We start from the raw sequence: 144,179 nt of genomic DNA, 5'->3' as shown, positions 1-144,179 counted from the left end.
AGACCACTTGGATTCGCAGTGACTGAGAAAGTGATTGATGCAGTTTTTCACTAACCTGATAGTTGACCTTACCTGGGCTGAGTTCTGAGGCGGATCATGTGCTATTTGTATCACCAGCTTCTTCGTCACACTTTCCCTAGCCCTTATAAACCTTTTAAGGGCTACAGATCAGGTACAGTCTGACCTAAATGGCTCAGGTTTAGAAAGGCAAATGCGAAACCAAGTGGTCTGTTAGGAGGAATGCTTGGCCAGACGAGTCGCAGCCCCGCAGATAAATCGGAAGGGCAAGTGACTAATGAATGTATGGCTTCAATATCAAAACCAACGCCCGTTTCGAAAAACGCGCATTGGGACAGAGCCTTCTATCTCGGATCACGCGTTGACTCAAGCCAATTCCACACACGTCTGTTGAATTCTTTGATCATCTGAACATGGCCATTACGAATGCTCCGTTTTGATTTTAAGTTCGCTGATTTCTATAAAAACATTCGGATGTAGAACAAAGTCTGCAGGAAGAAGGAAAGAAACCTGAGCCACACGATCCAGTAGAATATTGTAAGCATGATAACAAAATATTTCGTTCAAACACTTGCAAATTACACGAACGGCTCTTTTGTAATTGTTCTCAGCAAAGGAATGCTTTTTGAATGTTGCAGCCTTAATCTGAGGGTTTCATAAGTAAGGCTGAAGGAGGTCACCCTGATGACATTAGCTGTCAGTAGACTATCGAGGCTGACATCGTCTACCATTACATTACACCTATGGCCTCACGGGCCAGTGGATGATTGGGCCAATCCTGTTCCATATGAGTAAAGTTTGTTTCTTATACTGTCACCCCTCATAAAAGGGCCAGCCAGCTTTTGGCTTTATGTATATACTATCCACTTTATCCGCCAGATGATTTTATGAAGGCTTCGTCCTATCGTCCTATCCGCAGTGCGAGGTTGGGCTTATTCAGTCTGCGAGTGCATATTTCTTAATTCAACTTCTAGCCGCTGTAATCAAAAGAAAAGCACCAATCATAGCACCAAGAAAAGTATTCATTTGGCTATCAAAGGGTGGCGCCACGTAAAATCCTATGATCGAAATTTGCATGAATATTAAAATCGGTCAAAAAATTTCAAATACAACTACTCTATTCGTTCGTCTCCCTTTGCTTTTAGGGTAAACGCAGTGAAACCAACAAGAAATGTTACCCTATCCACAGAACGGAACCGTACGGCCAAGAACGCAAGACTCAAGTCACAAGTGAAACGGGACTGGTGAAGAGTGATAGGGAAACTCGATGAGACAGGGTAACACTTTTCATGTTTGTAGATTTGGCACGAGAGCAACCCCTACATAAAGCTGGCACTTTTTCTAGATCGCTCATGTTTATTTGGGCCAGTGAATATAGTAGGTCATTGAAAAAACTCCCGACCCAGATATGCCAGATGACAAGAATAATTCTGGTGACTCCCGCCGGGATTCACCTATGGGATTCACATATTTTGAGTGACGCAAATGATACGAAGCCGAGGTTCCTGATGGCACGCTTCCAGAGATATTTTCTATGGTGGACTGGAGTCCATAACCCGTTTTGACTGGTATAAACTAGTTTCGCTACACGAACAACGGACGAGCAGAAGACCGGATCCGGATGAATTCCTCCCGGTTGAGCGTCATTGTGACTATTATACGGATCCGTGTTTTTTTCTCTCCAGGTAACCGGTGATGCTATCGGATCTTGTCTTTGTTAATTGGCCACCGATAGAAATGAGTATGCGAAGAAATAAAGAATGTCACCGTGACGGGGAAAGATGACAGACAAAACGCCGGTACCTAATGAGTGAAACGAAAAACTCTCGAACTATAAACTTGTACATATATTCTTGAACTGGCATCCTTAGGAACTAAGGTTAGGGTTAGGAGAAGTACTTACGGTTTTTCTTGTATAATAATATTTCCAACTGTTCTTGCTCTTGATTCTCGAAAGCAGCCTCGATCTTGGTGACCGTCTCCTGGTCTGAGAGCTCACCGTACATGAAGCTACACGTGCTACTCTTCTGCATGACCTCGGCGCGGTTGTAGCCCGACAACTTACTGAAGCCATCATTGCAGTAGACGATTGGGTAGTCCACGATGCGGGCATTGGAGAGGACGAAGCAGCTATCTGTAAAGATAAAAGGAAAGTGACAATCAAATCATGAAATGATTGTAGCACTGACCAAAACGAAGCCAGATATTTCAAACCTACTGACCTCCGAAAAATACCCCGGAATACCTCGGATATGGAAACCACCGATGGGAAATGTAGCGTAACGTTTCAACTGAGTTAAAAGTTCATGACTCGTTGAGTATATTGAGTACGCCGCGGTTTATTATTGCCATATCAATGACCGCTTTCACCTTAAATTAAATGCGTCACGGGGCCTTGAATGTCTCTCGAACCATCTATCATGCTAAAGGCGCCCCTAAAAGGTGAGTCTTATAAACATTGAAGGGGTCTATATCTACAAGGTGAATATTTGTGTTGGATGAGAATAGGTTTTTAGCCCAAGAACTATTAACTTAACGAGTGTACATGTACATGTATGTATACGGTATCAAGAAAAGTCAAGAAAACGAAAAAGAACATTGTGACTTGCTCATCTTCAAATTTTCCGACTTGCGTTCCTTTTATTTATTTATTGTGCTTGTTACGGAAATAACTTACAGTGATGTGAAGGACAACACACAAGGCGATAGGTACGTAGTGATGCCACTCATTACAAGCCATGACCCCGTAATTGTACTCCTGAGAACTATTATTGGCCTTCGTTTTCCTTTAGAATTAGTTGAGCTAATCACCAGCTCGAGTTCTGCAGGTTCTGTTCTTGGTTTTCCTGAAGTCATCCAACTTTCATTTCTTTGACCGGACCGCAGCCAGGTTGTGACGATCCTCAAGAGAGGTGTCACTTTTACTTAATTTTAAACTCAACTCATTAAGAGCGTGTTCAGACACCTTAGCCAATGTAACGCTGTCGTACTCTTTCTTGCAAAGGCATTCTGCAGCGGTCCTTAAAATATTGCAGAGTATCGTCCCTTGATTGTTTTTAACGATTTACTTAAATTTCTGTTAAACTGGGCTTCTCCGTATCTATTAGATCGATCTGAAGGCTCCATTCAACGTCAAATGAAATTGCGAGGTGATAAGTCGACAGGCTAACCCTTTTATCAGTTTTAAGGGAGTCAAATATAGCAGGGCCGACAAGTGCCCTGGTGTTCTTGTGAGTTTGAAAGCAATAGAAGTCCCACCGTTTTAGAGTTCTATACTATTGCTGGCACTCCAATAGCATTCCGCGAAGTTACTATTTATAGCTCACAAGGTCATTTGCATAAGATCTTGATGACGTTTTAGTCACGTGACAGTCGGATATCGACACTTATTTCTACGCATTTGAGCTTATTTCAAAGTCAATTATCTTTGACCCTGCATTGTTTTTAGCATGAATGATACCATAGAGTTAGAGAGAGAAATATTCAGAACAATTAATTATGTAGTATTTCCAACACTCGGACATGTGCCAGATTGAATCTAACTGCCCTAGTTAGAAAGCCTGAATCCATTACGAAACCGCATGTTTGTCCGACATTGCCTGTAATTCAGCGATGGGGAAATAGAGGGCAGCAGCTGCAGTGACGTCATCTTCGCGGGATGCTATTCTGTCAATGTTGGCGGGACCATGCAACAGTAACGTTATCATATACTTTTTGGCGCAGCTGGTTGGTAGTATTATCATGTTAGGAGGAGGAGACTATAGGCAGGAGCAATGTAGGTCAGATCAAAGTCACACGAAGTCGCCGAAGTCCAATTCGACCCCCTGGTGCTGAACTGGTGACATTCATCAATTCTCATGATGCACCATGTACGTCACTAAATAAAGAATCACGCTATACGTCTGGGTTTTATAAATTTCATATTTGCGATACAAATTTATGTTTGCAATGACGGCAATATCAAGGTGGTTGATTAACGATGGTAAACACACTGGGAATTACACTCGTTGTGTTATACTTGATATGTACTGCGAACTCGCCAATATGGCTGTTGTATTATGGTCACCTAGACAACCACTGGTCAGGGTAGCAATCGGGTGACGTCAAGGGCTGCCTTGGCAACGCATCAATGTACAGGTGTGGATACCTGAAAGCAGGATTGAGCGATTCTGATTGGACTACACCAAAGTCCGCCGAAGAGACCACGAACGTGAATGGGGCATTTGAAATTCTACACATATTCCAGGCATCCATTTGGGTCACATCGCGGTGCAGTGCCAACGAAATTGAGCCTCCATGTTTGTCCAAGGAGGATACCGCGGTGACGTCACGGCTTTTCCAATATGGCGCTGTATATTGTAAACAAACTCGATCCACGGCCAAGGGAAAATCAAGTCATCAAAAAAGTTAGATTTTTCGCATCAAATCAGAGTTATTAGTACTTTTCTGCTATGAAATAAGTCTTCAGACAATAAGCTATCATTTGAATAATGAAAAGTGCTGTTTTGATGGGGAAAAATAGGGTTTTTAAACCAAATGGCCGGGCACCGATCTTCCAAAATTAGCGATGGTTTCAAAACAGTCTCCCAGATATGGGGCAATCTCTTCATTATCATAATGGGATTTGGAGTCATGTTTACAGATTTTACAAGTTCGAGACCTGTAATACCTAAAACTCGCATAGATCCCCATAGATCCCCTCTATTTGTCGAGTTAGCGCCCCTGTAAGATCATGCATTTTCGGACACTAGAACGAAATTTTCCTGCGGATATCGCGGTTTCGGTGATGATTTGAGGAGAAATTGACTGTTCTTCGAGTTTTATGGGACAGAAATGAGTTCATACTTCATGAATACATGAATATATTATGATATGGGCGGGCTTCTAAGTCAAAACAATAACAAACTCAACTGCATCTCTACTGTATATTGCGTAGTGCATTGCCTAGTGTATTTCGTAGTGTATTTTAGCGGAGACATTATTTCCGGACTTTGGCCACGCCAAACGTCTTTTTTATTCGTGGAAGTTAATCTGCTCTGTAAATTTTATTTTACACAGGAAGAATCCATACCAGGTATTGCAATATTTCATGTCTATTGGTGTTTTTGTGTACAGGAGCGCACCAGACAGTGAGACGTGGAGATGTGTTCAGTGCTGGTGCTGTCAGTAGACTGAATCTGATTGGCCATAGCGATCACTAATATGGGTCGGGATCACGTGATGTGACGTCACCGCGGTATCCTCCTTGATGTTTGTCTAGCCTCGTGGGAGCGGGACCACCTGCTCGATTGCAGATAGATGGATATCGTACCTTATTCCTGACTGACAGCCCAAAATCACCCTTCAGAACTTACAAGAGATCATCTGGGATTCGAAAGTATAGGGTGTTAAAAAGTCCATTACCCAACCTCACAGTATCGTCTTAGCGAAAAGAAGTATGCTTGCACGTAATCATCCCCTCTAACCTTTACATGCACGTCCCCTTTAACCTCAAATGTAGATGAAGCTAATATTCGATAACTGCAGTACCATCCAGGTTTCAAGTGTTTCCTCTTATTCCGTTCAAATATCCTTCCCTCTAATGGTCTCGTTCCACTCCTGCAGCCCCTGAACGGAGGAGTAGGACTCGGTTAGAAAGGCGGGTATGTACAATATAAGTATAATATCAGTGCGCTTAAATGTTTGATGTAAAACTTGGACTGTGATCATACGTTTAAGTAGAACATTAAGCCATTTTGTGCAAGAGGTATGTAGTGAGAGCATGGACCACTTGCCTTTGATGATGACATTGACTATGAACTTGATAAATGATACAGCTATAAAGCGTACATTATACGATAAGTGACAGTTCCTTAATAAGAATTGATACAAAATATCTAGACTACATGTAAATCCGGATCCACCAATATACATGAAATACCCTGATTACGTGACAACATGATAAAATGATGCACTGCCGCTGACCCCAGTTACCGAGTAATTTGACCAAAAATGGATAGCGAGAGCACGAAACAAGTTTAGGGTTACTAAGTCTAAACGTCTTCAGAGCACTTCAGCTCAAAGTGTCTCCATCTCTGTATTGCTTCATCAATATGTCGTGTTAAAGGTCAGGCTCGTTTGTTTTAAGATCTGAAATCTGAAACTGAATTTAAGATAGGCCTACATCATTAGGGAAAATTGAAGTGGTTAATATCAATTTCAAGAAAGCCGTTGTGGGGACTGATATCCAAATGGTTTTAATGCTAAGTTACGCGGTCGGATTTACTTTTAACGCTGCCTATCCCTGATGAACGTATTAAAAGGAAACTGATACTAGACTGTATATCAGGGTAGACGGTAAGAGCACTGCCAACCTCTTGTTATTGGTTGGTTTACATTAGTCGAGCTTTTTCGAGTTATCCATTGAACTCACGCAAGGTTTACGTCCTTGGATATGTCGTACTCGGTGGTTACTCCGACGTTAGTTTCAGAAGGAACGAGCCGGAAAGAGTCTCTTACAATTTGGTTTCTGAGACGAGAGTATGTAGCTGTCTGGTGATTAAGGTCGGAGGGGAGAGCGGGGTGGATAATGGACAAACAAGTACATGTTCTTGGTTATATTTCTCTGTTTCAATAGCAAAGCGTGAACAGGGCAACTCAGGGGTGATGCGTATGCTGCTCAAGAGCGTACATACAGTGGAACCCCGGTAACACGACCACTCATGGGACCGTTGTCAGAGTGGTCGTGTTACCGGGGTGGTCGTGTTAGCGAGGTTGGGAATCCCCAGACGAAATACATGATTATTTTTCCCGCCAAAATTGCCGACTGCATGGCGTGTGTACGCTGTACTACCATAGCAACGCTGCCTGATTGAGATGATGCACGCTCCAAAGTTTTGTTATCATGCCTCGCAAGAACAATTCGTCGATAAAATTACATGTTACATTCTCAGAATGAGTTAGAAAAGGTAATTTTGTAACTCATTTTATCCACAAAGTTTCATTATCTGCCCGACGTGACGCATTTGCGGGCAATTTGCTGAATCATCCTCCATGTACCCGACTGTTTGTGACGATTGAAGTAAACTTGTCGTATGATTCCACCTGAGAAGATGAGTTGAGTAATGCTACAGTTTTAATCAAGTCTATTTTCAGTCAAAATATTTAAAGAAATATAAAATGATACTGTAGTAAATCAACCAAGTTCTCCATATCATAAAACATTCAAACGTCTCGCAAGCTTGTTATTGTCATAAGTGTGGTCTTCAAACTACCCGCCGTTTATTATAAGTTCATATGCAAATCACGCAAATCACATGATTTTGCTACTGCTGAGTGCGCATGTCTGGTACTGAACTGGCTCAGTAATGAAAACAAACCATGAAAACGTTCGAAAAGGAAAGTTTATTTATTCATTTACACTTATACAATTGATCATACCTGCAAAATCACATTGTATTTTTTTTGTTTTCATATGTATTCCCATGGCCACTGTCCCCGTCTCAACAAAGCTTGGCAGCGAGGTGCTAATTACTATGCCGCGGTCGCGACCGATTACGGCAATTCGGCCTGGTGGTCGGGTTAGCGGGGTTGATTTTCAGTTTGGGACCGGCCAAGCCAGTGGTCGCGGTCGGGGTACCGGGGTGGTCGTCTTAGCGGGGGTCTCTTAATGGTAATTAGAGAGGAAACCATTCGGGACCGGAGAATCGTGGTCGCGTTGGCGGGGTGGTCGCGTTACTGAGGTGGTCGCCAACCGGGGTTCCACTGTACATAAAATAATGTATAAGACCATCAATTGTATGAAAGGGCACACTGAGGAAAGTAAAAGAATTTTTTTATTTCAATCTTTCAATTCACTTAATAAATAAATAACATACGTTTATTACACGTAACTGATTTTTTTACCAGAAAGGAAAGGGATACCCTTTTGGCCTGTTTGAAGTTCCAAATGTTTAGTCAAGGTAAAACTATTATGTCGGTTGCCCGATTCAAAGTTCGCCATATCGTAAGAAAACTGATCATACCTCAGAAATTCTATGCTAATTGCATTGGGCACTTATTGATTATCCAATGAACTAATTAGCAAGGGATACTTCAGACATTATCCTTATTATGAACTGCTGATCTTATTCAGGGAACTATATATATCTCCTCCTTATTAAGAATACATCGCGTAACTCGGTCAAAAGGAGTGTAGGCTACGGCAGCTGGCGGTTAATTGGCAGTGCGGGTTTTCAAATCCTTGAGGGTTGTACCATCCACAGTCTGGTTACTGCTAACATGGTTAATGAAATATACCCCGCCAGACCAGCAACTAAAACAATTACGACTGCAACCTCAACGTACCATTATGCAAGCCAAAGCTGCAATGATAGCTCCCCAATTCAGATTTGGTTTCCACTGAATTCGATTGGAGGAGATTTTGCGTGACCGCATGCGATTTTTCCATGGTCTGAGTGCTGTATGGCGTGAAATAACATCGCACTGCCGCATGCGTTGTCGTGATTGCAATTCACTTGATTCGCACAGCGCATAATACGTCGCAAAGCAAAAGCTTTTGTTGGTTCGGTTTGGGTGCAGTGAAGCATGAAATAAAATAGTCGTGACGAGTACGTTATCGCAAGCGCACTCAGTGGAAACCTGCCCTTCTAGATGGAATGTGTCATTACATTTCTTCAGCCACGCCCACTGATGCAACCTAGTCTTATTCAGAGATGATGAGAACTGTACTAAGACATAAATCTTGGTCATAGAGAGATGATTAAGACAAATCAATAAGACTGATAAATCAATTAGGCAAGTTAATCAAAGCTAAAGTCGTGCGTAGACGACCATCTATATCAATATACTTCCATCTCGCGATATCGAGCTGATATTAATTCTGACTGAAATAGAAAGCTTTAAAATTATCACTGTTCGATTTTTGCAACTACATGTACATGTAATGAAGCCATCTTAGACCGGTGAAACTAGAGATATATGCATGTAGTAAGTGTACAATACTGTATAAAATATTGAAAAATCTTGTAAACAAAATTACAAAGCACATAACAATTCTGGTGACAAATGTTACTTCTTGCATAAAATAGCATGAATGATGACACGACAATATTCCAACTCAGATTGATTGCTCCTTCATTTCCTCATCTTCAAATATGATCCATAACATGCCACATCAGGAAGTATACAGTGGTGAGCCTTCTCAGTCTGCCAGAGAGAGAAATTGATGACTTTCTGCTCTTTACCTCGGCATAATAACTTGCCTACCTGATGAGTACCCGTAGGAAATGATTGATGAACTACGTGTACATGTATTCTGCACTCGACCAAAAAATGGTCGTGGTTTTACTGTCATTGATGATATGGTGCCTCCCGTCCACAAAAACACAACTCAGCGGTTTTGTTTTGAAGGAATTCTATAGGCAGGAGTCAGTCAGGTACGTGAGATTAAGTTGCCAACAGGGGCATCCTGAAATTCAAGTTTTCGATACTCCTACCTCGCATGCAAAAAATATCGAGAGACGGAGTATGTTGAAAACCACTGGTGCCAGGATGCAATTTAGGAGTGTCTCCGATCCGATAGTATTACGAACCTAGCAAAACTACCAAGTCCCTTACTTCATATTAGTTACATGAAAATGACTATAAATTTAGGAAATGGATATGTCGTAAATATATGTGGGCAATCTCCGTTTGGGTTACAGGGAAGAATGGTGCGTTTCCTCGTACAGTTCCTTTAGACGATAGTATATTGGCGGAGAAATCTTGCTTTTCCTCATACATTTCTAACAAGTTCCTACTCCGGGCTCTGGTAGCATGACTGTCCATTTCCCCTCCACAAAATCTGACAGGAAATTGCAACAACAACGAAACACTAAAAAAACAGTTGAGAACAAGGAAATTATTTGAAGTCACGACTGGCCAATCATATTGATTGACTTCGGGATGAGGAAATGGGATTATGTCGTCTGCTATGCTTTATGAATTTCTCTGATTATGACCAATGTTTGCCAAACTTCTGAGAAATTAAGAAGCGGAAATCAAGCGATTTGCAGATAATGCAATGTACATACACCCTGATTTTTATAAGCCAGTACCATGATGAACGACCGCACTGGAATGAGCTATTTTTTATTGAGCGATTTTAGAAGGGTGAGTTCAATGAGGTCTGTCGGTGCGAAAAACAGTCTGAGCAATGTTCAGGTGTATTCATCTACCCATTACTCCGGCGTTGATTCAGATAATTATGCAGGGTACGAGACACAATATATTTGCCAGAATCTATTGTCAAAATATGTACTTTTAAAGGGGTCAAAGGCACTCCACTCAGTTCCCTTTGCCCCTCAATTTCACAAACCACAAAGGATCCCGGCCAGTCCATTGTCGCCCGAAACCAGTAAAAGAAATTTGAATCACCACCTGACCGTGACTGCGGAGCTGACCCGTACATCAAAGGTCGACTGCATAGACATGTTACTCTAGCCCTTGTTTACATCTGAATATGAATAGTGCTAATCAAGCGGCGTGAAATTGTCTTTGAACTGAATAGGTAATCAGCACGTTATTCAGCTATACAGATAATACATGCAGCCTATCGATGGTGAATGAATCTCCTTTAATCACAGGGAGCACACAATCAATTACTCTTTGGACATGACAGGCAAATTACATGATGAATATAACTGCAGTGTTTCTCATTAGAAGTCCACTAATGGCCTATTAAGTCACAGAAATGTTACAGGTCTGCTAAGTACGAACTACATGTATTTAACCTTCAACGTAAAAACGCATGTAAGGCACCATCTTAAAGGCTGTCGATTTCCCCGGCACAACAACCGCTGCAGAGCAATAAGTGAAATCAAAAATGTCCTCAAATGGTGAAATGCACATGCATTTCTGTATTTTGAAAATGCAAAGGGTGCAGTGTCCGGGATTGATGTGGAATTACTCAGTTAAAAAAACCTTAATTGTAAAGGTAAAGTATAGACCTGACTTAGAATACGTCATTCTGACTATTACATGTAATGAACATTACTCAATAGAAATTCGTGCTACAATGTAATTTCTTTCGGCAATGACGAAATATCAGGTTGTTATCATATAGATACATGAACAATGACGAACTTGGTATACTTAAAGGGTTCAGGACCGGTTTTTTGAAAACCAGACAAAAAACAACAACATGATCATTAAGACAAAATCTGTACGTTCTAGCCTGGGGCTGTACATTTTCGGTGGCTACTAGTACAAGCAGGTTATGATCGTATCGGGAATCCAAAGCAAATCCGGCCAACTTAACTGGATGGTGCAGGAAAAAAAATGAGATCGTATCATGATGAGGATGAAAAAGGCGGAGACTAACCCAAGGGGCTCGTACTGGTGACCGACGTGGCAATGTCTCAGTCTATGGCGCACATAGGTCATAATATTTTACCCATTGGTGAAAAAGATCTATTTGGCTTTCGGCTGCAGAACAACATTTTTGTATGCTGCTTCATATTTTTCAGAAAGCGTACAACAAAGGCGATGTATCAAAATAGCTTGTTTGTGTTTTTCATGTACTGGTACCCATTGGTTGATGATTTTGATAGAGCAAAACTTTATGAGTATAAAATTCTAGTAATTATCCGCCCCATTTCTTCATTTACCAACGATGAATCTTTTGAAAGGGAGGGGAAACTGGATTCGATATTCGACAAGATCAATCCATTCTCGCGATATGACTTGCACTTTCCGTGCTTTGGCTGTAAATAAGATGTCGAAAAATCTGACCATATCATTGCATCCGTTGAAATGAATTCAAACAAAATTGGCGCATGCGCAGATGCTTAGCCTGTCTACAGGAAACCGCAGATGCCACTTCACATGGGGAACCTCATAACTGTGATGGCCCTTGGTCATGTACCGAGACCAATTCTACTCAATCTATCAGCGCACCGTGATAGTTTATGATTAAATCAAATAGCATCTACAAACCAGTATTTACACAAAATAGGAAAGCTAGTCAACTGCAGGAACTTTCTCTAAGATCATCAAAAGATGATTAATACATCAATCAACACAGAATATTCAAAATTAAAGCAATTTTCTTATCGGAAATTGTGTTGTGTTCGGCACGGTGCCGTATAATGTGATCATTTGGCCTTTGGACCCGTAAACGCGGCACCCGCTTTTGTTATAAATGACGAATTGCGCATGTCGATGGTTTACGGAGCAGCTCATCAGCAGAGCCTCGGTGACTTACACTAACCGCTTGATCAAATAAAGATTTTTAAGGTGATCGCAGTCGGAAGGTTGGTCATTTTGTTTGCCCATGCAATTTTATTGCTGCTGAGATTTCTTTCGACCAGCTGACTATATATGCAGTTAAAATTAATTTCAAATCTATTCATAAAAGCACCACAGATTTTTATTCAGTTTTTATTTATCATACTGTACCGGATTATTACCCCTTGGCCTACTGGGAACCTTGACAATGGCGAAATTGTTGATTCCGGTGTCAACAACATCACAAGGATCCGACCGGATATTAAAGGATCAATGACACCCTTTGATGAAAAATGTAATTAATCCAGGAGAATTGAAATCGAATCGATCTATAGGTTTACCTCAGATGAAGATAGCAATTAGAGTCGCAACTGTTGTATGCGACCCGCAAAGTTCGATTCCATCATGGCAGCTGTAAAGTGAACTACAAAAATGAATTGCGGATGACATCAGCGATTTCTGAGCACTGTTGTGGCTAACTCGAACCTCGCCGTCAAATCGTATCTCATCGTTCGTTCGAAAATGCGAAATGATGATTTTCTAGAGCTTTAAGTAGGTGGTCGATAGGCCTTAGCCGGCAAACGCAATGTAATCCTTTTAATGTGCACACTTAAATAAACAGTATAGAACGAGAAGTTGATGATGCTCTAGTGACGCTCTATTCTTTCCGCGCTTTCCCTCCTCTCAGGTCCGCGTACCTCTCTTCTCACCCCTCAAAGGCCCGCGTTTCTCCCTCTACCCGCCAAAGGCCCGCTGGCTCCCTTTCCACTCCGCAAAGACCTGCGTGTCTTTCTTTTCGCCACGCAAGGACTTCAGACTAATTATTACCACCTTCTAGAGTTTCACAACCCCATTCTTCTTGCATGCGAAAAGAAAAGAAGCTAACTTTGCAATTAACCTGCGTATAAAGAACCTAAACCGATCATTAACATCAATCATTCTCTCGATAATAACCCGAGATTCTCATCATCTGTTTTAGTTTCCTGGGCAACCTGTCTTGATGAAATTACAGGATGCCCAGAGTAAATAAGATACAGTAGTCATTTATAGGTTGTTGTGAGACATGATACAATTAATACAAGTCTCCGAGACACGAATAGCCTTATAAACAAGTTTGAATCGCTTTCAAGATATTGCCTAGAGGTATGTAGTCAGTGGTAGACTCATACGAGACCAAAGACAATTATTCAGCAAGCTGACGAAAGAAATATAGATTCAGCTATTTTTATCTCCAATACATACATGTCATATTATCTAAATCAATCCTTGTTTACAGTATATCTCCCCTCAAGGCGAATTCATGCAATCTTTTCTGCTATTTAGGATAAAATTCGTGAGCTAAAACTATTCACTGAAGCTCAGTGGACAGGATTTTCTGGTTACTGATGTCAATATATTTGGTTTAGAAACAACTAATTTGCGGGAGGTTTTGTCGTATGTGAAGTAAGCAGCTTACATATCACAATAATAGCTTTTTTATTCTGCCCCCTGTTGTCGTTAATTCAGAAATTATGGTCCCTTTTCGGATTTTGCACACGTCCTACTTGGAGTGCACAAACTGCAACTCAAACTTGGTGTCAACTCTACCTAAAGTTAAACATAACGACGCGATTGACCAACACGTACTGAATAACCGGGCTGGATGTTCTATGCTATACATTACCTGGCCATGGGCCCTTCGGCGAAACATACGTACATCTTATAGTAAAATGCTCCTTTAATCTCTTAATGACATCAAAGGGGTCATTAATGTCGGATGTAGCAGCCTCTCTCACCTTCGATTATATGGTCAATAAAGTAATTCATATTACAGGTTAGAGGCACTATACATTGCAGCAGAAGAGTCAGCGCGCTTGGGCATCCTTGAGCTACACCGCGATTTGCGCGTTGTTGCGCAATTTCAGAAAGGAAATTAGACTTTGACCAATGATGATGTTTAAACTGTTGCATGTGTGATATGAATCCTTGACACCTGATTTCACTTGACCCATCTCCTCTGGAGAAAAACACGGTTATTTGGAAATTTTAAATTATCCACTGATGCGGTTGACGTATTAAATATTGAGTTGGGAGAGCGTCAAAAACGACACTCGAGTTCAAGTGTCGTTATTGACGTCAACTGGGACATCAGCTCTATACACAATACACTAAGTACAAGTAGGGTGATTTGCAATGTATTAAGTTAGAGTTGAACGATATGCTGTCGAAGAGAGTCGCCCTCTCTTGACTATCACTTAAGCTTAAGTATAACGGTACCGATCAGCTATCAAAGCCGGTGTAATATATATATATATGTATTGCTATTAGACGGTAAATTAATAAGGGCAACCACGACTTCGTAACCTATCTACCAATCAAGGCTTACAATGGCACCATTGTGTGCGCGGCCCAGAACCATGTACAGGTTTGTAGATCTTCTTGCGTTGACATGGCATGAAATAAAAAACCTTTGTCCTTCGCCTGTTCATTCAGGGTAGTTGATAAAGCTTGGAATCAGTGAAACCTTGGAACCAGTGATAAACCTTGGAATCAGTCCTAAAAATGCATAAAAACATGAAATAATGCCATTCGAACCTAACGTGGTTACGAATCAACATTTGGAGCTTATTCTTACATGATCAGATCGGAATTTTATGGTAATTTAGAAATCTGTCGCATATCCGATTCAATAGTCTATATTTTAGAACAACTCAGTTGTACCTCGCCTCCAGTGTACAGTACTGATCTCCCAAATATGGGAAGACACGCCCACCACACACCCATAATATGAACCAATAGCGCTCCCTTATAAATACGCCACCACCACGCGGGGCCTATTTGAACTACGGATCGGTCTGTTCATACAGGGTGATACAGAGAAAATTGGGGGCCTGTCATGCATTATGCATGGATAAGGTTGACGACTATGTCTAGGCCTAATTGTCTATGATTGACTGATATTTTATAACAAACGATGAATAAAAGAAGCCTAGTCATGTATGTTTATTACCGAAGTTTGCGGATGAAAATTTCCTTCGCCGTGAGCGATTTCTTACATCTTCCAGTACGCATCGAGGGATGCAGAGATCTTTGTGACGTCACCAGTTCTAAGCGGTTTTTTTATTCACGTGTGTGTTTGTCCTATGATCTCGTGCATCTAGTACCGAGCATAATACTTTATCGTCTATGGAATACAAAACAATCATAAAAACTAACTTTTTGCTTCCATTGAAGAGAAATAAAATATTTTAACGACCACAGCGCATTGCCAATTGATGACGTCATCCTCCACATTAAAAATGTTGGCTTCTGAACTAACTGGCAAATTGCTATCAATAAAGTCAGCTGGGACGAGACTGTCAGTTGGGAGGGTATAAATCGTGGAAGGAACGCACCCGATTTCCCGCGCTATTTGCACAGTGATTCCATGGTTTACATTGAATATTCCAAGGTTTATCAGTGTTTCCAAGGTTTCACTGATTCCAAGCTTTATCAACTACCTTCATTCAGGACTAAAACTTAGCTGATGACGTAACGTAATCCATGTATTCGATCACAGTTCCTGGCTGTCGGGCAAGGTGAACACAGGCTGTGTGGTCACCCCTCTGTATACGCTGTAGGCCTACAGTTGACAGGTTTGCATGCACATGAATTTTCGAATTTTGATTCCGAATATTTGATTTTCCTTGTAAATCTTAGTGATATATTGAACATGTTGGATTGTTCTGGTAAGTATTCGTGATATATTGAATATTTTGGATTGTTTTGTTGACTCTTAGTGATATATTGAACACGTTGGATTCTTCTGGTAAGTATTCGTGATATATTGAACATTTTGGAGTGGTCGAGTGAATCTTAATGATATATTGGGCATGTTGGAGTGACCTTTGGTATGGTTTATTATGTTAAAGGACATTTGAAATTGAATAGAAAACGCTATGTGTGACAGTGTTCTTAGACTGATATTCAGGATAGAGTTCCTCTGAGGTGATCGTGTGCCAATCTTGGTAGCTGCTGGCTAGTATATACATGTACATCACATGTCGAAATATATTTCATGTTATGTACCGGTATACGAATATACATGTAATATGGAACATAAGAAATTGCTCGGTTGGTACTAAAAGTAATGTCATTTTTTGTGTGTATTGATGCTGTTAAAATTTAATCTGATCTATGAGCTCTAAATTATCACACTTACTACATCCATCTCATAAAGTAATTTGAAAATGAAATAATGAAATAAGTTTCTGATTATGTTGTGCATTTTGTCAAATGGTTCCATCGGGATTAATTTAGCGTGTTCAGTAGGAAAAAAAACCTTTTAGTTTAAAGAGATCACATAGAATGGGCCAAAGAAGTCATCTTTAACCTTTTCGATAAAACCCCCACTCAGACATTAAACAGAAATTGTGTTCAGTGACTTTGCAATTGAAACATTTCAATGTTGATTTGATATTTAGTTGCCCACTTGGGATGTGATGGAAAAACTTAATGTACATTAAAGTTGTCCCATCCACAACCAAGCACACTACACGTGTCCACAATAGCTAAATAGTTACTCGTTGTGCCGAGGGAGAAAACTCGTGGAACATGTCTTCGGAACAAGGCCCAAGAGGATTAGAGGCTTTTAATCAAAATGTATGACTTCGGTTAAATTTATGAAAGTACTCTGTCTTCATTTCCATTACGTTCTTTTAATAAAATCATTGTTTAAATGCAACTTTGGAACATTATTTCAAACACCTTGGGATGTCAGTCTCGAATTCAATCGAACGCTGCTTTGTAATTGGTGAATTCCCCGAAGATAATTTCAGTTTGAGATTAAATTAAGAGTTTGAAAAGGCACGTAGGATAACCTTGTGGAGCAGAGGCATGGAGCTTTGCGCATGTTTGCGATCATGACATGACTTCATTCACACCCATTAAAGTTGTTAATGAATCAAATTTATCAAAAAAAATTGAAATTTTTTTTTTTCTGTACAATTTCAGTAAGAGTTCGAATTGTAATCACCTGGTGCTCGATTCGTAATTGCGCAATTTGAAAATGTTAAGTGACTGTGTCCCTAAAGCTACTCAGACTGAACTTCAGGGCCATTCATTCGGCCAGCAGCCAGAACGTGCACTAAAAAGTGATTTTCATGTCCAGTGTCAGAAGCAATATAGCCCACTGCAGAATCCACTGATTACGATTCATCATTTCAATCCAAAAATAATCTTCAATATTTTCTACTTCATATCAGGTTAGCGTTGAATGCCGCTATTATCAAATGTCTGCAAACAGAAATGTATTAGAATGAAAATCAATAACCATTAGGTGCATTGGTATTGATCTTTAGAACATTTCAATACAATCGATAATGGATACGCCTCCCCACTCAGCGTTTGTGTCATCAGGGATTGCGTTTGCAAGGCCTGGAAAAAATGGCATCGACATTTCTCACTTTTCGACTTTAGCAAGTCAATGTCGAATGTTTCATCATGGACGTTTTTCTCAAAACGTGTAAAAGGAATCTAAGTATGTATCGTATATACAAGTATTGGCAGATAGTTGCTGATAGTTTTAATCGGACGTCATCAATCGTTCGAAATCTGTTAATCACTGATCCAGATGTGTACTCTGAACATTAGAGCTATCTATTCTATTCTCAAGTACCACGGATTTCAAATTCAACACCCAGTACACTAGCGTACTTAACAGATCTCGAAGGGCAACATGAGTAGCTGTACTTTAAACCTGAGGTAACTAGAGACCAGCTAAAATACTTCGGAGTTCAGTTTGACGATAATCAGTTAGTTTCTGCTGTTTCCTTGACAATGACAACCAATCCAACACACACGTCATCTCTATCCCAGCCCACATTTGCCCGGCCGCCAAAACCAACACTGCCATGAAATATTTAGAGTCCTCAAACTATCCTTTGAAGGATGTCATCGGCCTTGGTTTCTGACGTCAGAAAGAGGTCAATGTTATTTTGCCATCAATTGCTTTGTTTTCATTACTCGTCATCTGCCCTTGATCCTCAAAATAATTGGCAGCTATCAATAAAGGGAAATAGAGCCATGTATTAACCATTCAGAGATGCATAAATATTTTTCTGGTTGGTTGCTTGCTTGCTGCTGCTGCTGGTAATTTGACGTTATTATTGTAATGTAGGGATTGAGTGCATCAAATCGTAGACCTAGTATTTATAACTTATAAATACTAGGACAGACTCTTATCACGCATTCTTCTCGAGATAACAAATGAAATAAAAAGTAATAAAAAATGATTCAGGATATTATACGCCAGATGATGGCATCACATCGTCTTAAAACAGGTTCTGGGAGAGCATTACCTAAATAGATACATAAAGTTAGAACAGCAACTTCATCTTGATGAAACTTTTCCATATGAGCTATTGTACGTTTTATTTCTCCACCACGGAACCAACACTGCCAATTACTAACTGATATTGCATCATTCCTCCATATCGATGGATTTTATGTCTCACATGTGACTTGGTGCAATCCTTAAATTGCAATACATGGAATTATTACCACCATTAGCCAACAATTAGACAATTACTGCACCAAATCTGTCATCGTTTACTCTTATTCCACTGCAATCTAATAGATGATACAGAGGAAGATGTCGTTGATTAGGTTACAAGTATCATCGACATTAATCGGCCTACTGATTAGATTTCAGTATCATCAGCATTAATGGAAGCACTTTAACTATCGTTACAAGGAGTCGGAGGATTTTTCCTTTAGTATGTTTGTTCTTGCCCTGTTTCATTATAATAAAGTATTTGTCTGAAAATATTTTTGAATTTTTTTCTTCATGTATCTTATACATGATGGGCGACAAAAACGAGTACAATGTCCAATATTGAAGTTCACAAATAGGACAATGTCCGTACCTGTCATATTGTAGATACATTATGTATCACTGTCACATTCACTGAAAAGCTGGGGTCAATAGATCAAATACTGTAGAAATAACAGCTATTTCAAACTGTGTATGTAAATGCTATGCCAGACAGAAGGTCTACTCGGAATATAACATGCAACAGTTACTGATTGAGGATGGATTACGACCCATTTACAGCGAATGCATTACTTATTTGTCATCAGGGTGGGGTTGCCTTCTTTATGAGCAATGTGACCGACATTAATTCGAGGAGGAGGTACATTGTACCTCCATATTTCATCTTAAGAGAGATGAATTGACACCATAAACACCATAATGTCTAATTAGCTTTGCTCAAACATTCAGTACAACATTGTCAACAGACAAGTTCATCGTTTGATGAAATGACTGCTGCTTCTTCATTTTATCTTTAGAAACAATACTTATAACATACATTATAATACGAAAAACATTACCCATTACAAAAACATAAAGTGAGTCTGACATCAATTCACTTCTGAGTAGTTTATGTGATTTTATGAGACGTATAATCACTATTACATGTAATATCAAAAGGTAATTAGCAAACACGATATTCTTTATTTAGAACATCACAGGTGGTGCTCTAGCAATTTATGCATAATTCATACCATATTTCTGGCTCTTACTATTCTTAAATGACATTTATGAGAGTCGTGAAAATACAAACCAAATAGAGGGCCACCTGAGGACGATCCGTTAGTTTAGATCTCTAGTAGCTAATGTGGTAACTTTCGATTGACGGATTGTGCTAGTGCTAGATTTGAAGCATCTCGTGTAGATTCAAATAGCGCTCGAAGGATACGAGTCCGCTCGAATAATTATCATTTCATTTCGCACAGTCCCAAATGGTCCATCACGATGATACATACATGCACTATTATCATTTTTGTGTGAAGTCAAGCTAAATAACCTTTACCCACATTTATAGGGATTTTACGCCATGTTTAACGCAAAAGACTCCCCAAATCAAAACTTAACTTAAGGGTGATAGCGGCGTGGAAGACTTGTGTGGTAAAATGCCTTCTTCCTTTTCGCTGGTCAAGAATTATTGAAAGATATGATGGCCAAAACAATACCACATGACCCGTTATTCGTACACTGCTCAGTACTAGTTACACCAGATCAATGTCCTCAACGTTATGACAAATTCATTAATTTTGCATTATTCAGTTTAAGTTCCGCGGACAGATCTCATTCGTCAATTCATCATATATTATTCTGTTAATGACCTTAAATCTGTACGATTACCGGTTCGTGCTAAGCAATTATTTCATGACCCTGCTCACGGGTCGCTTATGTCGCTCGTCGCCACTTATCTAGCTTTAGCAAAGTCAACCATTGCTTACATTCGAAGCACGTGCCAATGTACCTTTCTTTGACTACGTAGTTCTCATATACCGCGCGTTTCATGAAGATAATGGGCCAGAAATAATACAGGAAGTGCGTTGACACGACGCAAAGACCAGATTTACATGAAATGCGATTTTTCCATCTCAATAGCCAACCACAGGAAACTGGCGATGGAAAGTGTATTGAGAAAATATTAGTTTGATTATTAGAGTTTGATGATGCATGTCAAATGATAGTATCAACGATCATGGTCAAGGTACATATTCTTTATTATTGAGGTTTCACGATTTTATCAGGCAATCCATGTTATCATTCTAAAAATGGCCAATAACATTTGCTGCTGATTAGAGTGTGACAATGTATACATGTACTTTAATACTGGCAAGGTTACCACATGCATTCGTCATCATTCTTTTGTAATAATATTCACTGCCGACCTTTTTCCTGTTCTTCACTTCCAAATTTGATTTGTTCTATAATATTCACCGTGACTTTATATAGCCGTGAAAAATATTTACCCAAAGCCCACTGGCATTTCGAAAGCCACGGCGGTCCCACCCACGTCAATTGGGAGGTAACGGGCGTGGGTTCCGTAATTATCATCATATAATTACTTCTACATCAGGCGGTCATGACCCATGCTTTAGTGAAGACAACTTTTGACACAAACATTGCCACGGCCATAGAAAAAAGCCCCACCGTTATCGTTAACTAATCAAATCGACGCCTGAAATTATTGACGACAGAATGTCAACAACCATTCTTCCGTCGTCATGGAACCGTGGTTATTGCGTTTCAGAGCACGAATCAGTCAGCTGCTGCGCAGTGTTAGTTTTCGAGTTCAGGCTGGTCATGTTTACCGTTCTTTGGGCAAAGCTTGGAGCACACAGGAGAGATATTTTCGCAGAGGTCTGTACAACCCTTCTTAATCACTGTCTCCGATCAAGGACAAAATCGTCTCTCAAACAAGCAAATATGCTGAATCGAGGTTTCAGTTCACATGATGCTATTATCATAACCAGAATGGTAGACGTCGATCTAAACTGCCGCATCAGTTCATATGTAAAAAAACGACTTACTGCGACAAATGCGTGATTGTGCGTTTTAAATCATATTTTGTTTATTGAAAAGTTAACCAAATATAGCGGACAAATTCACAAACAAATTCAGAGTGGTTTGATTGCATGCGCTGATACAAATATGCATCGTTGGTATGATTTACATTCAGCCACATGACATGTTGTATTCATAGTCAATATAGAATCTAGTGGTTTTGCAGTAGTTACTCTACCCGCGCCCTTCTAAGGTCAGCATTGCATTCATGAATTCTGGCTTTTTTCTAGAATCTCATGAGAGGTATGAATTCGAGGGTGGCTGTCTGTCATTCAATATCAATGACTGGTAAACTTCCCACATCGAATTCAAATTAAGACTTGAATTCATGATTTCAAAACTGACCTTATTCGGCCGTTGGTAGAGTATCTACTGCTGCCATGAATCTGAATAGCTACAGCCCCGTGTAGTTGAAAGACCAGGATGCGACATCGTAATACAATCATTGATAATAGACACTGCCAAAGGTTAGCATTTGGGATACAGCCAAATTGTAAAGAATTTTTTTTGTAATCGATGATATTCGCTTTGGTAGAAAAAATGTCAACAGAATCGCTTTAATCCCCTTTGAGCTAACTGGTATTTTTATCGTTGGTTCACATCATGGGAACCTATCACGGGAATGAAAAAACTCGTTCTGCCAAACATTGTTTTTCTTCAGTGTTTGTGTCAATGCCGATAGAAAACAGTGGACTCGCTGTTCAAAACTCTGAACGCGGTATAAAAATATTAGCATAGATGTACATGTACATAATACCTAAAATAAATTCCTATTCATAGAAATGATAGTTATTTACATCGCATTTAAAACAATGTCACCATTCCATTTGCAGAAATATTATATTTTGTAGAATAATAGATACTCGACTGACAGCCCGCCCCTTAACGCTTTTCGCCGCTAACGTGTGCTAGTTTACCCTCACATTGATGCGAATACGCAAGGCTGTCAGCCGAACGAAAACCGATAACTTGCTAAATAGCAAGCTGGAGTGGAGTTTTGTGTGCTTTCTGCTGATAAGTAGGTTTGGCGCTGAAATGTTCAGTGCAGTCTTATTTGGAAAGTGCTTCAAAAGTCTACTTCACGAGACAACTGAAATATAAGCCACCGAGTGAGTATATTTTATTCTGCTTGATTTTCGAAAAGGCACGTTTGTGCATTTTTGTCCAGTGCAAAGCTATTCCAATCGCTAATTGATGACATTTCAATCTGTTCACTAGACATGCCAGACGATCGGATTTGCCACAGCCGGAAGGCTACTTCCATCATTCCTCTCATATTATGACAGGAATGATGAAAGTAGTATCACTCAAACTAAATATGCTCGATTCCATGCCGCTCTGCCTGTATTCCGCGCCCTAATGGACATAAATCCATTGCAGAACAATCCTGAACATATCATGAGCTCTGATGATTAATAATGAAAGACCCAAGCAGAATCGCGAGCAAGGCCGTTCTGCTTCTTTAAATACAGACGAAACCAGTTCCCATAAGGCATCATTTTTGCATGGCCACCAATAATTTTCTATGATTTTTTGATATGGTGTCTTAGCCGATAAATGTTGCTGCGGTAGACCTCTACAAGCTAACCTAATAACAAATAAATAAGTTAAATTGACCCACTATCCTCGCGAGAGGTTCACACTCCAAGGCCGACCAAACCAGAGCTCAAAAGTAGGACAAATGATACTTTGCTGCGAAAACACAGATTTTTCGATCCAACCCAAGGTTCGTACCACCTTAAATCCGTGGTGACATTTTTCGATGAGTCTAGCCAAGGGAGACCGTTACATTGTTGGTAGATGTATGTACATGTGAGATATGTGGAAATAGAATACGAGGCTGGTAATCCGACCGACCTTATTTTATGGGTGCAAAATAATTACTTTATTCAGAATATATACCAGTAGATTAGTGACTCCATGACATCGACGTGGAAACTCATTCATCGATATAAGCTGTTACAAAAAATGAAAAACATGAAGAGGGTCTATTAGTTTGCCATCTTTGGCATTCACGGGGAAAAATCGAGTTCGCTAATCAAGTTTAAGTGTTCATTAATGTGCTCGACTGGTCTATCAATTGATTCGTTAGCATCGCGTTTGTCCATTGAATGGGTTCAGCAATTTCTACGTGCCGTCGAGACAGAAATGAAACTGCACCCATAAAGTCATACCTTGAATGAATGCTGAAATAACTTGTGTGTTTACATATAACCGTCGTCATTGGCAACGGCGCGACACGGAGCAAAATTATGGCGTAAAACGTGATTGCTTGATCAATTGCACCTGATTGGTAAAATGATAGATTTGTGGTAAAAATAGAAGCTGGCAATATTGAAGAAGACCCAAGGTGTCTATTTCTGTTACATTTACTGATCGAATGTAAGATGGTTCAGAGTACAGCTTTGAAATTATGTCATCGAGAAGTTGAGATTGAATAGGGCTTTGTAATCAAAATACAAAGCATTGTTTACAAAAAAAGGTAAAATCGAAGTACAAAGTGTAATAACGCAATTTGTCTGCATTGATTAATGCGGTCTTACAGCATCAAGGGTTGCTACAGAATGCACTGAAAAACGGTGATAAAGCGTGATGAGCGCTTGATAATTTCTCGTATAGAAGCCTGGTTACAGATCATTCCCCAAACAACAATTCGTCGTAACTTATGCAATTCGTTTATGGCCGTTTTATCTCAGTATCAATAATAACGATAATACACTCACAATGAAAGATATTGTAATTCTTGCTATTATCATGACTTTCCATTCATGAATTCTAAATGAATCATATAAAGACTTTTATTTTCATATGTGTATGAACAAACACTCACGCTACATGACGTCGAAAGTACAACTTTCCTGCACTACTCTGAAATGACAATTTGTATGTGCTGCTAATTTTAGACAGACACCGAGCCTATTGTTAGAGATGAAAAGTCAATAATTTTTCGCAATCATGCAGGGTTTGCATTGATTATCACAGTTTACTCAGGCTGCCGAAGGGAAATAGCACCAATAGATACGTTTGATTCTGAACATTGGTTTGGTAATGTGATATTAGGAAACACCAATATGGTTGTGTCATCATAGTCTATGGGTTTGCCTACTTCAAATCCGAGTCCACAGAAGTTAGATTTTTTTTCTCGGTTTGTTGTTAGTCAGAGATAAGATTGGCCGCTCTCCAAAAATCTGAAAAAAAATGGATAAAAGGTCGAAGATACACTCTTACAGGCATAACTATCGATTTTTAATCTCTTCACATAGACTTAACAATGCCTTTTTTGGCATTCTTGCACTTTTTGATGTGCAAAACACGATTAAGGGGTAGTTTTCAACATTAAACCTTTTTTGGAGTCTGAAAAAAAAAGAAAACAATCTATGCTAGATGTGGTGTTACCACTAGCTTGACGATGGATAAATATTAACTTTTCTCTCTTGAGGCTGCCATACGTATTTAAGAACAGATAGGTTAAAATCGTTTTATATGTTCTATTCCAATTATCCTCATAATGATACTGCTACTATTTATCAGTCTATTCGATCTCGTGACGAACGGCGACTGCCACGATCACCAGGTAAGGTTCCTACTGTGGTTATCAGAACTTATCGATCAACGCTTGTGAGACAACGTTTCTAAGAAATGACTTGTTTACCGTATTTTACGGGCTAAACTCAATGCGCACATGCGTAAAAAACAAAACAATAATCGTCTGGAGTATAGTCTCTCCTTAATCTTCTCAAGAATTCAGATGATAGCCACAATCGCAAAGAAAACCTTTTTTCCTTTTACCACTCAGAACCTAAGGTCCCCCCCCCGTGGCATGTATGAGGTTTACGTACTTGTACCAAATTTGCATGACTGCGTACGTGTATATACTTGTAAGTAAATTAATTTCAACAGGCAGCATTGACAGTGTCGGAGGTTGTGATTTTGTCGTCAGTGACAGTACAGGGCTTGTGTTCCCTAGTTTTAAACATCACAATGACACTTGTTCCAGCCGATAGCTCAGCTGAAGAGCTGAGAGGAATTATTTTGAATACTTCGAACAATTTTTCGATTTCGACGTCAGTTTTAGTGCCTGGAAATAATCCACTCGCTGGCAACATAATTGACCTTTCGAGCTGACTGTCATCGCGATAAATAGTCATTTCGACCTTTTCAAGGTTGCATTCAAAAAGCAAGGTAAACTTACTCTATCTTTCTTTTTTTTGAGTGTTGGAGGGTAAAAAAACACACATTGTAGTAACTCTTTTTTCAAACTCAGTGCAGAAAACACTGTTTTTAGAAATTCCAATGACGAAGTCTGTGAGTTTGATGTTCGTGAAGCCATTTAAGAAACTTCGATTTTGGGCGGTCAGAATAAACGCAATAGTTCCATACCTGCTGCTCCGAAAAGATCATAACATTTTGTAACAGGAACCTTGTCCTTAGAAATCCAAGATTCCTTGTCATAAAATCTATAAGAAAACGAAAGTGCAAATATTGTTACATATTTAAAAAACTTCGGACACCTTTCAACTTGTTATTTATTGCGAATTTTCAAAATTTTCAGAATTTTCAAAATTTTCAATCAATCCAATCAGTTTCAGACAATTTAAAAAATAAATGGGAGTAAAATTGATGACGCATCTAAGAAAAGACTGCTCCTCCCCTACTCAGTGTGATCCCCATAGGTATTCATCAGTCAATAAGTAATACTCACTCATATTCAGGTAGTTACTTTTCGTTCATTAATCAATAAACCTCCTCTGAATCTATTGTTATGCTGATCTATAAAACCCATATCGATCACCATGCATACGATGTACAGGTAAATGTACGTACACCCATGTATATGCAATGATGATTATGTGCGGCAGCTTCATATTCTCGCCTTGCTTCTGTCAACAGGGCGGATTCTACAATATGTACATGTATGACAATGAACACAATGTGATTATATTGACAGTGATGATATTACTTTGTTTGTCTTATGTCTGTTGACTGGGCCTTTTTATACATGTAAGACATCGATGAGTCGAAATTGAACTGGTTGGTCAACTGACAAGTTTCTAGATGACACTAAATTCTATGTCAGCAGACTAAACATTTGAAGTTCCAAAATACACGTCCTCCCTCAGTTCATATTACGAAGGCAGAGCAACAAAACAGATAAAAAAGTGTCCTTTCGGGGAAGTTTATGGCAGTACTGCCCAGTTGTCGTTGAAACGTTGTTGGCACAATCACGTAGTTGTATACAAGCTTTCCCCATACAGGGAGAGTTTCAACGTGGATCTGACTCGGAAAGTTTGATGGCAAACTGGTTGATAGAGATGGAGAGGAGTTTCGATGCAGGATTAGGAAGTAGTGTTATTGTAGACCGCCAGGTGACAGGTTTTGACCAATCAAAATCCCGTATGTGATCATGGCAGTGCTGTCTGTGCCGAACAAGCATGATATAGCTCTCTTCTGATAGGTCAAGACCTGTCAAGAAGTCAAAGATTGCTGCTTGAGGAAAGTGGCGGGAGGATCGTATGTTTCATTGACGAATAACTAGATAACACTTGGAACATTTCATAGTTGTTTTAACAAAACATGGCGTAAAAATGCCCAACATTAAACAAGTATGGTCATGATGACCCAGTGGTGTTGTAAATAGCGGTAAATTTATTATCAGCTGTTCATATTTGAGTAAGGATCACCACTGGCGTATGAGTGTTGATTCAACCGTTATGAAATTGCTTCAATGCCGAAGTTTGCGTGTGTGCAACCCTTTCAATCAACAGCAAACCATCACTGGCAAATAAATACAACAACTACCAACTACTCTATGGTATAATGTTATGTGTCTCAATTGAACTAGAATAAATATCTGTATGGAAATGGCATCATACTATGTTCAATGTAATGGTTCTCGCTTGTGTGAAAGTTAAAATAAATCACATAGTGTTCCCTTAATGCATTAGCGAGACCCATAGGTCACACCCATCAGTTTTGTGTCCTTACTCGATTATTAATGGTGTCATCACAATTATCTTAATGAAAAGATAACAGCTTATATCATTAATGAACACCGCTACCGACTACCATTAGTGAGCGACCTTTACAGATCCACCTATCGCACCTTGGTGTTGGTGCTCATTCCAACATCATTGTGACTGAAGAATACTATAGTCAATTCTGAAAATGTCTTTCATCTGCAAATCAGCCTAATGGCCCATTTAGGGTGAGTATAAGGGGGGGGGGTAATTCTTGCTGTAAAACCTGTACCTGTAAAACCCTCCTTTATCACTTTCCCTCGAAGGTTTAGGGCTGTAGTCACTTCGATAACTGCATGAAAACACCGCACCACGCTAGAAACCGCAGTTAAGGGTAATTCCGCCTTTGTGAAATCAAGTGAAATCTTTCTCACACGTTTATCTTTTTGGCTGGACGCAACATATCGCGTGATGAAATTCGCCCACAGCAGTTATGAAAACGGTCGATTTTTGATTAGAATAACATATTCGAAATCGATATGTTGATGACATACCTGGTCCACTGACTTGTTATCAGTCCAGCAAAATAAAACTGATAAAAGTTGATATATTGTCGTTGATAAATTTGTCCTTTGTTCTTCGGGAAGAGGCGCATGATTTTCGCTTTGTATCGTTTACAAGCCCTTGCTTATATTATCGACTCAAGCGACACTTGATACTCCATAGACATAGACTTGTGATAGTCTTTGGCCGAAGAGCCGGGGAGGACCCGGGGAGGGGGGGGGGGGGGGGGGATAGAGTGAACGAATTCCCTTCCAGAAAAAAAAGAAATAGCACGGTAAAAGCCCTTAAGGTGCAATTCATTTTCAAACTTGTCATGAATTGCCTGTTTTTTTTGGAAAACGGCCGATTCTATGCTGTCACTAACCATGGCATAGGATCCAATTACGATCAAGCCATAACTGAGGTGTGTGAAGGACCTTCAATATGACATCTCAGGTATTACAGCTTGTCCTTCAGATGTTCAAATTATGCCGAGTAATAGCACACAGAGTGAAACGCATTCGAGCCCTTGCCACAGGAGGTTAAAATGTCATATTGGCCTAATTGGTAATCATCCAATTCTTAAGCCAGAACATGTTCGTCATGTCAGAACGAATCCAGGCAAAACATCATCCACTCTTTCGACCACGACCCCTTGTCCCTCTTGGGAACATGTATCAGACAATCAGAGGCTATGTCTCTGAAGAAATAATACAATTAACAGCAACTGACATCGCTAATATTCACGATTGGAATGGCTTCAAGAAGTCAGTAAATATGACAACACTTTCGGTATGGAATGAATACAGTTACATACTGTAGGCCAACTAGCAAAAAAGGTGAAATGAGTATCATAGAAGACGCTTTAGAGCAAGACGTAAGCTGCAGCGTTGATGGCTTGAAAACAGAACATCTTGGATAGGATGCAGTGGCAGTGCAGGGATATTGGGTCGGGTGACCGTGGAAGCATTACTTCTCGTGTCATAACTCATTTTTTAGAAATCACACAAGAAGTCTTTGCAATCAAATCAGCCAGGGCCACGGGGCTACATCGCCTGAAATACTTGAATTCCCGCCCTTCTTCTTTGAAGGACACAAAAAACCCTTTTAAGAGTTGGTGCATGGGACGTCAGTTCAAAACTGCTAGTATTACGTCTGGGCCGACACGAAGATTCCTGCAGACCTCACTCGGCGAATTTCTGCCATCAGCAATCGCTGGGAAGCATCTGATCAAGATTTTCTGATGGTACAGTAAGTTGACTATTCGCTTAATTACAGGATCTTGCATACTTCTTCTGAAATTCATTCACATCGATTCTCAAAATGGTTAAGGCGCATAGACAAGGCTCAAAGACACCATATAAGCAAGTGTGTTTGTATTGGTCTCAGAAGAACCACACTTCAATTATGCATAGAAACTTATACATTGCATCATTGATAACTCGCCCACGAGAAATACTGCGCTGACGTAAATATACCGACGTAACAATCATTCTTGGGCGATAATCATCAATTTTAATTAAGGAGAAAGCAACCTCGGAAGTACCAATAGTAACGGTCTTCTTATACTTATATCGAACTGGCGCATTAGTCGCTAGGGCAAGTAACCAGTAAGCTACGACACAGATGAGTCTAAAGGGTTAAAAAACGAAGGGGATCGTACATGTAAATTTATCTAGTTATTTGTATATTTGCAACAACAATTTGGGGAACTGAGAGATACTTTCTTATCTCCCAGTTCCCTATTCACAGCAAGATGAATTAACCGGCGCCAAATGAGGAACTGTTACTTGGAGCTAGCTTCATGATCCGCATACGTCTCCTATTGCCCTCTGCTGTGAAAGCACTTGAGACGGAATAGTTTCAAAGATGCACCTCTTTTTTGCGTGATTTACCTTTCACGAGGTCCCCGTTTTGCTGCTTTGTCTATACTGGTCAGGGACCCAAGATCTCTTCGGAGGCTCCGCCGCAAATCTTTGGTCGTCCGCGTAAATCGCGTTTGTGGATAACTAGCCGTCTCCCGACTCTATGCCACCTCGCTTGTCTCTGGTTAAGTAAACACGACAGACTCTTGGGAGCAGCGTCTAATCGGGTTCCCCGGGTCGGGTTCACGACTGGTACATTTACAAAGGTAATTTTATCCCCCTCTGACATCGGGAGGAGAACATGGCCATCATTGGATTGGTATGCTTATCAGGGGAAAGGGAGGGTCATCTAATTCGACCTCACGTCAACCTCCTCAAGCTTTTAATAATCGGTGACCATCAATGCTGTTTTTGATGAAATATTACATTTGGTTTAATCGCGTCAGTATTTTAGTGTGAGTCAGAAATGATCTTGGGCATTCATTTACATGTATATCTTCCATTTGTCGTGCGAAGACGACTGAAGACTTTTAGGACAGAGAGAAAAAGTTGGTTGAATCGCGTGCCTCCGCAGATCTATATTGGTCAAGTATGACAGGAGTTTGGGTACTAGCTCTTGAGCACACACATCCGTTTTTGGCGATGAACGAATGCCATGGCAATGCTAAGGGGATACAGCACGGAGGCAGATAGAAATAAAAGGTCGTACTATTTGGCGTGTTTCAGAGCACAGAGCAAAGAGGAAGGAAAAACTGCATCTCTGTGTACACTGTTGTAGCAGCTTCACTCAATCAACAGTATCATCTTTGCTTCGACCTTACTGTATGGAAATGTTCTAATGATCCGAAGACGGAGTGACTTTCCCATGTGACTACTTTGATCTAATCAGCGACCACTGATTGGATCATTGGCGAATATTTTGTGCCGTCTGCTGCTAAATTCACTCCGCGTTCACGGTCTTCCCTATCAGAACAGTCTTAAGGTGATTACTCTTAATTTGTTTTTTACAGGTCTTGGCTGAACTGTTGTACAGATGTTCTTGTACAGCGATTGTACTATACCCGTCACGACACTGTTTGTTGAGAAGTATGTTGACCTCGTCTAGTTGAAGGAAGTGAGGACAACGGACGGAGCATGGACATGCAACTCTCAGACTGTAGCTGTCATTGAATCTACATGTACGGCAACTGGGTTTCGGTACGCTGATGCAGTCAGCTGCGAACTTCTTCGTGACAAGTGCGACCAAAAGGCAGGTACTCTGCATGTTGTCATTCGGTACTGGCATTCACTGAGACAGAATGAGCAATACTTGTCATTACCTCCTGGTACTCTGTCTACTGGGATGTCGTACTCGTTGACAATACACAAAATGAACAATACATCGAGAAGAACAAATGCTATTGTAATTAATATTCCTTCATTATAATATATAAGAAATAAAATAATTCATTAATAAACAAATAATTCATTAATAAACATCGCATTTATACGGTTGGAAAGGTCAGGCTCAGTGACGTACATGTACATGTAGACATGACGTATGTAAGCCTAGTTTGCGTTTAAATCATAGCATTCGCCATTTTTTCGCAGCTCGATCACTGTGGAGGTTTGGACTGGTCAACACAAACCCCAAATTGCCATCCAAGAAGTGAAAAGTATCACAGGGCGTACATGATGACTAGTATATACTGTCGGGTTGCTTCCCGTCATTGTGCATTTGTCGCACACTGACAATAAGTGTCCTCCCGTTGTAAATGAGTATTGATGAAAAAAATCAATCTAAATACCGGTGAAGTGGCGATTATTTCAGTATCAAGACCACATCGATCCTGAGGGAATGGTGGTGGGGTTGATACAGATTCTAATGTTCACCAAGATGGGAACCGCGATATGAAGGGAGACCGCATCGCCTTTCACCAATGACAAGTCATGGGTTGGTGAATCACTCAAATTGCGAAAAAAGCTTTGAAAAATGCCGTGCTAACGTGGAATAACGTACTGAATACGATGTATTCTGGTTTATCAAAAGGGAAGTTGCAGGTTAAAGCAAAAATGACATAATTGTGTAGCCAACAATATAGGTCTATATCTATTATCGGTTTCGTTAAAGCATTCGACAAAAGCTTTGTGTGCATGGATTCCTTACTCCATGGACCTAATTACCGAAATTTGATTCTGTGCTTAACGAGCTGAACGTAGAGTCCGTGCATGTATACATAGCAGCGCGTACATGTAACAAAGCTTTCACCACGTGCGTTGACAAAACAAAACAGACAGGATACCAATGTATGTTTTAGCACTCATGTGTGCTGCATCTTTGAACTCATATTTTCTGTCAATTCCCAAGACGCACGATGAAATTGAGAGGAAAGGCACGTGCGAGAGTATACGGATGGACAAGAACTCGTTTCATAGTTATTGATTTCTAGATCGCACTCGCTCTTGGACCAAGGATTTTTACTTTAAGTCACCTACTGTCTTTTCCTGATAACAAGAAAAAATTTAAGTTAGGTTGGGTTGATGCATGTACCCAATGTTTTTGCCTGATACACTGACACCCGTAATAGTCTAATGGCGCCTGTACCGCACTGAAGGTTTTTTACAGGTTCGCCGTTACCGTTTATTAGTAAAAGCATAGATGTGTTGCTCTGCATCCGTGGTAAAAGCAATCAAATGTAGTCTGACATGGGTATAGTCTCCTCCAATTAGTAAACAGTTCAAATGAGACTTATAAGGCTTTCTCGAGAATCAATTAATCAAAACATTGTACGACTTGACCGCACGCAAAATGAATGAGAATTATGGCTAAAATGACAAACGTGAAGCACTCCCCAAACACGGTTATCAAAGGTTTGCCATTAAAATCGCTATAATAGCAATCATTTTAATGTCAGTGTTGAAATGAACGGAGATACTAATGGCCTTTTGCATATTTGATAGGCTGAAATTGACGAATTTGGTCGATAGTTATACAAGGGGCTACTGCAATTAAGGTAAGTCTCTTTTGAATGTCCAGTGCGCAGCGTGGATACATGTAGACAATGGGTTGGCGACCTCAAGTTGCCGATGGTCATGCCGTCACGTTCCGGCTTGGCGTTTGTCTCGATTTCGTAATAATTAATTAACCTTTCATAGATCCGTGAAACTAGGAGTTAGGTGTCGATTGTATTGTGATTCCCCAAGTTATTTTTACCTAGTAACTGGGGTTGGTGAAAAGATTACTAACGGCTGCACGTATCTGTTTTGACAGTATGATGTCTTCTTTTCTTTTTGAAGTGATCGACTTTGAAGCATAGATTTTGAAAATTAGTACTTATATACCAACCGTCCTCTCACAAAGAAGTATCAAACCATACAAGGACCTTATTAGCAACAAAGCCGATGGACTTCATTAGACCATTGATTAACATTGATTTGACCTGATTGAGCATAATGTGATACAGCAGAATAGACCATTGCATGATTACTTCCGTAATATCTGACCCCGGTTTCTAAACTTTCTCACTATCGGTAAGTTGTCCGTGGCGTTTATATACCTCAGTTCTCTTTTGACTTGTCATTTTTCAACAGTCTATAGTATCAGTTTTCTAGTTTAAACGCCTAGTGGGTCGCCTGCTTTGATGTCATCGCTGAAACGAGGTTTGACTAAATATCCAGTATACGGTCCACGAACAGGTCCAAGTCTATCACTACATTCGACATAAGGACCTTTTGGAAAATTCGGCGGAAGAAATTCGCGAATTGTCGGACAAAAAACTGGAAAATGTCGAAGAAACCATTGACAGGTTGGGAAACTAGAGTCGTCGGGGAGTGGCCAGATCATCATATACAGCGGGATGGATCCATTATGCAGTGAACTGACTTGGATTGATGAACTGACTTTTCTCACTCTCCCAAGATTAATTTATATTCTAATTCATCGGATTCTCTACGTCAACAACAATAACGTTTTGACAATGCAAACATTACATTGTACATGTTTATGCAGTTTGATAAAATCTATGTATCTATCATAAGAAGTCGAGAGTCCCGATCTTGACATTTTCGCGACCGTAGCCCGCTACTGACGCAGATATTACCGTAGCAGTAGTTCAAACCTTATATCTTATTCATTAAATCGTTTTGTCAGTATACACACACTATCTAATGTTGACACTAGACACTGGCAGCAGAATGTCTCCCTTTAAAGCGTCACGTCAGCTTAAGCAGTAAATGTACAAAATATAAGCATCAAAACATTGGTTGACATAGAGTAAAGCAAGACATTTTCAGGGCAAAAACTACTGCAGTCAACTGGCTGAAAAATCAAGCTAGTCCATGTGATACATGTATATACGTGTATACTCATGTCACATGTGCACATGTACATGTATGTTGGCCGAGATTAGATTCCAACGCTGTGCATGTTGATGAACATTTAATTTAAGTTGTCAGTTTGAATTATTGTACACGTACTCCTAAAATATTGCCGGCACCCTAATATTGAGAGCACACTAATAAGCTCTATGGGAGAGGGCCCATACCAAAAAATTACATATCTAATCGTTGCATGAAATAAAATGCAATTTGATCAAATAACAATCTACCAGACGACGACCATAATGCTCGTCAGAACAACTATAAAAAAAATTCTATGCCGGGGATGCATTATTAAAATTGTCTGCAATATTTCAATGAATGAAGCCATTTCAATTAAAATTCCATACAATTAATTTAACACGTGTTTTGTTGTGCTACGAATAAAGCACATCACGGACTTAATATCATTCAGGTTCGTAGTGCATCTAGTGAGAATTTCAGTTCATTCTACCACATGTTGATAGGTGCATGTACGATGTATATACATGTATTGGTTATGCAGTATTGTCAAGTGATGCGTGGGAAGGTGGTATTCGATGAAGAACATTTGACAGTTTCTCACCACGCAATTTTACTGATAGAGCACTGATTGAGTGATGATGCACATGGATGGGATATTGCCAGTTATTTCCTCACTAGTATTACACTAGCTGCTCTAATTCCGAACGCAGAAGAAGAAGAAGAAGAAGAAGAAGAAGAAGAAGAAGAAGTATCCCACTATTAGAAGTAAAGGGAACGGGAACTTGTAGTCATTGGCTGGAGAATATTTGGTAATTTTGTCACCGTGTCCTACGTACAGCTGTCTTGAAAGAGTGATGCATCGGGACGTTTGTAATCTGGTAGGGGATATTTGGTATCAAATTACCTCATCGCAATTTTGCTACCGTGCATGCGCGGGAAATGCGTAATTCGGTGGTACGTATACTATAAGAAAGTATTTTGGTAATTTCCTCCCTGATATCGCGACAGTCTGAGCGACGTTAATATTCGGTGGCGGATACCTCGTCAATTCCCTTATGCATGTGCTACAACTATGTATTGCAACTAGTCATGCCACTGTGGGTATTTAGTATTATTGCAGCGCTGCAATGACTGAGTGATGCACGGCAGCTGTTCAAAGTTGATCACAGAGAATCCGGACAGTGGGGCATAAGGCCTGATCTGCTTTAAACACCGGTCCGGTTGTTTAATCATCTGTACATTGAAATACACTTAAAGACAACTGTCCATAATCAACTAACCGACTGAAGAGACTGCGCGGAGTATCATTTCGCGTTCGTCAAAACCAGCCAACCTTCGTTCGCCGTTTGGAAATGAAAAAAGCGAGGTCGATGAATGCCGCGAAAACGAAATAAAGTTTACCACCAAACAGGGCGGCGTGATCTGGAACAGAAGGTAAAACTAACCGGCATTGCAAAGCGGCGAAAAACAATGATCGCAGCATATATCACTACTTGAACTAGTGCGACACAGGATTTGTTACTGCTGACAAACTAAAACTAAAACTAAAACATACAATATCACTTCTGGATGTAACTTACGTTGCCCATTTGAACGCCGGATGATGTTCTCCAAGAACGTGTTCTGGGGCGCGACAAGTCCCCGTCGCGATCCCGGCATTTTGGACGAATTTAATAAGTTCCACTTTTATAATGATCCCAATCAGTTTTCCCAAAAGATAGTTGATGAACAATATATCTGTTCATATCCGTTTAATTCATCAAAAGTATACATCCTGAATAAATGGTGAGTTGGTGGTTATATCCTATAACAGTCACATGGCTCTAGAATGTCAATTTTTATGTGGGTAGGACGAATGGTCCTGATGCAACGTGCGGCAGTGGAGGACAACTCAACCTTCTCGTTTAACGCCGTAGAATCGTCATGTCATAGTTCCACTAAACCTCCACAGATCGTTTGTGAATAACGCGTAAACTTGTTCATGTCACTAAATAGTTAATGCGGCAGTTGTTCAATACCGCGCATGCGCATATTCATTTTCTAATTATCACGCACCTGTGTGTTCGGTTATTGTCTTTACCGCAACACGGCAGCAATGAACTCCTTAGCAACGGACGCGTGGCGTCCTCTGGTCCCAAGCAGTTTACTCCTGATAATAAAAGCCGCATCATGATTAACGTCTATTATCACTAGAATCATCACAGCTACGGGGCATAGTCTGCTTTCTATGCAGCAGCGACCCGGTTAATGAGGACGGTAACCATGGTAAACCACAAAGTGCAATAATACAAACTATGGATATAAACAATCTTTTCTGACGTATCCATGGAAACGAAATTGAAACAAAATACACCCATTTGATCAACGCGGGCTTCTATTCATGTATTATGATAGCAACATACAGACGACGCTAAGTTCGATCAATTGATTCGATTCAGCAGTGTCAACACGATGACAGGAACTTATCGATCTGTCGTGGCTACATGTAGTTGCTAAAAAATGACGGGCGCAAAGTAGAAAATGTCCCCCTGGAAAAAGTGTCCGGCTCTATTATTCTCTTACAGATCACCGTAAATAGTTCTATAGAGGCCATGGCCGTCGATGGCTTAAGGATGAAAGCGCTTTTTAGAATACTCTGCGTTCTCGGGACATTTCAAATGTCTAAACCGGCCACCAACAGCACCTCTGGTTTTCTAAGGCCCGTGGCATCATGTATCGCATGCCGTTAACTCCATTGATAAGTAACAGCGATGTAAGAGCCAAACAGTTTAATATGAATAACCCAGCCCCGTTTTGTACACTTATGACGACTGCACGAATCATCATACTAAACTTCCAGCGATGTTGCCTGCGTAGCCTCCGCCCATCCTGACGCGCGTTGTCTGGAAGCTGAGCAATGTCAAGAGTCAAGACGGGAATATTTAAAGGGCGTGAGCCGAGATGTTTTTTTTCAAACGAAAATGCTTTAAAACTGGAGCTGCATTTGTCCAAGCAGGATTCGGTGTGCGACATATCTAACTTTTATCACCGTTGGATATTATTATGTGCGCTCATACAACACAAAATGTTGTGGATACACGGGGAGTCGAACTCGTGACCACCAGATCGAAAGTCCAAGTTTCTGGCACCAATGATGTCAGTCATGGCGGATTTGCACTATAGGTCGCGTGGATTCTCTTGGAGTCAAGTCATCATTGATTATCGATTAGACATTGGCGCCACTATCGGGAAAACCGGGTGAGTGGATGCTCAAAAGTCATAACCAGACATGGCTGTTCCTAGCCTGGTACCACTGGCCACCGTCAGACGACGCTCCGTCCGTCCCGTCAATACAGCGTCGTCTGACGGTGGCCAGTGGTACCAGGCTAGGCTGTTCCTTAAGAAATAGCGCAAATATATTTACAGCAAAAAAATATTTTAAAATAGGAAGCATTATATATGCATTTATTACAAGAGGTTGGTATCTAATCCGTCGTTTTGGAATAATTTCAAAGAAATAAATGGTACCGGACCGTTGGAACATGGTAAATATGTTATCACATTGTCGCTGTGTCGCTAGGTGGCAGGGCTAATCGTCGCAAAATGGAGGATGGAGGTTTCATTTCTTCGATTTTTCGATAAAAATGACCAGAATGTCAACTTCTTGTGCTACCCTTCACCCATCGATCATGATTGAGTCTAAGTAATGCCAAGGTAGAAGTGAATGGAGGGTGTATAATTAGCACAGGCACGCTCAGAATTGTGCCTAATAATATCAAAAAATAGTCAAAATATAAGTAAATACATTGAATCGATTGATTGTTTCATGCATGTACATAAATAATGGACAGTTCAACATGTTGAATATATTGTTGCACTGTTTGAGGTGTTGAGAGTGTTCATTTGATTGACTAATTGATTGATCGACTTAGCATTGGTGATGGATAAAGCATGAAAGGAAATTAACCCAACCTTGGATTGGTGATTGATTTCTTCGGAGTGTGAGATCCTAAGTGAAGTGTTGTTGTTTGATTTCAGCCTAAAGATGATGATCCCACGACGGAAGAAGACCCTCTGCTACGGATGTTTTGTCATAATAGGCATTTATGCCATCTGCCAGTTGGCCTATATTTACGATGATGGGAGTTATACCCCACTACGCCCTCTATATGATGCCAAGAATGAAGCGAGTCGTCTCCTCAAGTTTATCATGTCGTATCATTACCAATGTAACATGTCAATGCAGATTGGTAACCGGTCTTATTGGCCGATTTGTATCGAGCCGGAGGTAGGACTGAATCTTGATTCGAAGGACAGGAAACTTGCTTATTCTATTGGGTAGGTATTGAAGCCATGCACATTTTTCTGCTATCAAAAATGTACCGTTACCCAAGATCAGAACATGAGACAAGTGCTACATGTCTTCCCTGTTCATATTCCACTGAAAGTGTCCTCAAGCTGCAACTCCTGTTTTGAAAATCTGAAATCCTCATCTTTCTTTTCTGTATTCTATGTGGTCTTGTCTTTATTTCCAGGCCAAACTTGGATTTCCTATTTGAAAAAAATTTAGTGCAGAACTTCAGTTTTAATCTTGTTATTATTAATCACGAGCCCATACCTTACCACATCAGAAACTGGAACAACACGAAGTTCATGAAAATAAATGTTGTCTCGAATGATTATGCAGACTTTGCTCGGAACTCTTACGGTCAGACAACGATAAATAAGGTGATGGAGCAGTTTCATCACAAGAAAATTGACATCTTGAAACTGGAGATGGTGGGTGGCGATGCAACTCTCTGGGAAGTGCTACATTTTATGATCATGGATCATATATTGCAGAACGTGAAGCAGTTATTTGTGGTGGTCAGTATTGGTAAGTCTTACGAAAGGTTATCATCTTCTTCAGTGCTCATAAATTTAGCTTTGGCCTGATTTGAGGCCCTGCAAGAAAGCCTAACATTTTAGGCTTGTCACAGTTGAGCACTGTGGCTGACGGTAATAAAGAATAGTTTGGAAAAATGCCAGTTGAGCACTGTTTCTGACGGTAAGAAAGAATAGTTTGGAAAAATGCCAGTCTTGGTCATGAAAATGATTTGAGTCAACAATTAAACAAAGCACAGTCTTCTGCTGTGTTAGTCTAAACTACATCATTGATGGTCTCAAATGATTGATTTCAGACAAACTAGATGATGATTATCTATACAGCTGGTACAAGGCTCTCCATGAGCTGTTCTACCGTGAAGGATTCCGCCTCTACCATACGGCAGCATCACATAATCTCTGCCTACAAGTGACAATGATGCAGTCTTGCATGTATTACCTATCATGGGTGCGGGATCCTGGACCACAGTATTTCGTCCTGCATCCACCGGCTGATTTCGGTAGGAATAATTCCAAAACGTAACGCCATTCTTGGTCATGAAAATGATAGAGCCGATACGCCAGAGTGTCAACTCTATTACACAGCTTCATCACAGACAAAGGTTGCTAAAAACAGGTTTTGTTTGAGTTGAAATTCTACAACTTATCATAGATTGGACTCTTCCGTTTTTATATTGACAGTGAACAAATTTTGCATTTCCTCTGAGCTTTGACAGTGTCTACTCTGATCAAAACCAACTCTGCATAATTTCCGTTTTCCAGGTACTTCAGAGCTTGAAGAGAGTCGTCTGCTTGGGTACATGCACACTCATCAATCCACACACCATTGCTCAGATTTAATGTATGTACAGGATACAGTCAAAGCAGACAAGAAGTACACATACTGTCCTGCTGCTTTCAAGACTAAAGTATCCTCTTGTACTGTTGTTCTTGTTAGGTGAGGACTTCTTTTACTTTCGATTTATTTCCCCATTCACCCATTTTTGAAAGCAAATCAATCTCACAATTGAGCCTTCTGATTGGCTCATTTTAAACGCTGGCAGTTTTGATTGGACAATCCACCAAAATTAACCCAACTTTTTGCTTTCATAAATTCCTTAATTGAGAAATGCTCTAAAAGTTGATCTGAGCAGATTTTTGTCGTATTGGATTTCGATTTGAAAGCTGGTGTGGTGTCGAAAGGTTTTTGTCTCGATTTGTACAATTTCCAACACAAAGCAGACGTCAAAATACAAGGGGGCTATTAAAAACCTCAATAATGATCTTTTTAAAATGCGTATCGTGTTTTTTCTTCCTTTTCAGTGAATTCAACAGTGATGCCATAGACCGCAGTTTACATGCACAACAATGTCAAGTTATCAATTTTGTATACCAAAAAACTGCCAGGAAGGATGCGTCTGATGTTCTTCACTTTCCCGCATTTAGGTGGTATCGGTATTCCACTAAGTCTAATAGGTACGTCCTGCTATGTCGAGAGAGGTACTTGCAGATACCTATCATGAGTACTTGAAAGTGGAACAGCGTCCTGACTTGTGTTCAGACAGTTGTGGGTTTAAGGCGCAGCCAGTGCCACCTTGTATACACGCAACAAGTGTCAAATGATTGGATGGTTGTGGATTTGAGGCACAGCCAGTGCCACACGTACTGTAGGCCTGTAGTATAGAGGACTGTATCAAAACTTAATGTATTAATGAACTTTTGTGCAATAAGGCCCAGTACTGATGGTTGCCAGCTCGACCCACTGTTGCAATAATGAGTGGTCTGTTAGCTAATTGGCCTTCCTGACCAAGTACCCTTATTATCTTTCAGAAAATCCCGGCAGCTGTTGACACTGCACGAGGTGTTGAAAAACATTGGATCTCAGACACACATGAGTATGTTAGTTCTGGATGTCCCAGACATTGTCTGGCCAGCTATCTCGCTACTTCTAGATAATGGTGCTCTCAAGGTTAGTAGAGGTTATTCCTCACAGTATGTGCTTTGTTGGTTTCACGCTGACTGGCTGAGGCCTTGCATCTTCGGTCATAATTTTAAGTTCAGTGTATCCTCCATCTAGATACCTTGCCATCCAAGCCTGCTTGAGTGGCATCTGCCTGGGTTTGTGTTTCAGAGTTTTCCGGCTCTAGGATGCCTTGTTGGCCAAGGCTTATTGTCAATTATAGGCTTGGGTAAAAGTACTCGGCATATAGTCTATGTAAGTTAAAAATCGGTTATCTGTCTTGTCCTTTCAGAACATTACCCAAGTCGTCATAAACATAAACCTTCCTGACAAAGTTTATGGAAAGCACCACTCGGTCTTGCGGAAAGAGTACAGTGAACTCCAGAGATTAGAGGCATATGGCTTTAGGTTGTTCTACAGCGAAGAACTGCAATCATATACTCCAGCCCCCAGTGGAGAACATTGTTGTTATCAACTAGGTTATGTGCGATTTGACGCTGGAGCACTTATTTTTTCATAGCTACATACATGTAGAACAGATTGCAATCTCTGTATTTTTTGGTATGAATTATACTTCAACAAACAATAAAGGCAATGGAAATAACACCACTACGTGTATGGATAGGCAGCCTTGTGGGGAAAAAATGTCTCTCTTCAGGCTCAGTGTTGGTTGTGATGGCATGTTATACTGAGCAACATCATTTGGCTACTTTTTGAAAAAAAACCCAGAGATTCACCATAAGAGGAAAAGATTTAATCTGGAAGAAGTGACATTGTCAGGTCAATGAAATTTTTTCTAGTTCTTTTAGGACTGATAGATATACCCTTTTATTTTTACAAGTTTACAATTGTAAATGATAAGTATTGCTGTAACTTTATTGTGTTGTAAATGGTTGTTTTTGTCGTTTTATTGTCAAGTGTTCCCTCTTGTTCAAAGAACATGAAATACATGTACACTGGCACTTATGTGCAAGTGCAACTGTTTGAAGACCATATTTTAGATCATTTTCATTCTGCCTGATAGTTAATTTTCTGAAATGATACTTAATTATGAAGTTTTTGTGGTGCTTTTTATTTTGATAGATTTCATGTGCGATACTTGCATGTACATGTACATGCAGTTATTCAAAAGTATTGGGCTTGGTTCTTGAGTTGAGGAATCATGCTCTCATTTTTCCCCTGCAGATTGAAGGTGACCATCTACTTTTGAGAAGGCGACATCAGATAAATAATCAGTCATTGTACATGCACTTAACACTGGTTGAATGCACGTCATAGGCCTATATTTACCATGGTAACCATGTACTGCATTCAATTTTATTGTCTAACTGTTGTCTTTTTATTGAAGAATTTAGAAGAGAAATAAATTATTGAAATAAATACAGCTTTATTTCTGTTTTTTAACCTGCCGTGGTCAGCATCGAAAAGCCTGTATTATCACTTTGTGGACAATGACCCAACTGCCTTGCTCGCCGATCCTCTTAGTAGTATCAGACGACAGCATAATCAAAGACCCGAAATAATTTTGTGTTTTTTACAGTTACTCATGTAATAGATCAAAGACAAGGGTATGCTGTGACTGTCTTTTGTCTTGTATACACACATCCTTGAATACGCCAGGGTGATTCACACAAAGTCCTCTCTGGTTGTATGTTACAGAAGATTGCCTTAAATTATTCACACCATGGGGTTCAAACCAGACCTCTTGATAGCTAGCCAGGAGTTGCCACACACTTGTCAAATGATCTATAATGCCCCAGCTCAGTCCGGACTCGACTGTAATAGGGCTGTTACAGTCAATTTTTTTTGTACAAGGTAGACTTATGAACTATCAAGGACTCGAGCATTGTAGCATCCAGCCCTGGATTCAGAGTAAAGATTGTCCAGCATCTTGAGAACAGGTCTGCAGAATCTAGAACTTCAGTGCCGTGCCAATATCGAGGACCAACATCAAGGTATACTTGCATACACACCTCAGCTAGTTGGTTTGGGACTGTTTTCCTTCGCTTTCCTGAGGTCTCAATCTAGCTACAAGTATGGTTACAACAGGATTGAAGCCAGAAAATCAAAGATAAAAGGCCGCGTTACCGGTTGACTCTCCAGAAGCGACCCGAATTCCTGCATACAAGATGTAGACCAGACTCCAAGACAATCCTGTCATGCATCAGATGTTTGGGGAGGTTTCCACCTCGACTCCGGGCAGCCATATTATGGAGGGACTCCAGATTCACAAGGTTTTTGACCAGCGCCCTCAATCGTATAAATTAGAGGAAGCATTATGTAGTTGCGATTGTCCAGCATCATCGCAATATGATAAAGGACTGTGCCAGCCTTCCGACATCCAATCTTGTCTACTGGGAAGTATAAGATTTGGGCTTGGACTCAACTAGGTGTGCTTTTTGACATCCTAAGGAACAGTACGAAACTGCACAATACTAGCAGACTAGTATCACTGCATACTCTTATAATGAGATCGCAATGTACAGAGCAAAAGAACTTTGATAAATGCAGTATTAATATCAAAACCAGATAATATCGATAGATATCATGGTGGCTCAAGAAGACAAGTACCAAAACAAGACAAATTAAGATTTTAAAATTTTTTTTCTTCATTTTATTTACAAGTACAGCTACAGACTATCAACATTCTTTCCAATTTCCCACCACCTCATCAGTTAGTCTCCAGGGAGTCTTCCTTCAAAGAAAACAGTTGAATCTCGGATGCATTTCTAGGCTGTGGCTGTACCTTCCTCACCACGACGCTTCAGTCAAGCTGGAAAGGAATGAAGTAAGATTACAAATTATGAAACTACCGTCAACCATTTGTAGGACTTTCATTTAGACATTCTAACCACCAGGTCCAGTGCATGATCTCTTCAGCTTTTTCAGGAACTTTCAACATTTTCTTTTCTGTTTCCATGTCAATTTTGCCACACGTCTCTTACTACCGACATGACAATATTTGGATATATGTATCCCTAACCCTAGACCTCCTAAACGTTATTACAAAAGAGACCAGGGCACCCTGAAGCCCCATGCCCAGTTTCTGACATCCCCAGCCCAATGGCGATGCTCACCTTCTTGAATCCGATGTCATTAGCATACTGTCTGAAGCACTGCCTGCACATGTTGAGTCCATACTTCCTTATCAGACCATGTCTGTTGGAGCATACTCGGCTGAAAAATCAACAGACTCTAGAATAAGTAAAGTATAATTACTGATCTCATTCGGCCTTGTCAAGTCTAATAAAAGTTGTACGGAGTGTGTCAAATGAAATTTTTGGAAAGCCAACGAGGTCGAGGATCAGTAGGTGGTGGTACCAATTACTACCATATTTGGACTGGCGTTTCCAATAGCTCATCATATTGTCTTCTTCTTCTTCTTCTACTCGGGTAGGACAGTGTATAAATACCGAGGGTCATGACAAATACTGAACGGCAATAGAAATAGTAGTTCTAGCAATTCACATAATAACACGTGTGTCAATGTACACGATGTGTACACAAAACGTGCATTGGAATGTACGCCAACGGAGCACCTTTTTCAAAGAGTTATTTTGGGGGAATAAATAACATTTCTGAATGTTTAAACGAATGTTTTAGATGCTTTATATATCCAATAACAATTTCGCAAAATTTCAAGCACATACCAGCATCGTGAGCCCTGTCCGAACTTTTTTGGGTGAGAATTCCAGATATTTGCGAAACCCATGATGGCGGATTTTTAGCGAGAGGCCGCTTTACCTTATTCCCAGGTGTTCGGCGACGTTTGTACGTAATGGCTAAATTACATCGCGTAGAAACAGTATGACGGCACCTGGACGAGTTTACTGTACAAAAGGATTTAAATTTTGAATGCGCGACGAGACGGGTGATATGAATAAAGACTAGCTTGGAATATGTGACTAGATTTTTGGAATATACGACGTTAGGCCTTGCCGAACTGGCCAGATGCACATAGAAATAAGAGCGCAATGAAGCCCCCCCCCCCACTAGACTAACCCCCCACCCATCCCGCCACTGACAACACGTGTGTTGTCAGTGGGGGCCGGGGGTGTTTGTCAGTCGAGAGGGGGTGGGGGGGGGACTATTGAGTGCTTATTTCCATGTGCCTGAGTACTAATTTCCATTCATCCGAAATATCTGTCTTATGAGGACTAAGTCACAACCAGACCCCGATCGAGACTGATAGAATAAGTTATAAGGAAGATCGCTCTAGGCAGGAGGCAGTGTCGGTCTCATTGAGTTACATAAAGTTGCCAATAGGTGTCTCCTCTACATTGCAATATTCACGTATGTACATGTGTATTTTCATAAATTTAATCATCCGTATTATTCGCGAACTGGTCTTTCGCAGGAATTCTGTCGGAGTATTATGCTTATCATAATTTGCTCAACCAGGACTGGAGGCTATTCGCAACATGTTTACACAGGTTATACTTTCTTGTCATGTACAGCACTAGGCTTAGGCCTGCCCGGGGAAACATGCATGCCTATGCCTATATATCACATCTATAGATTGATTCATTTATTAATTTTATTGCATCTGTAAGATGAGTACAGATGAGTAAAAATACGGTTTGATTTGCTGTCACAACTATGTGAAGACGGGTAAGTAAAAAGCTGAATTCACCTCCTAATTTAAAATAAGGGCAAGTCCAAACACCCACGTTTATTGCGTTCAAATATCCCGTCCTAAACTTTTTTGTCATTGGTACATTCGTGAGCAATCAAGAACTTGTATGCAAGGCAACTTAATGATGTATACGGATGTCTCTTATATTTTACAGTAAGTGACTGATTGCTTGCCCAATTTGCTGAGGATGATTTTCTACATGTATTCCCTCTTTGCACTGTTGTGTATTTTCCTGACCTGGCAGCTCATGCTTTAGTTACTACTCTTAGGTAACGATAGCAAACAAGACATCATCGTTGGCGAGACAACTGAAAGATAAAAATGACGCATTCCCATTTGGGCCAAGGTGAGCAAGCAGCACTATCAATCCTAGTTATTACTGCTTTTGATTCTGCACGGGAAGGCATTGGATCTAGGGGGCGATTTTTCCACCCATATTAGAGACCTTTCGCTACGCCGTTCCGAGAACCGCTACACCGAGAACGTTTCTCGTTCCCGATCCCGTTCCCGGAAACACTGAAACGCGTTCCGCATGGCCGTCACCGAGAAAGAGTTTGGTTTCTATGGAGATCGTCGAAATGGCGGCAAACTTGAGACGCCTTGCAAATTTCGCAATTGAAGATGATGAATTTATGGCATTTTATATCAAAAATGAAGTCTTAGGAGGCAAAGAAAGTACATGCTTAATAGGGCGATTCGGGGCAGTATGAACTTGTTTTCCCCTTCTAAAACACAGTCTCTCCACTTTACATACTACTTCAGGTGCCTTACCGCAATAGAATCCCACAAATTCGTCATTTTTCTTCTTTAACCACTGTAAACAGACGCCGAGAAAAACAGGCCTCATTCACGGAATCCAGAACGGGAACGGGCAAAGCTGCTCATCAATCGATGACGTCATACGCAAAACGCGATCGTTCTCGATCGATTTCTCGGCGGAACGGCGTAGCGAAAGGTCCCTATGCGAATGACAGAACGACATAGGCCTACTAGTATCCGATTGTATAATTTCCCAACACACATAATCGTTGTCGACTCTCGCGAACTGGCGAATAATGACATTTTGATTATTCGTCTTTTTTCGGCCAGGTTTAGGGTAGTGGTTCCGACCGCTCTTCCCATTGTGCTTTCATGAACCGTCATGCAAAGCAATAATAAGTCAGTATATAATCGTAGTGGAGGTAACATCAACATATTGCACAGTATATTCCCGCAAGCCTTTTTTTTGAAGCAGGTCAGTCAGCGAATGCTGAAATGACGTGGTCCCGAACCAACAGGTCTGACACATCGATGCTGAAGCCATTCACAGATGAAAACTGACCCTCACTATAAAGTACAAACATTCTTTTTACAGGGCATTCGGAGAGAATCCTGCTATTTCTTGTCACTGGCGGTTGCTTTGTCTACTTGCTGCTGATCACTGCTTCAGAAAGCGCCTACAAGACATTCGTCACGACATATAGGTACAGGAATTCAACGAAAACGGTTCCGTCAGGAGGAGGGATTCATAAGATGAATGGAAAGTTGACATCGTTGAAAGGAGGAATAAATTGGCCAAAAACAGTAACACAGGGGACAACGAGCCCAATAGGTATTAACAAATCGACACACGTCGATTATGAAAAGAATATAACGAACACATTTCCGTTAGATGGTGCTCTACAACTTAAAGGTAAAATAGGGAAGATACATCGGGCCAGGGAATTGTCACAAAAGCATCGCGTGGTCTTTATGGATTTGCTAAGCAAGTTTCTACAGCTCGCCGAAGAGCTGAAGTTGATTTACTTCATATACGGCGGAAGCTTACTGGGAAGCTGGCGTCATCACGGTTTCATCCCCTACGATGATGACCTTGATATTATTGTCAACAATTCCCAAAAGGCGGAGCTGTTGAAAGCAATAACTAAGTTGAACCCAGATTATGTTGGCGGAGACGGGCGACCAGTTATAAAATTTTGGTCAAAGAACTCCACGGTTGCAATAAAAGGTATGCTGCACCATTGGCCATTTATAGACATTTCGTTTTTCAAAGAAACCAAGACATACGTATGGGACACAATGATACCAAATGTAAATCACAACAAAGTTGATGTTTTCCCTTTACACAAGCGACCATTCGAAGGCGTCATGGTTAACGCGCCGCAAAATTCGGCGAAAATGTTGAAGCGGTTGTACGGTTCGCGATCGGCTGCGATCTGCAAGACCTTGCACTTCAGCCACAGAGAAGAGAAAGACATAGGGAAATCGCACGTCCACGATAAGTTGTGTAGGACCTTTAGGGGCGTCTACCCTTTTGTTGAGCGGAGGTTCCTTAAGGGTGAAATGGAGGAGAAACTGATGCTGGGGGACAGGGTAGTTCACACGAAGATGGTTGATGAACCGAAGTACGGCTGGACGCCGATATATTCTTACTAGGTATAGGAAAACCATGACGTTGCCATCCACAATCGGTGCAGTGATGGTAGTGTGATTAGGCGGAGCGGTCTGTTCGAGTTCATCCTTGCAGCGCACATGGAGGGAGAGGCTCATTTTCCAAGTATTGGCTGCGCCAGTGAGTTTGTTCAAGAGCTGGAGTTCTCGAAACTCCCGAAGGTAATAGTTGGTCCCTGCTGCATCAGCAAGCTAAAGAAAGCCATAGCAGAGCTAGAGGTTGCCGGCCACACAGTCGGCGAGGAGATTTCGCTGGACGCCGACAGGAGTTTTGAGATTCGAGCCGGATGCCCAGGTTGGCAACGGAAGAGGCTGGATGCTTGGCTGTTTATGGAGTTCCCTGTGTCATCAAGGTTAGCCAAGGTTATGGGCTTTGAAATACATATTCTGTCTGTCGAATTCACCGCCAAGATGGTCATCTGCCCGGACAAGAAGAAGTTGCTGAAGTCTACCTCAACGATCATTGATGCAATCGTATTCTTTTCGTATATCTCGGAGCTTGCAACTGCTGCCATGACAAGCGCAGCACTGGGAAACCGCTCGCAGTGGTTGTGGATGGTATGCGTGCTCCTATACAGATACTTCGCCCTGTCCGGATCATTCGCCTCAAAAACACGTTCGTCGATCTTCGGGTCCTCCTGGTGGTCTTGAGGCGAAGAAGCTATGAGCTGTGCACCGCCATCTTGTACCTTGAAGTTGGGATGGTGGTGTTCGCCTTCTTGATTTTCGCCGTTGAGATAGGCTCTGGAGTTCAAGACGGTGTGGGCCGTTGTGACCATGATCACGGTTGGCTACGGAGACATGGTCCCACATAGTGCTGGTGGGCATGTTGTTGGTTTTCTGTGCGTAATTTCTTGAGTGGTTATCATTGCGTTGTCCATTCTATTGTTACGGGCACTTTCAAAATCTACAACGACGACGTGAACATTGAGATGGCAAAGTTGCAGAAGAAACTGCTGGAAGCTCTTGCTGTCTCCAAGCCTGGCAGCGCCACGCCATTAGACGCCTCCACGACACAGATAGGGCACCGAAATAAAAGAATAATGGAAGATGGCAGTTTATGAGAGTTTGTGACTATTGGCAACATATTCATTCCTGGAAAGTGAAAACAGTGTAAATATATTTTGTTTGTCAGAGTCGGCGCAACTTTTTGATGTAGTCATTGTGCGTTTTTATTGACCACCCCATGTATGCAGGCTAGCTGGCTGATGTAGGCACTTTTTTAGTTTGCCGATCGATCGATAGCCTCCCAATAGGCCTATTGATTTTTAAAAAGAAGAGAATCGAAAATACATCCGCATATTGATTTTACATTTTATCATGATATTGGCCTGCAGCGGTTTCACTTGCTTTTGTATCAATTTCTCATCGTGACACACTATTGTTCGATAAAGAAAGCGAATGTAGCTCTCAAAATTAAGCTTGAATCTAGTATCTCTCATTCAATACGCGATTCAACGCACGATTGTTTCATTCAAAATGATGACAAATAGAGAATCGACAATAGAGAGGTGGATTTCTTCATGGAGGGGATAAAATACATGTAGGGCCTACATGTCCGCAATTTCTGCAAGAAACATTTCGTTTGAGCGACCTGGCGCGTCCCGCTACAAGATGTACACACAGCCGATCGGAGCTAATTTAAATAGGCTAACGTTTTGTGAGATAGTGTGGTCTGTTGTCCAATCAGAAGTGAAAACGCACAGTTATTCTAGAACGCAGCCAATCAGGAAGCACTTTTGTGGAAGAACTGTGCTTGAACTTTCTGGCCCATTTAGTTTTTTGGAAATTGAAATAATATGGGATACAGTCACATCGTTCCTACCAACAATGTCGGAAGCAGACCAAAGCCCTTTTGAAGGGGTGGCCCCGTGATCTAGTGTCCGTTTTCCTCGTTATGGCTGTATTCGACTCCCCGTTCCCCACTTTTCGTGAACATGTCAATTTGTTTGAAGTATGTAATGTCTGAGACAGGACGGATCCCTTTAATATATTTCACCTAGGGTTAGTAATCGAAATTGCCTGGCATAGGGGATACCCGCATTAAATAGACATCTTTAGAAAGCCGCTTGAGTGGAAGCACACAATGAATTCAGGCGCGAAGGCGGGCAACTCAGGGGGATGGTTCGAATCGGCGCCTGGAATTTGCGAGGCATTGGATTTGGACAAGAGAATCTCGGATTGGTTTCGTGGGATTCGACCCAGCGCCTCAACTGCAACCTTTGTCTTAGAGTCGGAGGTGCATGCATGACCATTAAGTCATGTTGGTAAAGGCTGATCTCTAAGGGCCTTTAATTTGGCAATTCTTCAAAAAAAATCAATTAGGCGTTTTTGACTCATTTGAGGTTCAGGAAGGTGAAATGTCGCCAGAAACAAAGTTGTTCTTTGAAAACATGTCTTTCCACTTAAACGCAGTGTTGTCATGCATCTGACATGTTATCTTGAGTTAACTTGTTTCTATCACAGACTGTAAAGTCTGTGTTTCTATGAATGTGCTTCGAAAACGTATTTATTAGATTATTGTACCATTTCAAATATCACTAAATTATCATTAGTATCATTTTTAGTATATCTCGCGTGTAGGAGCAATAAAACGAATGGCACAGGGAATTTTAAAATCTTTGGTTCAAAACACGTTCTAATGAGACGCCCTGGTCTGTTCGAGTCCATCCTTGCAGCACACGCTCAGCTCATGTGATAAATGTTTCATGCATCTTTGGCATATTTCTTTCAAAATAAACTCCGTCGCGCAAATAAAATATATTATGGATGTACATGATGGTTTGAAATACTTTACAAATCTGAAGCAGTACTGCAATTGTACAATCGCACGTTTGACAAATTTGAAACAACTTTTTTGAAGTGTGTATATTACCACCTCAAAAGTGTTACATTCTACCTGTCTGACAGTAATAAACATACCACACAAATGTGATGATAAACGTGAATATGTATAGATGAAAAACAAGGAGAACTCAGTCATTCCGTAAGGCTTTCATCTTGAGGTGAAGTGCTTTTTCATTGAAAGCACTTACAGACTGAATGATTATGCATTTTAAGATTTTGGACATGTTTGCAAGGTTCTCGGTTCTATATGACTTCATCGTTCCCAACTAGGCCATGGTCGCAAACCACCAAACCAACCAAGTCATTACCGTTTTGGTCCGACGCTGGTCGTCAACTCATCAGAACTGCCTGTATTTGACCAGGATGTTCGACATGGTTTATCTCGAAACTTTCTATTTCAGGTGTTTTCAAAACGTGCCCGTTCCATGATAAATTTAATTCAATTTATTAGATTTATCGTCAGACATTTGGTCTCACGGACAAGTGTTTCTCCGAAAAGCACTTTTTCGCCAATTCCGCAAAAACCCTAACCCAATATTTTAAAGAGATGACGCGTTGGCCAGTTTCTATTCTGCATTGCCCCCAACGACATATATCTACGTGAAGAGGAGACTAAGCCAAGATCGATATACAACGTGACATGTAAATGCTGTCACCTTTCCAGAGAATTACTAAACATGACCATACTGAAGACGAGGAAATGGCTAGATCTGGTAGTTTTGGCAAGTTTGAAAGCGTTATCACCAATATGGCCATTCTTTCACCAGATATCGATTCTCCAGACATAGTATCCCTCTTGGCTTGTGCTGTCATGTGTTTACAATCAAGCAAAAAATGTTTGACGATAAACATTCTTATTGACGATGCACGTATGGTTTGTCAGATGAGTAAAAAGAAGGGCACGTGTATGGAGAAAGAGGAGGCTTTTATGATTCAAGGCTCCCGGATGTTTCAAAAGAAGGTAAATGACATTTCTTGACATTCCATTATTAAATCAACACTGTATGGGGGTGAGGTGGATGGTATTGCGTCTATCTCAAGTTTTGAATTCCGTGGCTTGTGCAATCGCGCTCAAATAATACCGTACCCAAACAATGACACGCGACTGATATACGATGTAGGTCGCGTCTGCCTAAAGGGAAATTATATCACAGAACTAAGATTTTGATAATAAATTGGAACGGATCCTATTTTTTGAGAAGGGGCGTCTGTTGAAACAATTCACGTCGAAGGGTGCCTTTTAAGGTTTTGGGAGCAGGTATTGACAAATGAGTTAACATTGCATTCCAATGTCTTTCAATGCCTCTCGATATAAATTACAGAGTATGACGAACATAATATATAAACATCGTTCTACTGTACCGTTCATACCACCACTTACGTGTATACGGGCCAATAGAGAGCGGTGGTATTTCGATGTGAATTCCGGTCGAATTGTTGTGATAAAAGGTCAAACAACGACGCCTTATGCCCATCTTCTGATATACAGACTAAATAAGAAATCGTACAAAATGATTTACAAAAATGATAAGGTGTTTACAGAAATAGAACGAGTACATCCAACTGCAAACTATAAGCACTTTATCGCATTTGGAAGAAGAAATGAAAGGCAAAATGAGAAGTTTTCGTACTTTGATATTACGCAAGGTACTTTCTCAGATTTAATTGATATTCCAAAAACAGATATTTGTTACAAGGATGGAATAAACCAAGTGCTATGGATTGGATTTCTATGTAAGATAACTATTTATTGTCAAGTGCGAGGTCGTCTTACAGCAACAATTTATGACATTGAAGAACATAACCAAACTGGGGCCTTTCATCTAACCCTAAAGAATGGCATGGACGTCTCTTTATTGAAAGAGCCTCTTATACAGTCGGGAGATATATATGATCTGAGAATGGTACTCAAGGGTCAATCAAAGATTGCTCCACCTATTCCAAGTATTTTGGCTTATCGGAAAAAATACATGTACAAAATTGACGTTTACTCGCTCAAACTTGTAAAAAACCTGCACGGCGGCTTTTTCATATTTAACCCCTGGTGCAGAGTGTTTTTTATCATTCGCGTGACTGGGCCGATTGATGAAATTGCAGTGAAAGAGGTCTGTGATCCAAATGACGGCCTACTGATGTCTGGTTCTAGTGCATTGGCATTTAAGGAACTGAGAGCTGCGTTTCATCCCCCTATTAACGACCCTGGTTCCCATCATTTAGGCTTTAACCCAAGGGATGGTTCATTTCTTCTTATTAATGGAAGAAAGACAGTTGACAAGGAAAGGCTGACGTCTGTTGACATATATACATGATACATGCCGCAGAATAATGTGGCTTCACACAGTGTATACAGCTTTGATCTAAGTCTTTTCCACTGAAACACTGGGCATTGACCTCCACCAGGCGATGGATCCGGATGAGAAGTTATGGATGGATGACATTGTTTTTAAAAACCAGGGAAACTAGCCTAGTTATAATAAAATATTGTACCAATTTCCGTCAAAAGGTATAGAGTTGTTGACATTGAAATGAGCCGATTATTCAGGAACATTGTATCATATTTTTTCGTATCTTATAGGTTTTATCCATTCTCAAATACCGATCAGTTCAGTTTCTTCCTTTCATACCGCCGATTAGACCAGTTGGAAAGAACGTGACCGTTTCCTTCACTCCCGGCCTTAATTTGATTCATGTCAGTTCTATAGACAGACCTGTGCCTTGGTTTAGGGAAGTTTTCTACAAGTTGGACACCAGTAAACAAACCTGCCGCGTACTATATAACTGTTCTACCTTTTTTAAAACCGACGGCGTCTTTTATCATTTCGTAGCTTCTCATTATATTCTGTACTCTCCTCATAAAATCTCGGGTAGATCAAGAGTTTTCGGTGATAACGTGAGAGTTTACGATATCTTATCCAGAAAGTCTGGCCGTTTATATATTCCCTCAACAGAAAAATGCACTAAACGTCATAGGGATGTCAACTGGGTGCACTCTGTTGACATGATCATCTTAACAATCTATTGCCGAATAAAGGGTTCTAATCACAAGTTAACGTTGACCACTTACAATGTACTAAAGAACTTAGAAAATGATGAACTGGCTTTCAGACTGATACAGAATGACACAGTTGTGATTGATGTCAGACCGACCGAAAAAGTACCATATCCATTTTATTTCGAATCGGATGTAATGTTTACCTTCCTAACTGACTTAAACCATGGCGTAATAAAATATGTCATCTTCCGCAACATACAACAAGGACTGGCAACAAAAATACAATGTCCTCTCTCAGTTCCTCTGTCAATTCATGTTACATTTCCTCTTAATTATTATCTGGGAATCTTGCTAGAAATCTATTATTTACCACAGTTGCAATTAAAATTTCTAAAAATTAATTGTCATACAAGGAAACCTTTGGTATTTAGTACAAAATGCGAAGCCCTGGGAAAATTTCAGACAGAATTTGTCAGATTAAATCGATTAAATAAGGAACTATTACATTTAGATCAAGTGTTGGTTGACCAGCAATGGAATATGTTGCTGATACATCGTTACAGAGACAAAATGTGGAGGTATGCGTACAACGGAGTTGAAATGTACACTAAGTGAACGTACTCAGTGTACACGCTCGATTATTATCGCACACACAGCAATGAATTCAAAAGGATATAAATCAAACCTGTATTTTTCTCATCACAAGTTCAAATGCGTGTGCCCAGCTCGTTATCCTAAGACAACCTGCCTGTATGAGAGTATATGTAACGGCTCGCATGAAATCAAGCACTTCCACTTAAGTCTTACAGGGAATTTAAAGGCCCAGGTTTTCTCCAGGAAAATCCGTCGTTCCAGTATTAATTTCAATCACGGTGGATACGGTTGCGATTGCATGAAGTTCTGGAATTGTTAGGGCTGCGGCTGTCTTATGCCTCAGCTGACAAAAAATGGGGAAAATTCACTTCACAAACCGGAATTTTGAGAATTAATGTCGTAGTCCGCCTTTTCTGTCAAAAAGGGTAGGCATTTATACGTTGATAGTCTCCCGCATACGCCGTTCGTGGTAACACGTCTCCTCGTCGAATATTTCTGTCTTGTCGAGGCTGAAAGTGTGCTGGCGGTTCACTTTTGAATAAAAATTAGAGTAAAGCTTAAATCAGCTGCACAGAGTAAGGCGCACTTGAGGATCTGCACGCTAGTGTATATTTAGGGCCCGAAATAAAATCTGCCAGATTGTTCTTTGGTCATGATCTCAACAAACGTAATATTTTTCACTTGAAAATGACGGAAATAGATACAAAATGCAGTAATCAGTGTAAGTTATTCAGGTGCCTATTCCTACGCTTTTTATTCTCCATTTCGTGTTAAGATTACACTTTCTTTGCTCACTTTTGATTTAAAGAGAACCACCCCCTTTGATCAGATGATGACTTTCCTTCGCTCACCATGTGATGGGATCAAAAGCAATATTTTAACACACAAGCAAGCCATCAGTTCAGCTATGTACATTATCCTCTTAAAGGGGTGCATTTTTAACTGAACTGGTGCCGATACGAATCGAATATTACCGCGTTAATGGAATCAGTTTGTCTTGAATAATGCATTCAATTTAATTCAATTCATAGCCCATGTATTATAACGTCAGACAACTTCAACTTGCCAGCAAGACGAATATTTGCTATGATTCTAAAGGAAGGAACTAGGCACATAAAAGTGTTTTTATTGTAACCGCGCTCCAAATCTACTCCTCACTGATTGAAGAGGAATTGGAAAAATGTCAACTGTCTTTCTTCCTACGTCCTACGAATGGTATCTTGTAATTGGCGTTTGTAGACCCAGTGGCCCCGTTCTATTAAATGGGAAGGATCATTACACTGTGTCAAGTTATCCTACCTGTGCGGCCAAGTATAGCATGTCTTATCCTTGCTTGGCGCATATCTTGAATGAAAAAGCTACCACTGAAGAAGGCCATTGTCCCTTTAAGCTAAATACATCACATACTTTGCTCTTGATCATTCTATATGAATTCAAAGCAATCATTTTGTGCGTGGTCGATATCTCTTTGCCGCTCGTTAAACAATCTGTGATATATCACTTGCAGCTGGATAGCAATGCGAAATGGCCCATGCGAAATCAGGCGTAGAAAAGAAAAGAGTAAATCATTGAGGTTCTTTACGTTTTTAGCTTGTTTCGTGTCAATTTCCGGAACGACCTTTCAGCGATATTTTGGTTACCAACTGTTTACCAGCATGTCTCCATTAGGATAGAAGTTTCCGTTTGGAAGCGTGGTTATTTGAACTTTCTTGAAAATGGAGAAGTCTGTCGCAACAAGGACTAAGAGTGCCCCGCAACAGATTGCAAGGACGAATAGTGATCCAGTACCAAATGAAACAGCTCGTAGTCGGTGAGTCAGTCTCTTAATTTGTCATTACACGACCGCTTAATCTCACTCTTAACAAGGCGGGATATCATGCTTCTGTGAATGAAAATCTCTTCCCAACAGAACCAAACATGGCTCAGTGTACCCAGGCGAAACGAATCAACTTATTTATACAAATGTCAAATGACATGATTTATGATTTCATGAAAAAAAGCATACAGGATGTAAACAAATACATTTTGATGAGTTAAATAAACGGAGGAAGAGTTCCGTTTATAGGATGGCGGAAATTCGTTCTAATGAAAAGTTTTAAGTGAATATGTGGTTATAATGTACCGTTCAAGTCCCATCTCGATATCTCACCCTACAACGCAGAGTGAACTTTGGGTGAACCAAGTTGGTGCATTGTAAAGAGATTCCACCGTACATGTACATGCTTGGCGTTGGGCTGACGGACGAACGTAATGTTGGACTTTTTAAGACTCTCTTATGTCAATTTATCTTCTTTGAGATGTCCTATGTATTTGCTTCGTAATATCATCAAACTAAACCGTGTAAAGCGTGTCACCTTTGGTGTGTTGTCATTTGATTAGCCAGGACCTTTCCAAACGGTGATGTATATGGCAACTTAATTTTGTTCTGAAGAAATTGGGCATTTCGTCGAAAAGCAAAGATGTGCTCAGATCACCCCTTTAGGCAAATATGAAATAAGCAATATCTAAACTGATGAAAAAAGACTGGACGTGATTTGGTTTTTGACTGAAAGGGGGGACGCATCATGGATATTTGGGTTGTTCTGACCATCATGGCTCTAACTGCATGTGCTCGGTTTTAAAGAGAGGGGGATACACCTTGGATTCGCATACTGTCGCCGTATTTAACCTCACATGTTCTTAATCGCGTGGACACGAACACTCAGTTACTTTCAGTAACGATACACCAATCACGACAAATAAAAATTATACATGAGTTTTCACCATTATTCCTACGTTACTATGAAACTCATTCACTTCTGTGGTTTATTAATTGATATAAATATAAGTATACTAGTATATCGCGTGAGTTGGTATTTATGGTCTATTGAAAGTGTTGTTTAAAAGTTGCCATGAACAACACCAGCTATATATTTTGCTATTATCAAAGACAACATTTCTTTCTTGTGATAGCATATTCCTATATTTAAAACCTTGATAACATATTGCCAATATGCACAGGCGACCAAAGGCCTACCTACAGTTAATGGTTGTGATCAAAGACATTCACTGAAGCGAAGATGATTGCGACGATATTATATCAAAGGTTGAGAAAGATGTATGCAATTCCTTAGCGGAACACTCATGACAGTGATATTTGACAAACTGAACAGAGGACACCCACGTAAAATCAAGGGGTAGGACCATCAAATGGATATTAAACACTTAGCTAATTCACGAGTTTGGAAAAGTACAGTAGACTTTTGTGGTAGACGCAAATAACCTCATTCTGCGCTGAAGACGATAGTGTTGATCGTATGACACGTATTTTCTGATAATTCTGAAAAGCCAACTAAGGCTATCGGAAGTTTCGCATGAGCAGACGACTCGATAAAGTCACGTGACGGACCGACTTTGCCCTTTCAGTTTAGCATTTCAATTCGAAACTCAACCTTTCGACTACTGACCCGAAAACTACTTTTGTTGGGCAGAAAAACCTGTGGATACGTTTGACACAAATATCAACAACGTTTTTGTGATTGTGTCTCGTTGCATACGGTGTAAGCCTTTGACTTACTTTTGACTTACTTCGCATACGGTTATAAGGGAACATTGTACGGCATTTAGACACTATTCGAAGATGGCATACGCACGTGATGACAGTTATTTGCTTGGGAAAACATCTTCGACTCTCTTCCCTCCGATGTGAGTATCGACCAGGTACATTGTAGCTGAGGCTGTAGTCCTGGGCTTCTTGTTAACGAGAGGCTCCGCGTCTTAGCACAGCTGAGGCTAGTCCTGGCCCATAGTGTTTATGAGGCTCCATGTATATTTGTGTAGCTTGTCAGTTCTCGTCTACGGCAACACGTTTTACTTGCTTATCAGTAGACATGGATCATGTACTGGCCGATTTTGCCAACACCGAGTCTGCGCAAACTGCAGGGGTGGATCTTCAAGCGCCGTGGGGTCCGGTCTGCAGGGCCCTCTAGGGAGTCGATACTGGGACAGACATGACTGTTCTGACCAGTTTGTGAAATAATGTCCTTCCAAAGCGGATACCGGGCCCCTCAGTCTCATCTCATCTTGTTGTTGATAGTTGATGACGGGTCATTACTTGCATGTTTTATCTTGCTTGGCGTACGCTTCAATCAGACATTCTTTCGATCCATCGGCTACTCTGACCTCTCTTTACATTTTGCGCGTTTTTGTCGTTTCAGTGCTTACCAGTTGAAGAGCCAATCGGCGACTTCCTTGAAGCACGCGCGGTCGACTGAGGATTTCAGTAAGTCTCCACAGAGTACGCCCCGGCCGACAAGGAGGTGCTCTCTTCAATACCAGTCTGTTCTATTCCCCGACAAGAGATTCCCTAACGGCAGCAGTTCTTCAAATCTCGACAGGAAACATCACGGAAGTACAACCACGTTGGGCAGCAAGGACAAGGGTTTCCACGGCAGTTTTCACAGCATTTCATTAAAGAAAGACAAAAGTCTCCATGGGAGCCACACGAGCGTTAAGCACGTTGATCGGTCCTATTCCGAGCCCCGTAGTTCTAGTCATGCGGACAAGAAACCTCACTTGTGGCACCCGCGGAAGGTATCATCGGTTGCAAAGCCAAAGTTTGGGCACAAACGGCACGGAAGCCACGCCGAGAAGATTGCCAAGCTAAAGAGAGCCAAGGAGGACGAAGCACTGGAGAAGCTGAGGAAAAAGAGTTCGATTAACGCAACGTGGCTCACCTCGTCACGGGTAAGTATAGGCCTACTTCTGATTTCCGCTTTGAGCAAATTCACGTTAGCCATCATTTGAAGCTCTCTGACTGTAAGGACTGCCAGGCCAATGTAAGGGGAGATCATTTAGAGAACGAAAGATGCAATTGGAATAATAATATCAAGTTCAATCGAATATATCACTACCGTTGATAACTGTAATCCAAGCTCGGAGATGAAGTCAGAATGGGAATCGGAAGGGTGTCATCCTCTCTTATACCTAGGGCGTTACAACCATGGTGAGTTTGCCTATCATCCTCCAATCCATTTTGTTTCGAAGCACTATCAATTACTCCTTTCTGTTTCTTTTTCAGTACCCACTCCTTAACATGTTTGGAAGTGTGGTGGCCAAGAAATGCAAAAACTGTTGTTGCACGATTTCTTAGTCTGACTTCATGGTAACTTACCCGAATATTGTGTTGACGAGAGAGTTGATCACTCGGGAAATCACCCCATGGCGATTTTCGAATGTGGAGATACCTTTCTTGAGAATGGTGCCTTACTTCATTGGACATGAGTAATTTGCAAACAGTGTCTTAGGTAGTATCAAAACGTGAGTGTGTTTAGAATATTTCTTACGTAAAAAGGAAGGAGGAGAACCTAGTGGCGTTGCTGGTCGTGTCAGTGCTTCTGGCAAGATAAAAAATTAATCGGGTTTAATACTAGTTTCTCCGAAGTACAAGAAGAAACGAAAAAGATGGTTTGAGGAACGGATGTGTTGGTATAATGGACAATATATTTCGTGTTCTACTCTCAGGCTTTCCAGGTGAAGTGAGACAAAATACCTTTCACCATTTTGATCGGGACAATACCAATGTCCTAGGTTGCATGTTGTTCCAGAAAGGCGGCGTGATATTCTTTAGTGTGATCAATGGTGACAAAGCTACATTAAACTGGTGGCGCGCTGTGGTGACGTCGATCGTGTCCAAAACAAGGGACTCCATGCACGCGATTCCCGTTGCCACGGACGTCTATACAGACGCCCGTGTTGTTGACAATTTGGACTAAAACTCCGTACCTTGATGTCATCACGTATTCCAATTTTACTCTCTAGCTGTGAACGGCTTTGTGCAATATTGCCTTTTCAGTGCGCAAGTAAGGACCTATCTCCATATACATGCTTCTCAACGCCTATCAAACATACGTCAGTTGTTCGTGGACAGCGTGGCATCGCTTGTTAGTGATACTATACGAGACGTAAACGCTTATGTGGAGGAGAACCTTAAGTGTATCATAAACATGTAGTGTAGGACTTCAAAATCATTAGGTGCGACAAACTGTAAAAGACTGTAATATCACGATGACGTTCCGACTCGGTCTACTTCGTAGGACTACGAGATCTGACAGGTTAAGTTCTTACAATGGGGGACTTCTTCGGTTTGAGGAAAACAGATGTAAACAAGAGGTTATAGATACATATCGACGTCTTTGTCCACTTGACAGCTGGGTTTGCCACCCTAAAGCCATCAATACCACGATAAATTATCGCGAATGAATTTAAGTCTTTCTTATGTTTTTTTCTGACTATAAAAGTACATTGACCCGCAAGTACATTACTATGAAGGCCGCGTTGAATCTTATTGCCTTCTTGGAGATGTTAAATACGTAGTACTTTTTGAATTTGACATGATGGTAGGCGTTTTTGCTAGGTGCTTGATATATAATGTAGCTGGCCGGTCAAAAACACAATTTATTCATTACCCTAATGAGCACTACCTAATTAAACTGGATGTGCCATTTACTTTATGATAAACAATACAACCAGTCAATATCAATGATGAGCGATAGGCATTCAGTGGCCAGTGTATCTAAAGTATATAATACCGGTTTAGTATTCATAAATTCGTTTAACAAGTGCCAACACGTCATTACTTTTTATATAATCTGATCATGAGCAATGGCGCTTAATAGTGCTTTTGATTGAAAATTAATGATACTGACCCGTTATGAAATATCCCGTCATTTTATAATGGCTAACTCGTGGCTTCAATTGTTTAAGTGGATAATGGAAAAAGTAGTTGAAAAAGGACACAGACTTACAGAATTTTGAATTGACTCGAGCTACTACGGAATAGTACAAATTAGGCCTAATAACGGTGTGTCTAATCAGAATATGCGCGGGTTACTCCTCCAAAAACTACCATGCACTATATATCAAAACTTCCCTTCGTCATTGCTTTTATGCCAGACGCGTTCTAAACATTTAGAGGAAATAACCCCGTTTAGCACAATTACCAACTAAATACTAATTTCTGCACATGTGCCAGAATATATTGTTTTTGACGTCCTAGTGTTTTGTAAGAGTTATTCGAAGTCGGCAGTGGAGACCTCACATCATCAGACACGGTTAGGATTACTGTCTACATGGAGGTAGGTATCATTTTTGTTGTGGTCATAATCAGGTCACATCCAAAAGATCATGTAATTGGCCGGCATCCCATCAAGAAAGAGTAATACTCCTGTCTCCTATTGCTACAGAAACCGGCGTGGTAGTCTATCAGTAGAGTAGAACCTCTCTATTAAGGACACCCTCGGGACTGACAAGTGCTGTCCCTGATAGAGAGGTTTCCTGATTAGAGAGGTCAAATTGAATGGAAACAACCAATTTGGGACCAAAACTGGTGTCCCTAATAGAGAGGTTGTCCTTGATAGAGAGGTGTCCGCTAATGGAGGTTCCACTGTATTTACTTTAATTTATCCAAAGGTTCATCAATAGCCAGGTACAAAAAATACACGACGAAAAGCTGATAACCAGTGATAACCATTGTCCCCAGCACATGGATTTGCTGGTAGGATGTTCCGTCACACAGGCTGTTGGTTCTCCAGGGTGTTCAAAGAAACAACCATTTCATATATAATTTGTTTTCAGATTAATGTTCTTCCTGAGAATCCCATTATGGAGCAAACGCCGCTCAAGGTAAGATATCGTCAGAGTATTTCTAGCAACCGTTAAGAGCGTTAGAGTGTTGGTTTTTCATAAAAAATAGCTTGAAAAAATCATTAAACTGCAATTGACGATTCACTAGAACGGAATGGCACCGTAGGCCTGTGGTTGGATTTCACAAGCCATGTCTACGCCTCGCAACAGTATAGCGGAAATCATTATTAGATATCAGCGTCAGTGTGACACTGCGGTGCATGGTGAAATCATTAGATATCAGCGTCAGTGTGACACTGCGGCGCATGGTGGCGAGAAGGCACATGGTATCACTAAATTTCGCCGCTTGTCCGACCCTTTAACAATGTTTCAAGTCATGCCACTAAACAATATGTATGATCATCATAATCGCGGACAATCTACATGTATGTAAAAAGGATGGGTATCAATTTATAGCCGCAATTGATATTGAGAAAAGCTATTACATGTACATGTATTTATGATTAACTAATTCTCCGGCACCAAGTGGCAATTGTATACTCACAGTTTTTATTGTATCACGCCACTATTGGTAATATTGTGGTTGGTCTCTCGATCAGAACATTCATGTGTTCTTTATATCTAGCGCCAAAAGGGGAGCTGAAGTTACTGAGGAACTCTTTCAGTACCGGCTGAGGAACAAGGTCTGGTTACTGATGAAAATACACCATGGTAAAGTCTTAGTTCATTTCCGAAACTTACACGCAGTAACACCACTCGTGCTTGAATTCATGAACTGATGCTCTGTCATTCTTCGACGTTCTAAGTAATTGCACGTCGCATTACCATATCCGACCCGACTAACGCATCAGGCAACCTGGCTGGTTTTGGCTGCTGCACTTCCGCCAACGTCTCTTCAAGAATGAACTGCAATATCCTTCTGTCAACCCGCAGCTTCCTGGTGAACGTTGTTCACTCTCAGCAACCCCACCAGACGTAAATACTGACGACAAGTACAAGACAGTCTACCAAGTCTAAAGTTGGGAGCACACCGAGGTGGATATCTATGAGATCATGTGGCAGAGGTCTTGAAAATAATGTTTTGGTACAAAAACAAAGTTTTATTTTTGGTATCAGTAGCAGTGTTTCGCCTTGATCGAGGACGATAGATTGCCACAAAACAAATCGTTCGTTTTTATCGATATGTGAGTCATCATTTTTTGAGATGAGGAACAGTCTATTGAGTACATTAGTTTACTAACTTAACACAATGCTATTAGATGTAGGATATCATTCACAATCGGTCGAATGTGCGTATTTTTTCACGGTACATACATAAAATCGGCCGCAATAATTATACGAACCGATCGATCATTATGATGTTGTGCCGCTCCCGTTTGCAGGAAGAAGAGTGCCATAGACTGGCAATGATGACCCATTAGACCCATCATTATAATCATGGGATATAACGCTTTTTGTGTATATGCATCGTCCTATTTCATAATCTGAAAAATTCGGGACCGGCGAGTCTGGAGGTGGTGCAGGGTTGTCTGTTGGTGTTTTCTGTATGGTTCAAGGTTAATTGTCGTGTTTGGATCACACTTCGAATTTCTTTTTGTCTCGGCACGTGATGATGTGTAAACATTTCGATTTCTGATTCTTCTCTTCATTAGAATGAGACAGAGGCAGCATACAGTGGAGTCATTTCTTCAAAATTAAAATGAAGCTTTGTGAAATTATTGCTTAAGCGTATTGGGTTGCATCTGCGGTTATTATATGTAAAGACGTTTCAATAGAGTCGTTTAGATTTAATATCTACCTTTTTGAAAAAATTATCCTTTACCACTGACCCTGTCCGTGAACTGTTCCATCCAACATAACTTTTAAACGCACTGTTATTTTTTATTTTAATTGAAATATTTCGTAGTCGGGGCCACTATCGTCATCCTAGTCCACTTTTATCATATTCGACCATGCGGGCAATGGAGGTCAAAATCATTAACACTACTTGATATATCATTGAAATAATCACTGCACTATTTATTTACTGCATCGTGTCATGTAAGAGCACATATCCATAGGGGACGGAAATAGAATTTAGCTGTCGATTTGGAAGCCTGTTGCTACTCAGGGCTGTAAATCATCCCTTCTTTCGGCCCGGTCACTCGATCGGGTGTAGCTCTCTTTGGGAAAAAAGGTCGGAGACGTCCGTAGCTTTGAGGGTAGTGCCGGTTTCAAGTAGTTTCTCGAGGTTCAAACCAGGATATCGTAAGCAGGCAACTTGGTTTACTTGCAACCAGTTCTTCAGAACTAAGGATATAACTCTGATCGCTGGATAGCTTCTTCCGTCAACTGGAATCCGCGACAGAGCAAGCCGGCATCATCATCGGGAAATGTTGCAGGCAGCGATGTTCGATTGAGCATTACGTTCTTTCCTTTCCGTTTCCGTTCTTCCAAAATAATTTTCGATGCACGAAGGCAGCCAGACGCCATTGAAAATCTTAGTGACACCGATATACCAGTAAGGTCAAATGCCCATGTGTTGAAAGGACATCTATCTGAGAAAAATGACCAATTATTCACCTTTCTACTCTACAAGAACACTCGACATTTCACGTACCGGTCATCAGAACTATTAGCTCCGAAAGTACGCATGAACATGTTGGATGATTAAACTTTAAGATGGCTGATCGAGGAGAGCGGCTCTCGGGGACCTCCCAGGGGAAGTACTCCTGGACTGGGGCCTCAGATTCGGAGGACTCGGAGATGTTCCTGCACGACGATTCGGACGACCAGCGTCCCATGTTTGAACACTTCTATGAGACCATTGAAAGGGTAGGTATATACAATTTGTTTCCTACTAATTCCCTCCTCCTCCTCGTCATTTTTATTGTCATCATCCCCGAGCTCTTCGTCACTGTCTTAGTCATCCTCATCGTCACCATCACATCGTCGGAGTCGTACCGAGCAACCTTCGTACATCTTTCTCGTACCTAGTAATTTGCTTGACCAGGGCTCATGGTTCACCATACGTTGTTTCGGAAACTATATGAATTTGCTGTAGCTACTGTTCTGACTGCTTTCTGATGATCACTGGACCATTTTTCATGTCGATATGATAAAGAAACATTGGTCAATCCTTGTTCCATTGCGTATACATGTACTTTCATGATCGATGTCCTCCGCAATTATGTGAACAAGGCCACTATCTATAGTTATTTGGGTGAAACAACACATAATTACGTGTTCATGCATTAGGCTGTATTTGCGTGTATTGGCCATTTTCCTCTCTTCCCATTATTGGTAACTATCATGAACTTCACATACTATGTATGCGATGCGAAGTTCAGACCGAACAGCATATAAACTTGATTCTCTATAGCATATATAAGATGCTTTGCCATTTGATCATCTATCCTTGTAGTCCTTTCACTGTTTGCAAATCATTCTAACAGTCTTATAAAAATGGTTTGCTCAGTACACGATTCTAATTTGTATAGTAAAAACTCAGTTGAAAACAAAACACGAGATAAATGCGGTATTTTCTATTCAACTAATCCATTGATAACTCGATTGGCCCCCAGGGCTGTAGCATGGGGTTACAGATGGACCGGTTGAGTGATGAGTATAGTACGCTACTGTGTTAAATATCACAATTAGCTTCATAACGATGTTTAAATGTGATACATTTGTACACAGCATACCATTAATTAGTATAATTCTTTAGACGGAATTAGCTTTCGTGCCAAATACCATTTTGATTTCTTAGACCCTTGGGCCGGGTTGATATTACATGTAGTATGATATTATATACGCAGTGTGCTGGTGATCCATTTCATGATGGATTCCAACCTACCTCCTGCGAAAGGGATGGATTTTTCTCAGGCCGTGGCTTCCACCCTGAACAACCACACCAATGGCCCTCTCTGTTCTCTAATGATGTATTCCCTCTTGGGATCGAAGGTAAGATCTTTACTTGATGAGTAACACAGTAGGCTGTTTTGTACTCTTATTGCGATATTCATTATCTAATATTTCTCAAAGCCTACAGTGCTTGTGAGTACTTGACGGTTTTCATGCACAACATGACATTGAGTGAATATCTGGGCTATTATTCCCATTCCTTTGTTTTTGTCACTGTGACCATTGTTTAACATGTCAGACGGATACAGTGTAAAATTTAATAAGCACTGGAACTATACATGTACTTGGCAGCAAAACGGTCCTCCCAATGTGTAATAACAATGCACAGATCCCTTGTAGAAAGATCTTCAAAGAGAGCGAGTATCCAATATCTCTGACATGTAGAATGCTTGATGTTTGGCCGTTCGTCAGCCATGACGACTTTCAGAACATATGGTAGGGTTTGTTTCCGCATCGCGTTGGGCTCCAGGGCGTTTTGAATCAATGCACTGTCTCCTCTTAAGATTTTCGCTGGCCTCCCTCAGTCTGTTATGACGTTGCATCACTTCATCACATCACAAACTTCTGATAGGATCCTCATTACAGTTATGGTGTATAACATTGTAATTTTGCTCGCCCTTATGTCACAAAAAAACATAGGGGGGACGTCATGTAAAAGTCTATCAAATGTACTAATAGTTTGTACTTATGCCATTTAATATGCATTACTTTTGGTACTGTAACCTTTTATTATAAAATGTGCTTCACCTGTCTAAAATAGTGATTACATGAGTGTTTTTGTATTACTCATTAGTCAGCTCGTCATATGAGAAGAATACTAGAAAACCGCTGTACAATCTGCAACACCCGCATTGCATTCTACTGAACTATTGTACCTATTATGACAAAACAGATGGACAAAGCATTAGATGGTTAAATAACGTCTAATTAGCCCTATAGTTTATTGCAAAATGTGCAAAAAATCATTAGTATGTTTTAGACCAGGCATAATGCTACGAATCTTCATGGCTCATAATTTTCCTCGAAATAGATTTGAGATCGAATTGGGCCTATTTAGTCAGATTCTGTGTCTTCAGTTTTTCTTTTGCAATGGACCTACATGTCGCTGGTGACACGGCTTGTTTCTCTTTTCGGAACTCATGACTTCTATGGATTAGAAATCCGGCTTTTGTTCGATCTGCTGATGAAATCTGCTCTGCGGAGTCAAACGCCGCCTCCAAGCAGAGCACTGTGTGCTTTGCCATATCATAGTCCGGAACTGGAAATGGACAAAATGTTGGGGATATCGGTAAGAATTCCAAGCTCAGACCAGCTGCGTTCTATTTTGTTGCCCGCAGCCAAACTGCTTGAATAGGTTTCCCAAGTTTATCAAGTATATATTGATTGCGGTTGGTTGTTCCCTACGCTTGCAGTTGCCAGTGTGAAGCGTACGTGGACTCCATTGAAATTGCGTTCCGACCAGCTCAGCATTGAGGTAAAATCTGGGATGTGACAGTAGGCTGGTGGTAGTACTCCTCCCATCTGCTTCACCCCTTCCCAAAATACAGGTTTTTGACTCCTATACCCTCAACGGCTTTCATTCCATATCTTTGCTATCAAGAAGCATTTTTTCTGCTCATTTCAGAATTGCCCGGTGGTCTATGAGATTCCAGGAGGGATGTTGTATGGGACGAGGATTGACCTTCGTGTCCGACCATCAGAGGACATGAAGAGGTAATTTGTAATAACATTGACGAGTCTAAGCGCATAAACTAGTCTGCTCTAGTGAAAGATCTCGACTTGATGAATCCACCAAGAATATCAAGAACTTCACAATTTCAAAATCGCCGATCTTTTATTCTTTTATAATGCCTTGCCCTGGCGGGTTACACCATAAATGAATAAACCATACGTGGTAAGCTTGCGCTGTTCCTCGTCTTTAGTGTCATCAACAGCCACCAGAGGGTTATCGTCGGTAATCCCAAAGCCGGTAAAGCCGTGCAAGCCCACTTCGATATCGAGATGGAAGACGAAATATCATGTCTCGATGGGTCATACCATAAAATCAACAACTGTAAATCTTTTTCAACCCCAAAGCTGTCCTCGCTGTGAAAGTCCAAGATGACATCGAAAAAGGAACGCTCGATATCATACCATGTCGTACCTAGAGTGGGATGATATCATACGATATAACATAATGAAACCTTACCCAATCTGTTTCTCTTTCTAGTTTTAGCATCAGCCTCCAGAGGGATATCGTTGGTAACCCCAAAGCCGGTGTAGCCATGAAAGTCCACTACGACATTGAGAAGGAGGACGAAATATCCTGTATTGCCTTGGTGGGAGATGACTTCATTGAGACGCCCGTTGCACCAGTCAAACGAGAGATGTTTGAGGATCGTTTCTTTGTTCTTAGCATATCTACAATGCCGTTACATTACAAGGTGAATACTTCAGATAGAGGGTCACATAGAATTATCCAGATCTAAACCAATAAGCAACTAAATATGAGTTTCCAGACTGACAATCATTGAGGACATGAAGAGAGGGGGCAAATATAAAGGCCTCTTTTTATCCTACGTTCATCACCCGGGTTGAAGCCACAGGGTGCCGTGAAGTCGACTAAGTCGCTCAGTTGTAACAAGAGCGATATGAAATCTCAACTGGAAAAACGGATGTGGTGATATCTCTTCTAAACGAATTCATTTGCTAGTATAATATCCTAATTTCGCTTCAGGTGTACGTTGACAGCATCTTCCTAGCCGAGCAGCAGCACTACATGGACGTACAAAGCGTGCTCTACATTCGAATTGACGGCGACCTCCTTGTCTACTGTGCCGAAGTAACGGACAATTTCTCCAGTCAACACCTGCTGCCGGTGGGAAGAAGAGACGTTGAAGCAGCACCGCCGACGAAGCCCCCCCGGAGCATTCCGGTGGGAAGCCCTCACGCTAAACCTAAGAAGAAAGACGCCACAATGGATAGTTTACCCAAAGAGTACCAAACAATGATGTATGAGCTGGAAGAACAAAGCAGCAGAATTGATGAAGAGATTAAACGGATTTCTCAAAAGACTGTTCAGAAAACACAAACAAAGAAGGCAAAGCGTAAAGTTCCTGCGCCAAAGATTGAGGAGTTGTCTGACGAGGAACCTGTGCGTAAGGAAAAGAAAAAGAAGGGACAAGAGCGGGGGCAGGGACAGGAGAAGGATAAAACTCGGTTCGGGAAATTTTTCCAGAAGCTTAAGAAACCACGAAAGTCTTTCCGGAAGGATAAAGGCCAAGTTGGCCAGGGTCAGGCGTCAGCGAGTGGACAAGACTCTGATAATGCTTCCGAACTTTCCACCGACTTCGAAGCGTATTTGATGATGACTGACTCTGATGTCGACAGTCGCGAGAGTCCGACGGAGTTGTTGTATGAGGTTGAGGAGCAGGAAAGGCGGCGGAAGGAGAGGCTACGAGAGGTCGAGGTCGAGGACGTGGGCGTGACGGCGACGTCGGTTTCCATGGCCGGGAGCGCACCGAAAGACGACCACAGTTATGACTCCGGTGGGGTTGACTCCTCTGGCGCATGCTCCAATGGGGACATGGACTACGAAGCCGACATCAATGATTCAATGGATATCCCGTTCTCCTCATTGGAAGAGCCGCGGGACCAGATTATAAGGATCAGGGCCCCAGCAGCCATGCCCGAGAAGACACGCCTCCGAATAAGCACGCAGGTTGTGAATGAGGCGGGGGAGATCCTGAGCGAGAGCACGGAGGACATGGAACCAAAGGGAACATACGCTGGAGTTCATCTCGAAAGGTGCAAGGCTGGTCACCCTGAGAGCCAGAAATGCGCATGCCCGTGTCATGACAAGAAATATCACCTTATTCATCACCACGTGCACCATCATCTTGGCCAAGATGACAAGAAAATGAAACTGGATGGCGGCGTAGAGGTTCCTCCGTACAGCTCCGAGGCACCACCTAGTTATACGCCTTTAGCAGTTGATAATAGAGTGCAGGAAAACATGGGCTTGTTGCGAAGGAGAGACCCCACAGCAAGCAGATGGCGATGGTGGTGCTGCCAGTGCTACAGTTACTGATATTATACAGAAAGTCACGTTAAATGTATTTTTCGGTATAATTTCAGAAATCGTTGTGCAATGTCGACGGACAGGATTACCAGGCAGTACGAAATTGTGGTGCTTTTCCGTGAGTTCGGCCAGAGTTATATAGGGTTCACGTTGTCACTGGTCATGATTCACTTGTCACGAGTTAACTGAATTAGGCTTGAAAACATGACGTGGAGGTGAAAAGTGACCTCGTGAATCGAATGTAGCCCGCTCTTTGGAAATGACTTATTAGTTCTTAATGTCACGGATGATAAGTGAACAGTGACACATTGCATATGAAAACGTGAACTCTATGTAACTGCAGCATTAGCACTGTCTAACAGTCCCCAGTTGTGATTCTCTGGTCATCCTGAGTTCGACGTTGTATGGTGGTACAACCAACACCGCGTGTTATCAAAAATCTCGCAGGGACCTTGTCCGGACTTTAACATATTCTTGTAAATGTTTTAGAATTCTCAATTGAACAATATCTTACAGTCTATTGTCGGATATATAATGAAAGCGAAAAAGGTATACTCTTACGGTGATGAGACCCTAAGGCTGGACGGCATGCTAGCCGATATTTTCGACATTACACGACTGGTACTGAATTTTGTATCATTCTGCACTTGGTAGTCGACAAGAAAGATCGAATATCACATGCATCGCTATCCTTGACAACACGAGACATTATAAGTTATCGCTTGAACTGCACCCGCTAAGTTATTTTCGATTATTGTACTTCATCAATCCAATGGGAATGATTCTCTTAAAAAGTTTTCTCTTTTGTTTTTACTTTCAAGGATGTCGTATTAAGAATTCTGTTTTTTGTTCGCCGTATTGTTTACGATATACGATATTGGTTTACTACTAGTTAAAATTCTGCTGTCAATAAAACAGGCAGTGTACTGGCGTCTGCAGACCTACATACACCATTGAACTCGAATGGTGCTACTATATGCATTAAGGACCTCCATGTATCACTGGTATAAAGCCTTAAGAGGAGTGTCTCGAGATAATAACCGGCCGGTACCTAATGTAGTTAACTGCGTTCCTATATAGAGGACGGTTCTAAAATGTATTAAACAGGTAGCTGCCATATAAAAGGTGTGGGTTGGGACGAGGCTGGCTTTTGCCAGTAAGATATTTTTGAATTCAGAGCTCCTGCCATTTTGGCCAGTTTATTCAAAATTACAAGAGTTTGAAAAGGCAGTTTTCAATGAAAAGTTGATACATTTATCATGAAGTTTCATGAAAGCCATATGCCCACTTAGGGTTTATGAGATGGTCTATTTGTCGGAGAAATTAGGTGGGAAAGATTTGTAACTGAAAATTTGCTTCATTAATAATGCATAAATGTACTATGTGATAGACAGTTTGAGGTATGATTGGCATGTGGTAAGGCTAAATATGGACATTGTAAACAAAAGCATGTGACTGTTGTGCAGGAAAATTAGTCCCCTGAAAAAGCATGCAAAATATCCCCAAAAAAATGTGGAAAGGGGCCTACTTTTCATTGGGGGTAGTCCAGATGTATTCCATGATTTATATTCCACCAAAACATGTTATTATTCACCTATTTATATTATTCACCTTTATGTTCAATGTTATGAAATATCCACTTCAATCATGTTAATCCACTTGCTTTGCATCACATAAAACTAGTGTACTCCTTCACTGAATTCAACACAAAAAAAGTCAAATCTAAATCTAAATCCACAATAAATGATTGTTTAATCCATAGAAGAATTAATGCCAATGATGGCCAACATAGGGAATTCCTGGAGGGTTCGGATACAGTCCCCTAACCAATGTGATAACACAATCAGGGATAATTTCCCGGTCACTGGTACAGCTCCAAACAGTCTCATCTTCACCCATATTTTGCAAACTCCTCTGCTTTTTTTGAAGATAGCGATAATCCATCCATGCAGCCCTGTCCTTCAGCATCTTCCAATACCTCTTATAAAAACCCTTTCTCAAAGTATTGTTTTTTTTCTTCGCTGCTTGACCAGCACCCAACCATCTGGGACGTTTGGTGGTGACACAAGGACGACAGTAACAGAGTGTACACTCTTCACTGGCAAGGTCCGGCAGAATAAATCCATTCTCTCTTTCTTCATCGTGTCCACCTTGATTTACAGGGTCCAAGGGAGCCACATTGTTCCCAGCATCGCTGTCATGATCGTCTGAGCTATCCTCCATGTTAGGTCCATCAACTGCAGATGATGATGATGGCACAGGTTCAACAGCATCCTGGACTGATTCAGTTCTGATACATTGTATCCCTTTATCCACCATTTGTGGTTCTGCTTCCACTAAGTCCATCCCATGAAAAGTGAAAATACCTCTTATCAATTCCCTTTCTTCCTCTGTGACATAAATTTGGTATAGCAATTTTTGAGACATGGCAAAAAAGTTAGCATTCAAAGACTGGCTCTAGTCTAAGTGTGTGAGAAAAATCAGAGTCAGCAATTTCATCTACCTAACCCGAGCAATAGAATTGTCCTGAGTCAAGGGGGGATAGGTAGGCCTAATATAGGACTCAGATTACTTTGTATAGAAACTTTGTATCCATTGCTCCCAAATATCTGACCAAAAATTAAATCTCTTTTTCTTTTTGATTTCTCGTCCCACCATTCGCCTTGGATGTCTAGAGTCCTTTTCCAGCACAGTGGACGTCACCTCGCTGTCTTGGTGCTCATTCCAGTCCAGGACTGACAAGTTGGTTCGGATTTGGTAGTTGGCCCTTTCGAATACGATTCTTTTGTTGTGATATTGGAGCAGAGAATTATTAAAACTTTCGACATAATGCGTATCCCTGCATCCAATGTAAAGATGCGGTGATTTATAAACCAACAGACTGTGAAGATACTTCTTGAGGGCTGCCTCTGCAGGGGCTGAAGATATTTCTCGCTTGCTGGGTTCATAGTCATGATCAGACCGACATGGGGACTCCTGATGACAATTGGCATGATTGTTCTTATAGTGCTCAATCACATTATCTATGCTGGCTTTTAGTCTTTCTGTGTCCCCCTCACAGCGTTTGATGCACCAATATATATGAGTTTTTACAGATGCTGACTTATCTGCCAAGTCAACAAACCAAGACCTTCCTTCTAAATATTTCCTCCCCTTTGTCAGTTTCGCCATTCCTTTGGCCACACCCTTTGTCATATGCCAGGTATCTAAAGAAGTAACGGTTGGGGAGCGTTCCACACGGACAAACTTAGTGATCGAGGCATTGTTATCATGTGAATGCACTCTGATTGGGACACTCTCTCTGTCAAAATATTCATAGATCCTCCGTGTTCACACCATTTCGTGCCTTTGAGTGATTGGATCGTCATCTTTTGAAATTACCTCATTCTGTAGGACCTTATGCGTCTTTTCGCCCAGGCAGACAACATCAGTAAAGCGGGCATTTTTTCGCCAACAATGTCTAGCGTCAGTAGCAATGTCAATACCATCCAAGCCGGTACTTTCAACAGAAGCAGCAATTTCTTCCAACAAAGCATCTGATTTTGACTCCTTCACAACTCCATCCGTGACAGGAAGATACGAATCTTGGAATTTAGTAAGTGTCTTGTCTCCCATTTTTCCAATGTCAGCTGCATCACATATACGTTCATACTGATTCGGCAGGATTCCTGAGACAAAGTAACTATGGGCCATCCTTAGATTCACCGTAAATTTGCCTCCTTCCACATGGGGTGAAGTCGTCCAATATATGTTGTGTTTGCCTGTTTGGCAAGTGACATGAAATAGACCGACATGGCCATCTCTTGCAGTTTTTTCCTCCCGGACTGACATTTTTGATGTACATGTCCTGTGGTGCAAGCAAACTCTGTCCAACAAATTGTCCAAAGATTGAACTGTCATTAAATATATTGGTGATTTGGTTTCATTCTTCTGGCAGTATTGGTAAGAAGTGCCACTAGGTTCACTTTGGCATTTATCAGTTGATGATGATGATGCATCTTCGTTGTCCCCCTCAAACGTGTTGTGCAGTTTATAAAAATCGACAAGTTCCTTCAAAAGCTGGTAATTGGTTATCTTTGAGGCAGTTCCTCCACCAAGATGTCTTTTTATGCCGTCTATGTCATCAAATAGGTTGACTTTTTCGTTTTCAGAATTCGCCTTGAATTCTAAGCATCCCCGAACAATAAATGATGTCTTCTGGCTTTTTTCCTTCCTCTTTCGGACTTTCGAAGGACTGTCAGATGGGAATCTCTTCCTTGGGTTCTCCAAACGCTCCTTTTCTCTCGATCTTACAGGTACAGGAATTGGTGACGGATGTTCATTTGACGACCCTCCAGCAACTGATGCTGAACTCAGACTTTGAAAGTTTTCTTGTTCAGCCATTGTAAGATTCAGCTTTGATACACAGCCTACTATTGCATTATGTTTTCAAAGAATTACCTTTCTCCCCATCTCAAAATAAGGGATGGACTCTCCCAATCCTTCCTGCACCCTGATGTACTCAAAAACTGTTATAGTAGCACTTCAAAGACCTTTGGCATCTGGCAAAACCATCCCAATCCCATTTTCCCCCAGTAACACACTTTGCCAGCTATCATTTGACTTCCTCAGGTCAAGAGTGCAATGAACTATAAATGATCTATCACCCCACCACCTCCAAGGAAGGGGGTGTATCATAGAAAATGACTGAAAGACACCAGGATACAGGTATCACCAAGATAGGATGCACATCACCAAAACCTGAGATGACCCCTCAAAAACTCAAGAGTCTGTGGGCTAATACTGTACCAGGATATCTCATGTGGAAGATTATCACATAACAGATTCTGCACATTGCCCTTGGTCATAAACCACAAATAAAACACAAATACTATGTGTGTGAAGAGATGAATTTTATCCAGGAAGTGCACCAAAACCACGTTGTATTTCGTTACGAGTGACGTAGCAACCTATTTATACCTATCACCAAGACCTAAATACTGCCCACTCCGCTCAGCAGGATATCTACCTGGGAATACATTAACTCGTGGCCTGGCCACTAGCGGTACGTGTTTAAGAGAAATAATTATGACAACTATTCATTTGCTCTCGCTTCTATCATGTACCGGTCTGTCTGTATGTAACATACAAGTTGGCGGTGTACTAAAATATTTTGACGATAGTGAAACACTTACGGAAATAAAAAAAACACGATGAAGCCATAATATGTTGTTTGAAGTTTTATCATAGTGTACAAAGAACACAATAAAGACAGTTGACATGTGATTATTGGCATTATGATACCAAGAATAAAATTTCTATTCTAACATGCAAAGTTATCAACAATTGGTGAAATATCGAAAAATAATACATGTTAATGATTTTCCTGGCTAATAATATCACAGATAAGTAGTTCTAGGGAGGGCATAGAATTGACGTCAAGAAACCGTACAATTATCTTTCACAATGATAACGCAGATGGTCACACGCCTCGTCCCGAGTTAAAAGTAAAATCATACGTCCTAAAACTGCTGTTACGGAAGTCGTCACTAACAATGGAATCCCCTACGCTATTGTTATACTTTTTGATTCGGCCCAGCTCCCTAAGAGTCGTTTCTAACAATGGAATCCCCTCACACTATTGTTATACTTTTTGATTCGGCCCAGCTCCCTAAGAGTCGTCACTAACAATGGAATCCCCTCACACTATTGTTATACTTTTTGATTCGGCCCAGCTCCCTAAGAGTCGTCACTAACAATGGAATCCCCTCACACTATTGTTATACTTTTTGATTCGGCCCAGCTCCCTATGAGTCGTTTCTAACAATGGATTCCCTCACACTATTGTTATACTTTTTGATTCGGTCCAGCTCCCAAGAGCCGTTTCTAACAATGGAATCCCCTTACACTATTGTTATACTTTTTGATTCGGCCCAGCTCCCAAGAGCCGTTTCTAACAATGGAATCCCATACACTATTGTTATAATTTCTGATTTGGGTCTGACTCAGCTGCTGCCGCATTGTCCCCTTCACTTTGGACCATAGCAATACCAAAGACTGACGCACTAAGGCGTACAAAGTCGTCCATATGAGCAGTCCTGAGGAAAGGAAGTTCATTGTTGCTAGCCGCAGCGGCCCGCTGGTGGCGCTGCATCATTCTGTGATACCTGTAATTGGACTGGTTCGCTGCCGGCTGTGGTTGTTGACTGGTGTGTGGCTCTGCATTGGTGTTATGGCTGATTATGACCGGTGCTTCCTGCAGCGTGATGATGGGAGGTCTGTCTTGACTTGCTGAGGATGCCATTGGGGCGACTGTAGCGCTACGCCCGGGGACCGCCCTGCTGCGGATAGATGTCCTGGAAGACTGACCGATCCTGCTAAGGTTCGAGGCTCTTGAACCTGTAGTAGACGATTGCGCTAGAGGGGATCCCTCTCCATCGGGTGGCTTAGCTGAAAAGAAACCAAAGGGACAATTGAAAGAAAAAGGCCGAGTGCAGTGTAACTCTCAACATCGATTGACATGTTTCATATTCATGCGTTACAAGAGAATTTCAAGTACTGGTACATGTACTTTGCTATACATTGTACTTAATGCAGTTACACCGAGGTGTAGTGATAATTTCATATGTATTTTTGTGTAGTTTCTCCCTCTGGCTTCTTGATTGGTGGCTGAGCAAAAGTTGTTCATAAAACCATTAATGTCACTTATGCTTAAAATCTCGCAGGTTTTCATGGCAGGCTCCGCAGGGTTGAGGTTATGTAAATTATAGCATGCTTTACCTGATAACTCTAAGAAGACAAGTCCCCATATGATGCTCCAGATCCAGCCAACTAGCAAGACTGGTGTACTCAGCAGCTGTAACAGGCCGGCCCAGCAGTTGTTCATGAAGCAACTGAGGATGTCGGTACCAATTGGCCTTGTTCGTCCGCAGCACATCAGAGAAAAGGCAGAGAAAAAGGTACCTGGAAGAAAGAAGTTACGTATTACTAAAAGCGTGAGACATGATTATGATCGACATCATGTGCAGGCCATTTTAAACAGTCGGCGTGGTGAAATGTGAAACTAGGTTAGTATATAAGAATGTTCGTCGACAGAGGTATCCGATAAATTACAAGGTAACAAACTACATGTATACGAATCCCTCTTTTAATACATATAGTATTTTGCGATATGATATAATTGATTTTACAAACGATTGATAATTATTTCTTTCCGCATAAAATATGACGTCACGTATTCTTTTTTCGCCTTCTGCCTTTTTACCGCTGAGCCTGAGGATAAATCTATTGTCATATCGATCAAATATGAGTTGTTCAGAAATAACTCGAGAAGAATAGGAAAATAACCGATAGGCAAAAAACATGTGGTACATTGGCAATGTGTCAGTTGCTGACATCTAATTAATGTTGATGCTGAATCCATTGTAAAAATCCTTTTCCATTAAACAATGACCTGACTTATTAGAAGTAGCAATGACTTAGAATGTACCAAACTTTGCCACATTATCAATTGACCAAGTGCCCAGCCCTTGGTTGGCATTGTTCATTTTCGCAATAAAAATGCACTTACATGTAGCCACCGTTGGAAAATATCGTCGGAAAATAACTTACCTAGTCCGGGTACTAGGATGTTGAGGAGGAAGCACACGATGGCAGCAGACTTTGGCATGATGGGAATACAGTCCCGAAGACTCGGGTTGGGATGGAGCGGCTCCACCACACGGGCCGGTCTGGGAAGCACTAGAGATTCTTGTTTGGTTGACATGGGCTTGTAGCCTGGCATGACGGGTTTCCCGTACGATGGATAATCCCCGGGAAGTGGACTGACTGATGCTGTCATACGGGGCGAAGTCCGCGGCGAGTCGGTCTGCTCCGTGGTCAAGTGGGTGACCCAGCGGTTAAGGGACTCTGACAAGTTCACATCACTTCGGTGATTATATTCACTGCCGCTGCTCCCGGGCCTGCTGAATGTCAGAGGTTCCTCTAGATTATCCGTACGCTGGCTTGCACCACTTTCTTGACTATGAGGACGACTCTGGTTAAGATTGTCAGATACACGTAAACACCCACTATGAGGGCTTCCCCCAGTCCGTGACCGGTCAATCCCTGATTCCCTCACAGTCATATCTTCACCGGTACTTCGGGTTCCAGAATGACCATTCTTCTCAACAGACCCAGAATCAACTGAAATTTTCCCTGCACCATCACTACTTGACTTACAAATACCTTTTTCCATGGTAGCGTCTTTTGTCCCCTTGGACGTCCTTTCCACACTCATTTTCTGTCGCAGTTGACCGCCATCTATGTTTTTTGCTTCAGCCGCAGCAGCAGTATCTGCAGATTTACGTGAGGTAGATTTCTCATCAGATCCATCTTGACCAGATCTCAATGCGACAGCCTTTATCTTTCCTATGGTTCCCTTCGGTTCTTGGGTATCATCAAGTTCACCGATACCAGTGGTTTCGACCGTTTTTCGCCCTTTGTGTTTGCTTTCACTCGCGGTAGCCTTCAAGGAGACAGACTTGCTCCTCGATAATTTATCCATCTTGACACATTTTGATTGCTTTTCATCGCTACCTTCGCTATTATGCCTCTCTCTCTTTCCAGCTTTTATAACATCCTGCCCAATCTTCCTGATAGTTTTTGCTGCATTGCCATCAGAATTTTTGGTAGCAACTGGTTCCTTTTTCGAATTTCCAGTGTTTTCGCTTTCTTTCCCGTCATTGTCTTTATCAGGGCTTTTTTGATCCGAAGACGTGGAGCTCTGCGCCCGCATCAGAGCGTCAAACTGATTCCAAAGAGTCGCCCTCCGTGTCAAGTTACCCCGCTTCTGATCTAAACCAGCCTGTTCCGCCGCTTCTGTGTTCGATTCACTTGAAGCTACTGGTCGCTCACCAGTAGCCATAGTCAAAGCCAGCATACAAGTAGCCAAGGCGACATTGGTTAATCTATGATTGCTACGGTCCGTCTTATAGAAAGTTTCTTATCAATAAAACATCCATACCAATATTAAAAGCAAGACTATTAACATCCAGTAATGAAAAGTTGCGCTCGACCATGCAGTATTGGCGGAAATGCACATTCACCGTGAAGCGTGAGTGATTCTTGGTTAAAGTTATATTGCATGTGAAACCTATTTTCTTTAAGTTAAACTTTTCTGGTTACCGTATCTCTATATCACATTTACTCCTGGAACTTGGGGTAGACACCAAATGTGGCAAGGTGTATAATTACGTACCTTGTCAAGCTCATATAAAGGTTTCTATATCACTAAAGATTTGATTCCACCACGGGCCTTTTCCGTCTTGGTTTTGCCGCTTACATCCGATGCCTTATGGTCAGTTTCCTTTGCCGAGCTAATAACTAACATCGACATTTACTCAACGAAACTGGCTTTTTTGCTGACAATTCTCCAATGTCTTCCCTTTTAATTTTTCCCCATATTCCAAATGGTTGACTGGTCAATTCAGCGCTAACGCGGAAGGCACATCTCTTAGAATTGCAGTCCTTTCAGCTGTGTTATTGAATGGATTCATTGGCTAAATTGTTCTTGATAAACAAAGCCAAATGTGGTATTGATTGGCAAGAAAAACATGCTGACGAGATCTTGTTGACACACGAATTTACAAAAAAAGGTTTTTGGCAAGAAAGGACTGGCGGAGCTTAATAGCAAACACGTAACATAATGATTCCGATCGACAGCAGATGAGCGGCAATCAATCGCCACAAAAACATTTTTATAACATAACAAACTTGGCTCCTTATTTACAAGTCAACAATATATCCAGCAAACTTAGCAAATGAAAAATCGAATACCTCCAGTCGAGAACATATCCTTAGAACAAAACATTTCTCCACTCGTTCAGCGTTACCTTCAACTGGTTTCTGTCTTTTTACGAGCATGGTTAATAATCCGCGTTCTTTTGCTTAGAGACCATTCACCACACAGTATCCTGTGTTTCCCCAGTTGCTTAGGTCCTAATGCGCGAACCTGTCGACGCTGTGTCACGTAACAAAAGCCTCGCGAGGTCTCTCAAACGGATTATAACGATAATTCAGTGAATAGAAGCCAACTTCATAAAAATGATTTATCGATAATGTTTTCTAGGCCTCAGTGTGCATTCTGACGTACGAGTAGGAGCCATAGTTACCAGAGGGATGGATTATATATAGATAATACGGTATTCCATTTGACTATTTACACCTTCTTCCTCATTCAGTGTTTTAAAACTTAAGCATTGCAAACAGCACACTGGTTACCGCGGGATCAACTTATTAAACTACATGTATGATGACATATTTACTAATTTCATAAAGGAATAGCATCTAGAACGTATTCGTACTACATTGTACATGTATGATGATTATATTAACTAATTTCATAAAGGATTAACATTTTGAACCCATTCGTGAGCGAGCGAATCCATGCCCATACTCACCAATCGATCTTAAAAATTGCCTATTGAACTGAGCATTGCATAAGTGCAAACCTTCATCGCCGTCAGTTTCCTTTGGTCAGCGTGTATGGAGGTTCTATTCCCAGCAAATCAAGAAATCAATAGCTAGCAGGCCTATTGTTCATGAGATATTAGCAGATGCTTTGTATTGCATGATGAACATTTGATGAGAGAAATACTATCGAAATGGGAATAAGTGCAGTTTGTTAAAGGTTACTTAAAAATTATTCACACAGTTTTGGATGCACTTCCATTTATAGTACAGTCTACTACTAGCAGTTTCTGGTGTACATGCAACTCATATTTAAATGGATAGTAAAAATACTTCAGGCCAATAATTTGAAATGCCTCGATCATCGTCTACAACGATACGTCCGCTTACTTTCCTGCTATAGGAATTCTCGAATATCGGGGGTCAATCGGAAGCTCCCTGCACCTCCCCTCCCACACATTCAATAAGTGCCGAGTAAAAGGTCCTAAAGCTCAGGATGAGTAGTGGTTGATGCCTTCATAGCACTTTCGCCATTTTGGCCTTTGGCTTCGGCTAAGATACACCTATCACTATCACGAATCATATCTTTTATCCTATGCCCATTGCCCCCACACGAGACGAAACATGTCAATAATAATTACAAATTCATCGGGCGCTTGGTGACGAGGTCCTGGTCTCCTTGGTTGCAATTAAAGAATACGAAGGAGTCCTGTATACAGGGCGTACTTGAGATTGATCAAACCTTATTCCATCTGGTTTGAAATATTAATCTGACAGACTGGTCAGATTGATTCTAGAGACATTCTGGAACTGATCCCAAACAATGTGTCATCAAGTGAATATTTCATGAAGTTTAGAATCAATTTCGTTGGTGATAACTGTCACGAAATGCTTGAGTATTAATAAGATTTACTGGGCGGGAGTTCATTAAACTAGGTGACTGCTGCCTTCCTTGGAAGACTTGCCCCATCATACTGGTGGAACATCCACGAGACATCAGCCGCTTTTCCAAACGTGCATGCCAATTTGATCAGAATGACCCCCTTGAAAGCATCTTTTTGGCCAAAAATCAACTGAGCACGAGTCTTTTTTTGTGGGCCGGCCTCTTTGTTGCTCTGAAGTCTGAGTCAGACCTTTTTCATACGGCTTAAAGATTTCATTTGACTGCCTTGCACAGCTCAGCACGGCTCGCTTGCCTGCCATGCAGCCAGGCTCACCGGCGATGCCAAAACATGGTGTGATCAGACCCAGATATTGCCTCATAAAAGTCACCTCATTTCTTTTTAAAGGAACAAGACATCATGATGAAAATCCGGAGACTTCGACGTAAATATTTGATCAGGAAGCATCATCAACTTGATTGTGTTGTTACATGTATTTGATATCGATTTGAAGTAAACGTTATGCTCCGTTTCAGGTGGTTTTGCCTCGTTCTTATTCACTGTGATGAAATGGTGAATCTTACTGCCGTTTAATGTTGGTGCTGTATGGTAGGGTATTCTAAAACACCTTAGCTTCAATGTAATATAGTTTTCAATGAATGATGTGGTTCGTTTTTGCGGTAGCGATGTTGGCGTCGCAACCGTGTAACGGCTTTGTTGCTTCAAACTACGGAAGATTTTTAAAAAAAATTCTGATGTTTAGTTTGGGTGCTTTAGACTAAAATTGATACCTCACTGTCTTGGTGAGACAAGTTATAGTGATAGAAGCTATGGAAATATAAGCTGATCCGTTCTGTACGTGTATTGTTCACGCTGCATTTGGCAAAAGCACTATATCAGAGCTTCATCGATTCCTTTCAGGATCAAGCCAATCATTTCGAAACTAACAATACATATTGGTACCAATCCTGGCGTCTTAATAGCTGATCGCTTAGTCGATATACGTGGCAGTAAGCTAGACGTAAATATCAATAAACCACGCAAAGGTTAAGACATATTTGAGAAAGGTAGGTGCGTCGTATTATTTTCTGGAAATTCAGATATCACGCTGTAATAACACTAGTAGGAGGCGTTTCCGACTTCTTTATACGGTTTCTCTTACATTTTCCTAATTTATCCGACAAAAATCCGACTTGTCCCTACAAAAACGTTGGATTTCTAGAAAACCCGTGAAAAATACTAGGGCTTCCCAAAATAGGGTAATAAAGATAAAAGGCCCGGGTTGAATGGGGTTAATAAGTTGTGAGCAAAAGGCTCAGAGTGACCTAACTGAGTGAGCTTATTAGTATTTACATCTAGGGTCACACTGTGTGTCTGGCTCACACCTCATTAACCCCATTCAACATAAGCCTCTGATCTGGCCCTCTTTGGGGAAGCCCCGGCTGGTGTTTCAGGGAAAAGTCAGACAATGTCGGACTTTTGTCGGATAATCAGGAAAAAGTTAGAGAAACCGTTAAGAAGTCGGAAAATGCCTCCTACTAGTGTCATACACGCTACGTATAAATTGGTTTGTACCCTTTATTTACCAGTGGCCCGCTGGGTATCAGAAACGAACATGGCCGTATAATGACGTAATTATACTGGCAATGACGAGCGTTAAAATTTACTTTTGGCGCTTCTTAACAGAAACAGACAAGCTAGAACATCAAAGTTATGTATGTCTTGCTTTGAAATTGCTACGCAAATGTCTTTTATTAAAGATAGTCAGGTTCTGTTTTTCAGATTTGAGGTTTCAAGGACGATGCTTCTCTTGAGCAAAGAATGCCGACAAGCCGGATGACATACCTCCATGTCATAGGCAGACACAACCATCCCACACTGCTGAAAGGTAGGTTTAATCATGAAGGTACTATAAAACGTCCTTGATTTGTTTGATAAAAAGGCTTTAGAGTAGAGAGTAGAGTGATGTAAGATAGATACACGGACTTAAATGCACAAAGGTCCGTGATGGAGGTCATCTAGTTCTCTGAAATGACGCATTTCGCTAATACATTATCTCTCCTGATATAAATGAAGCGCAAACTTGGATTACATATACGCTATATTTTCACCAATGAACAAAGTATTTATTTTTCACCACCTTGGAAACTATGAACTCCAGACAAACGTTTCTCTGTAAATCACTGCTATATTACTGGCACATGCGCCATTCAATTTCCTGTTAATGTATGATTTGTGGTGCATTCAATCGATATATTAGTTAATATCAAATGTAAGATGCATTTCCATTGGTTGTTTTATTGAAACAGAAGATGTGGCAGCTGTTTGAAAGGCAATCTATGTTTCTGGTAAAACTAAAGTAACAAGTGCGGCTTAGTGGTCTAGTGGCATAATTCCCGCTTTGGGTGCGGGAGGTCCCGGGTTCAAATCCCGGCTGAGCCCTATGTTTTGAAATTTTCTGTTTCGAACTTGAAAATAATTTTGTGTGTGAATGGATGAACGTAGGATGCGGGAAGTCCACGTAACTCATTTGTGCTGGCCTTGTATGTGCTATCAGGTTATTATTGGCCTGTTTTTACTAATTCAGTGTCTTTTGGGCAGATTCTTCAAACCCAAGGCCGTATACGCACCGTCACATTAAATATCCCACAAAATACAATCGCTCGGCACTTGATTATTTCAAAAAAATCTATCCCACCCGAAACATTCTGACCAGTGGATAAAATCGCAGGTTGTCGTTAACAATGGACAGTCTGATCGTTCGTCACTAATGAAATTGACGGTTGTAATGTTATTCTACCCCAGGTGATGTCTCACTTTTGTTATTACATGTACTTCAATTGGGAAAGCCATGCACATTTGCATGAAAAGAGGCAACGAGAGATCCCGCCATTGACAAATGGGTGTATGGGAAAGACACGTTATGTCACTAAGTATACGAGGACAGTTCAACATGTTCATTTCACCATGTCCGTATAACATTACAACTGAAAAGCCTCTCGCCGACATACTAAATAATCATGACCAGTACAAACAAGCAAACATATTCTGTCGTTGCACAATAGAGAACTTCGTCACACCCAAAACGCGAACAAAGCAACTTCAGAAATTAAACTAACTACATAGCCTGTCTACATATATATTACATCACATCAAGCCGGCGCACGCATTATGCCCATGCCAAGCGTTCTGTTTAAACAGCCTTTGTCATTCAGTAATGACGTATTAACGTAGTAATTCATGTATTCAATGTCAGTTCCTTGCGAGAAAACATGGTGAACACACGTCCTGTGTGGTCGCTCCATGTGTAAGCACGTGGTAGGCCGACAGGTTACAGGTATGCAAACATGTGCAAGAATTTCTTCGTTATTCTTAATGATATACTGTGCATGATTGAGTGATATATTGAACATTATAGATTATTCTAGCGAATCCTAGTGAGATGTGATGTATTGGGCATGTTGGAGTGCTCTCTGGTAGTTTTCCTATATCACGCTTAAGGTTCTCAGTATGATTTTAAGGGTATCTATTGGATTTGTTATTTAGATGCGTTAGTTGCCAAGTCCATGCAGTGTACCCGAGTGTGACAACTGAAGGTTCAGTTAATTGTTTACTGTTCCCACTGAGCCTGATTCCTGCACTGGTTTCAGATGATGCAATATGAATATGTTGTGAAATGGTCGTTCTCTTTTGTGGGGTAGAGTTTGTCTGGGAACAGCCTGAGAGTTCTCAAACGAACATTTTACAACGTCCGGATCTTTTCTTAATTTTTGATATATTTCTCCAAGGAAAGAATGTTCTTTTTATCCAGCACTTCATAATAAATGATATTTAATTTCCTGTTAAAGACCCCTAGTACTGCCTATAAGATCAAAACTTAAACAAGCATTAGTTTCTTCCTCTTATATGAACTCATTATTTGTGGTGGCAAAATCCATAAAGAAGTCAATATCCCACGTGAGATGCATTTCTATTGGTTGATTCATTGATAGGCCTGCATAAGATGCGACAGCTGTTTGAAAGAAAATGTAGATTAGTACTCGTAATACCAGTTCAAGAACATGTGCGGCTTAGTGGTCTAGTGGCATGATTCCCGCCTTGGGTGCGGGAGGTCCCAGGTTCAAATCCCGGCTGAGCCCTATGTTTTGTTTCGAACTTGAAAATAATTTTGTGTTTGAATGGATGAACGTAGGATGCGGGTAGTCCACGTAACTCGTTTGTGCTGGATTTGTATAATATGCTATCAACACTGCTATCAGGTTATTATTGGCCTGTTTTTACTAATTCAGTGTCTTTTGGGCAGATTCTTCAACCCAAAGGCCGTATACGCATCGTCACAAAATACGATCACTCGGCACTTGATTATTTCAAAAATTTCCATCCCACCCGAAACATTCTGACCAGTGGATACAATCGCCGGTTCCCGTTAACAATATACCAGTCTGATCGTTTGTCGCTAATGAAATTGACGGTTGTAATGTTATTCTACCCCAGGTGATGTCTCACTTTTGTTATTACTTCAATTGGGAAATCCATGCATATTTGCATGAAAAGAGGCAACGAGAGATCCCTCCATTGACAAAGGGGTGGATGGGAAAGACACGTTTTGTCACTAAGTATACGAGGATAGTTCAACATGTTCATTTCACCATGTCCGTATAACATTACAACTGAAAAGCCTGTCGCCGACATACTAAATAATCATGTCCAGTACAAACAAGCAAACATATTCTGTCGTTGCACAATCGAGAACTTCGTCACACCCAAAACGCGAACAAAGCAACTTCACAAATTAAACTAACTGCACAGCCTGTCTACATATATATTACATCACATCAAGCCGGCGCACGCATTATGCCCATGCCAAGCGTTCTCTTTAAACAGCCTTTGTCATTCAGTAATGACGTATTAACGTAGTAATTCATGTATTCAATGTCAGTTCCTTGCGAGAAACATGGTGAACACACGTCTTGTGTGGTCGCTCCATGTGTAAGCACGTGGTAGGCCGACAGGTTACAGGTATGCGCACATGTGCAAGAATTTCTTCGTTATTCTTAGTGATATACTGAGCATGATTGATTGTACTGGTGAATCTTAGTGATATATTGAACATTATAGATTATTCTAGCGAATCCTAGTGAGATGTGATATATTGGGCATGTTGGAGTGCTCTCTGGTAGTTTTCCTATATCACGTTAAAGGGCATGTGAGGTTGTAAAAAGTCAACATTATCTGGCAGTGCTCATAGATCTACATGTATATTCATGTTTGAAGTTAGTTCGAGGTGATCGTGTGCGCGCGTACCAAGCTGGTGTAGCCACTGGCTAGTCTGTACATTAAATGTCGGAATAGTTTTGGTGTATGTCACATACAATGTAATGTGGTACATAAAATGTGCAATTGTTCTCAGTATGATTTTAAGGGTATCTATTGGATTTGTTGTTAAGATGCGTTAGTTGCCAAGTCCATGCAGTGTACCCGAGTGTGACCACTGAAGGTTCAATGGATCGTTTACTGTTCCCACTGAGCCTGATTCCTGCACTGGTTTCAGATGATGCAATATGAATATGTTGTGGAAGGGTCGTTCTCTTTTGTGAGGTAGTGTTTGGCTGGGAACAGCCTAAGAGATCCCAGACGAAAATTTTACAACGTCCGAATCTTTTCTTAATTTTTGATATATTTCTCCAAGGAAAAAATGTTCTTTTTATCCAGCACTTCATAATAAATGATATCTAATTTCCTGTTAAAGACCCCTAGTACTGCCTATAAGATCAAAACTTAAACAAGCATTAGTTTCTTCCTCTTATATGAACTCATTATTTGTGGTGGCAAAAACGATAAAGAAGTCAATATCGCACGTGAGATGCATTTCTATTGGTTGATTCATTGATAGGCCTGCACAAGATGCGACGGCTGTTTGAAATACAATGTACATTAGTACATGTACTTGGAATACCAGTTAATGTCACATGTGCGGCTCAGTGGTCTAGTGGCATGATTCCCGCTTTGGGTGCGGGAGGTCCCGGGTTCAAATCCCGGCTGAGCCCTATGTTTTGAAATGTTTCTGTTTCGAACTTGAAAATAATTTTGTGCTTGAATGGATGAACGTAGGGTGCGGGAAGTCCACGTAACTCATTTGTGCTGGCCTTGTATGTGCTATCAGCATTGCTATCAGGTTATTATTGACCTGTTTTTACTAATTCAGTGTCTTTTGTGCAGATTCTTCAAACCCAAGGCCGTATACGCACCGTCACATTAAATATCCCACAAAATACAATCACTCGGCACTTGAGTACATGTATTTAAAAAAATTCCATCCCACCCGAAACATTGTGACCAATTGATACAATCCCCGGTTGCCGTTAACAATAGACCAGTCTGATCGTTTGTCGCTAATGAAATTGACGGTTGTAATGTCATTCTACCCCAGGTGATGTCTCACTTTTGTTATTACTTCAGTTGGGAAAGCCATGCACATTTGCATGAAAAGAGGCAACGAGAGATCCCGCCATTGACAAATGGGTGTATGGGAAAGACACGTTATGTCACTAAGTATACGAGGACAGTTCAACATGTTCATTTCACCATGTCCGTATAACATTACAACTGAAAAGCGTGTCGCCGACATACTAAATAATCATGACCAGTACAAACAAGCAAACATATTCTGTCGTTGCACAATAGAGAACTTCGTCACACCCAAAACGCGAACAAAGCAACTTCACAAATTAAACGAACTACATAGCCTGTCTGCATATGTATTACATCACGTCAAGCCGGCGCACGCATTATGCCCATGCCAAGCGTTCTCTTTAAACAGCCTTTGTCATTCAGTAATGACGTATTAACGTAGTAATTCATGTATTCAATGTCAGTTCCTTGCGAGAAAACATGGTGAACACACGTCTTGTGTGGTCGCTCCATGTGTAAGCACGTGGTAGGCCGACAGGTTACAGGTATGCATACATGTGCAAGAATTTCTTCGTTATTCTTAATGATATACTGAGCATGATTGATTGTACTGGTGAATCTTAGTGATATGTTGAACATTATAGATTATTCTAGCGAATCCTAGTGAGATGTGATATATTGGGCATGTTGGAGTGCTCTCTGGTAGTTTTCCTATATCACGTTAAAGGTTCTCAGTATGATTTTAAGGGTATCTATTGGATTTGTTATTAAGATGCATTAGTTGCCAAGTCCATGCAGTGTACCCGAGTGTGACAACTGAAGGTTCAGTTAATTGTTTACTGTTCCCACTGAGCCTGATTCCTGCACTGGTTTCAGATGATGCAATATGAATATGTTGTGAAATGATCGTTCTCTTTTCTGGGGTAGTGTTTGTCTGGGAACAGCCTGAGAGATCCCAGACGAAAATTTTACAACGTCCGGATCTTTTCTTAATTTTTTATATATTTCTCCTAGGAAAAAATGTTCCTTTTTCCAGCATTTCATAATAAATGGTATTTAATTTCCTGTTAAAGACCCCAGTACTGCCTATAAGATCAAAACTTAAACAAGCATTAGTTTCTTCCTCTTATATGAACACATTATTTGTGGTGGCAAAAATGATAAAGAAGTCAATATCGCACGTGAGATGCATTTCTATTGGTTGATTCATTGATAGGCCTGCCTAAGATGCGACGGCTGTTTGAAATACAATGTACATTAGTACATGTACTTGTAATACCAGTAAATACACATGTGCGGCTCAGTGGTCTAGTGGCATGATTCCCGCTTTGGGTGCGGGAGGTCCCGGGTTCAAATCCCGGCTGAGCCCTATGTTTTGAAATTTTTCTGTTTCGAACTTGAAAATAATTTTGTGTTTGAATGGATGAACGTAGGATGCGGGTAGTCAACGTAACTCATTTGTGCTGGCCTTGTATGTGCTATCAGCATTGCTATCAGGTTATTATTGACCTGTTTTTACTAATTCGGTGTCTTTTGGGCAGATTCTTCAAATCCAAGGGCGCATACGCACCGTCACGTTAAATATCCCACAAAATACAATCACTCGGCACTTGATTATTTCAAAACTTTTCCATCCCACCCGAAACATTCTGACCAGTGAATACAATCGCCGGTTGCCGTTAACAATAGACCAGTCTGATCGTTTGTCGCTAATGAAATTGACGGTTGTAATATTATTCTACCCCAGGTGATGTCTCACTTTTGTTATTACTTCAGTTGGGAAAGCCATGCATATTTGCATGAAAAGAGGCAACGAGAGATCCCGCCACTGACAAAGGGGTGGATGGGAAAGACACGTTATGTCACTAAGTATACGAGGACAGTTCAACATGTCAATTTCACCATATCCGTATAACATTACAACTGAAAAGCCTGTCGCCGACACACTAGATAATCATGTCCAGTACAAACAAGCAAACATATTCGGTCGTCACACAATAGAGAACTTCGTCACACCAAAAACGCAAACAAAGCAACCTCACAAATTAAACGAACTTCACAGCCTGTCTACATATATATTACATCACCTCAAGCCGGCGCACGCATTATGCCCATGCCAAGCCTTCTCTTCAAACAGCCTTTGTCATTCAGTAATGACGTATTAACGTAGTAATTCATGTATTCAATGTCAGTTCCTTGCGAGAAAACGTGGTGAACACACGTCCTGTGTGGTCGCTCCATGTGTAAGCACGTGGTAGGCCGACAGGTTACAGGTATGCGCACATGTGCAAGAATTTCTTCGTTATTCTTAATGATATACTGTGCATGATTGATTGTACTGGTGAATCTTAGTGATATATTGAACATTATAGATTATTCTAGCGAATCCTAGTGAGATGTGATATATTGGGCATGTTGGAGTGCTCTCTGTTAGTTTTCCTATATCACGTTAAAGGGCATGTGAGGTTGTAAAAGGTCAACATCATCTGGCAGTGCTCATAGGTCTATATTCATGTTTGAAGTTAGTTTGAGGTGATCGTGTGCGCGCGTACCAAGCTGGGGTAGCCACTGGCTAGTCTGTACATTAAATGTCGGAATAGTTTTGGTGTATGTCGCATACAATGTAATGTGGTACATAAAATGTGCAATTGTTCTCAGTATGATTTTAAGGGTATCTATTGGATTTGTTATTAAGATGCGTTAGTTGCCAAGTCCATGCAGTGTACCCGAGTGTGACCACTGAAGGTTCAATGGATCGTTTACTGTTCCCACTGAGCCTGATTCCTGCACTGGTTTCAGATGATGCAATATGAATATGTTGTGAAAGGGTCGTTCTCTTTTGTGAGGTAGTGTTTGGCTGGGAACAGCCTGAGAGATCCCAGACGAAAATTTTACAACGTCCGGATCTTTTCTTAATTTTTGATATATTTCTCCAAGGAAAAAATGTTCTTTTTATCCAGCACTTCATAATAAATGATATTTAATTTCCTGTTAAAGACCCCTAGTACTGCCTATAAGATCAAAACTTAAACAAGCATTAGTTTCTTCCTCTTATATGAACACATTATTTGTGGTGGCAAAATCCATAAAGAAGTCAATATCCCACGTGAGATGCATTTCTATTGGTTGATTCATTGATAGGCCTGCATAAGATGCGACAGCTGTTTGAAATACAATGTTCATTAGTACATGTACTTGTAATACCAGTTGAAGAACATGTGCGGCTTAGTGGTCTAGTGGCATGATTCCCGCTTTGGGTGCGGGAGGTCCCGGGTTCAAATCCCGGCTGAGCCCTATTCATTTTGTTAACGTTTCTTGTCTGCCTATTTCAGTTCAGAACTCTGGTTCGGAGTTTTGGTTTAAAGTATCAGGTACTCTCACTCTCCGTAACGTAGGTTACGATTTTCGCGCTTTCTATGGCGGCTCCTTAGAAAATTTCCAAACTTCTGACGACCTTGGGAAATACCCGAACAGTCCGAGACGTCTGTGGAGATGACGTTAAATGTATTGCATGGCGCGGCTTAAATCGATACCAGGATGCAAGAGTCTAACCTTTCGCAAAAAGTTATAGGATGCAATTACTTCACGCTACAATGCTTTTTCAGCATGGATCACAATTCTCACTATCCAGATAATTATGGACACTGCGCGCTCGACAACCACCAGCAGTACACCACCAACCACGCCAGCGGACACCACACGAGGTCAAGGCAATGAGGGGTACAAGAAGTCTGCTGGACAACCGACCAAGGTAAGAGATCATGTTCAGACAAGGAAAAAACCTGTAGAAAACATCTGGAATGGGGGAAGGGAGGGCGAGGGGTGAAGTCTGAATTTCAAGTAGCCTACTTTATACAAAAGTGATGAATTTTCAAACTTTAAAAATCACTCTCACACTTACACGTAACATATTGTTTGGTTCATCATGCGGTATACACACGTCTGTGCATCCGTCTCCTTATGGCCATACCACAGATCATCGAGTCCGCTACATAAGATGTAGTTCAAGTGATTTCCAGTTACACCAATTACATTTTAATTGATAACACATCACAATATGTCCTCCTTCAATTTTCAGGACACCAAGACCAGTGCAACAAGGGAAAACATGATCGTTGGTCTTTCCATCGGTTTTGGCAGTTTTGGCGGTCTCCTCGTACTCTGTTGTGTCTGCAAGTGCATCTGTAGCAGCAATAACACCAAAAATAGGATCAACCCAGGGGACATATCAAAACGGCTGGGTCTGCCTGAATGATCACTCGTAGCTCACCATCTATAAAGAACACTCCTTATAACCTTTGAAAACGGGTGGCTCGTAATCCTAAATGCAATATGCCCACTGACCAAGTCTCTGTATTGGTTTCCTGGCTGGAACAAGGAGGCAATTTCGGAATGTGCTGCCACCACCTGTGTGTAATTCACCATGATTGGTTGTTGGTGAATTCCCTGGAACCCCAATGGCTCATGACAAAACAAAAATTAGGAGATTGTTTTCAACCATAATTTTAAGGCATTAGTTTTATGACTAGCCACATGACATCTGACGATTTGGTTGTAGAGCTGCTGCATACTCCATTGCATTGTGCCAAAGACACACACACCCGATATACATGTATATTAATTCTCGGTACTGGCAATGAATAGTACAGTATATGCCATAAATAATATAATCACTCAGAGTGTGTCAAAAAGAATTAAACAAAGTGTCTTCAATTTTTTTACTGCTAGTGACAGACGGTCAGCAAACGCCCATATCTGCTGAGCAGTATGTCATTCACGTCTAGTGTATTGAACGATGTTGGCATCGAGATCCGAACATCACGAGCATATCGCTTGCGGCCTTGAGTTACATAATTAGCGGTGCTTCTTGAATCTCATACCAACTTGCACTTAGTCCTACATGTATATTATCCTACATTGTTATTAAACACTTCACGATGCCAAATTAGTTTTCCTCTTCCATGTGTATTGCAAGCATTTCTTCTTTCGATTGAGAAAGACAACCCAACTCGGATTTATCCGGAGGCAAATTGACGCACACTGGATACGACTTCGAACGCGATATTCCCCTACCATTACTCGTACTTTCCTGTTTCTCTTCTTCTCGGCTTTACGAAGGAAGTCGCGAGTTAAACTAATGGTCCTGATGTAGCGATTCCTTCTCGTCGGCCGGTTTGCTATTCGGATGACACTTATATCATCTGAAAAGAGGCAGAGAGAGAAAGCTGGTAGGTCTTAATGAACTGAAAATAGACTGCATAATACCGGAGGATGGGGAGAACGGATAAGTCTTAAAAATCTCAAGATGATGAAATAAGTAAATGTTATGGTGTCATGGATGTTGCAATGTTAACCTTTGAAATGTCTCGTGAAAAACTTTATGATTTGGGCTGTATATCTTATAATACTCACCTTCTATACACGAGTTTACCACGGTTATCTTTTTTTTCAGCTTCTCTGGCCCACAGTTATTGGGACGAAACCTCTCTGTTACATGTAGAACGCTACAGGCACTTTTGGGACCTAGTTGCAACCCACATTTCTTCATAATCCGTCTGCGTTAAATGTAAGGAAACGACTCTAAGTTGATATGAAGAGACGATGAGACGAAAACACACCAAATCTCAGAAAAATGTCTCAAACCTCGACGTACATGTATGTTCAAATTTTTTTTCGTATCTTGTACATGTAATATACCATTGTTAGGATGAGGACGACGTCTTGAAGTGTCAAGGGTTAATTTGATTCAGAAAACAACCTCTCCGCCAAAACATATGTTTGTTATATACTATACATGTATCTCCAATAAATCTTTCCAGTCATATCAAGTTGATTTCATTTTCAAGCAGAGAAATTCGGCGCGGTTTGATATAATTTCGCTGCCATCGTGATTATGTAATACTCTGGACGTCTTCTCTCCGTCCGAACCCGTTCATTTGGTACGTACGAACAATTCTCTTTCATGCAGTACTCTACCCTCCCCCCCCCCCCCAAAAAAAGGTGGCCAGTCGATACTAGTTCACAAATGTTTCGTAATTAACATACTATACCTGTCATGCCAAAACGGTACATTACAGACGATCGTTCGAAACCCCGTTGGGCAATGAACATGCGACATGCGTCGAAGATCTTCTGTTTGAATGAGGCTGCGGGTGTTGTGCATTACTTTGACATGTTTGGACTCTTGTCCAATGTTAAGGCATGTCACCCGTGCCTAAAAAGATGTAGAGTAAATGATAATTATATTTCAAAATAAGTTTATTGCTTTAGCTGCGTGTATATATCGCAACAGGAACTAAATGCCAGATATATTTTAACTAACACGTGATAGCTATCCACCCCCTACATGTATGACGTAGATGTTAAGTTTTTAAGCACCACAGACTGGTAGACCATGGTATGTTTCAGTGCAAGCGGTTTAATACAGTCATGCTTTATCTCATCTACAATACGATAAAGGAAAAACTAGGTGTCCATTTGCCTGTAAAACGCGCGCTGAAATTGAAAATGCACTGAGAAAGCATTCGTCAGTCAGGCCGAGAATGGTCACCAGGGCAACCCCTGAAAACGTAAGCCAATGGATCAAACCTTTTGTCTATAGCAGAGGCCTTTACCTGAACACACTTAAAAAAGGTTTTTTGAAGCTTTTACGGTTTTAGGCACAAATACATGAATATACATCCCGTGAAGGTTTTCACTTAAATGAAAAACTCGTTTACCTCTTGGGTGCATATTTGCTGAAAAGCCCCAAAATACTTATCTTTTTAAGATTGTAGGACAGGGTGTATTATTTGAGATACCTACCATAACTCTTCTCCTACACTTGTTCATGCGTTTTCTTTTACACGGATCGTTGAACGCTACACATATCCAAGTAACATCGCTCCTCTCATCATGCCGAAATCTAGCGCCAGTACAACCCCAACCCATCACGTTCTTGTTTCTTTTCCGCGGTTCTCTCCTGCATTCACATGTTATTGGAATCAATGAGTGGCAGCTAACCAACGAACGAACTCGTCTCTGACCAGACACCTTAATCTTCCCGTTTATAGCCACTTTCAAGTCATAGTCCAAACTCAAAGTTGTAGAACCCATCATCGACACGACCAAGAGAGCGACTGAATAAGGTAACAAATGCATTTTAATTCGAAGACTTCAGCAGCTATTTTGTCCTGAAACATGTGAAATGGGACAATCCCGCCTGTTCAAAACGTATTCCGTACAAATCTCACTATCCTTAACTTTAAAGTTTTACTTTATTGTCTGCCACATCAAAAATAAGTCAGTATATGTGTCAAAAAACATTTTACTTGTGATTTGCTATGGTTTTAGAAAGCAAATGTAGGGACCTACATGTGTTTAATCCGTTAAACTCTAGGATGCTTTCATTGGGAAAGATGAATGCATCCATCAGAGGATAGATAGATAATCTGATGGCTCAATTTATCATACAATGTACATGTAAAGCCTTTAAAAGCAAAAAAATATTGAAATTAAAGTCTTTCTTGGTGTTAGTGGAAGTGTAAAATCAAAACTGTAAATATAGTGCGACCTAAACGAGGTTGCTGAAATTGTAAGGAAGAGCAAGCCAAACATGGAGTGACGTTATATTAGTATTGCAGTGTCAATCTCGTTCCAATTAGTTAAACCTACATGTAATTGACTATAGAAATATGGTAAAAAAAGTGAGATTTCTCTGTTCCCTTTCATTGTTCCCAAATCAATCATACCAAAATTCTAATTGTCAGTCCAGTTGTTCCGGAATGTATTCCGCAATGTATTTTAGAATATGTAGGGCATCAGCACAAATCAGTTTAGGCCATCGACAACACTGCCCAGTTTAAATGGAACTTTATATGAAGACATGCATCAGGGCAAGCAGATAATCCGATTACTTTATCTCTTCTTATCCTTAAAACGCAAAAAAAGACGTATGCATCGCAACCTTAGTATCAGAACACTAGTTATTTGTCGGTGCGCAGCGAAAACCACTGATTATTGTGTTAGAGTGCAATGGTTTTCATCAGGACTCCCAGCTATTTTTGTCCAGGAATGAAGAGGAGCTGTTAATGAAGATGAATTGTACGTTCTTTCGAGGTTACTAATTAATCAATCTTGGTTAATGGGTGCAAAATTAATATTCTTGTCTCATATAACGCTGCACAACAAGCAACGAGGAACAAGTACCTGGACTGGTTTCTCAGACCGCGGAGAGATGGCGTCGCTGTCGTTTGCCGTTAAAGGAGCTTTGTCTGAGAGTGCCCGTGTAACTGGAACCAGTGTCCCCTAAAACTTCCTTACCGTATTGTTAATGACGAATTAAGGAATGCGTCAATTAGAGACAGAAAACATTATAGAGATGGAGGACCTTATAAAAATCGTTCAGCAGAATATATTGTTACCCAGACACTCAATCATAAGGATAGACGGACCATGCGGAAAAAATCGTTCTAAGTCGAGTTTAGGGTCTTATTTTGTGATCTATGACAATGAATCTGAACTATTATCATACATTCAGATGCAGGGAGGTATTTCGAGTAAACTCGCTTCTTCGCCATAGAAGTGGATCTTTTAATGCATACATGAGTTATTGCCGTGAAAAGTTGAATCAAATACATGTTGTAAAATAGTCAAGTCCGTACGGGTTCGTCTTCACCGTGATACATAACGGGCACTAATTACAAAAGTTGCAAGTAACAATGTTCTGTTCAAAGAGTTCGTTAGAGACACCAGTGATTTTTTAATCATTACAACACAAAGACACTGTAATTGAGTACTTGTAATTGAATTATTGTGTTATAAAAAAATCAATTGGCGAGACATACATATAATCATCATCAGTCCGATTTTAGCTAAGTTTACAAATGATGACCAATAAAATGACTGATTACTTCCGAATGCACCACCAAGGGGCCTATGAATAAGCAAAGTTAACTAAAATAAAGGGACAAATTGGTTGTTATTCATACTTAATTCGGTAATTTCATAAAAAGGACGGATTAAACTGCCCGTGAAGGGTGGGTAACTCTGAACATTCGCTTTCTCACAGATCTATATTTTGCCCAAACGTGTCAACAAGTTAGTGGTAGCCAACCATGTTTGTTCTCAACCAAAGTTACATTTATTTATTCACCTCCAGAATAGGAAGGACCTTTTCGCCAGATAGAATGCAAGCACGTTCCAGGTGTACTGTCTTTTTAAGTGGCGTTTGTTGCAGTTTTGTTCGCCTCGCATAGTGAGGTAGCTAACCTCACGCCCCACACTACTCCTTTTGCAAGTGTGCTTATGACGAGCTATCGCAACTGTGTTAAACTCAGAAATGAAAAATGTCAATTTCATCACTTTGCGAGCAGGGGGCGATAGCAATTGCTTGACGAAATGACGAGACAAAAAGACCGAGATTCCTTGTAGCAAAATACCCCAAGTAACCGTAGTGGCACGAATAAACGCCCATCTCGTTTCTCGAATCGAAGAGATATTCGCATTCTCAATTTGCACAACTTAAAGCTTCAGAGATCGGACAATCTTTTTGGCAGCTTACAAGGCCTAAAACGGCCAAGAGTTGGCTCTGTGGTTTCAACAGCTGAGAAACAGTTTTAGACATGGCTGGAGACATTACAGTTGTGCAGTATACATTTAAAAGTGATATAATTTACATTTATTTTTTACCATTTTCAATTCACATGTCGCCCGAAAAGAAGGATGATTGACGCACATGAATTTTATTCGCGTATTGATATCTGCTTCCAGAGGACCACCGGGGAGCAATAAATCTTAATGGTCTTCATCAGCGCTTATCAAAGGATCAACCCGGCATAATTAGAACCGAGAAACACGATCGACTCGGTGGCACTTCGCTAGTCGCCATCCTTTGATTTGAAATCATCTTCGTGACGGAAGAGAAAATATTGACAAGAGGCTAACTTCGCTTTGGCTCGACCGCGTTTCTCGATTGGCTGAATTGAAGTCGTGCGGGCAATTACTTACTCGGGGCCGCGTGCGACTTCAGTGTTGCTTTGACCCTAACGAGCACGTGTTGGCCGTCTTTGAAGCCCTACGCCGTTCTTTCCTCGACATCGGGACCTCGCCCAACAAAAGACGGATAAAGAAATAAAAACCGAGCGAGTCATGATTACCGGAGCTCCGGAGTTAACGAAGCCAATTGGACATGGCAACGGGGCCTTATCAACAGGTAAACCTAACCTAGCGCACATTGTCAACATGAGCTGACAATCTCTCAAAATACACTACGTCTCAGAACTGCCAAGTAGATGCTGCTCTACCCTAATGAGAGGCCAGCTGCTCTTAGATCATCGACCAATAACTGCTTAGATTGCCTAATGATGACCAATGTATGTCTTGATGGAGTTGCCCCGGACTAGTTAGGGAAGGGCGATTGGTCTTCTTATACCGAAGCGACAATTGTGGTGCAATAATTGAAGAGTTTGATTCTAAAACGCTCTCATGTTATCATCTTGATCCATATTGGCAATTTTGAGATATAAAATGTTAAATAAATCATGTTGTTCTTAATGCGTGAGGATTGAAAAAAGAGAATTAAACTCGGTTACATAAAAAGCGACATTTCACCATGTCATTAGCTATTATCCTCTTATTCGATGATTACTATTAGCCCGCTAATAGACGCGGTTTAAAAGGAACACTTGTCCCGCCCATCTCTTGTCACCCCGGTCAATGATTTAAGGAATTATTCGGTGTTTTGTGGTTGTCTCCAGTCATTGCCAATGACCGACTTGAGGACATAAAGAAGAATCATAGAGCCAGGCAGATGAGACTCTAAAGAAAACAAAAACAGGTAGCGGACACAATGTTCCAAATTCCTGATAAGGGTCAATTGACATTCAAGTGTTTTAAAACTCCCATCAAAAGCCTGTTTTTGGTCCACATTCCATTGTCGCAAAACGTCCATTGGAAGCATTGCTGATTACCCCGTCACAGATTACGACAATGCGACATCACTTCGTTGGATTTTTGGTCGACTTTCTTGCCATGATCTTTGTTGGGTCGTAAGATTGTGTAAAAGTGGTTTGAAGTGTTTTTGAATTGGACGCATCCTTGGGACACAATGTTTGCCGGCGCCGGAGTGGCCGCAGAACACGACTTTCTCCAGTAAACCGACCACTTGACATCCACTCCAGACTTTTGACCGCTGTTTTCAAGATGGCGACTGCAGGTTTCGAAATTTTAAGAATGTTCCCCTAAAGGTTGGCAGAGTCTGACCGACTTCGTGGCGCTGATGGTCCCAAACTAGGAAGCCTTTTGTTCAAAATAACCTATGATCTACACCATTGCCTCATGCATGCTATTTTCCAATTACTGGCTTACCAACTGTGTTACTGATAAACCTAATAGACTGTGCAGTTTAAATCACCGAGGGGATTTTATGAAAAACATCAACATAAACGTAGCTTTGAAATAATGGAGACAAAACTATTATGAAATACTAGTTCACACAGGGTCCGGAGGGGGACGAAGACGGCGCATGTCTACCAAAAACCCACAGAAAAAAATGGCATCGTAACTTGTGTTGTTTAGTGTTTTCATTTTCATCTAGCATGGAGATAACGAAATACATCTAAATGAGTTAATCGTATTCTAAACACCACTTTGATGAAATTGTTCTCAAAACACCAATCTACTCAGACGGGACTTCTAGGTACTCGGCGTAGATAGAATAAAGGACTCTTGCTCAGTGGTGATTAGCCGTATGTACATGTATAATCAAAGCAGTGGGCATTGCGAGAGGACCTCTCAAATCTGACAGGCAGTGCTTGTGTGGTGTTTCGTTTTCCCCACACTCGGCTGTCTTGCCCAGAGATAACGAAATACATCAACAATATGCTAACACGACTCAGGAAAATTGTTGTCAAAACACTAATCATATTCAGACAGGACTTTGAGGTACTCGTAGCATGAAGGACTCGTACCCATTGATGGCCGTTTGAAACAGTAGAAGAACTCTCAAACGTGATGGGAAAGCATAGTACATGTGGTGGTGTTTTGCAGCTATCTTGCCCAGAGATAGCGAAATATAATCGTATCTTGACTATGAGGAGAAATTGTTCTCAAAGCATCAATTCCACTCAAGACGGGTATTTCAGCCTTTTTCTGACTGGTGGAGTGTCATAGTTTTTATTTATTACATAAAGTTTTGAATACATAGATATACTTTGTAGCTCACACATGACCTCCTACATATGATCAGCAGTGTATGAGATAAAGACCGGACTTCGGAACGAGAAACTGACCTAGCTTTTAAGACCGCGGATTTCGACGCCCAATAATGTGTCCGACTCTACCTTAGCTATAGAAGATGATGTCATTCTCTCATTATATAATCTGGGGTCCAGCTTTTGCAAGCAGATTCGTGACATGCAGGCTTATAATGACCAAAATGAACCTAATAAGTTAACGAGGTTGTTTTGCCAAATTCGCCAATTTCGTCAAAAAGTTAACGATATCATTACCCTCTCTGCAACTAAAGGCAGCTACTAATGGGTAATAATGAGAATTTGGATTTACGATAATTCGATAATGACCATTTAAACACCTGGTTTGGGCAGGCACCTGGGTCGCAGAGGGGACCCTATGGTTACGCAAACTCAGTAAGGCAACCTAACTATTTCAAACACAGCGCTTCTAAAACTGGTTAATACTCTCCAAGGTCCAGCCCACAAATGCTGAAGAATTCAACCAAAAGCAAAACGCTGCCGTTTAATCAATTAACGTGTAATTGTTGGGGGTGTCCAAGATTCCAGAAATTTATTGGTCGAAATTCTACATTGCAAATAATTAGTGGTTTACTTTCAAGTCTTTGAATTTAATCAACAGCTGAAAATTCCAAATTGCAGTATTTATTTCTGTTGATTGGAACACTGTTGGCTGACCCTACTGGAGTCCGGGGCAAAAGATTCGTTAGAATCTTCAATACGTTCATTAAACGGACGCCACGCTGGCCATCACTGAATAATCCTATAACCGATTGGCGCAACACGGCCGGTCTTCCTACCACTATCCCTCTGGCAGTATGCAGCCTCCGATAGTATCCCAATGTAATGAAGCTACTTAGCCCGGCCGCAGTTGTCAGGAGAGGCGTGTCCACTCCGTCTTACGCCCGAGGTCGCCTAGCTGAAAATCTGACCAGTTAGCGTCATATGCCTCATAGAGCTAAGAATATGGTCTGATGAGCAATCACAACTCGAATGCTTCTTTTCCTCGCCACTGATTTTTTTCGGCCAAGATGGTCACAGATTCGGAATAACATGAATAATGGCACAAGAAACTCTAGGTGTTAGAACTGTGGCGCTCTTCTTGTCATGGTAATGTTCCCCAAGCCCAACAAACTTGCATAAAATCACAAACCTACCGCTTTTTAAAACGAATTCATAGATATTTTTTAAAACGCGATAAGTTTCCAGCGGGCAGGGTTCGTCGTTGTTTGTGTCATAGTCATGTTAATGCTTCTTTGGTCCCCGACCAAGCCAAAATGTTGCATTTTTTGCATCTTTGTTGTTGCAATCAGCTGTTGCATAAATTTTCAAAACAATTCTATGTGAGAGCAATATTTTGGGCATGGTCAGGTTGCATGGATGGTCTATTTTCCGGGTGAGGCTGGAACTAAAAATTCAAGTTGTTTAGTGTAGCGACTGGTATGGCAAGTTAGTCCAGGATGCCCCCTATCACCTCACACCATTCACGATCCCCAAGGATCCCATTTTTTCCCGCCATTGTCAATTTAAAACAAACAAATATGGAAAATGGGGTGGATTTCGGGTGAGGCTGAAACTAAAATTTGAATTCTTTATTCTAGCGACTGGTATGGCATGTTTTGTATAATCGAGATCTACCGTCACTTTGGCAACGTCATACATGTCATAGTTGTGTCACTAAAGCACCGTGACCTACCACATGCAACTGACCCGGAAGAACTTAAATATGAAATGGTTGTGAGCTTCCGCTTCCCGCAAGGGTCAAAGGACAAGTATGGACAATATGGATTTTGATGTCATATCTCTAATGGCGTAACTAATTATTGATCAAATTATCCTGGTTTTAAAAGCTTTACCTTTAATCGACGGATGCTAGATGAAGGGAGTATTTCCATAAGTACAGATCTCTCATGAATGCAATTGACCTAAACTTTTTTCAGACGAAGACTGACACACCCATGTAGTGGACATGGATCGAAATAACCTATTTCTTGCTTCTGCCATCATATAGTTCTTCGCACCAGTCTGATGTGAATTTGGGAAATCCGACTTTATTTTCTGCCGTAGAACACATTAAATGACCAAACCAAATAGGAAGACCAAAAAGGCGACAACAGAACACAGCAATTGTTTCACTTCTAGGATAATGACCATTCATTAGGCATTGGTGACAAGATGTTAGTAAACTCAATGAATTTATTTGCAACGTAGGTTTGCTGGTGTGTCGGGTTTACTACAAACAAGAAGCGGAAAATTCCGGGGCGAAAGCACAGTCCCGTCAGCCAACAACATGCGATCTTCTGCTGAAGATGCTCTTCGAGTGTCTTCAAAAAGTTGTCTATGCGGACTCAAAAAGTTTGAAGTATGCGGTAATTGGGCTGAGATGCAACGCGCTATTTAAAAGATCTCACCCGTGAGGGTTGATAAAAACTAATTTCAAGCGAATTTATTCTATAAAAGTTTATTCAGTCCATTGTGACGTTAATCGCTCTGAATAAGTTTGAATGGGACGGCATGTGCGCGGTGAAGTGTCGCACAATGAGCCACGTGAATGCGAAGCTGGGTCGGAAGCTGTTCCGGGGAATCATGGCGGACTCGCGCCGCTGTACAACTGTAGCCTTGAAGAAAGAGGAAGTTGCACTCAGAGCAGGAAAAACTCCCTGGTCGCCGAGATTTACCCAAGTCACGATTCTTCCTCGATAAGAAAGCGGATCACAGTTCGCGCGGGTTTCTACACCGGATCATTTTCGTAATGACCGCCCTGGGGCCCTGGAACTTGTCATGGCGTATCCCCGGCGATAATCATTACCTATTTGATAGTTCAACATGAAAGTTACCCTCGCCCCGAGACTTGTCCTCTTTGATGGCGGTGGCTGACACGTGGATAACGATCATCTTCCCCGGATATCATAATTATCGCGCAGATTGAAATCTCATAAAATAACCGCTCTCGTTACCAGCGCTATAACTATCTCATTGGGTTTTATCCTCGCCCAGCACACGCCCAATTTAAGCCAGCCAACTCGGCAGAAACTTTGAATGAACGTTGGTAGAAGGCGTTAATACCCGGGGCTGGTTGATCATATTCCCAGAGAAGGAAAAACGACAAAGCAGGTTGTGCATGCCTCAAATGATTTTTGACTTCAGCCGGAGAACATAAAGATGGATGAAAAAACACATCTAGATGGTGTTGACCTTTTCAAATCCCACGGAAATATATTTCCATCGATCTACGGAGGGCAAGGTTTCAAACACGCCATGGCAATATTCTGCAGATGAGAGTACCAATATCTTTCATTTCAAAATACTAATTCCTTTCAACTAAATGTAACGTTTATACATTGTCGATTGTGAAGAAGCGATAATTCTCAAAGAACCTACCGTTAAAGTGTATACATTGCAAGTATCCATTAGTTATTTCAACTGACATTGCGGACACGGTTGCTGCTGTAGGAAGGGTAAACCTGAGCTGACGTTTTATGAAAATGGGCCCAAAATCCTTGCTCAAGATAATTCGCTTGCCAACTTTACAAAGAATAACCACCGACAAAGCTCGGGGTACAGTTTGGGTTGAGCGCTTTTTAATGCATCTATTTTTTGCTGGATTTCAATTCTTTCCAACATTGAGCAATCAATTTTTTGATATAAAAGTCCTTTTTGCAAAAAGAAGCTAAGATCATAGAAGTAAACAATCCGAAGTTAAATTAAACTTGCAATTTTTTTTAGTACGCCATGAAGGGTTATGATTGCGCTTCCCCCACCCCAAACAAATCGTCCTCTGCCACCCGGACCGCGTCTAGTGCCATCACGACCCATCATTAGTCAGAATGGAGTTTTACGCGAGTCTACAGCCAAAATGATCTAATCTGTTCCAACCTTCATTCGCCTATTTCTTTGCAAATCGAGGGCAATGCCAGGTCGGCAATTACCAACACAAACTTCAACGCGATTCGATAATTACTAATTACCCCTCTTTGTTAGGGACATAAATTATCCTGCTCGGACAAAATTGGCGGGTAAGCGATGTGGACATTGTCATCGTGATGATCTTCCTAGGAGAAGGAGGTCGAATTATCTCTCGAATTATCCCTGCTCAGGAAAAGGATTCGTGTTGATGGAGCCTCTTTACTCTACTGGAAACGGTGGGAATTAGCGTGAAGCACTCGCCTCTGCGCGTATAAGGCAAGGGGTTGTGGCGAAGCCGCTGGTTTGTTGGCAATCGGTACGAGCGCGCCAGTACGAGCTGTCAGTTCTCGAATGTTTGATTGACAGGGGCGCTATATTGACACATGACATGGGTGGGTGGTCACATTGTAGTAAACAATAGCCAATTACGTCGTTCGGCCGCTCGGGAATCATCCTTCGCATTCTGTTGAAAACTTCGCCGGCGTGTTTTTCTCGGAGACATCCATTCATCGTGAACAGACAACCGAAATCTTTAGTGCTCTTCATAACCCTTAAGAACATATCACTTGAGAACTTCGCCATGAATTCCGTCATGAACTCTCTACCTTCTCTCTCAATGCCGGGGCCTGCTCAAAATTTTCTCGGCCCTCAACAGAGATTTTACAACCCCTCGCAACCCTCAATGCAACAACGTTCTTCCTTTGCTATCCAAGAACTTCTAGGAATCGGTCAAACGCAATGCCAAGCGTCCGTACCTATGAGCACTGCTTCGCCAAATTATAACGCTTTACAAAGTTTCGGGACCATGGGCCAAGGGGTACCCAATAACACTGGGTCAAACTTTTGTTCATCCGTCACGGCGAGTTCTTATCAATGGAGGCCAAGTTTGATGCCAAGTTTTTCAAGGATCGGGGATTCTGGAGGTGGTACCATGCCCATGATAGGACAACACGTAAACTGGGGAGAAAGGAACAATCTGACGCCAAATTCCGGTGAGTACTTCTTAAATTAAGCTTTCAACATAAAGTTAAAATTGAACCGTCACCGGAGTCCATGGTTGCCTTAACTGCAACTCGGAAGCTGGTCCCCGCTCTTAAAGCTTCAGATCATCCCCGTGACGAATGGCCAACAAGTATTGATCTAATAATCAATTAGACTTGTTGCAATGACCTGATTTATTGATTGTAATTAATTATTTATCGCCGAGAGTTGGCACACGGCGCTGATGGATGATCTTTTTATCACGAGTCGAGGGCTGTATAGTGTAGTGATAACTCAGTGTACCTAAATGTGTAGGGTAAGTAATTGGTCATATTTTGATTAGTAAAAATTAGGGAGGGAAATATAGACCAAATGAAGCCAAATTGAAGTAAATCATTTCATTCATCTAGAAAACAAATATTTATTACATATTTCACTCGAACTAAAATGCCCAGACATTTTTCCTATTATGGTTGCGTAGATAAAACACTGCTTTTGAGTTTCGAAAGTCACCTTAATTTCAAAAATGTTTTCACTACTCCACACAGTTCATCGATGATTCAGAAATATGTATGCTTCCATTTGAACTTATGCATGTAATCCGGACCACGTACTTCACAACGCTTGGTCTACCCCCGACTATGACAGTATTCTTAAGGGATGCACGGGGTGATTTAAGCAAATTAGAATTCAATTTACCAATGTAGGTGACAAGAGAAGGGCCCATTGACATGCCTAATTCAATCAAGGGACTTCAGAATGATCTTTTTTTTGCGTTTTAACAAAATTCTGGCGCTTTATAGGCCTAATCTTGGCTTTAATCAGTTTACAAGCACAGTATGTGGTGTTTAAAGTCGTGAAGACGTTAGTTGTAGAGCAGTAAACAAACTTATGATGCCAAAGTTGAGACGTTCGAACACACTCGTCATGTCTAGTAACAAATTTTTTATTAGACCTCAACTCCCAGTCCCGAAATTGGACTGCGAATTTCAGTAAGATCCTCAGTCCGGGAAGGGTAAAACGACAAAGAAAATAATGTATAAAATTATTCATTGTAGTATCACGAATCTTCAAACGAATGTTCAAAGCAGACAATGTGATTCGGAGTTAGTCCAAACTTGGGAATTTATGTTTTCTTCATTTAGAACACGTCGTTTAAATATTTGTTTTCACACCTCACACGCATGATTAGCGTTAAATTATCATTGTTCCGGTTGTCCAATCTCAGTAGCCTGGTAAATTATATTGATATTCACACCTCCTCAATAAACTAAACATGATGAAGCAATGTCTCTTTTCATATAGCCAAAACTCTTCAATTTTAATTTTATGTTAACTGCAAACAACAATGTTGCGTCTTTTTTGCGAAACAACTGCGCACGTACATCGCGTATAATGTTGGTTTCATGAATGGTCTTGTCTTGCAAACACACAGTAACGATATTCAATATTCTGATATAATTTTTCAAACGATTTCATATTTCAAAGCCAGCTAACTACTATATCAAGTGCGCACGACGTCTGTCAAGTCAACATGTCACTGTCGACAATGTAGTAAACTCGACCAAATGAAACTAGCTCCTAAATTGCAAAGTCCCCACCGCTCCCGTTCATTGTTTTGTCAAAAATACCACTGAAGTGTCAGGTCGATATTTCACTAGGATTTATAAATTTCAACAAAATTTGTACTATTTATTGGAAAACTAATTTTGATCTCACTCTATCACTGAGACAGCCTCCATGACTCCAAGATTTTATACTTCCGGAACAAAGGCAAAGAAAGCATACTTGGGGTACATGAATAATGTACATTATTAAATGAATTCCTTGTAACACATATATCACCAGCATTTAGAATGACTAATTCAATAATCAAGTTTAGATGAACATGGTGTGGTGTTGGTCTTAATCTCGGTTTTCCTTAGACGAAAGTATATACAAACATGTTAGGGGTGACACCGTTATCATAACCCTTAACACTTTCTTGCAGAATGATATCAGGAAAAAGCGTCCATAGACTTCCTCTTCAAAGTTTGGTTCAGTCATGTATTGCGCAAAACGTGAAGTCTTCAGACATTTACCAAAAGTGAAAATAAAACTCCCGAAAAAGAACTTATTCATACTTTCCAAAATGCTGTATTATTTTGTCATTAGCGTATTCGGAGACTGGGCCAAAATTATTTATTTTTTGTAATATTTCCGACGGGCCGCGCTCTCACCATCTGACACTCCAAATGAAGTAGCTACAAATCATCACGAAGTCATTGATTCACTTTGCGATAATCTATTCATGTTTACCATCAGTATTGTGATAATTGACATCTCCTCAACACCTAAGTAAGGTTTTTAAGATTAGTGAAGATGGCAGACTCGCCATTAAGGGTCATAGACAGATAAGGTGCTCTAAGCCAATTGTTTTGAGAGGTCGGGTCATCACTGCACACATAGGAGTATGTCCGGCCTGGCAACCCACTGTGAGGGGGGTGTTAACCTTTAATAATTATGGCAAGGATCATCCAAAGTATCAATGTTTAAGCCTTGGAAGGGTCCTCATGCCTTATCTCTAGGCATCTAGAATGCCACAACAGTCCCTCTTTTTCCCCGGCTCTGGTGAGAGATGAGACGCTAGTGTCCTCTCAAAACCTCATTCCCATTTTAGCACAAACTGACTTTCATGCATTCTTCAGGATTAGACATTACATACGTTTCATTGAAAGTTTATATAAAACCAATGCACTGTTTATATCTTAACCGTCTCAAGTAGGAGCAATCGCAATTTCGGACATGGCTGGCGATCAGATGCTTTCATTTAGCTACCTCACAGGATTTGTTCCCACAGACCTGCCATCATATGGATGTACAAACCTTCGTTCGATTTGCAGTATTGTAAAATAAACCCTACTTTAACCCAAAAATAACATAGCAATGTTCCAAGTATACACCAAAATGGACATTCCTATCATAATTTCTATTGTTTTTACAATTTACAATCTATTATGTAACCCATATGGGAATTCTCTGTCATGATAAAACTCAGCAGGATTGGCGTCCAAGAACTGACCACAGCTATATGCTCACCATTGCTATGTCTCGTTTGGTCCATTAGCAACTGAGACAATGAGTTGAAATATCATAAAATCAAGATAGCCCTTGATGTGGAAATAAACTACAATCCACTTGATCGGTCAACCGACAATTCCCTTGATAAACTCATCAACTAAATAGAGACACAATTTAAAGCTGTCTCTTTTCAAACATTTGAAGACGACTTTTTCGCTGAGAAGTAGTAAAATAGAAAACTACTCGAGTCGTTAGAGATTTGGCGACAAGAAACATACGTCTTCTTGTATAAAGGATAAGTTACATGTATGGTGTTATTTATCATTAAATCACAATACTACGTACCATATATTTTTTCATTACAATGGGTGTTATCAACAAATACTAGCAGTCCTGCATCATTCGCAGGGGATAGCGTATTTTACAAAAAGACATTACCGACAACATAATTTCTTGTACTGGCGCTGTATCCTGAACACTAAGATATGCTTCGGAACCAAATACAAGAAATGCCCTTTGTAATCCAATGTCACCCTGACCAATACGTCAAGTCATCTACATCCATGTCACAACACTGTACAGCCCCAATACATTTGTGTACACTGAAGCACTACTCGTACATTACTCCGAAACCTTAGCAATGTCCTTCGTACAAATGAAATGTAACCCGATGCTTGTGCTAAAAGGACCATGCCTTGATATGGGAGCGTTAGAGATACTAGTACATCACGTACTCTCTCGGAGGCTGAGCAGCTCCATCGGCGACGGAGGGTCGAGTAGGTTCAGACTTCAAAGAGACATCGCATGATGATTGCTAATACAGGAATTGTTCTTTTATGGAGTCGCTGGCTAATTCAGGAATAGTTAAGATACGTTGTAGCCTATGCAATAATAAACATGTACACTAACAGTACTTTAATAGTATTCGCTGTGCAACTAGCAGTGGCATGATGTTTGCACCATTCTTGTAGGCGTGGCTTACCTATAGTATATTTCCGTTAGACTCCGCTTTCCCTCAGACTAACTGAAAAGATGATATCAATTTAACGTTACATCTATGCGAAGTAACTTTTTAAAAGCTCAAAGTCCCTAATTTCTAAGAGTGTGCGTACAAACTAAGTATCATTGTAAAAAGTAAACGCTTTGCGTTGCTTGACTAGTTGCTATCAGTGCTTACATCAGCATTAGTCGGATAACTGACACTCTCCTCGCTCACACCTAAACACAGATACAATCTGGACACCCTTTCTTCATCTCAAAGTTAACATTCACGGGTCCAGGTCTAAACCTAGGTTTGTACATTGCACATAGAGACCCAGTTGCGTTGTTGGCATTTTTTCTGTCATCCTGCATACTGGCCGCATATCTCAGCGATGATAAAGTTGTTTGAATTAGATGAGTATGTTAGATAAGCAGTGGTGAATTGTTTGCCTTTGGTCTCGGGTTGCTTCTCTCATGGCGAAAATACACTACTTTATGACATCGAATCCGCCATGGTTGCAGATATCTGAGGGACTTATTGCTTCTAAAGCTTTCTGTGGCTTCGTCGGTGATTTTGATAGTAAATGTGCACCTTCCACGAACCCATTTGTGTTTGAGGGTGATAGATGACCTTGTTTTCCGGAGAAATCAGTCTTACTACATTGTACTTCCGCTATTAATAAAAATTTAGACAATATTCGAGAAATTCTGCAACAAAGAAAAAGGGCGTAAAATACTGAATACCTTTTAAAAGTTTTGTGCCTTTTTGCAATATTCTTGAGGAAGTCAAGTTCTTTTAAACCACAAGTTGTTAACAAGGCCAGCAGTAACACGGTTTCTTCACTTGCATATAACAATATGAAGTTCATTTCATGCCAAATGACCAGGAATGATGTTGAAATAGGTGTGCATTATCAATTTATGCACACAGGACTTCGATAAGGTTAAGATGAACCTTCACTTCGCTGGAAAGTATTGATGAATATTCCTGGAGGCGCCTGCACCTAAATCAAATAAAAGCAACCGTTCCCAGATGGGACTGAGTGTTGCTCTAAGGCCGTTCGAGATTAGCCCTACCCCCGTCCATATTTCGTGCAGTTCCTCCGCCAGTAATGATCAATTACCACAAAATGAAGCCAATATGGATGTCAGCTCCAAAGTAGATATTCTATATTGATGAAATCGACGTTTATATCACATACGTAGAGCAATGCACAGAATTGACCAAGAGTTTGCCAAGCATTCTAGATACCGCCAACTGGCATTGTCTCATGGCGTCTTCCAGGAAAGTTGTCATATGTCATGATAATATAATTATTATTATCATGATAATTATTATCATGATAATTATTATACAAGAGGAGACCTGGTGCAAAATCCACTTTTAGATCTTTTGGGGTAAACTCAATTTTGTTTTGCCTTTTTTAGCACATTGATTTACTGCAGGACGTACCCAACGTGTGTTTTCGTATAAACATTGTAATGGGTCGGTATTCAGATCCCGCTGTTAGGAATATTCAACCGGAATGATAAAAACTATTTTCTAATGGTTTTCTTCAAGATTAATGTAAAATGACGCGATGGGCGTAGGGAGAGTCCATACTTTTCTTCGAATTTTTTTTCTGATTCTGATTATTAATGCCATATAACAGTGGACTGGATAATTTCTTTCACATGAATCAGATATTTTGATATTTTCTCACATTCGTGTCGCAGACAACTGATTGTCCCAATCCGCAGACAAACTATTAGATCGAAATATATTTATATTTGGCGATATCTGATGATATACAGCCATCCGACTGTTTTCCTACATTGGAGATCTTAAGACTGAAAGCCAGTGTTGATTACAATGACACGGGCGCGATGGAGTTGTCCGGGGTTTTGTAGGGCCCACTAGAGGTCCCAGTGTGGAGTCACCTCCCTGGGTGGGGCCCATTCACGCGGTCAATTATCAATTGATCTGACATTCTGGCGATGCTATAGAAGCTTCTGTTCCTATAAGGTGTTTCTGAGTGCATTTCTATTCAAATTTCGGCACAATTACCTGAAGAACCATTACTCGTGGTGAAAACTGACAAGATTAACACACAGTTTTGTTATGGGATGAAAATATGCATTATTCTGTAATTTAAAAATGTTTTCATCACATGTCGGGACAGTTGTGGAGGTGGGTTTGAATGATACGAAAAAATGTCATTATGAAAGAATAGATCATTTGCTGTGGCTCTTCTTACGTGACCGTAATACAATTCCTATAGGTCACCCCGTGATTTAGTAGCGCTTACGTGTCGTGGATTCGGCCTTTCGGCGAATGATTGACTTGCAATAAAGTCTTTGAGAAATAAGTAGTGATGTAAAGTCCACAACGAAACCATTTGTTTCGAGACATAATTTTTGGTATCACTCCCAGTACATTACTACTATTGTATATGTATTCTACAATGTACATCCGATTGAATGATAACTACATGTAAGTGTGTATCTTTTATCGGTGAAGTTGGCTGTTTTTTGATACCAAATCGCCTAGAGATTAAGCGTAGTTACTAAAAGTGTTGTTGACTAATTTCATTGATAATTAACGCAACGGAGGAAAACATTTCCCGCCCATATAACAGTCATTGGCACAGCGTAACATTGATTTCATAGAAAAATTAGCCGGGAAAACCGTTTTCTCATAGTTATTAGCGCAAATTTCTGTTTATAACAAATTAAATCAACTGCAGAATATTGGCGGAGGATGCTAATTAGTTTATTAATCACAGTCCATTGTTTAGCTTGGTGTGGTCATGGGGTGTTGCTGGGGGTAATCAATAGTCTAGCGCGTCCGAGGACATTCAGTCACACGGTGACCGTAACAAATCAAAATTCGCGCGGTGCCATGGAATAAGGAAAATAGTGTTAATTTGATTATTGGTGCTTATTGATTATCTTATTAACCGAACGGGTAAAGTTCGAAGGAAGCTAGGTCTAACAGGGATTTTGTAACGAGAAAGCCATAGACTTAAGTTTGCGATCGTACAATATATCCGGTCTTTCATTCCCACGGACGTCTACCATACAACGTGGCCTTAGATCCGCGGCTGGCAAACCGGGTTTCAAATGACATATTGCAGGGGCCAGTTTTTGAGTTTTAGTACCCTGAAACAGTCATTTAAGTTGGATGGTTTTTATAACAACTGGCCGGGTTGATATAGCGTCACTTTGGCTTCGACAGCGACAAAAAGCATTGTTATAAAAGCTTCTTTCGCTAATCATATATTCCCCGAACTAATTTGTATTTGTAAAATATGGTTTCACAGCCTTTGCAGCTGCAGTAAGGGGGTCAAAAGGGCTGAGTTATTGCCTGAACAGGGCCACCAGTATACCGTTAGCAACGGGACTCCTTGGTGGGCCGATCGGTGAATGTACTAGCTTTAATTGGCTAATATTTTCGTAGATGAGCCGGATTGACTGGGGACCCCTACGGTAATGCGATACCCATTGGAACGAAATAAATGAGGAAGGATTGAGATTTCGTCATGGCGCTAAGAATACACTAATTGATATTCAACAATGTGACGCTTGGTCTAAAGAACCATTCTCAAGTACGATTTGGCTGTGTGGGAATTTGAGAAAAATATTTTATTGTTGAATTGGATGATCCGTGTGGGGTAGGCAGATAGAGATCGTGGCACGCGTGCATTGGTTGGGAAGATGTTCTTGAAATTTAATTAGGAGACATCTCTGGCCGGGTAGTCATATCATTAAACCAAAACACCTGGGAATTCAAAGTAAAACTGATGTTTCTATAAATCAAAGTTACACATCTTTGAGATCGGACATACATGCTATAATATTTTTGTCAATGCGACAATATTTTTGTACATAATAAGTCCAGGATGGTATCAATATGAACAATATTCCTATACTGCTTAGCATCACCTCCACACGCATACTGTAATGTAAACGTCTGTTCGAGGGCGTCCTTGATATGTGCCCATTACAATCAAAACATGTAATCCGTATCGAGTGTCCACATATTCTATTTGATGCAAACAATTAGAGTCAAAGTGGCAAATATTTGGCTAATTACTTCATAAGTTGTGCAAATATGATAAGCAGGTACTTTACACTGAATTGACCCATTGGAATGACCCATGAATTGATTAAATTGGTGTTTTTCTATAAATCTAAGATGCTATTTGATGAGTGTTTAACTTTGGGTGAACAGCTGGTGAGTTGAGGAAAGTGCGGGAATTTACACAATTGATTTGTTTAACGAGAGCGTATTCAGGGACTTAACCAAGTTATAATTGAAGTGATTAGGGATTTCGTATTTTTTACGTTTCTTACGTTTTTTATGTCTTATGTTATTCAAGATGATTATATTTATAAATTATTCCTACTAACATTCTCAGCGGAGACTTGTAAGAGGGTTGGTGAGCGGATGCGTTCGTGCGTGGGCTGGTGGGGGAGGGTGTCCCCGGCGAAGAGAAGTGATCATGCACACAGTCGGCATTATTATCCTGGGTTTGAATAACCGCGTTTTTCTCATTTTCCATTTTCCGTCCCCAAATAACGGATTTCGGCATTTCCGTTATATTGCTTTATGACGTTACTAAATCCATCCACGCTTTGTCTGGGCTAAGATTAGGACGCGTAAATAACGCTAGTTTACCTTATTATATATACAGGTGTATTGACAAGCGTTCTATATTGGAGTCTAATCATAACCTTAAACAATCTTAATCGACTGGTTTACATCTTGTAAATAAACGATTAGTGTATTAATTAGAGTAAAAAATCCCGCCAAATTTGTCGATATCAATACCTTGCTTGTATCTAATTTAGACTGTTCCGCTACCTGAATCCACCTCTAATTATTAATGCTTGTCGTTTACACGTATCAGTACCTTAACCTTTCTCTACTTTTGTCGATACTGGAGTTGCCTTAAAATAACTCCTGATGCATGAGACAGCCATTTATTGCTAATTTGACCAAAGCTTGATGAATCGGGTCGAAAGAGTTAGAATCAGGAGTATAGCGACAGTTAATCCATTCTATAGACAATTATTGGGCGAACATAGATTTTGTACCGAGGGACCTCGAGTAATGTCACCCATCAGTTCTTAGTGGCGATTTTGACGCCAAAACTGTAATTTTGGTCGGGATTCGTAGCATTCCCAAGACGTCAAGCTTCAAAACTGTAACCAAATTTGACAGTTTATAACGTGGAGCGTCACACGTTTGGACTTATCTGTAGGTCATCAAGGGTAACACGAATTCAATGCATTTTGCCTATAACAACAACCCGACACCTTGTCTGTGTCTTAATCGTCCCCGAAGACATGAGCGAAAGCGATACTGATTATGGAGACAATGCGAGATTAATATAGATAGAGGAATCAAGTAGGACCCCCACGTCCCCTGAAGGCGACTTATTTAAGTCTTTCCCAAGAGATAATCATCATTCCCAATGGCTCATCACGGCTCATAAACCAGGAATATTTCGCTAAGCGTTATATCACGGCAATTACCTCTCCTAATTTGCTCTTAATGAGTGAGGTACTTTCACCTGTAGAGGCGACAAAAGAGGTGTTGAATGTGCCTGCTCGCCTTGTCTCCACGAACCCCGGGAGATCTGGGGCCATTCGTGTGACACGATGTAAGAGACATGACAAATGCACCAACCTTCTCGAGCGATATGAGCTGGTTTGATGAAACTTGTTTCATTTAGAGAAGATAAGCAAGTACGAAGACGAGCAATCACTTGTGGAGAAGAACCGCTTCCCCCCCCCCAACTCTGTTAAAATCTTTCATAATATTGCTGTCTCTGAACATATTATTTCTGGGTTGCTTTGGGGGTGTAATGAAAATGGCTGATATCAAAGGTTCGGGTTGTCAGTAACACTGGTGTATGTTGACCCTGATTGAGCGGGATGACTTTTTTAGTTTTTTGTTCAATGATTTTCCGAATGATATACATGTACATAGTCATGCTCCAGTTAATGTAACCAATCTTTCAAGAAGTTAATAAGTATTGGAGTGTTCTCAAAAGTGTCTCTTCGTTGTCACATTAACTCGTCATCATTCTTGGTCAATTTCGTGGAGACGAATAGACAGGGTATGCACTCAGTACCTTCTGAGACAATGAGTATGAACAACTTTCCTATTTTTGATTCAGATGGAATGGTAGCCACTTTAAGCAGCAAGATGGCAGCCACTTTGCCCAAGAATGCAAATGGCGTCGTCTATGTTTTCCTATCATGCATTCATTTGGTGGCGCACTTCACGTAAATCGCAGCCATTTTGCTCAATTGCTAATTATTTGCACCAAATTAGTCCTTAGCTTGACTAATCTGGAGCTACTTTTGGCCCAGTGTCAAGGAGTACATATTTTCGCTGTAGTGTTTTGATGACCACTTGTTTGCGGAAGTACTATTGGACAAATAAGCGTCTTAGAAACTTTTGTTATGAAATATTAGTTCCGTTCGGGTTCACTTTGATACTCTTATTTTTATTCTTTGGAAAGATTTTTTCAAATAATTACATGACCTCGCCCTCTCATTATCAAATCTTCACAGGGAGTAAATCAGATTAGTTCTGATCATCGTATAAATTTGATGATTCTGAAGTTTCTAAGCAACACTCAAAGACTTAATGAGTTTATTTCCGTTTCGTTTAGACTTGAGATGATTTCACATTGTTTTCACGTCATAAATTATAAAAACAAAGGTGACATGTGAATAGACCGGAAGCAAACATGGGTGTCCCATCAGGGGCTGCGGCAACAAAGCCAATTCTACTTCCGGTCATGGCGGTTTTGACATGAATTCCTGTGGTGTGATCTTTGTCTACTGTCCAGTCAACGATAGGCATCTCGGGTGGGGAAATTCAAATTACGCCACCATTGACCATATAACCGACGTCTAAGTAGTTGTTAACACATCCTAATTAATTTAAGTGTCAGTCAACTCATAATGTTGGCCAATTGACCTGAATAGAAAGGCATTCGTGCAGGAAGATTCACCCATTGTGGGAAGATGATCCAAATTGGCGAGTTTACCCAAGAAGGTGTCGTACTACAAGAAAACTAAATTTGCAGTGTTTCACACGGGTGACAGGGCCTGGCTGCGGAAACCCTTACCCCATGCTGGTATGGAGACTTCTAAATTAGCGCCACGGAACCCTGTCTGTCAATCTTTAATTCGACACGAAGAAAGGATACCACCTCTTTCATTGGTATCTTTCAAGCAATATGTTAGGGGAAGACTCCGCGTATTATCGCAGTGTGATCTGATGAAAGAGGTTGCGATTGTGCACTTAAGATTCAATCAAAATAGCTAATAATGCTTGTCAAGGGCCGTTAACTACTGAAGCCCACCGCGAAGATGGGCAGGACCTTACCCCAGAATCCAACTGATCGTTTAGTTAGGGTAACTTGTCAACTGATCCGGTTTTCGTGTCCACCCATTGTCCAGCTGCCCCTGTCATCCCTTTGCCGCGTGGGGGATCCGTCGCGATTGTCTTCCCATCCTAAAGTTAGAAGACAATGGGAAATAAGTGTTTGTAATTATAGCCGCATGTGTCCAATTACATTTGCATGGCGATGATATTTGATTAGTTTTATTGGGGGATGCTTGAGACGATTTAAACCTTCTCAATAAAGAGATAGCTGGAGCTGAAGATGATCCTAATTCGGGTTCAAAATGAGAACATTCTTGAACAAATTAGTCTCCTCAAGTTGCTTAGGACCAATATGGAAACATTTGGCGTGCGATGGAGTGTTGCACCTATGTTGGTACAGAGGAAATTGACACCTTCGCGTGTGCGAAATTGGACCTGATATACCACCGATATGAACCATACTTCTAGAAAATTTGGTTTAACAAACTCTTTGAAAATACACTTACTCAAAGGGAGAAAAGCCCTTTGGAAACACTAGTCCTTCGTCCAGTTTTCCTTGCTATGCATTACTGGGTTCTCTGACTACCATGTATATTACATGTTCACTGTAAATTGTATATTGAACAAATCAGCAAAAAATTATGTTTTTTAACTTTTGCAACTCAACTCGGCAGTCGTAGCTTTTGGTTACGTACTGTGTCGACCAATCACTTAATGTAACACTATGCCGAGTGTAGTAGGACGCAGACCTCATACATTTTACCTATCCAAAAGTCGAAACGCAGTTTGTGTCCATAAGTTTAGTATGGTGACTGATATTTGTTGTATATTATCCTTTCAGATATAGATACTCCATATCCTGACAAAACTGGTTTCCTGCCGACAGGAGGCGCTGGTAAAAAGAAAAAGAAAAGACGCCATCGGTAAGAAAGAGGGCTTTTGGTCGTGAGAAATCGCTTTTCGCATGTTCAACAAAGCAAATGTACTTTTCAGGAAGCCGTGATTTCACAGGACCTTGTGAGACAGTCCTCGTTATACCACTGACAGCACTATCTGATAAGGTCAGACTAATACAGCTTCGATCAAGTCTACATTCCTTCATGTATTCTAAAGAAAAATGAGCAGGTTTCTCGATGAATCCAAAATGGCATCAACTCGCGGAACGTGTTTAAAATCATAACACAAAACAATGACGGTTTCGGCCCGGAGAACATTTGTTTGTCATCAACGCATTTCAATTAGGTCATCATCTCTAATTCGCCAGTATGATTTAATTATGGCAGTATTTTTACGATGGCAAATTGGTGTTTATTCGGCCCGATTAGTATTATGAGTAAATATTAGCTCAATGATATGGAGGACATGTGCAATTCATCTATCAATTGTTGAGATATCATTTAATAAATTGTATTACTTGAATTTTGAATTGCCACGGGGTCACTTGACGTCTTTAATTGTACTTGATACAAGGGCCTTAGTTGGTTCTTGACACAAGCACGCACGGATATCAACGCTGCCATATTGGAGATGACCGCCATAGTGGAGATGTGCAATAACCAGCCATGCCAATTTCAATGTTCATAGATAACCTACTGGTACATGTACTTTATAAACTCAAAAACGCACGTTGTCATTCAGCTGAATATGTTTCTTCCTGTCACATGTGTTAAATTGATTAGAAAATAAAATTTCAATGATAGAGATTTGTCTTGATGCTCATAAGATACGCCAGCCTCATGCTAAAACGTTAGTCATATTGTTCCTAATCATTCCGCTTGGTTAGGGTTCATTCATGGAGCAAGTGCTTGTAGTGATCACATAACAGGAATTCGACTTTGTTGGCAGATTGCGTGTGAGTGTTTGCAAACGTCTTAAGGTACAGGTGCGCGATTTGCCTTTCCTATAAATACTAATCACATTTACGTAATTAACAACTTTATAAGAAGATAGGGGAAAGAGGTACCTTAAGTCGCCCGTGCACGCTAGATATAGCCCTAATCAGGTGCACAAACAAAGCCAATTTGAGAGACAGGGCGCTGTCTCGCGTGGGCCTGGAGTCCCCCTGTGTCACGTTTATGATGTATCTCTGTTTACGCGGCCTTGTAGCCTGATACCATATCAGAGGGAGATGATCACAACTCTGGAGCAGCTTCTTCACAACAATAATTGTTTTTCATTGGTTAAAAATCAAGATAGGATAAAAAATCCGCTCTTGACAGTCCTTGGCTATGGTCATTACCAACCATTTCTGGTCAAGCTCCCATACGTGATTATATTGGTGTTCCCGTGCCTCGTCTTCACAACGCTTCGTTAGTCAACACCCTAAATGTTTGGGCAACTGCCTGCTCATTAGGATTGACCAAGGCAACTTAACCCAACATTAGTGGTAATCACTAGCTTTTCCCCGCTTATTACTAATTCGGGGAGCAACTTCTTCCCCACTCAGCTCTTATCGAAGCTAATGTGGAAAATTACCTTATCTTGGTCCTTTTCATGCGACTGTCTATATGCAATGTTATTTGTATGCATCGAAAAACAAATCACATGATCAGCTGTATATCTATTGATTAACATTTTTTGTAAAATTCGAAAACTATCTGGAACAAGAACCCACTCGTTGTCAGTACTGACAAATTCGGTTATTTCTGTGTTAAGCTTTATTTCAACCGGAGAAAAGCAGACGTCCTTACTAAAAAACATACGGTATCTGGTAGAAAATTTCAGCTTCGTACCAATGTATGAAAAAATAATTGCTATCATAATATGCCTGCGGATTTGAGATGAAATAACATCGAAGAGATCAAATTTGATGTCAACTTTTCACTCAGAAAATGTAAAAAAAATCGTATATTTCTTAGTATTTTTCCTTTAGAGGTCTCTTGCATGAGTCTAAGTTTCAGTATTTCTAATACATGATTTTTCTATAATACGAGTCTTGAAAATAATTTTTTTAGTTGTTTAAAAATGACTTTCACAAAGAGAGTTAAACGAAAATAAAAAAATTCCTCTCATAACGAAAGCGAGTAGATCCCACCTCCGACTCCGGCCGATGAGTTTCCCTTCAAAAGCTTTCTTTTTTTGCAAATTAGACGAACATCCTCGCCAAATACATGAAATCTCTATTTTCACTTCCAGAACTATTTTCACCAGCTACCAACTCGAAGAGTTAGAAACCGCATTCAAGGACGCTCACTATCCAGATGTCTACGCTCGGGAAGTGTTATCTCTAAAAACAGACTTACCAGAGGATCGAATTCAGGTAATACCCTCAAAACGTATACTACAGGGTGTATCAAGAAAAATTATACACTTTGGCGGTGTATTGTTTACTAATGGCAAATCTGGTGCTGGATCCCAGTGACAATATCTGACTAACCCAGTCAGAAAACTATTTCTTGGTGACCATTTCCAAGCGAACAAATGGCGGTTCAGATAACATGTGTGAAAATGACTTAACCATGCAGAAAATGAAACCAGCGCGCCCTCTCACTTCTTTGTAAAATCTCTTCAGCTGTAAACGTTAGAGAGAAGTTGAACATTTTCATTGATACACTCTGTACTACCCTCTAACTTACACTCTCTAAGTCAATACGCTCTATCCCCCAGTAAAATTTATCCTTGCGTTAGATATGATATGGGATGAGCTGTGTTTTCTTAAATGTTAATACACCCCCATCAGTTATGATTGACATACGTGATATTATGATGATTTTCTTGGAGGTTACCTTGACATTCATCCACTTTTATTGCCTAGTCATTAGCTTCCCCTTAGCAATAATATCAACGCCCTCTCATATCTTGCTCTGAAACAATATCAACAGCCGCCAGCCTATTATTTCAGGGTTGAGAAGGCAAGCGCAGTCTACTTACCTGAATACAAATATCAGAATTAGTTCAATGTTAACACCAAGAATCTTGATCAAAAAGTACATTTTTACACATAGAACACAATTTAATATACAGCCAGTATGGCCGCATTCTCGTCCCATTCTGAGCTGACATCATACATGTACATTGCAATTCAAATGGTACATAAACTATAGGAGTTACAGGATATTAATGTATGTGATTCATCCTCTTCTACGGTGAGAGTAAAGCGAATGATAATCCAAAATTAATACACCAAAAGAGGAATAAAGATTCACTTTAACTATTACTTTTTAAGTTGGTCCCATCAGATGCGAAAGGACATCGACTTGGAATTGAAATACTTTTTCTTGTCACTGTGATTCGAACTAGTAAAGTACTAGTCGAAAAGGGAGGAAGATAGTTATCAATAGTACACAGTCAATCGCACAAAAGTATTGCATTGATGAATTCAGGTATCGATCAGCATATAGGACAATCGATCGTCTCAATATCGTAATTGTTCCGTGTTTCTTGCTAGAATAATTGTGCTGACCATATGGCGTGACCATAATGCAATAAAAGACCTAAAGGACACCTAGAGAAAGACACAATGTAATAATTAGATTAATTATTTAAAGAATCTTCGCCCGATCATCAGGTGATAATTGTTTAATGAAAGATGAGACGGTAACTGATCTTAAGTTGAGGACTCGATCTTATGGCCTGAGCCAGACGGGCGATTTGTGCCCTACCCTTCCACGCCCACTCCGACCATTATAGCATTGACACGGCCATGTTACTTAAGACGACCAAACATCACTTTAATGATCACTTAATCTTCATGAATACAGTTCTCACATATCATTTCTCATATACACCAACGATGAATTGAATGAGGAAATTGTTTCATAACTGTGAATCTAATGTTACAAACCGTTGATTAAGGTTTGTTACAATGTTTGAAGGGGTCAGAAGAAGAGGACACCTCGTGTCACCGCCTTATCAAAGGCGATACGCTCATTACGAAAACACTTAAATAGCTCAATCATATCAAGATAATGACCTGGGTCTTTGTTTGCATCATCTTTTCTTTAATATAACTGCAAACGTTGGCTGACAAAGACCCTTGCTTTGTTCGGGCAACAACAGAGAAAAAAGACCAGTAATGACAGAATCAAGTAGCATTAGGAGGAGGGTCAGGCAATATTAGCCCCGCGCTATGCTTATTTGCTGAAATGAGTCAATTTGGATGCGGCTCCGATGAAACTGGCGTACGTATCGTGTCCGTGAGCGACAAGGGTTGGATTTCATCGGAGATGTTCTCCCTTATTAGTTTCGTTACGGGTACAAAGTGACAGCGTAACGCGAGTGCGGCGGTGTGATGGCACCCGCTAACGAGATATTTGCTTCTCTCGGAAATGGTTTGTTAGCTGTCCCTTTATACTCTAGGTTAATTGTTATGCCAATATCACAACCAGGCCTGGGTGGATGTGACATTCGTCGTTTTAATCCTGAGTATGAAATATCTTTTCTTCTTCAAACGTCCTTGGAAGTCATCTTCTCGCAAAATAAAGCTACTAACATAACCTGTTAACATCATTCTGAATTAAATCACGAACACTGCTTATCATAACTGTGTTGACAGATTATTTCAAAAGATTGCTCAGTGTTAATTAGAAAACTTAGAATAGTTTGAAATAGGCCCTCAAGAACGCTCGTCCTATACATTTTAACAGAGCACTTGGAAATCTTATTCCGCTAGCAAGAGTCACTGAAGACTTTTAATTTGTTTGTCAGAATAGTATATTTTATCACACAACCTTCAGTCTTCGTATTCCGTCTTCCATTAGAGTTGCAAAATCGGCAATGACTTCTCTAGCCTCCTATAAGCAAAATGATTAACAACATTGCAAAAGTGACAGACTAAACGATGCGAACGTACTACCAATTATTCTATCAAGTGATGAATATTTTTAAACAGTCATATTAAATTCTATTGATACTGTGTCACTTTAGTAGCCCGATTCATGCTTGTCGAATATCAGACACTTTGTTGGGGAACAAAATGAAGACTTGGGTCTTTTGTGGTTTCTGGGGTCACGGCGTACGAACGGTTGTTAGAATCGTGTCAATGGGCGGAACGAACGCAAATTAGCTTCTAACTCTAAACATTGATACAATATATGAAAAGCCACAGCAAAACAGAAAGGAACATTTGAAAAGTGTACTGCATGGAGTCGGGTTTGAGGGAGATTGTTTAAGACCTTTTGGGCAGGGTAGATATAATTAAGACCTAATTCTCCTAATTCCCCACCCCGGGTAGTGTGTTTCTCCCTTTCCTTCTGTTTCATGGTAGGGTGCCGGACTTTGCTAGACGAGAGGGACACCGAGAATGGAGTATCCCGCTTAACAATCTCGCCCAGAATGTTATCATTCCGCCACAATAACATATGCATGCGGTATTGAGTGGGGTGACAGGGTGAGTGGTGGGCATTGTCATGAACGCACCCTGCGATAAGGCACCAGTATGCGCGAGGACAATATCTCAAGAAACGCTATCACCAAAACGTTTGTTAGTGATTAATTCCTGCCCCGCCTTTGATATAGAGTGGCTATTAAGACTAACTCCTCCTCTATGAAAGAAAAGAAGATTATATGGTAGTGTTGTTCGCCTGGGTGGGACATAGCTTGCTTACTAGCAAGATTTATTTAGAGTAACAGTCTTTAGTTTGGACATTGTTCCAATCAAATTTGGGGTCGTCTAGTACCTTCCGATCGCGTATCTTGACTACTTATCGGACACTGTAGTGTTGTGCGTGTAATCATTATGAAAGTATACCCAAAAACGTTTCAATTGCTTTCCCTGAAGATATGCTATGTTCGTGGCCATGTTACGTACGCGGCTCCCTCTCCAGCATCCCGACCCCCCTGCGACACGGCAGCGTCCCTACATGCAAATTAATGCGAAGTAAATATGCCATGGTACATGTAGGAATGCGTTCTTATAATATCGGCTCATATGTATGTAGTAACAAAATATTGTCCACCATTCCCGACTCGGACGCTCGTCTGGTGAAGGAAAAAAAATATCGCGCTTGGAAATACTATTTTGCACCCGTAGAACCTTTCGGGCCACGTTGGTATACCCCGTGCTGTGAGTGGTGTAAATATTATCTGTATTCAGTACTATATTATTCTCTTTCCATTTATTTCTTAAGAATGGTGGTTTTTGGTAGACGTCGCTATGCTGTCCTCAGTACATTGGAGTACGTCCAGGCCACCACAATATGACTATTATAAGCCAGAAGAATGGTATATAGTCAAAATCAATGTTTTTACCACACCGGGATATAAAGTTTGATATATTTAACCGGCCAATAACGAGATTCTCACTATAGACATGACAGAAGTCTTTTAGGAAGATACAATCCACCTCCCAGTTGGTAGTCCACTTCAAGTAATTTGCACCGTGTGACATGGGTCAGGAAAAGTTCGGTATGAATGGACTTCATCAGATAATTCATAGGATTGTATCCCCATGCCCTGGCGTGTACGTTGGGGAGAAAAATGCCTAAGTATCGTATAGGCACTGATCTAAACATTTAGGCCCAAATTCATAAAAGGCGTTTAAGGGTTAGACATGTACAACTTCTCTCCTATCAGTTTCAGGGCCTATTCATATTCTGTGAAGATTTGCATGAAGGGCCAGAATCTGTCTATTCAGTAGTTAAACGCTGTTTTAAGCTAAACGCCCTTTATGAATTTGGCCCTTAGTGATTATAAGGCAAATTGGTCTTAAATGATTTAACCATTTTTTCTCTGCTCCTCTCACTGGTTGACTCAATGATGATCAAATATTTGCACGACAGGAGTCTGTTCATGGCAGTTAGACAACGCATTGCAGTGTCTTTACAATAGGGATCGTGACATAAAATGTAAATCATGAATAATGTTAGGAGTTGCTCAAAACCCCCAATCCGCTACACCCAGTCCCAAGCTTATACCGCCTAGGACGACCAGGTCGTTCAAACCTCTTTTTCATGATCATTTCTTGATGGATCTCCTTTAATTCGGAGTTCGAATGGCATTGCTGAGATGGTTTTCTTTCGCTAAATATTATCAAATCAATGTAACATCATTTCGGAATCTGAACATGCGGCTTCAGCGGAAGACGCATGTATTCGGATACCACTATCGCATGCGCATATCGGATAAGAAATAAATTGACTAAACCATGCCAATTAGGGAACACATGTTTACCAACAAAACCAGCATCATCCGAGAAATTGGAACAAAATTGTTCCTGGTGTAGCAACTAAGATGTCCCAAGAAAAATAAATTTCGGATTTACCTGTTTTGCGGTAATTGGAAGACTGTCTTGCGCGGTTTGGTTGTTTATACGAGGGATCCACTGTATCCGGATGGATTTGTTACCTTGTCCATCGAAACTTACTGAGTCACCTGCATCCGATTGAGGTTTTTTAAGCGAGTTGTCTGTCGGGTTACAGGTGACACTGTCGACGAAACCTGTCCTGACTATGTGTCACAATATTGTAAACAATGTAAATTGTGATGTTTTTGCTCTGGCAATGTTAGAAGCACTTTCTAAGCAAAATATCCCCAGCCCTGGCCTTTAACTTAAAGTTGATTTCTATAATCAACCTTTTTGTAATTGGAAGCTATTTCAGCTTTGAACTTGATTAAGTATTGACGGACTTTCATCTGTCCAACCAAGCTTTAGTTAGTTTAAAGGAACAATCATATCGGCTGAGTGCACAATTTTACTACCCAATAGCCGCATTCCCATGCACTTGGATGATTTACACTTGTTGTAGCATTTACGTCAAGTGCATTGTCATAAATGTACCACGCGAATTAAAAAGATTCAACATTGAAACACCAGGGATGGAAACTGGCTAGCTGTACTGTCAGCCTCAAGTATATACTCGTCTCCTTCATTATAGGGGGGTTCATCTTTAAAAATCTGCTTCTAATCAGCCAAAAACACGTGATAGTCCTCGGCGGCCATGTTATACTAATCCCATAATGCATTTCGCAGCAGTTGTCATGGTGTAGCGGATATAGCCACATAGATACGGCTACTGTGACAAGGTACAAATCTTCGTAAATCTAACAAGAATGTGAAATATTTCAAAGGTTCGGCGCGTTGCTACACCCATAGAAATCTAAGTCTTATTATCAAAATAGGTCGGCGTTTCACTTTAAAGTTTTACAAGAGCATTCTGAATGAAATGGCCAAAACTGATGTCATCGTCAGTGAGTGAAGCCTGGTGCACCCAACCCTCGTCTAAATTTATTTAAGAGCACTTCCAATGTTTTGTCTATTCGAACCCGATACCCCGGTATGCGAGAAATATTAGATCGGAGAGATAGCCACCAACAATCCAAAGGAATAGAAATAATATTTCTGCGAATCATTGTTTACATCTCTCAACCCTTCAGGTTTGCGACATCAAGACGACCAATTAGTCTCATTCGCTTCCATTACTTGCCCATTATCACATAATTCTTCTCCCTATCTTCAATTGGTAATGTTAACTAGCATTTTACTTCAGTTCGACCTTAGCTGTATCTATATTCTACCCGCCAGCGCGCACCTAGCATACGAGTTACACCTTATTACCTCGCCCTACAACTTTCCCACCAAGAAAACGTTCGCCAGTAACGCCAGTCATACATACGGGCCAATTTAAACATGGGTCTTGTGCTGAGTCAATCTCAGCCTTACGAGACAGTCTCCTGCTGTTTATTGTCATACCAGTAATTATCTGCTGAAGCTCTGGGACAAGATAGAAGTTTCTGCATTTACATAAATGTTATTCGTTGACAACTAGTCATCACAAGTTATTGAAATTAAACAATTGCAGTTGTAATGTTTTTATGTTGGAAATGGTCAGAGCATGTACAACAGCAGCACTTGCTTTCTTTTGCCTTCTTAGGACGTCTGTTTATCCCCAGAAGACCCTAACGGTCAATAACGTATCGATTACAGTGTCGACCTTCAGAGGCTCTGACCATTTTTTTCGTAGTGACACCGCATCCTTTTGCCAATAGCTAACATATCACAAGGATGACCGTCTCAGATTTCTAGTTCTCACTACGCATTGGTATATGATAAAGTAACTTTGTGTGTGTAAGACGCTAAGGGATGAAGATCCTTAGAGTATACGTAAGTTCCACTCAGTTGGTCACCTTCAATTCTGCTGACGCACCAAGCATTTTAGTGACCATTTACCGTTCCCACTGATATATCAAGCGGTTTTTACTAATGATATTCGTCTCCTGGCTCAATCTGGTCCATTCTCTCAGCTGCCTTGATCTATTTCATGGTGTAACTTTTTGGCTCTCCCGCCTGACCAACTATTTTCTAATGCGCACTTTGTGGCCATGTTTGCAAACTTTTATCTTTATTCTGTATCACATTGCGCAGCTCTCTTCCTTTTTATGCCTATGTTATCGAACCTTTTCCGCTATGTTGCCGCTTTGCTGCATTCCCCTTTTCTACTGTTATATTAAGTCGATTGTAACGGCACAGTTTTCAATGGCATCAATGAGGAAGGCCAAAAAACATTAAGAGCAAGTAGCACAAAGTAACCAAATCAGTAACAGCTTCTTTGTGCTCCACCCCAACTTGTTCCGACAACACAGTAAAACAATGGAATACACACGCTTTTTCTCAACTCAGGTTACGTCCTTTAGGTTGTGTTAGCGTACGCAGTCTTCTCGCCTTTCGATGTATAGCATCACCAATTCGCCGCTGCAACATCCACCCGAGATCCTGTCGCCAGTTTTTTCCTCCAGGTCATGGTGTCAGAGAACGCAATTGACAAAAAGGCACCTGCCGCAGCATCGCTATGATACGAGATACATCATAATACAGTGTCATCCTAGCACTAATATTTCCATCCTCCTATTACATGTACGCCGATCAAAAATGATAACAGCGAAACATATCCGATTTTAAAAATCGATTGCCGCGCGATTCTGGATGTTGTCATATCCATAAGGAGATAATATTTCATAACTTTCCGTTTCTGTGATATGATATGACAGTGATACCACTACGATTGACAGAAATATGCGTACAATATGCATTCATATTTGCAAAATGAACAACGAACGATATCGCCTTACTTCAGCGTCTTCTGTATCTTAAGGACATAGCGGTACGTTCTTTGTGTGATGTCACATAAAACAAAAACTTCCACGCATTGTTAAAAAACGTTAAAAAGGCTGGGTTTGCACAGAGTTTACGTTTTCACTTGCAGAACGAACAAGTCATTTCCAAAGAGCAGGCCACATAGGATTCACACTGTCACTTTTCACTCTCATGTAATTCATATCATGCTTTCAAGCCTAAGTCAGCTAACGAACATTCTCGTTGAAAATGACATGTGACACATGAACTATGACAACGTGAATTATATGTAAACCGGCCTAAGCCAAAATAGATTCTTGGTCGGATTCGTGCGATGTTTTATGGTGTTCTTCACTACACATACCGAAATCACAATCAAGTTGGTCAGTCAAGAATCCTAGTAAAATAGATCTCGTAACTCAAATAACCTACATGTATTCTTGGCTACATTGGCCAAGCCAATCTGTTTACATTCATTTGTCATAAGATGCCTTTGAAAGCAGAATACAGTGCCCATCAAAGCCAAAGGTGCAAACATTAAAAGAAATATCGGCGTTGCTGAAAAATAATCTCATCCGACCAAAAGTTTCATTTTCTCACATTTCAGGAAAAAGCAGTCGCTAGCTAAATCCTGACCAGACAAAGGCAGCTTTATGGAATCTACCCTATATTTTACAATCAGTTAAAAGATCTGACCGCAAGCTTTTTTGTTGTTTTAGGTCTGGTTTCAAAACCGCCGTGCCAAGTGGAGGAAGACAGAGAAGAAATGGGGCAAGAGCAGCATCATGGCTGAATACGGTCTGTACGGTGCCATGGTCAGGCATTCCCTGCCTTTACCCGAGACCATACTAAAATCAGATGACGATGAAAAGGAGAGCGCCCCGTGGTTGCTGGGTAAGTAACTATTCTGTAACAAAGTACTCTCATTATATGTTACTGTTCGGTGGTTAATTATTGCTTGCTCGGCACGCCGTATTGTCACGTGAATCCCTGGTGGCTGAGGCTTTCTTGTTGCTGTTGGCACTCCATGGTTCTCGTCAAACCGTTGGTATAGCTGTCTGCCTGTGATGAGCTATATATTACGCACATATTTCTGATATTTAAACATCTTTTTGGGGCCAGACTGCTTCAGATTTGAGGTAACGAGGTCCATTTTAGCGCTGTCTGCGCTACCATAGACTCAGGCAACGATTAGGTAACCTAAACAAGTAGGGCCGTTATGATGTGATTTGAGAGTAAATTTCAGTATATACATGTAATAAGTTTTTCTATTTACCTTCCAGGAATGCATAGGAAATCGCAGGAAGCCTCAGAAAAGTTGAGCCAAGAGGATTCAGACTGTGACAAAGATAGCCCAACGAAGGAAAAGAGTGACTTGAAATCAGAAAGCATCGCCACACTGAGGGCCAAAGCCCAGGAACACCAGATCAAAATGCGAGAGTGTATAACTGACACGACATTAGGAGACCACCATAAAGATATCGTGACTTTACAGTTGGACAGTTGATGTCTGTGAAGACTTATCCCAACGGGATTGGTGCAATTAACATATCAAGTCAGTGTGGGGAGAGGACTGTGGAGGCGTTGAGGCATTAACTGGTGCTGGTTGAGGCTCCGGCTGTTTCATCGGTCGAATGAAGCATCTTGACCTGAGTGTATTTATCTGGCTCAGAGAGCGCCATCGTGGATATCAATGGCCTGTTTCATTAAAGTGTAAAAGTGCCCGTCGGACGGGCAGCAGCGAAAAACTCCGATCGCTCGTTTACGCGGCGCTTGATAACAAGTCAAAGTACAAATTATAGAGCATCCTTACTTATTGCCAATGGTACCATTAACGAATGACACATATGAAACTGACCCTCTATGTAAGTAATGCCAAAATGCGTTTTTCAAATATTGTATAAGGAATCATCATTGTAAGCATGAGGAAGAGTAACAGTGAACGCATATCATTCCATAAATAGCCAGCAGCAGTCTTTTTCAATGTTTAGAAGCGAACTTTAATGTTACCACTAAAAGGCGGGACGTAATGTTGATACCTATGGGTACCGGTATGTATTCAGGACAATGTGCAATACTGCGATTCCCTTGGCGCTTACGCCATCTTTTACCAGATGTCCATTGGTGTCTTAACGACCCGGGTGACGTAACGCCTGAATGTTCCATAGATCCCTGCTATCTTTTTGCGATTATTTGTTCCAGTGGATATCCTTTATTGGTTAATATCCTAGCGACTCGGGCCAATTTGATCGCCGCTCATGCATCTGAAGGAAACGCTTTGTCCGACCCAGCAAGCTTCTTTTTCTTCCTTGTTCTTACAGTTAGTGACAACATTTTTCTAATGGAATTCTAATAGACTGATTAGCCTCATGCGGATAGCGTAATTGGGGTGTGATCTGCACAATTACTATAACGCTGTTTGCATCACCCCAGAACAATTAGGTAGAATTGTATTAATTAATGGTGTTCATTTGGTGTAAGGATGCAGTAACTCAGTGGCCGATGAAGCCTGTAAAGTTATTGACCATAATGGTCCGGAGAATCACCCATGGTGCAAGGAAAGGTGCTATTTTAAAGAAGTTATCATTGTATGATGGACTATCATTCCAGTGCAATGCACCCGACTAATAGGGTAATCAATACAGGTCTTGCTAATTCATGCTGTGAGTGATTAAAACAGTAATTGGGGTGGCAGTATTGTTACCCTGTAGCTTGCTGCAAGCAGAGATTTTTCTCAATCTCAGGCTGTCTTATTCGGTGGGATTTCGCCATCTGGGACACATTAGAATTCGTCCGTCATTTGGCATCACTCGTGTCATTAGGCAGTTATTAAAACTGTTACGAGTTCCAAGTACGTTGCAAAGTCCGGGTTCGTTCACGCATACCATATTGATAATCTAGGCCGAACTATCTCGGGTCTAAATCACGCCGAAATGACGTCGACTTTGCAACTAACTTGTCAAATCTCGGCCCCAGCTGTCATTTTACACTTGTATTTTTAGTCAGTTGCAAGAATACGTGTTCTGCATGTATCTCTGTTGACAGTCAACTGAAGCAAATGCTTGTTTTGAAACGTCAAATGTGATGAACTTCAACTATCAATTAGATACAGAAAGGCATACCTCCACATTAGATATTCACGCCACGTTTTATTCACAATGCCTTTCTTTGTAGGCAATGCGATTGAAATACCATTGTGCTGTATACGTCTCATGAATTGCTTCTGTGCAGACAGACCTTACGGACTGGTTGGGTCTTAAGTTTTTTTTCATTTTGTAATAATTTGTAACATATTAACTCGATTCACGGTGACAGAATACACTGAAGCTAACAGTTGCATATCACTTTGTTGCAGGATCGTGGTGTGTGTGTGGGGCGGGGCGGGGGGGGGGGGGGGGGGGGGAAAGATGGGTATCGAGTATGGTTGGTAATATATCGCTTTATACCCGTTCAAAACACTTGAACAGTTTTGGGATAACATGAGAGCAGTCAAAAACGTTCTAATCAATACCATCATCTCTCCATTTTCTGAAGGTTTAAAAAACGTACCAGATATGTTGAGCTTACCAGCTAAGGGGTGCAGGGGCTGATCAACATCATTTTGTCGGAGGATATCGTTTACACGAAATTGGCCAAACTGATGAATTTCCTATCCGGCCCTTTCATCTTGTTTTCGACCATTCAACGCTGAGCTTCTTCACAGGGCAGTTCATGGTCAGATCGTCTAAAATTGGTTGTCACTTTTCACAACAGAACTTAGTGCGACTCGTGGTTGTAATGCAACCCGACCTGTCTTTTTCGTGTAAATGGTCATTGGCTGCCTTTTTTAGGAAAACTTGATAAAATTTCGATCAGCTACTTTGTTCTGAGCTGATGGGATTTATGAACCGATCTATTCAGATTCGGAACTTTTTGTATATACGGGTGAAAGTATTCATAAATGTTATCTTGCCAAATATAGTGCCTCTATATTGTGTCTATTGTTTGTACAGTCAAAAATAAATCGTCTACCATAAACGGAATGCGGAGTTATTTTTGTTTCTTAATCACAGTCTTCTTTCTTCATTGGAGATTTAAGAACATTTGAAGCTGTCATGGAGCTATCGTTCTCCTTCTTTCAGCACTTTCCCCGAACGGGAATCTGGGACTTCTGACGAGGCACTGGCCAATCAAAAGACGCCTGTCATACTTGTTTGGTGCTGATAGCAATGGCCATGATTGAGTATAGAACTTCTGATTGGCCAATGCCTCGACGGGGTCAAAGTCATTCGCCTGAGATATGCGAGTGTTACTTAGTATGGATTCTCACCAGCAAATTGATAGAATGACAATTTGAGCAGACCCATCAGTACACATGAAAGAACTGGATATTTTGGAGCATTAGCCATTTTCTCTAAATGAATTTAGGTCTACCGACCATGTTATATTTGATAGGAGACACAAATAGTGCTTCACAGTCAAGCTCGCACATGAGTAGTACATGTACAGGGCTTTTGGTACATGGCTTCTGACTCGTCACAACCTGTCACATGGAAGGAAGACTTCCTTGAGGAAAGTGGCGAATGGTAGGCCTTCATACCATTTTACTTATCTAACCTTAGTCTTTTGAGGAAAAAATTCACAACCCAAAATGCAAAGATAAGTTCAATTAAGTCGATTCGGAGGGCTGAGACTAATGATGATCGCAGACCTCTAAATAATGTCAACTTCAGCTAAATGCATTCGTTAATGTCTATTGCGGGACCTAACTTTCTAAAAAAATGCAGAACCATTTTTTTCGAGAATATTATTCTCACTCTAATTACATTGAAATACGTATGTCACTAATCCTAGTTCTCATTATATGAACAATAATGAGATATAACCATTTCATCGGCGATTTTTTTTCCCCGCTGTGACGACGTCCCATAAAGATCTCCTGAAATAACATCTTAATTATATTATCGTTATAACTGGTGGATAATTGTGTTTTGTTACATAGTCGATGTAACAATACAGACATCAATAACATTGCACTCTTTTCATCATGTGGATAAAATGTACAAATTGGTAAAATAACCTCAGCAGTTGTTCTCTATGTTCTAAATTAAGTTCATCAACACAGAAGACTAAGGTATTTAGCCTTTAATTATTTGTTTCACAACAAATGATGCCAATCTATTGGCCAGTAATTGCTCTTAGAGTCCTATCTATTTCTTGTAATTACATCATGACTGATCAAGCTTTGCTTACTGCAAGTCTCCGAAGAGAAAATGGAAGAGGATACACTTCAATAAATGCCCAATTACTGTAATTTGTTGAATCATAGCTTGCATGGAGAAAAAGCGCCATCACTCAATGCAGATACTGAGGATGTTTGATCAATGAGACCATGCTGAAAACTTAACTGCTTTCTCGTGAGGAGCGTGGCATTAGGGGGTGGAAAAAAGGTATTGTGAAAGCTTTGAAAGTGCCTTGTTTGTACCAGTAACTGCTGTGTGTTTGAAGAATCGTAACATCGTAACTTGAAATTTTTGCGACACAAATCAAGCGTCGGCAGCCGGTTTTGAAGTTGATGGTGTTCCGTGATATGAAGGCGCACAAATTAAGGGAAGATAGCAACTGATCGCTGACTTTCGATTAAAAGATCAAACCACATGAATGACACTGCACTTTATTTGTCAAAAGCTAAAAGCAATGACTCTCCTTCAAAATATTGCGTTTTTCAAAGTAACTATCATGAAATGCTTCTTATAATTTACCCTCAAAACTCGCCAGCGTTATTTTAAATCTTTGCAGCATTTACTCGGGCTTTCAGCAAGAACTCGGTGAGGTAATATGACTCCTTGGCTGATCACATGCAGTTGACAACTGATACGGAAGAGGTCGAGTCCTTGATAAAAGTCCTCAAGTCAAACTGTACGTCGTTAGCACTCACAATTAGTCCTATACTCTTTTCTCTGACATGCGCGCCTTTTTTCAAACGCGTGCACAGAAACGACAAACGGGCGACAAACTCCATCATTGTCTTTCGAATGGATTTCATTTTTGCGCTCAACAAAAAAATCTCCCGTAGCAAACCATCAGGACCTGTAATTATTATTTGGTGAATGTCTTTGAACAGGGAAGACTGCTACTAAGAAGGACGACCCCACTCTCGGCCTCGTATTACATATCATAATGATCCAGGTTGACTCTAATTACGGGCCTAATTATACTCTCCCCAGTTTTCCAATTATGCTCCCATAAAGTTCTCGTTGCCGGTCGAGAGGGCGGGTGTAAGATTACGAAGATTTTGTCGTTGATTAATGAAGTGTATCCACATTAAAATAGACTACTTTAATCAAAACATCATATCGATTTGATGATTAACGGTTAGGCAGATACGGCGGATGCGGTGTCGTTTCCACCATTGTCTCCGACCGGTCAGCGCTCTCCGCGACACGCGCGAAGGAAATCGGTCTTTTCCTTAGAAACTGCACGTTGCGGAAACCCCTATGATTGACGGTTTATTCTATGATGAAGTTGATGAGAGGTTGCAGTGCGTGAATGAGAATTAAAAAGGTCATATCAAGATCGAAGATGTAAAAAAATATTGAAATATTCCTTGCTGCATGGTCATTGGTCTGGCCTGTATATTCTCAAATACTGTATACAAGGTACAGTTCTTATGATATGCTTTGCTGAGTATATGCGTAAGCTAATGATTTTTCTATCAGACAGAGCTCTCCCTATCCACTAATGGCTATTTCCAGGCCTATCAGAATACCGTCATCCAATTACGAAAATCCTAGCTGGCTATTTTCAATTTTCATTGAGATCGCACATGGCTTACCTGTATTCTCAGTGAAAGATATTTTATTTTCTAACCTGATATTCATAATGATTTCCTGGTGTACGCAATTTATTATATGGTTTACCTAAGCTGGCGGAAATAAAAAAGGAATCCTCATGACGAATTATCGCCATCCTGAATGGATGTAAATGCCATGTACATTGACGCACACATTACATGTACATTAATGTACAGAGACAGATAACCATGACAAACCTGAATTGAAGTCAACAACTCTATTTCAACTCAGTCTAACCTGCTGAAAGTTCATCAAATAACACTGTCATGTATGTTTTGATGAACAATTTGCATCAATTCTGGTGAACTGGGGAAGAAAGCACTCGCAAGTATGGTGGGCATGGCAGCCACGTGCGCGAGATACCTGCGCGGGATCCTGCAGCGTACGCTTTTAGTGCTCCGTGTTCCCTTGCAGGAAGCAGTTCACAACACGATAGTCAATGCATTAACCTTTTAAAAGATTCAAGACAACTTTATCGACATTTCCAAACAGAAAATTAAAGTGAGGCTGGATTCAAAGATCGGACATGTTCAGAATCAGGCATAAACTTTATCTTCGCCAAAGAAGCGAACGGCCTAACAGTGTTCCTGCTGTTAAAACGCAAACAACGTGTATCTGCGCAGTATGACGTCACGTGGAGAAAAAACTATGATCAAGACTCGAGTTTGATGTAGATTTGCTAAATATCTGCTGTAGATCTCGTCGCATTTGGTTCAAACGTGTAGCACAACGGGATCTCTTGAAATAAGAGGAAAAGATTCCTACTCATAGCCCTTAGCCTTACTGTCAATTCTTCGTTGTCATGGTAACCGCTCATGAATTGAGCGAATCAGATGACACCCCCGCTCAAAGGTTCATATAACTAAAACCTCTTGAAATAACTTTTAGAATTTGATAACTGATATCACTATATTTTTCTTCTTTCTAAAGGTCACTATTGCGACAAAGAGTCACATAACCATTAAAGTGTTGTTGAAGACAAACGTCAGAAACTCGGTGAGACGCCTCTTTGAGGACGTACACATTATACAGCGGTAAATTCAGCGGATCAGATTTGCACCACTGGTCCGCCGGGGAGAACCAGGCCCTGCAGTGTGATGAACAAGTGACCTGGCTGTTTTCAGAAGGTGTGTCATTTTTGGAAGGAGGTCATCCAACTCAACGGATGACACGTTGTCGATAAAAACTTTACATTCGCAATCCACGGTCGTTGGTCTTTCTAGCTGTGTATACCTTGATCACCGCTCATCGACTAGGGTATCTGGCAGGGGACAGTTTGCATTATAAAAAGCGCCACCTATATTGGCGCCTCGTCAGGTGGGGAATTTGGTTTTCTGTTATTAGCAAGGTTGAAGAAACCGCTATCTCGATCAAAATCTCGACTCTTATCGCTGTGTCATCTAATCTACACAGATATGAGGAGGGATCCTTGTATAAACCTCTACATGACTTAAATTTTTATAGAATACCATTGCAGCGATAAGATCAACACCCGAAGAATTTGTCTATTTTGCCAGACGATATATTTTGATAGCAGTGCGCGAACTCAATAGCACATAGTTTCTTACCAAGATATTTACTTTGTAGCTTAGCTCCGCTGCTTGCTGAAACACAAGCGAAATGCTAAGACCTAACGCTTGTTTCAATTTCATGTTTATATTAGGTTGAATTTTGCAACGACGTGCCAGAGCGGGGAAATGAGGTGACTGTTTCTAAGATGCGTAATTAGGCGTGGATCTGGGAGGGACCTTTGCAAGGCTCACCTTTGCAAAGACGATTCGTATTGTCACCCCTCAGCGCCGAGATCCCGGCTTAATTACCCTGATTAGGACTTACCGAAATTAAAAGTTTACAGTGATCATGCTCTAGTGCTATTTCCAACGCCGTTATTAGGATGCATAAATAGGTCCCAATGATCTTTCCGCAGTTCGAAATGATCATAAGTGCCTTCTTCTGTTCACATCAAGTCGTCACCAGCCTTAATTAATATCATGGAGTCACGTTCGTCCTTTTGTTCCCCGGGTTGCTAGAATACCCGATGCCTCCTAAGGGCTCGAGGACGCTCCCCGTCTGACAGTGGGTAAAAAGGAACAGGGAGAATCTCACATCTCGAACGTGTTAATTGGGGCGACAGAGAGAGACAGGCGACCAAACCGGTGAGACTAATTTCCCCGGGAGTCAACCATTGTTTCGAGATGACTATGATGACTGTCAATGACTGTGGCAGTGGTGGAGGGCGGGCAGGGTGTGCGTGGTCGCTTCAAAGTAGGATGATCATTACCTCAATAGCTTAGTCAATGTCAACCGGGAAGATGGTTAGTCGATGGACCATGGGTGGTAAAACAATAAGCTCAAAAAAGTTATTTGATCGACCAATTGGTCAGATAAATAACAAAACTTCCAAACTTGAGGCAACAACAAAAACAATTGTTTTTTGATTGACAAAATGGAAATATCATTGATCTAGGCATTCCTCGCCGGAGTCAAAGAAAACCTTCTGGTGAATTAGAATATACTGTAACCAGGAAAAGGTGTCTACCGAGAGGGGATCGCATACGCTTTTCGATTTCTGTAACAAACCTACCCTAATACTCATAATTCATTTAACAATGTGATGGGACTACCATTCCATGGGAACTCTGATTCCTGTACTGACTTGTTTATCGAACGTGCGAGTGACTATGATCTACGTATACCGAACTTTGGAATCTGATGAGGCATTCTGTTACCACTTCGGTGGGGTTGACTTGCACTCCCTGCATCCGGTAATTGGCATTCCTGTCTCTTGCCTTTACCAGTTTTAGATTATCGTAACCCTTGGCTGAAGGCTTATCAGTAAGGCTAGTAGATCGGATAAAATACTTTTGATTTGATTTTGACTGCAGCCATAGAAGCAAATAAGGAAGAGAAGAAGAAAGATAAAGAAAGGGAAAAGGAGGAGGAGGAGGAGGAGGAGGAGGAAGAAGACGAACGAGATGCCGAGGAATGAGGAGAATAAGAAGTATTAGTAGTCGTAGTAGTTGTACACGTAGTAAGATGCTCGCTCCTGAAACAATGCCCTGAAGCTAATTTGCTCGGACAACGTTTCAAATGAGTTAGTTGTTGCAAGTGATAGATTTGTTGGTGACTCGAACTGAATCTCACTGTTTGGTCTATTCGTGCAAGTTTTAGAGTAAACTTTTAAAACAAGTCAATTTATCCTCGCTCAGACATGGTAAAATGCATCATACGTGTTAATGCAAACAATGGCGAAGATGGGAAGTAGGGAAGCCGTGAGAAGAATAACAGAATCATTCGCTACGCTTCAGTCATTGTTCTGCAGTCTAAAACAACACTGCAAGCGCACCATTGAGAAACTCCATCTCATCGTGCATGTGCATTTAGATGCCCTAGGGCAGGCAATAGGGCCAGTGAAAACAAGTTAGACACCTGCTAGTAATATAGGCTTAACTGCTGCTATTGCTCATCAGAATCTTGGGCAATTACCACCAACGTGAAAACAAACCAAATCTATAATGCCTCCAACCCTGTTAAGACCAATTAGATGTGGGGTAAAGAAAATATTTCTCCCCAAAGATCGCCCCAACTGGTATAGCATCTGAACTGGTCAGACTGAAATACAGTGAGTGGTGGCCTGGGTTTGGCGAAACACTTCTCTTCATTTTCAGTTGTCATCATACATATTTTGGGTTCCCCAGACGATTTCCAGGGTCTTGCGATGCTCTCTATGTCTCCCTCGGATCCTCAGACGACAGCCAGTGTAGAAAGATACAAAGAAAAAGAAGATGAGATGTCAGCTAGATATGATTGGGGTTTGATCTTCTGAAAATTCGGTCAACACAAATGTGCAATCGGCAGAAGTTTTTTACTGAAGGGAAACGCTTTAGAGGTTTTCAGCGAGAATCTCAAAGACCATTAATTTACGTGGTCATACCACCAACTAATGGTTTGTCAATTTAGGTAGTTACACAATCCGTCTCCGAACACAGGAGAGGACATTGCGAAAGCTAATAGGCTTTATTTTTTAAGGGATTTACATGTAATATGTATAATGGTTGTCTGGTCTATTCGTGTAATTGGCTCCAGGTTGGCACTTTTAATACGAAATATAACAGTGGTTATGACTGATCTAGCACAGACGTTTGCTCTAGGTTCTCTTCTACTTATGTATGTACCTACTTATGACTGAGGCTGGCACCTAACAAGCAAATTAAGGGTAATCGAAATCAATTAAATCATTTTGCTGGTGAATATTAGGTTTATATTGGGTGTCTCGAAAAAGGTTACTCAATAGTGCATGTTAATATGCTGAGGAGTGAGAGTTTATATCATTCGTTTCTGAAGGTTATGTTGCGTAAAAGCGGGTTATTTAAGCTAGCTGTCCATGGTCAGAGACATTTGTTGCACTTCTGAGGTGATGCATGTATTGTAATAAGGACAGCATGTGTATCCGCATAGCAATGTAGCTTAGTCCCGAAGAAGACCTTGCTAAGCCTTGGTCAATCTCGACAATTTAGCTCAAAGTTGCACCATGACCCTTTAGTCTTCGTGGAAAACCATAGCTTGGTCTTTCGAAACTCTCATACCACTTAAATATTAAGTAGGTCATGAGTTATTAGAACATGGGTAAGTATGATAAAGGTATAGGACATGGATAAGAAGGTCAGAGGAGTGTTGAAACAGCATTTTCTCAGTTCACAAATTGATTTTGAAGGAGATTCGAAAAGCGGGAGAATAGAACATTATAAAATGATTTACATGTAGTACGTTTTGGCATCTGAAAAAAATCCATGAAGTCTGTGTGTGGAAACATTTAAGACACCTGTGGTGAAGTACCCACACCAATTTCCCTGTTTCCCATCAATAGACTGGCGCTAATATAGGAGTCGATTAACCATTATTGAAAATCCATTAGTTTAATTGGTAGCAATTCATCTAGCTCTGTTTTGAAGTTGGAACATCTGATGATTTCGGCGCATTTACTCTCGTTGAGGTTTTTCTGTGTTTACTTATCGGCTTGAGTGACGATGTTGAATCAAAAGCTTTTCGTGTCTAATTTCAATCGCGATGAACCTCAGATGTTGAGAAAAGGTCAATGAAACCATGAGTATCAGATTGGTGTTCTAGATCACTGTTAATTAAAGGCTGTTGTGTGAGGCTGATATTTCGAATACTTCTTTGGTCACGAAGGCTTTCTCTTCATCATTGTATTGCTGTTTGTACTCGTCATTGAGTTTAGATATCCGAAGGCGGGTGTTCCTCTTCGACATGTTTGAGTGATTTGCCAATATCCAACTTGTTGTTTTTGTTTTATTAAAGGTGTAAATTTGAGCAGGGCCCCATTGAAATGCCAAATAATATTTTTTCAATGACATAGGCTTGTCAAAATCATATCATCATAACTAGAAGTGATCACATTTTGAGGTGATGTTATCCCTCAGGATGGCAACCCGGGGTAAACAACTTAGAAAGATAAGCCATAAAGGCATTTTTCCACAAGTTCCTGTGGTTCACTGGATGTTTTGTTATGCACCCCCAGTTGTGATTCAAGTAGGCCCCCTTATAGCCAATATCAAATCATAAATGGACTGACTAACTGTTATATGAGATGCATTCCAAAATGATGTCCATCCGGATGATACAAGTGGTAAGCTGGGGGTGGGCAACTTGAAGCAAAGTGGACGGCGAGTCAAATAGGTCGTGTTGTGTATGTTTCACTGACGAAGCCACCTATAGTGATGACTCCACAAGCTAATCTTGTACACCTCTTGTGGCGAAGCTGTGAATCACTAAAATCATTTTCCAAGTTTGAGATATGGCGCTGGGCAATTCTACTTGTTACTTTCCACAGAAGTGTTTGCACATGGCTGGGGTCAGAAATGCATGAATTATTTTTTTCGTTCTTCGTCCATTCCATTTCAGCTCCATAGTGGAAATTAAAACGTGTCTAACAATAGGATTTGAACCATCTCATCCGTTTTCCGTTGGAGGTGATTCAAAACTTTCGACGCTAGCACCGTACATTTGTACATGTAGACATTGTACCGGGTGAGAAAACTGCAGTACAAAAGTGATAATGTTGATGTAGAAACTTTGTATTACGATAGGATTTGAACAATTTCCACCGACTCAATTCCGTCAGAGGTTCAACGTTTTCAACATTATCACAAGTGAACTAATGGTGCGCGCTCGGGGAGGGCGTTGCACTCTGTTTATATACACTCTACTACAAAAGCGAAAATGCTGATGTCGTGATCAACCGCTGAAATCAAAAGCCGAGACATGTTGAAGTTTGATTAAATCTGGCCTTTCCCCCCTACCAGGCGTTATAAGAAACAGTTATCAGATTTTAAATTCACCTAACCAAGCCTGTCGACTTGGGATTACAACCTGAGTGGCTCGTAGCGGGAAACTTAAACATGGCCATCTTGAAGTGAAGATCAACATGTACTGGTCTATGTATTGTCTGATGCACTTCTGTTTTTTAATGCGGACGATGGGTGTCCGGATCCATGCCGTCTCGCCATGCTGGCTGTACCTTAACGGCGAGTGCAGGAGAAAGATACAATCAGTTAGAAACATATTCTTTTCTTACAATATATACTTCATGTCCACTTAGTAATTAAGAAAGACCAGGCCGTATCTGGGCTTTTGCTCATTAGGGGAGGGGGGGGGGGGGGCAAGTGCCATGCGAGGTTCAAGTCAGCTGTCAGCCACACGTCTGTGTATCATTTGAAGATGTTGATTAATTTGGGATTGGGCCAAGTCTAAAAGCAATCGTTCCGGATTTAGCTGAATTCCATCAATCAGATAGAGCCACGACAAGCAGAACTTTGATTATGCAACGGTTATGCATGCGCATACCAGACTCTGGTGCAACACTCATTCATGCGCATGCGTCACCGGACACAAAATCTTGACATTTTGCTCCAATTTCTGCCGATTGTGGCGCTGACTCAAAGTCCTCAAATGAATATCAGAGGATGATTTTGTTGTTGAGATACGTCGATATTGTGATATCTTGTTTCTGGTGTCCGCATGTGTGGTCTTTCCTATCCTCCTTTTATCTTGCGATGTAAGTGGTTTTTTTGCTAACATTTCCTCTTCGCATGAACGTGAGGATTATGGAGAAATAAGCAATGTTGCGAACAGATAACCTCTGGAGACAATAAGAGGTATCCTGCATGGCTGATGGGTGGGTAGAACCGAGAGTGTCGGACCGGTGTAACGTTTTTGGTAATTCCTATATTTCAGTGTTCCCTTACAGCTATAGAATGACCATGGCTTCCAAGTGAACATGTTCATCTATTTTTTAGCATTCCTGAAACACTGGGAGAAAAAAATCAGAAGCGGGAACACTGAATAACGGTACGCTAAACATCGATAGGAAGGTCTCACTGCATAACCATTGTCTTCTCTTTTGTCAACCTGCGAAAGTCAGTCGTGTCATCCAGTCCTGTGCTAATTCATTTAGCAGATGAGAAACATGTACCTGCGCATGTACATTGTCTGTCCTCAAACCAGCGCTAATGCTCTAAGGAAAACTGGCCAGACAGTTCAGATAACAGCAGACCCATCCATACTCTACCGTGATTTTTCACCAGCCGAAACACTGGTCAATACCGCCACGAGCCAGAGCAAGATCTACCATCTCCGTGCTGTCATTGCCAACTAATCGTGATATTGACTCCTAAGGCTATTTATTGAGTCGATGGGCAATAGACCTAAAATTGGATTCGATGACAAGTAATAAGGATATTGTGTGCTAAGTGATAAAATCAATGGAAATGAGGTTGATCGTGAGGAGATTTCCATTGTCTTGGGGTGTGTTAGGTGCTTGTGAGAATGAAGGACACTTTGTGGGTTTCTGTGGTGATGAATTTTTCATTTACTTTACTGGTAATGAGATGTTAGCGGAACATGAAGCGTTGTGAAGCCACTGTGATGAAATGATGTTTGAATTGGGTAATGAGGTAATAGCCCACAAAGACAAGCCGCACAAGTGAGGTGGCTTAGAAGTGCACTGATGGTTAAAATGTACGTGTTTGTACGCGGTAGAGCAAGGAGGCGCAGTGGCCACGTCTTTCCAGTAAATTTAAACAAACTGTCTTATAGAAACGAAAATGGAGTATAATATCTTGAGATTTGACATGTCAGGACCATGGGTGAGTGATATTTGAGAAATTTCGCTTCCATTTAATGTCCATACAGGGCCTTCGAATAATCCATACACGCATCTTACAGAGTTGAGAACAGAGTACTCTTTCTTCTCCTCCGTCAGTGAATATAGATGCTATTTGAGACATTTTGCATGATATGTCAAGACGATGACATGAAATCCAAGAAAGCCACCTACAAATCCTGGAAATGCCGTTCGCGCTCTATTTCCTAGCGCAATACGATCAGCTAACTTTGAACAAAATATGATAACTTTGGCGATTTTTGAAATCCATTTTCGATCCAACGGTAAGAGAAAATTAGGCGTATCTGTGCAAGTTAGAATGATATTTATGATTAAATTCTGTTGGTAAAATATATGAATCTGTTTCTTAAGGTGAAATGCATCTCAACAACCTTGCTTGGAACAAATTGAATGTGAAAGCAGTACTACTTGACAAATATTTTGTTAATATGTGTACAATCTCCTGCCAACGCGCAATTTACAGCGTGATTGTAGTTGAATTGAAGAAGTAGACATCGCACGCCATATCTACTTAGAAGTTTATTTCTTCATGATTAATAACGCCCATACCGAAGGCAGACGATAAGTTCTTTCGAATTTCCATTCAGCATAAATATATTAGTCTAAATGCACAACTTAACACGTGGAAGTGAGCCAGTCGTCCCAGTGAGAACGGCAATTTCTGCATTATCCCGGTGCACTTGTTGTAAGAGACAGCAAGTGGCCATATTTGCCTCCCGTAAACAGATGCTGGGAGCAGGTGGAGCGATCGAAAATTGGCTGAGCGAGATTGGCTAGCTCTGTTCGACAAGGCGGAGTTAGCCATTGATTCATTAGGTTGCAGGCATCGATGGGAGCTTCCACATTATGCGGAGTCTATCAACAATCATTCGCGCTAAACCATTATAAACACTGACAGTTTCCTGATCCAGACACGCACCTAGAGCAGCTCGGCACTTGTCTTACAGTTCCGGGCCAGAGGTGAAATTTTGTAGTGTCTTCAGATAACTTGGAGGGGAGAACCCTTGATTTATTCTGTCAAGGTTGAAATTCAGTCAGTCGAGATGAATTTACTCCGCGCGGGTCATCCGTCTCTTGATCTCGGGGGCCCAGTAGACATGGACTCTCTGATCCCGGGCGCTACTGCGCCGTCTTCAAAATTTTTACCATCACAACGACAACGTTCCCCATTTGCAATTCAAGACATTCTAGGCCTAGGAAGGCAGGAAAATCGAACATGTTCGTATCAAAATGACCCTATGAGCAGCATGATGACATCGTCTGCGGCATATTCGAATCTGGCTAACCGGATGCTATTTAATTCTCGGACACCGTGTATGACCACCGAACCAACACCGCAAACATGGCGGCCAAGCTTTGCGAACTATCCTACAACAGATCAAAGTTATAACTTGTTTAGATTCGGAAATACGACAGACATTCATCATCAAATGGGAATGACTGGAATGACAGGAATGACAGGAAATCAGGGTGAGTTGCAAGCATTTTAAAGTCTATCTTCTTATTGAGTGTTCAAAGATAAAAAATTTATCGTAGAACCTGTAGTCTTTTTAACTACAAAATATGAATATATATTTGTTCATTTCACGTGGTCATGTGTAGGTAGCCCTAGCTCTTGGCCTTTTGCTGATGACCACACTGCATGTTGTTTT

General features: G+C 40.8%; 8 protein-coding genes, 2 long non-coding RNA genes and 5 other non-coding genes across 24 annotated transcripts in view; 12 read left to right on the top strand and 3 right to left on the bottom strand.

Annotated features, from left to right (window-relative positions):
- The window catches only part of LOC135485424 (uncharacterized), a 1,980-nt gene extending 4 nt beyond the window's left edge, over positions 1 to 1,976 (top strand). The window contains exons 1-3 of the long non-coding RNA XR_010446565.1: positions 1 to 555; positions 1,164 to 1,295; positions 1,704 to 1,976. The exon at positions 1 to 555 is cut by the window's left edge and continues 4 nt beyond it. This is a non-coding gene — a long non-coding RNA (uncharacterized LOC135485424). The remainder of the gene's footprint in view (positions 556 to 1,163; positions 1,296 to 1,703) is intronic.
- Positions 1 to 2,534, bottom strand: part of LOC135485422 (potassium voltage-gated channel subfamily H member 1-like) — a 24,529-nt gene extending 21,995 nt beyond the window's left edge. For both annotated transcript variants that reach the window (XM_064767427.1, XM_064767428.1), the window contains exon 1: positions 1,922 to 2,534. In XM_064767427.1, coding sequence (XP_064623497.1) covers positions 1,922 to 2,051 — 130 coding nt within the window. In that variant the 5' untranslated portion in view covers positions 2,052 to 2,534. The remainder of the gene's footprint in view (positions 1 to 1,921) is intronic.
- Positions 2,535 to 37,875: 35,341 nt separating this feature from the next.
- LOC135484673 (uncharacterized) lies at positions 37,876 to 42,502 on the top strand. The gene is made up of 8 exons (XM_064766304.1): positions 37,876 to 38,021; positions 38,346 to 38,645; positions 38,843 to 39,183; positions 39,488 to 39,691; positions 39,954 to 40,128; positions 40,494 to 40,646; positions 41,001 to 41,139; positions 41,423 to 42,502. Exons 1-8 carry the CDS (start codon positions 38,014 to 38,016, stop codon positions 41,648 to 41,650), a joined length of 1,548 nt encoding a protein of 515 aa, XP_064622374.1. The 5' UTR covers positions 37,876 to 38,013; the 3' UTR covers positions 41,651 to 42,502.
- Positions 42,503 to 46,035: 3,533 nt separating this feature from the next.
- LOC135485421 (uncharacterized) lies at positions 46,036 to 72,576 on the top strand. 7 transcript variants are annotated; one of them, XM_064767426.1, is made up of 10 exons: positions 46,036 to 46,112; positions 47,121 to 49,739; positions 51,445 to 52,004; positions 52,727 to 56,439; positions 58,826 to 59,354; positions 59,689 to 61,744; positions 62,244 to 62,291; positions 67,780 to 67,868; positions 68,365 to 68,578; positions 68,872 to 72,576. In XM_064767426.1, exons 6-10 carry the CDS (start codon positions 61,739 to 61,741, stop codon positions 70,222 to 70,224), a joined length of 1,710 nt encoding a protein of 569 aa, XP_064623496.1. In that variant the 5' UTR covers positions 46,036 to 46,112; positions 47,121 to 49,739; positions 51,445 to 52,004; positions 52,727 to 56,439; positions 58,826 to 59,354; positions 59,689 to 61,738; the 3' UTR covers positions 70,225 to 72,576. The 7 variants fall into 7 exon arrangements, with proteins under 7 accessions (XP_064623496.1, XP_064623495.1, XP_064623492.1 ...); XM_064767425.1 differs by having other exon boundaries at positions 52,703 to 56,439; XM_064767422.1 differs by having other exon boundaries at positions 52,366 to 56,439.
- Positions 47,279 to 48,181, top strand: LOC135484602 (uncharacterized). Its single transcript, XM_064766236.1, has one exon. It carries the CDS (start codon positions 47,279 to 47,281, stop codon positions 48,179 to 48,181), a length of 903 nt encoding a protein of 300 aa, XP_064622306.1.
- Positions 72,577 to 76,072: 3,496 nt separating the features above from the next.
- Positions 76,073 to 79,291, bottom strand: LOC135485086 (uncharacterized). Its single transcript, XM_064766820.1, has 3 exons — positions 77,806 to 79,291; positions 76,975 to 77,157; positions 76,073 to 76,644 (listed from the first exon to the last, which is right to left on the bottom strand). The coding sequence occupies exons 1-3, from the start codon at positions 79,112 to 79,114 to the stop codon at positions 76,175 to 76,177; spliced, it is 1,962 nt and encodes a 653-aa protein (XP_064622890.1). The 5' UTR covers positions 79,115 to 79,291; the 3' UTR covers positions 76,073 to 76,174.
- Positions 79,292 to 82,059: 2,768 nt separating this feature from the next.
- Positions 82,060 to 93,129, top strand: LOC135484984 (uncharacterized). 3 transcript variants are annotated; one of them, XM_064766708.1, is made up of 5 exons: positions 82,060 to 82,133; positions 82,446 to 82,591; positions 83,307 to 83,412; positions 91,541 to 91,686; positions 92,014 to 93,129. In XM_064766708.1, the coding sequence occupies exons 3-5, from the start codon at positions 83,346 to 83,348 to the stop codon at positions 92,188 to 92,190; spliced, it is 390 nt and encodes a 129-aa protein (XP_064622778.1). In that variant the 5' UTR covers positions 82,060 to 82,133; positions 82,446 to 82,591; positions 83,307 to 83,345; the 3' UTR covers positions 92,191 to 93,129. The 3 variants fall into 3 exon arrangements, with proteins under 3 accessions (XP_064622778.1, XP_064622779.1, XP_064622780.1); XM_064766709.1 differs by having other exon boundaries at positions 82,446 to 82,595; XM_064766710.1 differs by lacking the exons at positions 82,060 to 82,133; positions 82,446 to 82,591; positions 83,307 to 83,412 and adding an exon at positions 90,138 to 90,208.
- Trnap-ugg (transfer RNA proline (anticodon UGG)) lies at positions 83,895 to 83,966 on the top strand. Its single transcript has one exon. It is a non-coding gene; the product is annotated as a tRNA-Pro (tRNA).
- On the top strand, positions 85,592 to 85,663 carry Trnap-ugg (transfer RNA proline (anticodon UGG)). Its single transcript has one exon. It is a non-coding gene; the product is annotated as a tRNA-Pro (tRNA).
- Positions 87,500 to 87,571, top strand: Trnap-ugg (transfer RNA proline (anticodon UGG)). Its single transcript has one exon. It is a non-coding gene; the product is annotated as a tRNA-Pro (tRNA).
- Trnap-ugg (transfer RNA proline (anticodon UGG)) lies at positions 89,233 to 89,304 on the top strand. Its single transcript has one exon. It is a non-coding gene; the product is annotated as a tRNA-Pro (tRNA).
- Trnap-ugg (transfer RNA proline (anticodon UGG)) lies at positions 91,158 to 91,229 on the top strand. The gene has a single exon. It is a non-coding gene; the product is annotated as a tRNA-Pro (tRNA).
- A 265-nt stretch (positions 93,130 to 93,394) lies between the features above and the next one.
- LOC135484985 (uncharacterized) lies at positions 93,395 to 95,181 on the bottom strand. Its single transcript, XR_010446502.1, has 3 exons — positions 94,740 to 95,181; positions 93,986 to 94,149; positions 93,395 to 93,490 (listed from the first exon to the last, which is right to left on the bottom strand). It is a non-coding gene; the product is annotated as an uncharacterized LOC135484985 (long non-coding RNA).
- Positions 95,182 to 104,421: 9,240 nt separating this feature from the next.
- On the top strand, positions 104,422 to 130,847 carry LOC135484930 (homeobox protein ceh-10-like). The gene is made up of 5 exons (XM_064766639.1): positions 104,422 to 105,063; positions 117,325 to 117,406; positions 119,619 to 119,742; positions 128,211 to 128,385; positions 128,775 to 130,847. The coding sequence occupies exons 1-5, from the start codon at positions 104,652 to 104,654 to the stop codon at positions 128,996 to 128,998; spliced, it is 1,017 nt and encodes a 338-aa protein (XP_064622709.1). The 5' UTR covers positions 104,422 to 104,651; the 3' UTR covers positions 128,999 to 130,847.
- A 12,569-nt stretch (positions 130,848 to 143,416) lies between these two features.
- The window catches only part of LOC135484958 (visual system homeobox 2-like), a 15,324-nt gene continuing 14,561 nt past the window's right edge, over positions 143,417 to 144,179 (top strand). Inside the window, exon 1 of the mRNA XM_064766675.1 lies at positions 143,417 to 143,997. Coding sequence (XP_064622745.1) covers positions 143,571 to 143,997 — 427 coding nt within the window. The 5' untranslated portion in view covers positions 143,417 to 143,570. The remainder of the gene's footprint in view (positions 143,998 to 144,179) is intronic.

The sequence above is a fragment of the Lineus longissimus genome, chromosome 3 (genome assembly GCF_910592395.1).
Source record: "Lineus longissimus chromosome 3, tnLinLong1.2, whole genome shotgun sequence".
Taxonomy (NCBI): Eukaryota; Metazoa; Nemertea; class Pilidiophora; order Heteronemertea; family Lineidae; genus Lineus; species Lineus longissimus.
This window is presented reverse-complemented; position numbering and strand designations above follow the sequence as displayed.

Coding starts and splice junctions, on each gene's coding strand:
- LOC135484673 (XM_064766304.1), top strand. Junction 38,646..38,842: donor AAACTTGCTTATTCTATTGG/GTAGGTATTGAA, acceptor CTTTATTTCCAG/GCCAAACTTGGATTTCCTAT. Junction 40,129..40,493: donor TGTACTGTTGTTCTTGTTAG/GTGAGGACTTCT, acceptor CTTCCTTTTCAG/TGAATTCAACAGTGATGCCA.
- LOC135485421 (XM_064767419.1), top strand. CDS start 64,914: ATGGCTGATCGAGGAGAGCGGCTCTCGGGGACCTCCCAGGGGAAGTAC. Junction 65,067..67,779: donor TCTATGAGACCATTGAAAGG/GTAGGTATATAC, acceptor TGCTCATTTCAG/AATTGCCCGGTGGTCTATGA. Junction 67,869..68,364: donor CCATCAGAGGACATGAAGAG/GTAATTTGTAAT, acceptor TTCTCTTTCTAG/TTTTAGCATCAGCCTCCAGA.
- LOC135485086 (XM_064766820.1), bottom strand. CDS start 79,114: ATGCTGGCTTTGACTATGGCTACTGGTGAGCGACCAGTAGCTTCAAGT. Junction 77,158..77,805: donor CATCCTAGTACCCGGACTAG/GTAAGTTATTTT, acceptor TCTTTCTTCCAG/GTACCTTTTTCTCTGCCTTT. Junction 76,645..76,974: donor TGTCTTCTTAGAGTTATCAG/GTAAAGCATGCT, acceptor GTTTCTTTTCAG/CTAAGCCACCCGATGGAGAG.
- LOC135484984 (XM_064766708.1), top strand. CDS start 83,346: ATGCCGACAAGCCGGATGACATACCTCCATGTCATAGGCAGACACAAC. Junction 83,413..91,540: donor CCATCCCACACTGCTGAAAG/GTAGGTTTAATC, acceptor ATGCTTTTTCAG/CATGGATCACAATTCTCACT. Junction 91,687..92,013: donor CTGCTGGACAACCGACCAAG/GTAAGAGATCAT, acceptor TTCAATTTTCAG/GACACCAAGACCAGTGCAAC.
- LOC135484930 (XM_064766639.1), top strand. CDS start 104,652: ATGAATTCCGTCATGAACTCTCTACCTTCTCTCTCAATGCCGGGGCCT. Junction 105,064..117,324: donor CAATCTGACGCCAAATTCCG/GTGAGTACTTCT, acceptor TTATCCTTTCAG/ATATAGATACTCCATATCCT. Junction 128,386..128,774: donor GAGCGCCCCGTGGTTGCTGG/GTAAGTAACTAT, acceptor TTTACCTTCCAG/GAATGCATAGGAAATCGCAG.
- LOC135484602 (XM_064766236.1), top strand. CDS start 47,279: ATGAATGGAAAGTTGACATCGTTGAAAGGAGGAATAAATTGGCCAAAA.